The sequence below is a fragment of the Camellia sinensis genome, chromosome 5 (genome assembly GCF_055761805.1).
Source record: "Camellia sinensis isolate YWXY chromosome 5, ASM5576180v1, whole genome shotgun sequence".
NCBI classification, from domain to species: domain Eukaryota; kingdom Viridiplantae; phylum Streptophyta; class Magnoliopsida; order Ericales; family Theaceae; genus Camellia; species Camellia sinensis.
The window spans coordinates 189376998-189521176 of record NC_138965.1 but is presented as its reverse complement, the minus strand read 5'-3'; the positions used below and the strand labels follow the sequence as shown (position 1 = coordinate 189521176).

At 37.1% G+C, this 144179-nt stretch overlaps 5 protein-coding genes, 3 long non-coding RNA genes and 1 pseudogene across 12 annotated transcripts; 3 read left to right on the top strand and 6 right to left on the bottom strand.

Annotated features, from left to right (window-relative positions):
* Positions 1-76594: 76594 nt before the first annotated feature.
* On the bottom strand, positions 76595-80785 carry LOC114297809 (rust resistance kinase Lr10-like). The gene is made up of 3 exons (XM_028242288.2): positions 79953-80785; positions 78016-78048; positions 76595-77926 (listed from the first exon to the last, which is right to left on the bottom strand). Exons 1-3 carry the CDS (start codon positions 80668-80670, stop codon positions 76815-76817), a joined length of 1863 nt encoding a protein of 620 aa, XP_028098089.2. The 5' UTR covers positions 80671-80785; the 3' UTR covers positions 76595-76814.
* Positions 80786-81988: 1203 nt separating this feature from the next.
* Positions 81989-88626, bottom strand: LOC114297797 (rust resistance kinase Lr10 pseudogene; annotated as a pseudogene).
* Positions 88627-90650: 2024 nt separating this feature from the next.
* Positions 90651-93533, top strand: LOC114297795 (F-box protein At5g03100). Of its 2 annotated transcripts, none has more exons than XM_082870889.1 (3): positions 90651-91784; positions 92531-92704; positions 92984-93533. In XM_082870889.1, the coding sequence occupies exons 1-3, from the start codon at positions 90741-90743 to the stop codon at positions 92984-92986; spliced, it is 1221 nt and encodes a 406-aa protein (XP_082727015.1). In that variant the 5' UTR covers positions 90651-90740; the 3' UTR covers positions 92987-93533. The 2 variants fall into 2 exon arrangements, with proteins under 2 accessions (XP_082727015.1, XP_028098083.2); XM_028242282.2 differs by having other exon boundaries at positions 90652-91784; positions 93068-93533.
* A 1740-nt stretch (positions 93534-95273) lies between these two features.
* Positions 95274-98438, top strand: LOC114297803 (F-box protein At5g03100). Its single transcript, XM_028242286.2, has 3 exons — positions 95274-96384; positions 97413-97589; positions 97954-98438. Exons 1-3 carry the CDS (start codon positions 95347-95349, stop codon positions 98251-98253), a joined length of 1515 nt encoding a protein of 504 aa, XP_028098087.2. The 5' UTR covers positions 95274-95346; the 3' UTR covers positions 98254-98438.
* Positions 98439-109569: 11131 nt separating this feature from the next.
* LOC145790304 (uncharacterized) lies at positions 109570-112286 on the bottom strand. Its single transcript, XR_014328986.1, has 3 exons — positions 112148-112286; positions 110631-110695; positions 109570-110090 (listed from the first exon to the last, which is right to left on the bottom strand). It is a non-coding gene; the product is annotated as an uncharacterized LOC145790304 (long non-coding RNA).
* Positions 112287-114204: 1918 nt separating this feature from the next.
* LOC114297799 (uncharacterized) lies at positions 114205-115021 on the bottom strand. Its single transcript, XR_003641642.2, has 4 exons — positions 114833-115021; positions 114490-114751; positions 114391-114426; positions 114205-114291 (listed from the first exon to the last, which is right to left on the bottom strand). It is a non-coding gene; the product is annotated as an uncharacterized LOC114297799 (long non-coding RNA).
* A 2178-nt stretch (positions 115022-117199) lies between these two features.
* Positions 117200-118708, bottom strand: LOC145791958 (uncharacterized). The gene has a single exon (XM_082872416.1). The coding sequence runs from the start codon at positions 118706-118708 to the stop codon at positions 117200-117202; it is 1509 nt and encodes a 502-aa protein (XP_082728542.1).
* A 10607-nt stretch (positions 118709-129315) lies between these two features.
* LOC114297798 (uncharacterized) lies at positions 129316-133751 on the top strand. Of its 4 annotated transcripts, none has more exons than XR_014330723.1 (5): positions 129316-129558; positions 130272-130455; positions 131960-132130; positions 132865-133038; positions 133284-133751. It is a non-coding gene; the product is annotated as an uncharacterized LOC114297798 (long non-coding RNA). The 4 variants fall into 4 exon arrangements; XR_014330725.1 differs by lacking the exon at positions 131960-132130 and adding an exon at positions 130814-131193 and having other exon boundaries at positions 129324-129558; XR_014330722.1 differs by lacking the exon at positions 129316-129558 and having other exon boundaries at positions 130116-130455; positions 132020-132130.
* Positions 133752-134974: 1223 nt separating this feature from the next.
* Positions 134975-140344, bottom strand: LOC114297796 (LEAF RUST 10 DISEASE-RESISTANCE LOCUS RECEPTOR-LIKE PROTEIN KINASE-like 2.5). The gene is made up of 3 exons (XM_028242283.2): positions 139447-140344; positions 136492-136527; positions 134975-136323 (listed from the first exon to the last, which is right to left on the bottom strand). The coding sequence occupies exons 1-3, from the start codon at positions 139610-139612 to the stop codon at positions 135203-135205; spliced, it is 1323 nt and encodes a 440-aa protein (XP_028098084.2). The 5' UTR covers positions 139613-140344; the 3' UTR covers positions 134975-135202.
* Between the last annotated feature and the right edge of the window lie 3835 nt (positions 140345-144179).

Below are 144179 nucleotides of genomic sequence, written 5' to 3'. Positions count from 1 at the left end.
GATATCGTTTTTTTTTTCATTAGTATTAGTATAGTATTTTATTATTACGGATATCGTTTTGAATTTATTATACATATATATATATATATATATATTAAAAATATTATTTAGTAATAAATAATTTGATAATATATATCATAAAATATAAATTTATATGTAAAAGAGATTTAAAAGTAGGGAAATTTATTAGAGAGTTTTATTTTGAGAATTTATGTATCATTTGGTCCCACATTTTAAATGATTAATTAAGGAATCTTTATTAGGTGTAGTGTGTGACCAATAAGTGAGATATTCTATTTCCACATACCTAATTATCTCAATCCACATTATTTATTAGTGCACACACTTTGTAATTTAATTATTAATTAATTTTCTCAATTCACACACTAAATATTAAATGTATCAATTATATCCTTCACTCAACCATTGTACACATACACCCTCAACTCTCATTCCACATACTTGTCCCTTATTCCACACACTGGTATGGTTTGAAAATTTGTAAACCTACAGTGCTATGACCCATTGAAGAACACAGTCAAAATGAAGACCACATTGAAGAACCAAAGTCCTCGTTTTTTGAATCAGCACGGCTGATTGTGAGCTTTCGGCCATAGTTTTTCCGAATTTATGTATTTATTTCGAAAATTTACTTCTGAATAAAAGTGATTAGTTCGATAAATTTGTTCCAAAATAAAAAATAAAAAATTTTTGGCAGTTGATATCCGAATATAATAAAATAATTTAGCACTGGTTTTTTGACTGAAAACCGCAAAAGGAAAAAAAGTGTACAAAAAAACTAACATTTTCATCACTGATAGAGTATAAACTTAGATATTAAAACAATATGAGAGTTGTTATGAGAGTATTGCTTTGCAAGCAACAGAGGAATATATAGTGTGTAGCAAGCAAAGCGACAACAATAGAAACATTAGGATTTAGTTTTTCTTTACTCAAAATGTGTACATTGAGATTTTTTTTGTTTTTTTTTAAAAGATGTGTACAGAGTATTTTCATATAATATTATGGGTGTTAGTAGATGTCAATTATGGTCATTTTAGTTTAGAATATCATTGTTATTAAAATAATATTTCATTAAGTGTGTGCATTGAGATGACTAGGTGTGTGAAAATAGAATTACTCCTAGTAAATCCTTTTTCAAACATGGATGTGTATTAGTTAGACAGATATACCCTCACTATTTAATTAGGAAAGTTTTTTTTTTTTTTTTTGAATGTGTGATAAGTGTAATGTGATACTCTAATGTGAGACATATTAATGTGGCACTCTAACGATGAGACACTTCAAAAAAAATAAAAACTCCTTAGTGTACTTTTCTTAAATGTGACAACGTGGCATGTATGATATGATACTCCAAAATTTTTACTCATCCTTAGTGTACTTTTTTCAAATGTGATAACGTGGTAGGTATGATGTGACACTCAAAAAAAAAAAAACTCTTTAATATACTTTTTTCAAATGTGATAACATGGCAGGTATGTTGTAACACTTTAAAAAAATTAACAACTCTTTAGTGTACTTTCCAAATCATTCCATAGACTCGAACTTGAAATCTCACTCGCCTTAACACATAAGTGTCATCTCCATAACTACTTGACTACTTAAACAATTGCCGGAGGTCTTCTAACACTTCGTGTTTGGGGATATAACCATAATGGTTGCTACTTTCTCCATCATGTTTTCTTTTTCTGTACATGTTTATAGGAAATACTATGTATGGTGCACATCATTTAAAAAGTTGTGTATCATATGTACTTTATAATTGAAAAAAATGGCATAACTTCGTACTTTTTGAGCCATAACTATAAAAAATAAAAAACATCATAACTAAACACAACATGAGACATAATTAAAGAACTTATAAGTCATAACTAAAAAAATAATTAGTCATAACTAAAGAAGAAAATGACACAACTAAGGATGAATATGATGCACCATTTTCAAAGGGTGTATATTAGAATTTTCCTATATTTATTGATATCGTGGTTTTATTTTTGAAATGTGGTTTGTAAAGGTTGTGTACATAATTTCTATAATTTTGTCCAAGATTTGCATTCACGTAGAGGGAGTGTTTTGTGTGGGTTTCAGAATTAATTGAGATGCGTGTAAATTAACTTGAATATCCAGTCATAAAAAATAAAATAAAAAATTGTTAACCATTTTACTTGCTTAGTTTTCATACTCTTCTCACATGTCTAACATTTTTTATTATTTATTTATAAAGCTATGGTATTTTGATGTGCTTCAAATAATATATAATATAACTATTATATAAATAGATAGTTGGCTAACAAATAAATCATATATGTATATATATATTATTTTGATCAAAAGAAATAAAAATAAAAATTGCAGAAACTTCTTGTATTTGAGAGACAATTAAACATACAAAATATCTTAGATGTACTAATATATTCTTAAGTCATGTTCAAAATGATTTGTTATAAAGTGCATTGTTAAAATTAAACCATTGACTAAGATCCATACAAACTTACAACAAGAGTTGTTTATTTTCAGAGTCCATGGCAGGGGGTAGGTTGACAATTTATTAAATTCTAGTTTTTGTTTTTTTTTATTTTTTCCTTTTTTAGTGAATTTGTCGGATACCGAATTATCAAAAAAAAATTATTTTTTCAATCTTTTCTATAGTGTCCTTCGAAAAGAAATCTAACACAGGGTTATGAAGTCCAACTCTAACTACATAGATAAATTTTGGGAGAAATGCTGAAAAGAGCGAAAAAGAACAAACAGGTAAGCAGTGTTGTTATTTTGGTCACCCAAGACGGAAAAAATGTTGGGTTGCCCTTAAGGAGTGATGCATCCTTTGGAGGCAAACCGGTGTGAAGGAAAAAGCAACATTAGGCCTCGTTTGGGAACAGGTTAATTTAGTAATTTTTTGGCTATTTAGTTAAAATATGAGCTAAAAAAAACTAGTATGTTTGGGATGACTTTTTGGCTAATTACGAAAAGATGTGCAAAAAGTAGAGAGAAAAAAGAATCTTTGACTTTTTGGTATGGGTTGTTGGCTTTTTGGCTAATTTAGTAACTTTTTGACTTTTTGACTAAAACAGATCCTTCCCAAATGAGGCCTAAGAATGTATTTCAGAGTAAAATCAATTGATTCACTTTTTGTCAATAGCATGCATTTTTGATTGATAATTATATATAACTAAAAAAATCTCAACCAGTATTAATGTGCCTGCCAATTTTAAAATTATAAATTATCATAAAATGGTGTTTTAGTTGAAAATAAAATGAAGATAAAAGGGTCACATCTTTGTGTATAAGTTTTTTATATGAAATTTATATTTGTATATCATTACCCTCGTGTTATGTTTAATTTACTAGAATAAAATGGAATGCTCATTTCTTAGCCTTCCTATAAAATTACCATTCACTTACCATGGTAAATAATGATTCCATTTGTAATATATTTTTTTTAGGGAGCTTTTTTGATAAATCCTTTTTCTAAGAGTTTTATTCCATCCAACTCATATTCTTTTTGACTATTCCATTAGGTCTTATTTGATTTAAGAAGACCAAAATACCATTTTCATCTACTTATGTTTCATTTAGTCCACATTATTTTCTTATATTTTAATAAGTCCTATGGGTGATATAATTACCAAAATACCCCTAATGTGAATGTTCACATCGTCAATGTAAATGTTCACACTGTCAATGTGAATGTTCACACCGTCAATGTGAATGTTCCTATTTGAGGTAAGAAAATCAAAATACTCTTTTCATCTATTTATGTTCCATTTAGTCCATATTATTTTCTTATGTTTCAATAAGTCCTATGGGTGACATAATTACCAAAATACCCCTAATGTGAATGTTTACATCGTCAATGTGAATGTTCACACCGTCAATGTAAATGTTCACACCATCAATGTGAATGTTCATATCAAGTCCGGACCGGGGCCAACCCATGTAAAGCCTTGTGGGTGCTTGCCAAAATTCGGGTCGGGCCGAACCAGTCCATGGGCCAAAAAATTAGGCCTAGGCCCTAGCCCTGGCACAAAGGTATTCAGGCTTTGAGTGCCCCTATGGGTCGAGTCAAAGGGCTTGGGCCTAGACTTGGGCTTGGGTCGGGCATGGGTGAGCCTCGCCATTTTTTTTAATTCTTTTTAATTTTTTCTCCCAAAATTTTATTATTTTCCACAAAAAAGACACCGGGCCTCTGGCGGGCCGGGCTTCGGGCCGAGCCTTGAATGGGCTTTATGCGGGCCGAGCTTCAAAGTGATGGCCTAAGTCCTAGCCTAAGTTCTCGGGCTGGGGTCGGGCCCGGACCCAAACGAGCTTACCTCGGGCCGTGGGAGGGTTTCGGGTAGCCCACGGTCCGCGGGCCAATTTTACACTCCTATCAATGTGAATATTAATATGTCAACGTGAATATTCACATTGTCAACAGGTCGAACCCGCTCCGGGCCGCGGGCCAATTTTACACTCTTATCAATGTTAATGTTAACATGTCAATGTGAATATGCACATTGTAAACGGGCCAGGCCGGGCTGAGCCCGCGGGTGGGTTTCGAGCCGTCTACGGGCCGCGGGTCAATTTTACATTTCTATCAACGTGAATATTAATATATTAATGTGAATATTCATATTGTCAACGGGCTGGGACGGGCCCGCCCCTGGCAGCCCACAGGCCGCGGGCAGGTTTCGGGCCGCCCACGGGCCGTGAGCCAATTTTATACTTCTATCAGTGTGAATGTTAACATGTTAATGTGAATACTCACATTATTAACGGACTGGGCCCGCCCCGGCCTAGGAGGGACCTTCGAACCACTCACGGGCTACGGGCTAATTTTATATTCTTACCAATGTGAATGTTAAAATATGAATATTTACAGCCCACTCCACCCTGGGCAACGGGCGGGCTTCAGGCCGCCTACGGGTCGCGGGCCAATTTTACACTCCTATCAATGTGAATGTTAACATGTCAATATGAATATTCACATTGTAAACGGGTCGGGCCGGGCCTGCGGGCAGGTTTCCGGCCGCCCACAGGCTGCGGGCCAATTTTACACTCCTATCAATGTAAATGTTAACATGTCAATGTAAATATTCACATTATAAACGGGTCAAGTCGGGCCCACGAGCGGGTTTCGGGCCGCCTACGGGCTGCGGCTTAATTTTACACTCCTATCAACGTGAATGTTAATATGTTAATGTGAATATTCACATTGTCAACGGGTCAGGCTAGGCTCGCCCCGGGCAGTCCACGGGCGAGTTTCGGGCCGCCCACGGGTCGCGGGCCAATTTTACACTTCTATGAATGTGAATGTTAACATGTCAATGTGAATATTCACATTGTCAACGGACCGAGCCCGCCCTGGCTCGGGGGCGAGTTTCGGATCGCCTACGAGCCACGGGTCAATTTTACATTCTTACCAATGTGAATGTTAAAATATGAATATTTACAGCCCGTCCCGCCCCGGGCAATGGGCGGGCTTCGGGCCGCCCATGGGCCGCGGACCAATTTTATATTCCTATCAATGTGAATATTAACATGCCAATGTGAATATTCACATTGTAAACGGGCCGGGCCCGCGGGCGGGTTTTAGGTCGCCTACGGGCCGCGGATCAATTTTACACTCCTATCAACGTGAATGTTAATATGTTAATGTGAATATTCATATTGTCAACGGGCCGGGCCCGCCCCGGGCAGCCCACGGGCCACGGGCGGGTTTCGGACCGCCCACGGGCAGTGGGCCAATTTTACACTTATATCAATGTGAATGTTAACATGTCAATGTGAATATTCACATTGTCAACGGATCGGGCCTGCCCCGGCCTGGGGGCGATCTTCGGACCGTCCACGGGCCACGGGCTATTTTTACATTCTTACCAATGTGAATGTTAAAATATGAATATTTACATCATAAAATTGCTAACCATTCAAAAAATATTTGTAAAGGTATCAAAATTAAATATAAGGACATAATAGTCTATAAAAAAAGTGTAAATCAAGAAAAATGACTTTATGGAATAAAACTATACATACATGCGACTAAATGAGTTAATAAATTTCTTCATGGACTTTTTGGGTTAAAACACTTCTAAATGGGATTTATCAATAATTTTCCCTTTTTTTATCATTTTTTAATTGAACAAAACATGAAAATGGACATTCTAATATAATGATAATTTCATTCCACATTCTTTTCGGTGAACCAAACACTATTAAGAAAAGAAAAAAAAAAACATTTGATTTACATACCTCGCTCCTCAATATTAAATATTAATTATATATTGGAACCTATATAAAGGAAGTGCAATCTTCATGGCCTTGTTTAGAATTTGGGATCTTTTCGAGAGAAGCCTCATCTAGAATTTGGTATCTTTTCTAGAGAAAAAATGACTTTGAAATTTGACAAGATGGAGATGCATAAAGATGTACTGTTTTGTGAAATTGTGATCCCTAGGAACTGGTGGGAAATGAAACACAGTTAATGGAGAGTATGTTTTTATGCTTCACACATTTGCAAAGAGTCACAACGGTTTGTGTTCAACTGTAATCATTGAGAGAAAGCATTGACATTGTGGCAAGTGTGAAGGGCATCTTTGGAATTTTAAAAAAATCGGAAACACGCCTAAGGCTTCACTCTTTTTATAGTACTAGTAGAAGTAAATAGTAGATAGATGGATAGATAGATAATAGACACAACCTATATTTATTTTGGTGTCTTACATTTTTAAAAAGGGTCATGCTAATAATCTTTTAATGGTTATTCATTCAAAATCAAATAATGTTAAAAAAAATAACATCGATATATTTACTCTTTATTTATAATTATATAGGCAGGAGGGTGTGTTGGGAATAACATTGATATATAAATTCATGATTCATGTGCTTGACGATCTATATATATAACTGCAAGATGAACAATCAATGGCTAAGTGATCGATGATCCCGTGAGGGTATCTATCACGCAAGATGGAATGACAATCCAAAAACAAAACAGGGTGTGAATGTATATATGTTGATTTTCAATGCAATCCAGTGAACCCAATATGTCAACTATTTATAAGTATCTTAGCCACCATTCCCAAGAGTCACTACTTGTTTGGCAATGGTCACAGTGCTTCAATATGATGTGAAGCATTGTGTCTTTTAGAGTTCAAATTCAAACACCCTGTTTTTGTTCCCAGATCATTCAATTCCCTTGCGGGAAAGTTTCCAGATCACCTATATTAAGATTTGATTTAATATGGAGAGGCACACCACATTATGGTGTGGTCACACTTAATCTAACATCTCCCACTTGATCACATCATAATGAGGTGACCAACTTGAGTTTAGCATATTTACCTTGGTACCAAAATTTTGCCTCATGCCAACTTTCATCTATGAAATTACCTCATAGATCGATGTCTGATTGTGACTTGGCCATATGTGCGCACGTTTTTGCCATCAATCTGACCGCATTCGTACGAATGTGTTTTCCTACTGACAACACACTCTAGATGACTTCAATTCACTATATTTCAAATGAATGGCATCAATTTTCAGTGTTGGGTTCATAGTCCATACCCAATCACCATTGACAACTTCAGCCATACACATTCCTCATGTGTTGACCTGCGTTGAAATTATTGTCAAGTGCTTCCTCTGAGGCTTATTCCTAAAGGTTTTCCTTAACACACCTTATCAACGACTTTTGGCTGATCAAGTAGACAACATCATCTAGTTAGCATGTTGCATATTATGGACTTTACATTTTATACTAATTATGATGTTCGTACCTTGTCAGTTCTTCTATCTTATTACTTGACCAAACACATGTTTCCATGCAAGATAGAGTAGCAAAAACATCAGTTATCTAGGCGTCCCCAGAGTCATCCGATTATGCTCTTATATAAGTAGCTAGACCACCTAGCTAGGCATTTTTCAATCCCATATTAGCTACATGCTCTCTGAATTTTTCCAGAGACAACCCTTTGGTCATAGGGTCAGCCACCATCTTTTTTGAGGGTATATAATTGACTTTAATTTCACCTCTCTTCATTATGTCTTGAATGTAGTGGTAACTTACATCAATATGCTTTCCCTTAGAGCTATTTACTCCACTTTTTATTAATGAGATGACGGACTGATTGTCACAAAACATATTGATCGGTCTGGCGGGTATACCTAATTGTAAACTGTCAACAAATCGTTTTATCCAGACCACATTACTCACGGCTGTGCTGCAAGCTATGTATTCAGCTTCCATAGTATATTTTGCAACACAACTCTGTTTCTTACTTAACCAAGAAATTTGCTGTTCCATCAAACAAGAACACATGACCACTAGTATATTTTCTATCATCTACATCTCCTGCAAAATCTGCGTCAGTGTATCCTTTTATGCCTAAATCACACAAACCAAAACATAATTTCAAATTTTTAGTGCCTTTTAAATATCTGAATATTCTTTTGACTGCTTGCCAATGTTCCTTACCTGGATTGGATTGAAACCTACTTACCAACCCGACTGCATAATAGATGTCAGGTCTTGTGCTTGTCATAGCATACATTAGGCTATCTACTACCTGAGCATACGGGACATTTCTTATTTCCTCAATGTCAGACTTAGTTTGAGGACTCATACTTTTACTAAGACTTTGTCCTTTACAAACAAGCGTGCTTAAAGAATTACAGTTATCCATATTAAATCTTTCGAGCACTTTGTCTAGATGTTTCTCTTGATATAGATATAATAATTTTGAATTTCTATCTCTTGAAATTATAATTCTTAGAACATAGATTGCAAGACCCATGTCTTTTATTTCAAATCTAGATGCCAAGAAAGTTTTGGTTTTTATAATCATATCTGAACAATTTCCCGCTAACAATATGTCATCCACGTGTAAAGACAATATTGTTAACTTATCATCATTTTTCCAGATATAAACACAGTGATCTATTGGACTCACAACATAGCCTATTTCTAAAATTGCTTGGTGGAAGTTCAAGTACCATTGTCTTGAAGATTGTTTAAGTCCATATAGAGATTTCTTCAACTTGTAGACTTTATCCTCATTTCCTTGATTCTGGAAACCATTAGGTTGCATCATATAAATTTCCACTTTTAATTCTCTATTGAGAAAAGTAGTTTTAACATCTAATTGATGCAATTCCAAATCCATCCTGGCTACTACCGCCATTAGAATCCTTATTAAGGCAAATTTTGCAATAGGAGAATATGTATCTACGAAATCTATTCTAGGTTGTTGAGCGAATCTCTTGGCTACTAACCTGGCCTTGTATTTCTCCAAACTTCTATCTACTTTAAATTTCTTTCTAAGAACCCATTTGCAACTAATGGCTTTTCTTTCATTTGGGAGATCGGTTAATTCCCAAACATCATTTTTCTTGATCGAGTCAAGTTCTTCATTCATTGCCTCAAGCCATTGTGTAGAATCACTATTACTCATTGCTTCATTATAAGTAGTAAGATCATCTACTAAGTTATTAAGTTCTTCAATTTGAAAAACATAATGATTTTTCAAAAACGTAGATGGACGTCTTGCTCTCTTACTCCCACTTATCTTAGGATTCGAAGCAGGTAAAACAATGTCATGTAATTTACGTTTTCTCCCACTATTAGATGGTTCGGGGAGAATATATGGATCGGGTGACAAAGAAGGAAGGGAAGAATCTTGAGATACTTTGGAGAGCAATTCAATTTGTTCAATAGGAGTACTAAGATCAGTGGATTCAAGAAAAATAGCATCCCTACTTTCTATTAATCCATGTTCGAGATGGTAAAAACGATAACCACTCCCATTTTCAACATATCCAATAAAATTGCATTCCCAAGTTTTACTGTCCAATTTATCCCTTAAATTTTTGGGAATAAATACATGTGCTTTACATCCCAAAACTTTGAGATTTTGAACATTGGGTTTAGTACCATGCCAGCATTCGTAAGGAGTTAGAGGTTTGGCTTTTGTTTCAACTCTATTTAATATGTACGCAACGGTGGACAAGGCTTCCCCCAAAAAATGAATAGGAAGATCAGCATGAGCTATCATAGACCTTGTCATTTCCATGAGAGTATGATTTCGTCTTTCTGCGACCCCATGTTGTTGTGGTGTGTATGGCATTGTAAAAAATGTTTTATGCCATTGTCCTTGCAGAAAGAATCCATAGCTTCATATTCGCCACCTCTATCATTATTTAAGTGTTTAATGGATCGACCAAGTTGCTTTTCTACCTGTAATTTATATTCCTTAAACTTGTCAATTGTTTCTGATTTGTGTTTAAGAAGGTAGATATATCCATATCTTGAATAATTATCAATGAAAATAATAAAGTATTCCATGCCTCGATGAGTTTTAGTTCTTAAAGGGCCACAAATGTCTGAATGAATTATTTTGAGTAATTCCGACGATTTCCAATGTTTGAAAAATGGCTTGCTAGTCATTTTGCCTTTGATACATGGTTCACATATATCAAAATCATCAGAACATACTTTAGGCAATAAGTCACTTTTAAACATTTGAGACATTTTATTTTTATTAATGTGACCTAACCTTAAATGCCATAAATAAGAACTATTACTAGTAGAAACATGCAAATAATTAGAAATACATACTTTATTATCAATAGGAAGAGAGTACATGCCATTCACTCTTACACATTTCACTAATACACTCCTTTTCTTAATCAATACTGTATTAAACCTAAAATTAACCTCAAAACCTTTTTGAGTCAACACCGGAACTGAAATTAAATTTCGCCGAATGTTGGGTACATAAAACGAATCATGAAGCACAATAAAAGTTCCATTAATAGAGAATTGACAGTTACCGATGCCCAAAACATCACTATAGTAGTTGTTGCCCATGTAGATTCTGTGTTCACCAACCTTCTTTTCAGTAAACTCCACGAACATGTCTTTATTTTGCACAATATGCCTAGTTACAGCAGAATTAATCCACCATGAATTTGATGAAGGTTCAAGCATCATTGCTTCAGAAACTGTCATGGCAACAAGGTTATGATCATTTTGCTGCTTCTTCTGAGGACAATTGGCTTTGATATCACCTTTTTGACCGCACTTGTAACATGGGCCAATTTGATGCTTATGATGTTGTTGTTTTTGCCATTCTTGTTGTTTCTTCCATCATTTCTGAAATCCCTTCTTCCATTTTTTCTTGAAAGAAGTCGTTTTTTTCTTGTTGAATGGTGTGTGGGTATTATTCTGTGGTTGTGTTGAAGATTGTGCCATCAACAAGTTAGAAGACAATTCTTTTTTACGCCTTCGCTTCATTCTTTCTTCTTCCAAAACTAAGAGTATAGGCAATGTTACCATTGAAATCTCTCGTCCGCTATGAGTTAGAGATGTGATAACATGATCCCAAGACAATGGAAGACTATTAAGTATGGTAGTTACTTGCATCTTGTCCGACAAAGAGTGATCCGCATTGGATAATTCTTTAGCAATTAATTCCATTTGATTAACATGATCACCAACACTATCATTATCACTCATACGAGTGTTATTATATTTGTCCAAGAGCAATTGAATTTAAGTATCCGATTGAACTCCATACTTACTTTCTAGTGCTTCCATTAATTGTCTTACAGTTTCATGTTCTTCAAAAAGCGGAATAATGTTATCTTTCATATTATGTAACATAGTTGCCTTTGCCATTGCATCATCTTCTATCCATTTATTTTGAAACCAATTAGAATTATCATCTGGTTTAGAAGTGGATAAAGTGTGCAATGTTTTTTCTTGTCTAAGAAGATAAGAAATATGACGTTTCCATGCTCGAAAATTATTTCCATTATACATCTCAATTCTTGAAGAATCCATGGCATTTTTAATTGCCATTAAAAATAAATAAATAAAAATGTGTGCTTTTAAATAATATAAAATAAAATAAAATACAATTGTGGACCCAAGATTATTAATAATAGCAATTATTATTATTATTATTATTATTATTATTATTATTATTATTATTATGTCTGTTCAGTGAAAAGAAACTTCTTTTTTCAAGAGGGGTTTTAAATATTTTCTGGCCTTCCTTTAATTCTTGGGCTAGGCTTGGCTTTGAAATAGGTCCAAAAGCAAGAGAACTCAAAATTAAATTAGGCCCAAAAGAAAGAGAACTCAAAATTAATTTAGACCCAAAAGCAAGAGAATAATGTTATCTTGTTTCAAAATTCCAAACCAGCAGCAATAATAGTATTCCGGTTGTCTTCTTCGGCAAGGAGAGACGGAGACCAAAACTTGAAATTGACTTTTGCGAAATCAATTCATTGTCAAATTTCACAATGAAAATCACCGTAATGCTCGAAATTCTGTGACAAACAAGATGCCGGTGATATAGAGGTAGATTGACAACCAAAAAATGATTTGTAGAATTTGTCCCACTGATGATATACAAATTCAAATCGGCAAGTGTTTTACCGTCGTTTCTTCCCACAATAACTACCTTCGGGTGCGCTGTTGGATTGATTATGCACTGGTGGTGTTCGAACAACTGAATGAAAGTCACCAAAGCGAAGCACAAGTTTTCAATTTGTTCTCTAAATTTGAACAAAATAAATTCTGAAAAAATTTCTCCCCTACGGATTATAATTCAATACTTGCTATTGGCTACATATTTTGTACAAGCCAATTACAATTCGACGTGTGGCAGAATAAGGGTAATACAGGAAGGCTAGTCAAGTCTTCGATCCTGATCGTACATGTGGCAGTTAATATTGGTTATTACGAGATCTGAGTAGCAGTGGATCAACAAAGAGAGGCAAGGTGATGTGGCTTCAACGGTTACTCACATTTAAATTCAAATTTATGAGGGAAGTCTAACTGCAAGTGATGGCATAGTGGGCTAATTACGAGGCAACATGATCAGCGATCATGGAGGAGCAGTTCGACGGTTGGGAACGCAGTTTGATGGTCATCCTTGAGAAGTATAAATAGCAGAGAAGGCCTCAAAAAAAAGCTCCAGACTCAAATCCAAAAAACCAGTCTTATTATACTTATTTTCCATTCCAGTTTTATATTTCTAGTCTTACATTTCCTGTACTTTAAATTCCTGCACTGTATTTCGTTCATAAGAGTAGTTTCAAGTAGATTGTTGCTGTAAACCTCTGCGAGGCTGAGTTTGGATCATTGTAAGTTTTTTCATTTTAATGAAATACTTCAACTGTTCTTCATTTAATTGTTGTTTTGCTTAATTCTCCTAAATCAAGCCACTAGTAAAAGTCCTCTTCATTGAGGCTAAAAGAACTAAAACACAATCGTCTGATAATTGGTTAGCAATTAATTTTCTGTAAGGACTGATTGATCCTTGCTGGTACGCTCACAATTATAATAATAACCTTCGAAAGCCAAAAGCCAACACATATTTTTGGCACGCCCAGTGGGACTAATTGAAATGGCTAGACGTAGGAGACAAGAAGAAAATGAATGTTTGGAAGAAGGTGTAGAAGGAGAGGTAGAGATACCTAATCCAGAGGATAATGTGATAACACATCCTGTAGAAACTCCCATTTTATCAGAACCTATGGTCAAACAGACTAGCACTTCAGAACAAGTACCACATGTTCGTAATATTGAACGAGACCAAGGAATTAGACCATCCACTGTTTCATCTACTCAGCCAATAAATCCATGGGGTGGCCTAGTAGATGCCATGGGACAGCAGTTAATGAACACGATGGAAAGGTGGGCAACATCCTTTTTGGATCGAATAAATAACCACCAACCAACAAACGCCAGACACATGGAGGAAGTTTTAAATGTCCCTCAGCAAAGATTGACTAGAGATAAACAACCTATGCAAGTTAATGGACATTCTAATGGTCAAACAAGTAATTAAAACTATGAAAGACCATCACCTCAGTCTTGGTACGAACCTATTCCGAGGCCTATAGCAGGTCAAAATGCCTCAGTACTTAACAGTGAAGCCATGCAATTTGGTGGATCTGGCCTAGTACAAGAAAATGGCATAAGAATGGTTCCAAATCCCATGTTCGAAGCCATACCTGGCACAAGGGGGTTCACTAATCCCTTATTCGAATTTATACCCGGGGGGTTGGAAGGTTTTCCTACAAATGGAAGAGACACAACACCAGTTCCAGCACCTTTCGCAGGTCCTTTCGCAGGACAGGCGCAAAAAGGTCACCCACACCCCCAACAGCAACTTGCACCACAGGGACAACCAGTTCCAAATATACCACCTTATGGACCAAGAGGACCACAAGCACAAGTTTGCCTACCAAATCCTGTGTTTTCCCTTCCAGTAGTGGTTCAGCAGGCACAAAATATGGTCGCTAGGGACCAAATTGCTGACATTGTTAGAAAGATGTGTGAACTAATGGCTCAGGGGGTCCAGACTCCGGTGTACAGGAAACCGTACCCAGAATGGGTGGACAGGGTACATGAATACCCAAGAGGTTTCAGGATACCAGATTTTATCCTTTTTTATGGGAATGGAAACCAATCAAAGTGGAGCATATTGCTAAGTTTGCTGCTCAATGCGGTGAATTTACTAATAATGACTATATGAAGTTAAGGTTATTTCCAAATTCCCTAACTGGGAGAGCATTTGTATGGTATATTAACCTTACACCTAGCTCTATCCAAACTTGGCAACAAATGAAAGAGGCATTTCATACCCAATTCTTCTAATCGGAGCCAGAGGTTTCCATGGCAGACTTGGCAAGATTAAGTCAAAGGCCTGACGAGAAGGCTACTCAGTTTATTGTCAGATTTAAAAGGGCTCGAAATAAATGTAGAGTCATCCTGCCAGAGCCAGAATTTGTGAGATTGGCTCAAAATGGCTTAGAGTTTAGGCTTCGAAAGAAGTTTGACTCAACTAAGTTCAAAGACTTAGTGGAGCTCACTTATAAGGTGTCTAGATACGAAGCATTACTAGAGGAGGAACAAGATCGAAATAATGCATCGTACAAGACATATTATAGAGATCCTAATTATGAGATCGATGCAGCAGAGATTGTGGAGAAAGAACCTGTGATCTGTGAAGCATTAATTCATAAGGATACAACAATTGACCAACAATTTAAAAAGAAAGATCTTCACAGGAAATATTCTTTCGATTTAACTAAGGCAGATGACATTTTTGATCATTTGCTTGCGGCCAACTTCCTTAAGTTACCAAAAGGAGTTAAAATTACATCTCTTGATGAACTTAAAGGAAAAATATATTGTAAATGGCATAATTCTTAGTCTCACTCGACTAAGAACTGTATTGTTTTTCGAGACAGGATCCAAGAACAAATTTAGAAAGGAAGTTTGAAATTCCCAGCCAAAGTTGAAAAGGCCATAGAGATCGACAGTAATCCATTTCCAGAGATTGGAGAGGTGGTAGCCAATGTCATTATGCCGGACTTTCAGAACCTGTCTTTGAAAGAATTAGAAGAAGTCAATGTGCAGATGCATGTGGCCAACCAGACAACTATCAAGAAAGACACTAGAAATCTACCAACTATTGGACAAGGTTTCTCACACCAGAGGGAAGACTTTGATGAAGAAACACTGGATGATGATTCCTTAGAGGCAGCTGTAATGGAAATGATGTGTCCCAGGTGCAAACTAAGCTACAAGTGGTTGAAAGGACTTCCAATTGATGGGAAGCAATATTACAAGGATGTGCAGAGACGTTCTAAACCAACCAATGCTTGCAATAAAAGGCCATATCCATCTGGTGTTAGGCAGGAACCATTGATGGTTGAACCAACAGCCGATAGAATGCATTCTAAAGGCAAGAGGCCTTTATATGAGTCTAGGTCACCTAATTATTACAGAATGGAGAGCATTCATTCTGAAAAAAGACTGCAGAAGGGTTCAGTTTATGGGATCAAAGCCAGAGATTGGCCCCCTAGACTAGCCTCACGCAGGATAGAAAATGGACACCTTCATCGAAGGCCTGAGTTAGGCCCAAAGCATGAAGTCAGGGCCAAGTAGTGGCCTTCACGACCAGCTTTGAAGGTGACTTCGAAAGAAGAAAGAAGCAGTGCAACAGCTGGGTCAGTAAGTTTGTGGGTACCTGGGGTCCCAGATTGGTTTGTGATGCAGAGCAAACCTAGGGAGGTGTTTACCCAAAGAGAGGTAATTGGAAACCAAGACAGGATGGTCAAGCCTCCTTTTGTGGCTCCAAACAATTGGGTATTGCTTAAGCACCCAAAAATAAAGGAACCAGATATGGTCCCCGTAATTTCTAGATCACAAAGGAGGAAAATTCAGCGTAGGTACATTCAGTACCAGCAAGACCTGAAAGAGAGTGGAGAGAGTTCTTCATTGGTACAGACAAAAGGAAAGAAGAATCCAAAGTCAGACCATACTCCAAAACTAACTCTACAAGGAAAAATGGGTTGCAGTAGAGAACAGTTGACCAAAGTTCACTTTAAACTAAAAGCCAGAGAGAAGTCCAGTTTAGCAGGATTGGAGAAGGCGTTGATGGAGAATGACAACGAGGCAGAGAAAGAAGTTGGCTTAGGCCAAAAGAAAGAAATGGTTGAGGAAGAAATGTTCGAAGCCTTCATGGCTGAACAAACATTTTTGGTTGAAAAGCCAGTCAGAAAAGACCATTCGAAGGAGCTCGTTAGTGATGTTGTACTAGAATGCAGCATAAAGGATACTTTTGCTGTAATTGAACAAGGTGGCCAAAAGGAGAAACATGCACAGCCAGCCATCCAATTTGGCTCAGTGTCAGTAAATATGGTTCACATACTACTGCATGAATTCCAAGCTGGAGATGAGAACCAAGAGGGGCAAGAAATTGACCCAATTTCAGTCTCTAGTGAAGACTCACAAGCGAGTATGGTGCACGATGAACCAGGAATGACTACCCCAATGGAAACTAAATATGAGAGTGAAGAAGAGATAAGTATTAACCTCGCATATCCTTTTGAGTATCCCTCAAACTCTATGACACAGCATGTCAAGCCTTTGTATATCAAGGCTTTCTTTGATAGGATACAATTGAACCGAGTCTTATTAAATAATGGGGCAGCGGTGAACTTACTGCCAAAATCTTCTTTGAAGAAACTAGGGAAAAGGAATCCTAGGTTAATCTCAACCAGCACAACCATTCCTGGTTTCGCTGGAGACAAACAGATGGCTCAGGGAATTCTACCCATCAACCTGAGTGTGGGAACCAAGGACTGCATGACAGCATTCTTCGTCATCGACAGCAATGTTAAGTACAATGCTTTACTTGGTAGAGATTGGATTCACACTAACAAGTGTGTGCCTTCCTCTTTGCATCAGAAAATAATGATGGCCTTGGGCAATGGAGAGACAGAGGAAATTGATGTAGATCCTCAACCCTTCATAACCTGTGCAGACTTCGCAGAGGCCAAATTATATATTGAGGAAGTGACACCACTCAGTATACTGAGGAAACCTGATGGCTCAGCCAAAGTGACGGTTGATGAGGAAGTGACATACCTGAAGCACTTAGTCCAGGAGAGTGCTGATGAAGAGATTGTCGTTAAGGATGACAATGATGCCTGGTTGTAGGCAAAGAAATGAAGTCCAAGAAGCCAAGTCTTTGGCTCTGATTAAGTTCTCAATATTGGATGTAAAATCAATAGTCCAGAGAGTGCAAGAGCAAGAGCAAGAAGCCATGATAATTGGCTGCAAGCAGAAGCAGCAACAGGCCAGAGTTTTGGCTCTTGACAAATACTGTGCATTAGATATTGAAACAAAAGTCCAGGAGATACAGGAAGAAGAAGCCTTGTGGACAGATTTTGTCTATGAAAAGGAGGGTAAAGATGCTGAATTAAAGAACCTGGGAGCAGAACAAAGTAAGAAGATTGCTTCGAAGGCAGAAGGGATCAAAGAAGAAGCTTCAGTAAGTTCTCAGGCACAAGACCCCTTAGAAGAAGTAAATTTAGGGGAAGGTTCTATATAACAGCCCACCTATATAAGTGCTTATTTGAATGCTCTGGACATGGACCAATTGTTGGTTGTTCTAAAGAAATATAAAGATTGTTTTGCATGGTCTTATAATGAACTACCAGGATTGAATAGGTCATTAGTGGAACATAGGCTCCTTATGAGGCATAGTTTTAAGTCATACAAGCAAAAACCAAGAAAAATGAGTCCAGAAGTGATTCAGAAAGTTAAGGAAGAAATTCTTAGACTACTCAAGGCAGGTTTTATTAGGACAACCAGGTATGTTGAGTGGCTATCCAATATTGTGCCTATAGTTAAGAAGAATGGTAAAATGAGGGTATGCATTGATTTCAGAAACTTGAATCTGGCAACTCCAAAAGATGAGTATCCTATGCCTATAGTAGATTTGTTGATAGATAGTTCAGTGGGGCATCAAATTTTATCAATGATGGATGGGCACTCTGGTTATAACCAAATCTGCATTGCAGAGGAGGATGTTCATAAGACAGCATTCAGATGTCCTGGGAATATTGGCACCTTCGAATGGGTTAAAATACCATTTGGCCTGAAGAATGCTGGGGTTACATATCAGAGGGCTATGAACACTATCTTTCATGACCTCATTGAAGGGTATTTAGAGTATTATATTGATGACATTGTAGTTAAATCCCAATCCATGGAGGAGCATCTGTTTCACTTAGAAGCAGCCTTTGAAAGAATGAGAAAGTTCAAGTTGAAACTCAATCCTCTTAAGGGTGCTTTTGGCGTATCATCTGGAAACTTCTTGGGCTATGTAGTACACAAGAGAGGAATACAGATTGACCAGAATAAAGCCAAGGCCATCATTGAAGTCAGACCTCCATCAAGTAAGAAAGAATTATAAAAGTTCCTTAGACAGATTAATTTTCTTCGAAGATTCATTTCCAACACTGCAGGGAAAACTAAAGTATTTTCTTCCTTATTAAGGCTAAAAGGTGAAGAGGAATTTGTGTGGACAGCAGAGCATCAAATTGCTTTCGAAGGTATCAAAGCCTACTAGGCCAACCCTCCAGTGCTGATGCTACTAAAGGGTGATAAGCCCTTGAAGTTATACATAGCTGTAGCAGAAGATTCATTGGGAGCTTTTTTAGCCCAAGACAATGAAGAAGGCAAGGAGCAAGCTGTTTATTACCTTAGTAGGTTTTTAAATTCTTGTGAATGTAACTACTCAGTTGTAGAAAAGCTGTGCCTTGCATTGTATTTTGTTGCAATGAAATTAAGATACTATCTTTTGCCTACAACTGTCTTGGTAATTGCAACTACAGATTTGGTTAAGTATATGTTATCTAGATCTATGTTGAGGGGAAGAATTGGCAAATGGATATTAGCCTTATTAGAATTTCATTTAGAATATGTTCCCCAAAAGGCAGTAAAAGGACAAGTTTTAACCAATTTTTTGACAGACCATCCATCTCAAACAAAAAAGTCAAGAGATAATGGAACTTGGTATGGCTAGTGTTGAGCCATAGCAAATGTGGTTTGATGGATCGAAAGCCAATGGCCTAACTAGAATTGGTATAGTGATTAAGTCACCACAAGGAATAGAAACCACACATGGTTTCAGAGTGGATGAAATTACTTGTTCTAATAATCAAGCTGAATATGAAGCCTTAATAGTGGGATTGGAAATTCTTATTGGACTACAAGTTCATGCAGTTGACATATTTGAGATTCTCAATTGGTGGTTAACCAAGTAAAAGGGATTTTCAAATGTCAAAGTGTAAGCATGTTGCCATACTATGTTGTTGCATTACATCTGCTTTCTCAATTTCAAATAGCAAATGTAACTCATATCCCAAGATTCTTGAATAATAGAGCTAATGATGTGGCTCAGAAAGATTTGAATTTTAAGAGAAGAGATAATACTCAAAGGGACATAAGTCAAACAACATACCAGAAATCAATACCACATTTAAATAAAAGGAATATGGTCCTGGAAGTTAATCATAATAACTTACAGGAACAAGATTAGAGGCATCCAATAATGCGGTACTTGGCTAGCCCATCTTCAAAGGACAGCAGAAAAATTAAATTACAATCTATGCAATACATCATATACGGTAATGCTTTCTACAAAAGAGGGGGAGATGGTTTATTGCTGAAATGTTTAGGCCCAAAAGAAGCTCTAATAGCTATGGCTGAGATTCATGAAGGTATCTGTGGTGCTCACTAGCCTGGTGTGAAGATGAGATGGTTGCTTTGAAGGCATTCCTATTATTGGCCAACTATCCTTAAAGACTGCATAGAATATGTAAGGGATTGCCAGGCATGTCAAAAGCATGGCAAAATCAGGCATGTGCCCATAACTGACTTGCATTCGGTAGTAAAGCCTTGGCCATTTAGAGGATGGGCCATGGATATGATGGGAAAAATACACCCACCTTCTTCGAAGCATCATTATTTCATCTTAGTAGCCATTGATTACTTCACTAAATGGGTCGAAGCTAAGCCATACAAGGATGTAGACCAAACTGAGGTTATTGGATTCATTAAGGATTTAATCCACAGATTTGGTATCCCACAGACTATAACTGTTGATAATGGGACTGTGTTTGATGGGAAAATAGTAAAGTCTTTTGTGGCAGAGTTTAGAATTAGCCTTGTGAATTCCTCCCCATATTATGTACAAGCCAATGGTCAAGTTGAATCATCCAATAAGTCCTTGAAAAAGGAATACAAAAAGTTGTGGAAGACAATCCTAGGGATTGGCATAACTTGTTGTTGGATGTATTGTGGGCTTATAGAACTTCCCCAAGGCAAAGCACAGGAGTCACTCCTTATGCCTTAGTATATGGGCATGATGCAGTGTTATCTATGGAAATTAATGTTAAGTCCTTGAGGGTAAGATGCCAAGACCAGTTAAATCTTGAGCAATACCATCAGAGTATGTGCTTAGAATTAGAAAGCATAGATGAAACTAGAATTCTGGCATTAAATAACATTCTTTTCCAAAAGAAGAAAGCAGCCAAAAACTATAATAAAAAAGTCAAACACATTGGCTTTGATGAAGGTGATTTGGTGTGGAAAACCATACTCCCAATAGGGATTAAAAGCTATAAGTTTGGCAAATGGTCACCTAACTGGGAAGGACCATACCAAGTTTATAGAGTTCTACATTTTGGAGCATACCATTTGAGAAATCTGAATGGATACATGCATCCAAAAAAGATTAATGGCAGGTATTTGAAGCCTTATTTTCCAACCATTTGGGAAGCACAAGGAATAAAATAAACGCTAAGTACAAGAACATGAGAATACTCAAATGATAAATAAGAATTTGGGTTTTCATAAAGAGGTGAATACATTCTACCATAAATTGTCCCAAAATTCATTACAATGCCGTAGTTGTTCTTTTACAATGGATGCTCTATTATTAAAAGATGAAAACAATTGGATGACTGTGGTCATTTCTTACTTTCGGTCGGCCAGTCCGTGGTTGGTAACCAGTAACTTGGTGTCAGTTCGGATTAAAGCCTAGTTAACTGCAGATAGCTCATCCTCAAGTTTAGCTTTCTTTTCCATTAATTGAGTTCGAAATTGGGAGACAGAGGAGTGTTGTTCCTTTAGCTCTAATACTTCAATATGTACTTTGGAAACAAAGCTCTGATCTCTCACTAATTTCTCCTTTGCAGCATTGGCAGCATGGCGAATATTGATATAAAAGTCAATAGTTACTGATGCTTGAGATAAATGACTTGAGACAGTCATGCCGGATTGCTCGACGATCTTGTAGCACTGAAGAAAGCCATTTCTTATTATAGGTCTTTCTAAGGCCTCGAAAGGAATCCTTGAAAAAGACGTCAACAGCTCCAGACAGCTGTCCAGGTCCATCAGAGGCGGAGAAAGCTTGTTACTGGAAGAAGAGCTCTCAAAGATTTCTAATAAGGAATCAGCCAAAACCAATGGCTCAGTATCATCACTAGCTATGGGAGAGGTAGAAAGCATGTCAAAGAGACTAGCTAGTCTTGCTTCGAAGATGTCTACCTCATCCGTGGACATGAGGGGTACAGAAAGAGCTTTGGTGGAAGACGTGAAGGACTGCATAGGGATAGGAGAAGTGGGTGGAGCATCTTCAGCAGTCTCCATGGTTCTAGCCACCAATAAATTTAGGGAAGAAGGGCTAGAACTAGACAAAGGTACTAAGCTACGAGTTGGAGAGCTGCCAGCACCCTCTATAGAAGAATCAGCTACCATTGAAGAGAAGGTAATAGCTAGGAGTTCCCTATGAGGAGAAGGAAGAGCAAGGCTCGGAAGAGAATTAAATTGAGATAGATCAAAGGACAGGTAAGGGAGGTATGGATTTAAGCCAAAAGAAAGAAATACAGGAATACTTGACCTCAAGGAGGGTACAGAGGATGTAGGCCTAGGAAGTGGGAGTATTATCTGAACGGATCTCACATTTTTGCAATTGGTCAACTTCAACTGAAACTGAGGAAGTCCTTATTGGGAGAATAGGCTCAGTAGTCATTGCTGCAAAAGAAGAAGTACAACGTAATGTCAAGTCTCAATACCAAAAATTTGACAAGGAAAAACAGTAGAGGCTTGAAAGAAGTTACTTGTTTTAGAAGTGATAGCAACAATAGGAGAGCTACGAAAAGAATAATGCTCAGCAATATGTTGCCTTCTTGCAACTTCCCTTTAAATTGCATCAGCAGCAGCAGCTTCATCTCTTAAGAATTGCTGCTGCCGTCTCTTCTCAGCTCTCTCAAAGACAACTATGGCCTTAGAATGTTCCTATTCTACTGCCTTGGCAGCTGCATCATGAATAGGGTCTTCGACCAAATTAGAAACAGAGACAGTCATCTTCCTTCTCTTTTTTCTCTGTATTGGTCTTGCCTGTTCCTTCTCAATTTCTCTCTCTTCGATCTGGAATTCAGATTCCTCAGAAGTAAGTTCCTCTTCTACTACTCTGGTAGCTGTCTCATGAGTGGAATCTTCAATAGAAAGAGAGACAATCATCTGTTCCCTCTTTCTCCTCTGTAATGGTACTTCCTGTTCTTTCTCAATCTCTTCTTCTTCAATCTGGGATTTAGATTCCTCAGGAGTGAGTATCAGCTTCCTTTTCTTTTTCTGCTTTTGTTTGTCCTTGAGAGTAACTAGGATTTCAGCCCTCTTAGGAGATTTTTCTTGTGGAGACCCTACACCAAGAGGTATGAATGTAAAGGAAACAAACAAAAGAGTCTAAGGGGAAACCTGAAAATACCTTACCCCTCTTTGAAGCAGCTCTGGTAACTCTAGCAGGAGAGAATGAGGTTACAGGAGCAGTTTTGGCAGTTGTGGAAAGAGAGGGGATGTTCTCAACTGTTGTTGATTTGGCCTTCGAAGGCACTCCTAACCCTATTAGTAAGTCATGAGGGTGTACGGATAGGCGCACTTCCATATTGGCTATCCACCAGTTTTGAAATCTTTTCAGAGCCAGGGCAGAAAGAAGAAAGGGGACAAGTTTTTGCTCATTTCTTTCAACAGTTTGAATGTTGCTTCTTCCAGTTTTGATTTGGATATTCTCAGGTCTCTGGTTGTAAGATGGACATTCGAGAGACTGTAGAGTGGAATGGGAATCCCCTGAGTTAATCCAAATTGCCTGGCAAATTGAGAAGGACAGTACACCTTAGCTATACACTTATAAGCTCGAGGTTTAAAGTGCCAATGAACAGCTCCCTTGGCAGCAAAATAGAAGCCCACATGCCTTTGTGGGGTGGGGTAGAGCACTCTTTATCAGCTAAGAATGTTCGTAGCCAAGCAGGTCCTTTGTTGGCATCAAAGGGACAGAAGAAGGTAGCAGGTGGAGAAATAGGAAGTTGGTGAAAGAAGGTGATGGAGTAGGCAAAGGAAGCATGATCAGAACAACTCTGGCATATTTTTCCCCATAAGTGCTAGGGTCCTGAACAAGGAATTTTAAGCATTTGGGATGCAAATCAGTGAAGTAAGCAAAGAGTCGGAGTTAGAACACCCAAAGGGGACCCCCTTGGTTCACATCAAGAGGTTTCTCAAAAAATTGGGAACATGCTCTATAAACATGGCCTAAGAGATAAGGAGCCAGGGCTATGCGTTTTTTCAAAACAAGTGCCTTCGCAAGTGGAGCGAACTCAGGCATAATCCTCTGAGATAATGTACAAAAGAGAAATTTGCACAACCAGTACAAAATGAAGGAAAAAAGTTTTCTATCTCTCACGGGACCTATCCTTTTATTTTCGACCTTTACAAAATCACTGTAAGAGGAGTTTAAGGGTGGAAGGGAGAACTTAACAAGAAGGTCTGGATAGCCGGGAGTGAAATGAGAGCCAAGGAGTGAAAGCCCTAAAAGATGGCAAATATCAAGAATGGTGGGAGCCATCATGCCACACCAAAATTGGAAAAAATTGAAAGCCATGTTTTAAAAACAAAGAGCAGCGGGAATCAAGAAAGGGTCTTCAAGAATGATAAACCTGGAAAGACGGAGGGCATCGAGAATGCAGAGCTCTTGCAGGTCGTCTTCTCGCGCAGGTACAACTCTATAATACCATTCTTCTCATTCAGCTCTCAATGTCGGCCAGCAGCGATGAGGTCGGGTCACCCTCCAATTTCCCTAGTCGAGCCCTCCTTCGTAGAGAAGAAAATGGTCCTCCAGACGAAGGTATAAAACTGGAAGTTGAGCAGGAGCCTCTCGAAAAATGGGACCCAAGACATATTCTTGTTTGTTGCTATGACGAGGAACGAAGAGGCGGCCGTCTATGGCGCTTGACTCATCAGTTGTTAACTTGGCGATCTCTTCATCAATACATCTTTTCAAAGCCATGGTTGGGCTTATACGATCACCAATAAGCATTTTCAAAGAAGAATAATCCATTGGTAGTAAGAGGCAAGGAAGAGGCAAGGAAGAGGGGATTAACAGAGGAAAGGGGTTTGTGTTTTGAGCGAGCGAGTGATTTCAGAGTACGAAATAAAAAGGGTTTTAAAAAACCTTTGTATCCGGAAGATATATCGCGTAATTCGTTAAGTACTAAAAGTACAAATACGAAGAGCTTCCTTCAATATTGATACTTTTGGAGGGAAAAACACATCCCAGATGTTGAAGCCAGCTTTGAAGTATAGTATTTGGCTTCGAAACTAGATTTTGGCGCCAAAAGTCAAATAATAAACGGCTTTGAAACTAAGAAGCTAGCTTCGAAGTACATTTCACACTTATGGATGTAAGAATGCTCAAATATTCGTTTACTTCGAAGGGATTAAAGACCTGTTTTAGGTTTCTTAATGAAAGTAATGTCCTTCGAAGCAAAACTTGAGATCCCTTAGGAATGGAAATTGCTGTTTGAAACATCAAAACCAATAATTGGTTTATATATATTTAAGAAAGATTCTCTTTCTAGACTAAAACAGTGCAACCCTAAAAAGGAGCTTTCATATTTTTGAAAGTATGGATTGTTATTCTAAAAAAAAAAAAAAGTGGTCAATTTAAAACTGATTGATCATACTGACCATGACCATATGTTGGTTATGATCGAAATAAACTTTAAGGGGTAGGACTGTCGAATTCGAAGCACTGATTCTAAATGAAAATCAGCAAAAATTGTCAACTATTATTCCATAAATTGAAAAAGTTCATATTGGTTTTTAGTGTTTCATTTTAAACAATTGAGTCCAGATTCGAAGGATAAGATTGTTCAGTTTGAAGCCCTGAATTTGCTTTTAAAGACAAATGGAGACAAGATCAAACAATGCCAAATAAAGAGAAAAGTCTTAGTTGTATTAAAGCAAAAACAATTACATTGAATGACCCTCTTTGGGTACAAATTCAAGTTCATAAAAGTAAGGAATAGAATAAATAACAAGATCATGAAATTTGGTCCAACTATGATCAATGAATTTCTGTTCTTTCTTTATTCTATCCTCTATTTCTTCTAGGATTGGCTGCATAAGTTGATGTGCTCTCACTTCGTAAAAGAGCTCTTCAGCCTTTATTTCGAATGCTGTTTCTCTCAATCCTTGTTCCAACTCGTCAATATCCAAGTCATCCCAGTACGTAGAATCTTTATTCTTAAATTTATCGAATTCTTCAATAAAGTTCTCTGCTTCGTACTGGCCATAAACTCGAAGGGATGAGAGTTGGTCCAAAGATTGAGTGGTGACTACAGAGATCCGATGCCAGTGAAGAAGCAAGGGGAGTTGGTCCAGAAACATGTGGAGCTCTGCCTAGACAAGGGGGTTGAGGATGTGACCCCGGGTCAGAATGTCACAAGCCCATCGAAGGTTCTTAAGAGGAACCTCGTCCTCAAGAACATTGAAAGGAAAGTGAGAGAAGGCCGCAAGCAGAAGTTGGGCTTGCTTCCGCTCATCTAGAGTAGGGGAAGGTGAAGGCTTGTAAGGAGGAAAGACCTTATCCGCAGAGAGGGCAAGCCTCAGTCTCTTTGTCCAGCAAGGATTTGGTGGAGGGGGAGGTATAGAAGCCTCCACTTCAGGAGGGGGTGCAGGGACAGGAGGAACAAGGGCATTAATATAAACGAGCCAGTCAGAAGAATAAAGCTTTGCCTTCTGGGCTAAAAACGATGGATTGTACTCTTGTGCCTCTTTGAGGCGTCGGGCAGCATGCACTGTCTTTGTAGGCATGGAGGATGTGTACCATGCTACAAGTAGATTTTCCTCCAAACTGCGTCGACGGTCGATAGGCATATAAGGATAGACCACCGAGCTTCGCACATAGGAAGGGAATTCTAAAGGGTCAGTAAACTCGACAAAGTGATGGTTGATTCGCTCCTTTAAATCACAGGCCTCAGGTTTTGACCAGCTTGTCCAGTCAGAAGCCCTAGAGGAAGAAAAAGCTGCGGCCTTATCCCATGCAGAGGTTTGTGAAGAAGAACTTTCCATATCTATATTTGCAACTTTCTGAATTAAAGGATTAAGAGCAGTTTGTTCATAGTCCAAGAGTGAGTCAGAAGAAGAATTTTTCATGTCCATATTTGTAAGTTTCTGAATCAAAGGATTAAGGGCAATGTGTTCGTAGTCCAAGGGTTGATAATTTGAAAAGGCATCCATGACCTGAATATAGAAAGGTGGGTAAAGGTGGCTAATTAATGCATGGAGGTTCTTTCGAGAAAGAACAGCATCATCAGATGACTCTTCGTGTGCTCGATCAATGGAGGAGAAAATTGATTCGGCCATAAAAAATGTATCAGTCTGTTCGAATACTAAGATGGTGGGAGTGTTCAAAGGATTGAAAGAGAGTTTAATGCAGATGATGAATGACAGTTGCATTTCTAGAAGAATGCAAAGCCCATGCACGTTCTAAGACATGGAGAAAAGGGCTTGATCCACTAATATCACCAAGTATTGGGTATATTAGTGTGGGGGATAATGTTGGCTACATATTTTGTACAAGCCAATTACAATTCAACGCGTGGCAGAATAAGGGTAATACAAGAAGGCTAGTCAAGGCTTCGATCCTGATCGTACACGTGGCAGTTAGTATTGGTTATTACGAGATCTGAGTAGCAGTGGATCAACAAAGAGAGATAAGGTGATGTGACTTCAACGGTTACTCACATTTAAATTCAAATTTAGGAGGGAAGTCTAACTGCAAGTGATGGCATAGTGGGCTAATTACAAGGCAACATGATCAGCGATCATGGAGGAGCAGTTCGACGGTTGGGAATGCAGTTCGATGGTCATCCTTGAGAAGTATAAATAGCAGAGAAGGCCCCAGAAAAAAGCCTCAGACTCAGATCCAAAAAACCAGTCTTATTATACTTATTTTTCTTTCCAGTTTTACATTTCTAGTCTTACATTTCCTGTACTTTAAATTCCTACACTGCACTTCGTTCATAGGAGTAGTTTCAAGTAAATTGTTGTTATAAACCTCTGCGAGGCTGAGTTTGGATCATTGTAAGTTTTTTCATTTTAATGAAATACTTCAACTATTCTTCATTTAATTGTTATTTTGCTTAATTCTCCTAAATCAAGCTACTAGTAAAAGTCCTCTTCATTGAGGCTGAAAGAACTAAAACACAATCGTCTGATAATTGGTTGGCAATTAATTTTTTGTAAAGACTAATTGATCTTTGCTGGCACGCTCGCAATTACAATAATAACCTTCGAAAGCCAAAAAGCCAACACTTGCGTACTCAGTTTAACACTGCTTTGATACCACTGCAAGATGAACAATCAATGGCTAAGTGATTGATGATCCCGTGAGGGTATTTATCACGCAAGATGGAATTGACAATCCAAAAACAAAACAGGGTGTGAATGTATGTTGATTTTCAACGCAATCGAATGAACCCAATATGTCAACTATTTATAAGTGTCTTGGCCACCATTGCCAAAAGTCACTACTTGTTTGGCAATGGTCACAATGCTTCAAATATGATGTGAAGTATTGTGTCTTTTAGAGTTCAAATTCAAACACCCTATTTTTGTTCCCAGATCATTCAATTCCCTTGCGGGAAAGTTTCCAGATCACCTATATCAAGATTTGATTTAATATGGAGAGGCACACCACATTATGGTGTGGTCACACTTAATCTAACAATAACATCTCATAGAATTGTCTCGTATAATGCTAAAAGTTCAATGGGGAAGTGTTAGCATGGTGGAAATAGAGCGTTGCCTACTAGTAAATACTCTTCTTGACTTCTCCAACCAACGGTTTGTTATCCTCTTTGAATTATGCATCTCTCTCTTCAACTTCTCTACCATTTACTCTTATCTAACTCTTTCAAAAACTTTGTAGAATCCTTTGATTTATCTGGCCTGGTAGGACATGGACGGTATTGCCATGAAATGAGTCTCACCATCACAGTTCGACAATGGAGAAAAGGAGCTCAATGGTTCAAAATGGATCGAGATCTCGCTGTTGAGGTTATCTCAGACACAGTATTTTCCACTATTTCGAAAGCATTGCAAGAGTTCATGTTGTGCCGATGAGCATTACTTGCCAACGTTTGCGAGTAAGATTTTCGGAGAGGAATTCAAATGGAAGTTTGACTTGGGTTGACTGGTCAAAGGGGGGTCTCCACCCAGCCAAGTTTGCGAGAACAGGTGTGACTATTGAGATTTTGGAGAAATTGAGGAGTGGAAGGAAATGTGAGTACAATGGGAATATCACCAATGTTTGTTTCTTATTTGCAAGGAACTCACACCTATTGCTTTGGATAGGTTGATGAGGTTTGCACCAAAGGTTATGCAATTCAACCCATAGGATTATTAGAAAAACAATAATACGATGTTAGGGACTAAGAATACAAAAAAAATTAAGAAAAGTAGTGAGTGGTTTAAATTTGAACTTTTGTATAGTAGAGCTCACACTCATTGACTACTTTTCTTAGTATTTTTTTTGTGTTTTGTTTCGTAGCCTGTAACATTATTATTAAAACAATATTCTATTGATTTTAATTTATTGTAGGAAACATGCATAGTCAAGAACCAACCGCGACCAACCAAATAAAAAATTCTTGATTTTTGTTGTTTTCCTTTGCATACATATGAGCCCTGCTGGAGACCCCCAGCAGGGAAGGACCCCCAGCACCCCCACCTCCACGTGGGGGGCTGGCAATGGAAGGAAAATCAAAAAAAAAAAAAAAAAAAAAAAAAAAAAATTATTTTGGACCAATCAGGAGAGACCCCCAGTACCCCCACTGGGGGTCTCATGCATTTTCCGCATACATATATACTAGGTCACTTTACCCCTCAAATTTGAAAAAACAAAAATGAAATTGTTTGCAAGTATTTTTCGTTGCACCCAATGGGACATTGAAATATTTTGCTCATTCTCTTCTCAGGGAGAAAGATTTGTTCAAGGGGAATTATGCTCTCACATTAATAGGTGTTGTGAGGAATAGTTTTTATTTTATTATTAAGTTTTTTTTCCCCAATAATCAGCTTTAGCTCTATTGATGAAAAATTGTTCTTTTCCCCAACGTCGTCCTTTGCCACCTCTGATTAATAGCCATCAAAGTTTACAATGATTGTATAATACTTATTGCACATATTGTTATAAAGAATATAAATATAAATTTTTTAAATTTTTTAACAAGTACCTTTAGAGTAACCGTGAAAATAAGTCTACTGGGTGACAAGTAACAACTATCACATCTTATAATTTAATTTTTTTAAATACTAATGTTAACATTTAATTATCACCAAGTTATATATGGTAATCCCTTTTAGCTTTTTATTAAAAAATTAAGTGGTCACCCTCTATATTAAAATACATCCAAACTTGTTAATTAGTATATAATAAAAAAATATTCTTGATCATAATTTTATTTTTATTTTGCTTTATCTTCCACTATTCTCCTTCTACCATTTGCAAATTATTAATAAAAATAACTTCCTTTAGGATAAATTGGGGTAAAAGGTTGAGAGACCTACAATTTAAGTCTCACAAATGCATCCTCAATGACATAACAAATCGTGTGTCAAATTCTGATTTGTTGTAATCCAACCATATGAAGTAACTTGCTCACTATATCATTGTGGATGAATTGCGAAACTTAAATTGTGAGTTTTTAGTATTTCTCATAAATTTTGAGTACCAATTTGGCACCTAGAATTGTTGTTTTTTCCCTTTCGTTGTCGCACTATGGTGACATATACTTCTCACAAGTAATTTTTCTAAAAGATCCTAATTTTGTGTGTGATTGTTGTACCTTCAATTTTATTTTTTTATTTTTTATTTTTGTTATTGTACCTTAAACTTTTATAAAATTAAATTTCAGCCATCTAAAAAATTACTATAGAAGATTTGGAATATGTGCCAACTTTTGTTCCCAATAAATATGCAACCAAATGCCGTGGATGAGAATTTAGGTTGTGTTTATAATTTAACTAAGAAATAAAAGAAAATAATAAAAAAAAAATCTTAACGTTTGAACATAATAACAAATCAAATTTTAAAAATCTTAATTTTATCAATCTAAACTTCAAAGTTTTAATTTGATGACAATTCTCAACCTCCGTTCATCTTTGTTTAAAGACAGAACTCAACTTTTTCTTTTTTCCCTTCTTAACACTTGTCGCTCTATTACTTGTTATTTTAAATTAAAGTAAAATAAAAATTATTTTTACCATGAACCCTATTACAGAGGATCAAACCTCTTATTTCCCAAAACCTTCACTTTCAGCCATTCTCCAACTGCCCTTTCCGCTCGCTTTTCCATCCCCCGAGCGACCTCACCAAAATTCCCATTTCCGCCATCGAAACCAATTTCGCAAGGGGCTTATCAAGGAACAAGGTTACCAATCTGTTGTGGCTAGGGTTTTTGTGAAGTAACTTGAATTCTGTTTTTTTTTTTTTTTTTTTTTTTTTCCTTGTAATTTATCCTAAAGAAAAAGAAAGAAATAAAAAAATTCTTTACTTTAGAGAAATAACAATACGCTGCCAACATTTTCACTAAATTAACCCTCACATTCTTTGCTTTGGATTTTGTTGGCATCATAAATCTGTAATTATTATTATTTATTTATTGTTTATATAATTCCAGTACATGTGGCATCCTTCTACTTATTTGGAGGTTGTGAGAAGTTATGAAATGTGAAAAGATAATGGAGAATAAAGTGAAAAACATGGAGTATGAATTGAAAGTTAAAGGAAGTTATGAAGACATGGAGGGATATGTGGCATTGTGGGAATGACAATGGAAGAGTGGGTAATTTTAGGTGATTAATGGGTAGTTATTGCTGGAAATTTTTTCCTACAAATATTTGCCTATAAATAGACATTCATGACTACATTGTAAAAGATCCATAATTCAAATCAAAGACAATTGATTTCAATATTTCTTGTCATTTTCTTTATCTTATGAGTAGTTTGACATAGATTTATATTTCGAAGCATTTATTTCTAACATTTCATTTTTAAAGCATTTTTGCACTTCATTTCGAAGCATAAGAGTAGAGGTAAGTAATTATTACTTTGATTGTTCACTCAATCGTCTTTCTCCATCTCCCTCATCCTTTTTTTAATTTTTCTTTTCTTTACACTTTGTAATTTTGAAGTCCTCTTTGTTAAGACAAAAGAACCGTCAACACAATCGCTTGATAATTGACTTGAATTTAATCTGTAAAAATTTTTCAATCCTTACTGGCATGCTCGCATTTATGATATTTTTCTTGATAGGAAAAATAAGTCAACAGATTTGTTTATTCTTGTACTTAATTTTGTGTATATAAATTGATATTGATCCACTTTACACTTAAATTTCATCTGTGTATGTATATCTGTACATGTGCATGCACAGGCATGAAAGCGTCTTTCCTCCTTTAGATTTTTGCATTTAGTTTGTAAAACCAAAACAAAAGCTTGGTAGTTCGAATTTGTTATCTGTTTCTCTGCAAGGATGAATAATCAATAAATTGATTTATATATATATATATATATATATATATATTTATGTGTGTGTTCATGTGTGCATGCATTATGTGCACAATTTACTTTTAAGTCCTTAAAAAATGATCCACTTTATTGCATCAGGTTTGATATCCAGCAGATTAAAAACACACAAACTAGTCCAGATTTTGGAGGGCTTGCAATTGCAAATAAGAAAAGGTAATTTAATTATTCATTTTTTTTTCCCAATTCGTAGGAGATTATAATTATATAAGTACATTTATTTGGACAATCATAATCTAATAACAGAATGACAGAGCGATAAACACTATAAAAACAAGTCCAACAAAAAATAGCCCCATAATGGGAAATAAATTGTCAATCTTTGTCGTTGACAAAAATTGACCCCCTAACTTTTCAGTTAAAAGTATACAAGGGTGGACAATTGAGTTAAGCCAATGATCAATTATTTTAATCATATTATAAGTGTATTTTACTCATTAATCAATTCAAGTGCATACAAGTGTTGTAATTAATCTTTAAATCCGAGATGCATTATATGCTATGAATACACAAATGATTTTAACTGAAGTCTGTCGCTCTAATCAACTAACTACAAAGTGACTAACCCCCACTCCATTACCTCACATTTTGTCATCAAAAAATTGCCAACATACTATCCTTTTGTATTAAACAAAGAATTTGATTAAAAGAGATTTATGCAATACAAAATTGATAATAAATTTCTTTTCAATTCTACAATTTCGTTTTATCTCACTACGATTATGATGGTAATTTTGTTTTTATCATACAGGTCGAGGTTTTCCCTCTTCCACGCTTGTTTTTCACTATTCCCTCTCAAAAGTTACGTTTGGATGAAAATCAAGACCTCCTAAGCTTTACTCGCCTCTTGGATCCTTCTTTCTATTTTCTCCCATGGCTAAAGGAATGCATTTTCCTCTGTTTTTAATTTGAATTTTCACCGTTATGTAGCATTAGTATATCAATTTTATTTATTTTTTTAATTTTAATATTTGATTTAGGAAAGTTTTGCATCTTAAATCCCCAAGTAATACCTTGTCTATGATCATCATTGGTGGATTTGCAGTTTATGCTTGCAAAACCTTGTCAGAAATATTTTGTGGTTCTTGCATAATAGAATCAAACGAAAAGGGAAAAAGTGTAGTTCATTCATGCTTCCAATTTTCAAGCGACTTTTTAATGTGTGTCTTTATCACCCATAGGAATGCACTCGTCGACTATGTTTGGTTAATAGATGTGGGTAGAGATTTGAAAAGAGAAAGGGAAAAAATGTGTGAACGGTGTATGAAATATAATTATATTCCATTCACATTTTATCTATCTTTTTCATTTTTCATTCCAAATCCATGAATCAAATACAACTTTCATCAATTAACCCTATTTTATTTTTGTCAATCAAATTCACCTCAATTAAGTATAAGGTGGATCAATTTATTCTTCTCTCAAACCACATTTATTCTATCTCTGAAATCATCTATTCTACGCTTGTGTGTTTTACCAGCAAATAGAAGTACATATATATCATTTAAAATACTGAGAAGGTAATTTATGTGAATAGTTTGGGTCGAGCTAAGTCCATTTATCTTAGACATTGGGCCGAACTACGGCTGAAGTAAATGTTTGGATAGCCCGGTCCTGGATCATCTAGGCATCAAGTCGGTCAGAGATAGGTTGCTAGGGGCCTGACCTAGCTATTCCAGGCCAAACCCCGTAGAGGACCGAGGTGTTAGTAGGAAGGAGGACCGAGCTAAGGGTAGCTCTGCAGGGCGCCATCTTAAAGTTAGGACTACCACGATGCTGCCTAAAACAGCACCGAGCCATGTAAGGCTCGGTTGAGTGTGGTACCAACCGAGGTAAGAGTTGCAACCATCCCACTTGGTTGGTAGTGAGTAGAGTGTTATTAGGATATGCATTATCCTTGGAAGCATGATTTCTAGGAGGACTCTGCTAAGGAGAGTTAGAATCCTACTAGGATTGTGCCAAGCAGAATTTATAAAAGCTCATGATAGGACCTATGCACGGGTATCACAATTCTTACTCTCAAATACACAGAGTTTTTGTGTCTATTGTCTATTTTGCTGACTTAGGCATCGGAGAAGTTTCTGGCACACACCAGCCGGCTAACTCATGTTTATGTTTTCAGGTAGTAAAGCGACAACGTTCGGAGGAGTGTAAACTTGATTAACAGAATTATACGAGAAGATTATTTTGTGCTTGTACAATTGGTGCCATCTGTGGGAAGCTTTACAGAGAACAAACCTTTTGACAAAGTTTTTCTTCAATTAATTCCAATGGCGCATAATGAAGACTTGTCACATTCTGCTATCGATGGGCAAACCCCAGAAGGGGGCGGGAGGCGTAAAGGTTTGCCTTTTGTCCTGCCCATGGCAGAATTGGATCCCCAACAACGAAACCCACAGAGAGATGCTTGAGAAAGACGAGGCTCAAGTCTACACCGCTCTCAAAGCCTTGATAGACAGAGGTGGAGGATGGATCCTCAGGTTTTGGAAGATCGCATAAGGGAGTAAGATGAAGTGATAAGGAGAATGGTGGCTGACATGGAGACTTTGAAGTGCCAGATAAAAGGCAAACGGGTGGCAGTAGAAGAGATGGGCAAAGGCAGGATGCACGCTTGCCACTCCGGAGATCGTGACAGGCAAGTCACACCATTTCAGACTGAAAGCAGAAGCCTCAGGACAGGCGACATGCAGTCAAGAACCTCTAGGACTCGTTACTCCAGGTCTGAGAGAACGAGGACTGAAAGGTCTTGTTTGGAGAGGAAGTAGTTATCGGCCCTCGCATATGCACCAAACGACATCTAGGCACACAGAGCTGCCTAGGTCGGCAAACTTGCGGACAGTGCTAGAAGAAAGGGCTCGAAGAAGAGAAGATCATCAGACGTGGGAAACTCAAAAGGTCTCTGCTCTATAGCGGTTGGCTCCTTGGACGCATGGAAGTGTCGAGCTTGGAATGCCAGTACCGCGCATTGCCTATGAACCAGCAAAGAAAGCATTAGCAAGGTGGCAGAGCTCACCGTTCATTCCAGCGATAGAGAATGCACCATTACCCTTAGGCTTCCACCAGCCTAAGTTCACAACTTATAAGGGAAAGTTAGACGCCTACATGCACTTGAGCCACTTTCGCCAAGTCATGGCTGTATACCGACGGAACGAGGCTCTAATGTGTATCTTGTTTCCCACAAGCTTAGGCGATTTGGGCTTGACATGGTTTGAGAGATTGCCAGAAGGCAGCATAGCTTCATGGACGCAACTTGTAGAGGCGTTCGTTACCAGGTTTAAGACAAACACCAAGATGTCGATGGAGATAGACCAACTGCTCTCCATCGACATAGGTGAGAAAGAAATACTAAAGTCTTACAATAATCGGTATTTGGAGACTTTTAATCAAATTGGAGATTGCCCCACAAACCTAGCTATTGCACAGTACAAACGGGGTCTACCAGCGGGCAATAAATTGGGGGATTCAATGACAATGATGCCACCCCTCACAATGGAGGCCCTAATGAAGAGAGTGCATCAGCATATCCGGGTAGATGAAGATGGCGCTTACGCCAAAGCAAAGTCTGGCACAACAGTGATGTCAGACAAAAAAACCTGCGACAAAAGTTAACACGGTCGATTAGGAGGAACGATCGAACAAAAATGGTCAGGGCAGATGAGCCAATGGTGAGGACTCCCAGGCAAGGAAGTTGAGAATCAACACTGCCATCACCATAATGTTCAATAAACCTATCTATCGGATTCTTAGCGAGATACATGACGAACCCTTCGTTCGGCAGCCAGCCAAGTTGGGAGAAGCACAGAGGGGCTATGATGATAGGTACCGTTGCACATTCCATGATAAAAAGGGGCACCGAACTGAGAACTGCACCCCATTAAGGCAACATCTGGAGGAGTTAGTGGCCGCAAGCCACCTAGACCAATATATTGAAGGGGGAGCGCAGCCAGCCCCCCAGGACCGCAATAGACCAAATGGGACGCCAGCCAACGGTCCACCCCAAGGCATAATCAATGCGATACATGGGATCATTGAGCCTAAACGAGTATGTGAACTCAGAGGGATGATCAAGAAGGATGAGCACATGATAGAGGTACTGAGTGCACAACCTATCATGAAAAAGGAAAAAACGGAGGCAACAAACGTCATCACCTTCTCTAACAAGGACTTAGCACGGTTACAAAGCCCTCACAACGACGCACTAGTAGTTACTCTGCGTGTCAAGAATTTTGACATCAAGTGGATCTTGATTGACCAAGGGAGCTCATATGAGATAGTGTACTACAAAACCTTCAAGCAACTCAAATTGGAGGACAAATATTTAGCATCTACAACATCTCCCTTAGTCGACTTCAACTCAATGCTAGAATAGCTAGTTGGCAAGATAATTCTACTAGTCAAAGCAGGAACAATGACAAAACAAGTGGAATTTTGGGTATTGAAAGTCCCATCCACTTACAACATAATCTTGGGAAGAGCATGGTTACACGCCATGCGAGCGATAGCATCAACCTACCACCAGGTGTTATGGTTCCCTAACGAAGCCAGAATGATTGAAGAAGTCTTAAGAGACCAAATCATGTCCAAGCAATGCTTCGTGACAGTGAACGGCAGTCGAGCTGCCAAAGGGTTCGTACAAATGGTAGAGGAGCCAAAAAGCAACAAGTTGTTTGTAGACGTCGGCAAGGTAACCGAACAAAAAGCGGTGGAAGATCTGGTGGAGGTCATAATAGACGAGAAGATCCCAGAAAAGTTCTTTCTGCTTAGCTCATCTTTTTCCAGAACCGAGAGAATAAAGATCATGGAATTTTTGATCTCTAACATCGAGGTGTTTTCCTGGACGCCGTACAACATGCCTGTCATTGACCAAACTTCATCTGCCATCAACTCAATGTCCACCCAATTGCCAGACCAATTATACAGCGAACTCACCGATCGGCACTTCACCATACCAAGTTACTGGCTGAGGAAGTGGGAAATTTACTAGAAATAGGGGCAATCAGGAAGGTTCATTATCCTAGGTGGATTTTCAACACCATGGTGGTGCCAAAAAAGAACGACAAGTGGCTGTAGACCGCTTGAACTTCCTCCGCGCATCATCCTTTTCGGAGAGGGCGCGGATTTGGGTTCACAGCTACTACAGTTCGGACTCCTGTCACGGTTCTGTATCTAGTCTCACAAAGTGCAATGTAAGACTGATAAATCATCAAAGAGTCCAAATCCGGCAAATCGTTTTAGAAAATCGATTTTAATCAAGAAGTGTCAAACATGAACTGCTTTGCCAGATTACAGAGTCGCTACCTAAATGTTTTATTTTTTGAGAAATTTAGGAAACCCTGACTTGTGCCAAAAGCCACGTGTCCGTCATCACCAAAGTTGCCTCGGCTCGGAAACTTGGGTACGAGAGGGGAAGGTCCTGAAATGAGCACCCCCGCTCGCCCGATCAAAGGATCGGCCTCTACTAACATGATATGTTGTTTTGAAAACACATGTGTTCTTATTCCGGTTATTAACCTAACTTACTATGTGATGCGCATAGCATACAAGTATAGACTCTATCACGAGAATTGGAACAAAACATATTCAATGTTTGTTTTCGAAAATGGTTTAAATTTGCCATCCTCAAGTGGGCTTTAGAAATACGGATTTGCCACCAAACAAGGTGGGCTTAAAACATGATGATTTGCCACTTTAAGTGGGCTTAAAACTTGATGATTTGCCACTTTAAGTGGGCTTAAAACTCACATTTTGATGAATTGTTCCAATTCAAGTAATGAAGCTTTCATCCACAAGCATTCAAGTAGTTATAGCAATGAAGCAAATAGCTTCATGGCAAGCATGCCATCATGGCAGTCACTTACACACATGCAAGGATGCTAAAGCGAAAACACTTACAGTATACTCCGAGCCAAAACAGGAAACTAGTTAGAAATCAATGCATAATCCTAGCTATGTAAGATGCCTAATGCAACGCATGCAAAATACAACTAAATAGGCTCGGTTATCTAAGATGGCATATGAATGCAACACCTGATAACATGCTTTGAAACACGCATTCAAGTAAGTGTATTGAAATACAATACAGTTTGAATGATGCGCCGAACCCGGTGCATCTAAGACAAATGAATGATGCACGCATGCAAAGCATAAGGATGCTAATCAAAACATGTTCCTAAAACTAACCATCAAAAGCTGATAAGTAAAAGGAAGAAAGAAGTGGGGTTGGAAGACATGCACACACACACGCACCCTTATTACAACAATACGCCCTCTCACAAGAGGGTCCGAATGAATTAGCTAAGCTAACGAACCAATCTAATTAAGCTAACTAGATTAATTATTACACAACAAAATGAATAACTAATAAACTACTTACTAATTATTACAACACTTCATTAATTAACAAACTAATTAATTAAATTACCAAATAAGCTAACTAACAAGTAAAGCTAATTACAAATCAAACTGCCTCAGCTCTGCTCCAAGAGGTTGAAGATGCATGCTCGGTTGGCGCTTGCTCGGAAATCCATTACCATGCTGTCAATTGCCTCTGTTTGCACTTGCCTTGGTTTCTGAAAATTGTGCCAACCTTCAGACTGCCTTTACTTTAAAACAGGAATCTGTTGGTGGGCTGCCAGCCAGAAAAAGTGGCTGCCAGCCACTAAAACTGGTCGGTCGGCTAGTTTTACTAGTCGACCGGCTAGTAAAACTGGTGGTCGGCTAGTTGCTTCTGCAGGCTTCTGGTTTTGCTGCAACAGAGAACAATAGAGGCACAACAATGTATTTGCAAGACAATGTAGGTACTGCCACTCTCCCAATCATGTCTCAAACTCAAAGGAACGTGGCACTTGACTTCCAAGCCACCAATCAAGCATCTCAATGATAGATGGCTTGAAAACCAAGCTTGTACAAGCTTAGTGAATGCGCATATAAGACTCAAAGTGTCGTCAACCTATCTTGCATGCTCAAGGGTGACAACGACCAAGAAATGCAACACGTTTCATCACTTTGAGTATGAAACGTCTCGCATTTCTTGTGTTTGGATTAACGTCCGATCCAAACACATGCAATGCAACACACATGTTATCTTGACATGTTTTACTTGGCTCATTCTTGTTTACTCATTTACATTACCAAACCATTCCTTAATTGGTTAAGTCCAATTGTGAAAAGTCCTCTAATTTGAAAGATGACCCAAGCTTCGAGTGCCTTGAATATGAATGAAGTATCATGCTATTGGTTAGTTGAAATCCTCAAGGGAGGATCAAAACCAATAGGCATGAATGCCTCAAGTTCACGCACAAGCCAACAAGAGACTTAAGGCCACTTTCAAAGTGAATGAAAGTTTGAAACGATGGAGTGCAATGACACATATTTCAGCACTGAAATGACGTGCTAAGTGACTCAAAATCATGCAAACAACTCATGTAATACATGTTAGAGGCATAAAACATCAAAGCTAGTGAAGTGTATTACACTAGAAGCATACATTATCGAGCTCAAACAACAAAACCAGCCATGGACAGACCTAAAACATGCCAAATCAGTGGCATGAACATGTTGAAATTGAAGCTCAAATAGCAAGAAATGCATACTCATGTATTGGCCCATAAACAAGGCATAAAGGCACAACTCTCAAAGCCATAAAGGAGTGGAATATGTGAGAGTGTGACTACACTATATGATCTGAAATCATGTATAAAATGATGCCAAAACATGCAAACATCACATGCACAACATGTTAAAGGCCTCAAAACTCGAAGCTAGTCAAGGCCCTTTACACTACAACCATACTAAGCAATGCTCAAATGACCTTAACTATTCAAAACAGACCTAAGGCAGGTCGAATAGCAGCAAAACATGCTAGACTTGTAGCATAGATGGTGAGAAAAATATGCTCAAGTATTGGCTCACAAACAAGGCATAGTCCTCAATTTCTCAAAAGCATTGAAAGAGTAATCCATATGAGAGTACGACAGTGATATATGCTCTAAAATTACATACCAAATGATGCCAAATCACACAAACATCACAAATAAGACATGGTAGGGGTCTCAAAACACAAGAGTAGCAAAGCCAACTATGCCATAGCTATACAAAGCAAGCCCCAAGAGGCTGAGACCACTCAAAATAGTCCTAAAGCATGTCAAAACAATGCCAAAAACATGTTGAAGTGTAGCCAAAATAAGCTAGAATGATAAGCCAAAACATTAAGCATGCAAGGCTAATGAGTGAGATTGCACTACAAGTACAAAAACCAAGCAAGAGGTGACCCAACCAACCAAAATTAGAGTTAGAGCATGTTAAATAATGGCCAAAAACATGCTGGAGTGGAGCCAATACATGCTAGAATTATAGGCTAAGACATGAAGCATGTTAGGCTAGCAAATAGGATTACACTACAAGTGTATGAAGCATGCAAGATGTGACCAAACCAGCCAAAAAAAGAGTTATAGCAAGTCCAAAAAGTCACAAAAACATGCTTAGATCAAGTCAAGAGATGGTAGAAAAACATGCTCAAGTATAAGGCCAACAACACATGCTAACAAGACAAGAGGGGGGGACCACCCCCTCCTATTTTGGGTCCCAAAACCCACTTTTCACCACTGAAATTCCTCTGGAATTCATTGGTTAAAAGGGTAAGAAAATGTGATCTCAAAGGTTTTAGAAGGTAGCACAAAGCAAAGCAAAATAAGCCACAAAAGGGGATAGACCACCCCTAACTCAAACAAGGCCTCAAACAACCATTTTAAACACTTAAAAACAAAGGTTTTTGTAGTTTCAAGCAAGGCCTAAAATAACATGCAAAGGTGGCCAAATAAGCAATTAGAATAAAACTTTAAAAAGGATGTAGGCCTCACCCTTGAAGCACAGCAATAACAGCAAGTTCTTAAGCCCAAAACCAACTTTTAGAACTCAAATATGACCTCCAAGAACCTCAGCTCAATGATGGTGGTGTTTGGCTAAGAGTCCATTTGCAAATGAACCAAGAATTCCCACTTTCAAGCCCAGTCAAACACAAATATATATATATATAGAGAGAGAGAGAGAGAATTCTAGAGAGAGAGTAGATTTTTTGCTCTAAAAAATCTGAACCCTTCTAAAGGGGGAGGAAGCTCCCCTTATATAGAGAAAACAAGCCAAAAGGCTTGCTTGATCCCCCCATACACATGTATGGATGATGAGTTCAGTGAGCCACAACTGGCTCAAAAGATCTGAAAATATCTAAAAAGGAGAAAAATTGGCTGGCAGCCAGTTAAGTGGCCGGCCGGCCACTTCAACTAGCTGGCCGACCACTCCAACTAGCTGGCAAGGAGAAAAAGTGGCTGGCAACTGCCAAAAGTGGCTAGCAAGGCCCCACTCTCCTTCAGCCAAGAGGCACCAAGGTTTGGCCCAAAAACAAGGCCAAAACACAGAGGGTTTACAGGCTCAAAGACAAGGCGCTCAACCGAGACCTTCGGGCGCTCGAAACAAGCACAAACATGAGCAATCAGCGCGTGCACAAATGATGATGTCTGAGTCTTAAGGTCGGTCAAAAATGGGCTGTCTACAGTGGCGCGTTTGCATGGACTACAAGATAGCCAACAAAGCATGCCCAAAAGACAATTTTTCTCTACCACGAATAGACAAACTGGTGGACTTAATAGCAGGTCATAACCGCTTAGTTTTCTTGATACATATCGTGGTTATTATCAGATTGCTATGCATGAACCAGACCAGGAGGTCACATCGTATACAACGCCCAAAGGATTATATTACTACAGGGTCATGCCCTTTGGCCTGAAAAATGCAGGGGCAAAACATTCCAGCGCATGATTACCAAAATGTTTGAACCATTGTTAGGCAAAATAATGGAGGCTTACATAGATGGCATGGTGGTCAAAAACAAGAATGAATGAGACCATCTCAAGGATGTCGCCGAGATGTTCCAAATTTTAAAGACCCACATGCTGCGACTGAACGCGTCCAAGTGCGCGTTTGGCGTGGGGTTAGGAAAATTCCTTTGCTTTCTAGTGACCAACCGAGGTATAGAAGCCGATTTGTCTCAGATCAAAGACATTCAAGATCTCAAAAGTCCCAACACAGTCAAGGAGGTACAACATCTCACTAGCCAAGTAGCTGTGCTAAATCGATTCAAAATTTGGTCATCAGATAGGTGTCTATAGACATCCCATTTTTGACCGTCCTCAAGACTTGGACGTCATCGCTTGTGCACTCGATGATTATGACTGCATGTGCTTGTTTTAGTGCCTGAAGTCCTCGGCGGAATACCCTACCCTTGAGCCTTTAACCCTGTCCATTCTATGCCTTGTTTTGGACCAAAACCTTAGTGCTTCAAACCTAAAACATTAATGCTTCAAACCTCAAGACCCTAGGATCTGCAGGCCTCCTTTGGTGGGCTGCTTGCCACCAACTGTGCCTTGCCAGCCACCCTTGTGCCTTGCCGACCAATGGTGTGGCCTACTGGCCATCAGTGTCTTTTTTTTAGATATTTGTTTGACAGTTGTGCCAGCTGTTGGCACAATTGGCTGCATCTCCCTACACGTGTATGGAAGGATATATCTCAGCCAAATACATATTTTTCTATATATAGGGGGTCTCCTCCCTCATTTTTAAAGGTTAGAAATTTTAGAGCAAAAATCTATTTCTCTCTCTCTCTCTCTCTCTCTCTCTTGCAAATTTGTGCATATTATGCTACATACACTACATTTTTGCCTACACCTCCTTAACCAAAGTGGATCATCTTTGAGTTGGGGTTCCTTGAGACCTTCTTGAAGCTCTAGAAGTTGGTTTTGGCTTGAATTGTTGCCAAGAATTGATCTTTGCTTCAAGAGGTATAATACGTGCCTTTTAAACTTGTTTTGCATACTTGTTTTTCTATCTTTTTCCCATTGATTTTGGACTGTTTTGGGCTATAAAAAAACTCTGTTTTGGTGGGCTGAAATTGATGATTTTAGGCCATTTAAGGTTAGGGGATGGCTCACCCCTCTTTATTCCTTGTTTGTAAGGCCTTTCCACCTTTGTTTTCCACTTTCAAACTATCTTTTTTTGGGTTTTTGAATAATGATTTTCAGAGTATTTTAAGTGGTGAAAATCATATTTTGAAGTCCAAAGCCTCCCCTCCTTGTGTCTTGTTTGCTAGCCTAGTTAGCTCTATATATTAACTTATTTTTCTAGCCTCTTATAGCTTAATTCTAGCATATTTTAGGCTCTATTTTGGACAGTTTTAACTCTATTTGGGGCTGATTGTTGCATTTGAGTCTTATATTGTATGCTTGTAGTGTAAGTGTCCTCACAAGCTTGGTGTTTTAGGCCTTTAGATAGCACTTGTTTGAGTTGATTGCATGTTTTTAGTGCTTTTCTCATTTAATTTCAGCACTCATTAATCTCTGCAACCTCCTTCATTTCTTGACTTTTTGTTTGCTTTGAGGGTTTTTTCAACCTTAGGATAGTTTAAGCTTGAGATTGAGGTTCATGCTTAATGGTTTAATCCTCTTTTGGGGTTTATTATCAACAGCATGACACCTCTCTCTTGCATTAAACTTCCCCTTGTTTGACACTTCCTTCTCTTTAGAGGACTAACCACCAATGGACTTAATTGGTTAAAGAATGGTTAGTAAGTTAAAATGGGAAAACAAAAATAGGAACTAAATTATGCAAAGACAAGAATTTGGTTGTGTTTTTGGTATGTTCAATCGGACGTTAATTGAACACAAGGAAAATTAGGGCATTTCATACTCAAAGTGATGAAATGTGCCAAGTTTCCTAGGTCGCCATTGCTCTTGATCATGCATGATAGGGTGATGGTTTTTGGTCTTGTTTGTGCATTTATTAAACTTGTTTACCTTGGTTCTTTAGCCATCATGCAATGAAATTGCTTGATTGATGGTTTGAAGACCAAGTGTATCACTTATTTGAGATGTTTTGATGATAAGGAGGGATACACAGTACAAACAACTTGTGAGAATACCCTCTCTTTGCCCTGTTTGCTCTCTGTTGCAGCAAGGAATGGTGCATCATTAGTGGCCGGCCGGCCATTGTTACTGGTCGGCAGGCCATCAGTGTTGGACAGCAACCTCCAATGGTGGACGGCCAGCCACCACTTCTGGCCTGCCGGCCACCAATGAATTTTGAGCAGAATGTTTGTGAAGCAAAGCAGCTTTGATCTGGAATTGGAAAATCAATGCAAGGGTTGTGCAACAGAGGCTTCCGAGGGTAGACAGTGGATGTTCTTTGGGTGGAAACCGAGCATGCATGAGCCCCCCCTCGCTTCCGGGGACTAGTTAATAAGTTTAATTAGCATTTAGCCATTAATTTGTTGTACTTGATTAGTATTAACTAATTAGTTTGTTTTGCACTTATTTAATTAGTTTAGATCGATTAATTAAATTAGTTTGTGTTGTAAATATTTAATTAGCTTAGCCTAATTAAATTATTTAATTAATTAGCTTAGAGTTAGTTAATTCATTCAAGTTTTGTAATAATTAGTTAAGTAGTATAGCTTAGCTAGTTTATTTATTCGGACCCTCCTGTGCGAGGGCATCAATGTTGTAATAATGTGTATGTCTTCTAATCCCACGTCTTTCTCCTTTTTATTTATCTACTTTTGATGGTTAGATTAGGGGCATCACGTTTCAATTAGCATATCTTATGCTTGCATCCATTCATTTGTATTACATGCACCGAGGTTCGGCTCATCATTCTAACTTGCATTGTCATTCTCGTTGAATACGTGTTCAAACGCATGCTATGAAATTGTTGCAAATAAACATGTTAAGTAGTCGAGCCTATTTTAGTTACATGTGTTGCATTAGCCATCTTGTATAGTTAGGAATCATGCATGTTTTTCTAACTCTTTTGTTTTATCTTAGCTTGGAGTACTAGGTGAGTTTTTAGTACTTTAGCATATTTGCATGAGTGTGAGTGACTGTCATAACTAGCATGCTTGCCATAAGGATAAGTGTTTACTTGTTAAATTGTTTGAGTGCCTGTGGATGAAGGCTTGTTGCTTGAATTGGAATGATTCAATGAATGTACGTTTAAGCCCGCTTTGTCAAGGGGCAAATTCAAAAACTTTAAGTCCACTTTGTTATGTGGAAAATTCAAACCCTTTTCGAAAAACAAACATGAAATTGAATTGTTCCAATTCAGGAAAACTAGTCTATACCTTGTGTGTGCATCACATAGTAAATGCTAGCCTAATAAATCGGAAAAAGAGCATACAATGTTAATAAAAATCATATCATGATTAGTAGAGGCCGATCTTTGATCGGGCGAGCGGGGGTGCTCAATTCATGACCTTCTCCTCTAGTACCTAAGTTCCTGAGCCGAGGCAACTTTGGTGACGACAGACACGTGGCCTTTGGCACGAGTCATGGGTTTTCTAAATTTCTCCAAAATAAAATATTTAGGTGGCGACTTTGTATCTCGCAAAGCAGTCCAATTTTGACATTTTTGATTCAAAATTAATTTTTCAAAAGATTTGCCGGATTTGGACTCTTTGGTGTTTATCAATTTCACATTGCACTTGTGAGATTAGATTTAGAACCGCGGGAGTCTGAACTGTAAGGCTTCTTTCAAACTTCCGAAAGGAGACGTGAAAAAGTCGAGCTATAGTTTCTGGCAACTCTGCTGGGGATTTAGATAACTTGACTCGAACTCATGATATGAAATTTTATCTATACTTATATGTTTCTTTGCATTTTATTTGCATTGGTGCATTTAAGTCACTATGTTTGCTATCTGTTATTCCTGGATGGTTTGCCAGAGGCTTACTTGAAAAAAGCCTACCAAAAGGCTAACCGGTCACGGGCTCTGCCATGATGGGAACACAACCCTTGGATCTAGATTACGGATTTACCGTTTGATCCGCCTTTCACTTTTCAGTGTTAGGTGCGAGAGGTATATTAGGTAGTCTTGCTGAGATATCCTTTTTGACCAATTGGCTTAGTCGCATATCGAAAGCTATAGAGACTGTTCCAAACTAGGACAAGATGCTTACTCGAATACAGGATTGCATGAAACCGCATTATTTGAATAGTAAACCCTAGTTCCTGACGAAACTAAGACAGGGTAACCCTACCTATGAGGGTGTTATGGTTCTTACGTAACTGGTATGTGCTTTTAGAGTGAAACTCTACAGGAATGTGCGTATCAGTTGCAAGTTGCGTATCCATTTTGGGGAGGTAATTCAGTATTGAGTGCAGTCCTAACAGCTTTGATTACATCTATGTGTTGTTCACATATGAGTTGAGGTGCTATACAGTTTCTGATTTTTGTTTTCCTTTTACTTTATTTCTTTTTGCAAGGTAGTTTATCACAATTGCTTCGAACAGTTCGGTTACCCCCCAAGCACTCTGGACCTATGTAAGGAGACTTTACAAATCCGGGGATCTTGTTAGGGGATAACCTGTGCTTACTTCGCTCCCACCAGTTACTAGACGGAGGAGAGTTAGGCATAATTCACCAGTTCACCAATCACCTGCATTTAGACAAGCTCAATCTTCTACATCTAGGCCAGCAAGAGATAACTCGCCTATTCAGATGACTCATTACCCTGCAGTTAGTATGGATGACTTGATTTGTCATCTCCAACAAACAATGGAAACCATGCAGCAAGATGCTGCTCGCCATGCTGAAGTTACTGCCCATCAAGCCAAAGTAATAAACAAGCTGCAGCAGTAACAACCACAGGCTGCAGCAGTAACAACCACAGGCTGCAGCAGCTTCTACTTCCCAAGCACCTCTTGCAGGTATCCCAACACCCAGAATCACTGCTAATGTCCAAGAGAATCTTGGCAATCCGGTAGACCCAATCCCACCGCAAGCCTCCAAGGCACCAGTGTACCAAACTGAGCCTCCGTTTGAATTTGAAGTTGACCCCACTGTACTGAAGGTCAAGAAGCTGGAGAAGCTTCTCAAGCAAGCACAGGTTGTGAACTCAATCCCCAACATCGAAGATGGATATACCGACTCCACAGTAACTTTTTCAGACCAGTTTAAAATGCCACACATAGATCGGTTCGATGGCTCTGGGGATCCCATGGTCCATTTGTAGTTATTCTCGGACATCCTACGGCCAATGGGCCTCACTAGACCTCAAAAGTTGTCGCTTTTCGGCCGGACCTTGTCAGGAATAGCGGCTATCTGGTTTCCAAAGCTGGAGGACTCAGTGAAACGGAGCTGTAAGGAAATGGCCGAGGCCGTCATCACACAATACTTATACAAGACGCAGATCGAGGTCATAACCCATGATCTTGAGGCAACCCATCAGGAGCCAAAGGAAGGCTTCCCAGACTTTGTAACGAGGTAGAGGGTCAAAGCTTCGATGATGACTACCAGGCCATCCGAGAAGGATCAAATCAGGATGGTGGTCCGCAATCTGCATGGAAAATTATTGTAGAAGATGATTGTCTTACTGTTGTGCACATTCACTAAGCTCCATGAGATAGGGATTCAGATTGAAGATTCAATGAAACAGGGGTTGATAACTGATGAGAATGAGCAGGCCAAGAGGCCTTTTGCACGCAGTTCTAATGCAACCACTAGTGGAAGCACAGCTGTGCAGCCATCTGATGCAAGTGTTGTTACCACCACAGCCAAGACTGCCAATCCTTTCGCCAGTACAACTCCACAAACCTCCGCCAGGCCCGATCCCAGAGGACCTTTACCCCACTCTATATGCCTTTATCCCAAGCCCTGAGGGTGTTGATTAAAAGGGACATCTTAAGCCATTAAAGCCTCGCCCATTACCCGATCCTCTCCCACCTAAACACAACCTAGCCAAATACTGTGTGTTTCATCAGTAGCACGGTCACGACATCGACCAATGCTTTAGGTTGGGTCATGAGATTCAAGATCTCATTGACAACAAGGTGATTGTGCCACCACAAAAGCCAAATGTAACCACCAACCCTCTCCCAGCCCACAATTAAGTCCCTCGTCCTCACAATCTAAACCTCATCCATACACTGACCATCCCATACGACCCCAGCGTATATATTACCCCTTCCCACCTACCCAAACCGGTCATGTTCATTCTTGAAAGCACAGACTTGTGCATGATGGACACGTTTAAACTCGTGGAGGTGACAGTGGCTGAAGAAAGGAGGAAGGCCTTAGAGGAAAGTATAAGTCCACTGCCCGAGTGCTCTAAGGATTTGACTGTGGGGGAATATGATACGTGCCACTACATTGTGCCAATTGATCAAGCCAAACCAGAAGTGGTATTGCCAACAACAGCAGAGGTTAGTGTGGTTAGAGAAGATGGCCCAAGTCAGGGACTGGACGATCTAGCGGAGTTAGAGGAGGACTTAGACAATCTACAGTTCTTTGACGAGCAAGATCAATGAGATGTTCAGATTGATTGGTTTGATTTGAATAGGTCGACGAATAACTCGGGGTGGTTGAGTGATGAACCTGACCGGGAGGAAGGAGCTGAAACAAAACCTGAAGAAAAGAAAGCCAGAATTGCTACAGTGGTCGGAATGGCCAAGGAAAATGAGAAGCTGCCGGAGAACACCGGCATAAATGAATCAACTCAGGAACTGGACATTGTCAGTACCGTGGATACAGAGCAAAAAGCTACACTAAAGCGGTTTGCGCAAGAAAGGGTTCAAGACAACTAGAAAGCTAGAATAGCTTAACTCCCTACGGGGAATACTTGTGATGAGAGAATGATCAAAACAGAACCGGACAATTATTTATCGGTTACCGGAGGCATGTGGTGGGAAGATGATGATCTACATCTAGCCCACACTGATGAGGATTGGGAAGAGTCCCTGCCAGACAATACTTGGTATTCCGAAGAGGTGGCCCACATGACGAGAAATGAACAGTACTTTAAGCTGCTGCACTTGAACCAAGTTGAAGCCTTCGGGAAAGATAAAGAGGTTGAGAAGCAGAAAGAGAAACAGTTAGAAGAAGAGGCCGTGCTGAAATAGCTAAAGAAAATTCAGGCCGATATTTCAATCTGAGGTCTGCTTATGGCTTCACGAGTGTATCAACAAGCTGTATTATTCCCGATGGACAAAGAAAAATTGTCCACTAACACCACCCTTGAACAGCTTGTGGGGTTGGTTTTCCTAGGGGGTGCCAGTTCAACTCTAACCTTCTCAGACAAAGAACTGCTGCCAGAAGGCTCAGCACACAACAAACCTCTGTACATATCTATTGAGTGTAGAGAAAAATGGGTGCCAGTGGTGTTGGTCGATACTAGGTCAGCTATCAACGTCTATCCATCTCGTATAGCTTATGCCATTGGCCTAGAACCAACAGATTTCGTACCTACAGCCCAGGTGATTCAGGCATATGACAATACAAGCAGAGAGGTTATAGGCACGGTACAGATAAGTGGGCCCAGCTCAACAGGATATTAAGTTCCATGTCCTGGATGTGCCTGCCACTTTCAATCTACTACTAGGGAGACATTGGTTGCACCATGTAAAAGCTATCTCCCCTACCCTCCACCAAATACTGAAATACCTCCACAGGGAGGGAGTGACAATCGTCTTTGGGAATTCGTCCATCCATCCTCCGCCAGAGGTAACTACACCTGTGCTGGAAATTGTTCATGGCGAAGAGGATGTATTCCTTTTAGGGTTTACTCTAGCTGAGGCTCGAGTGGTTCAGAACATCCCGACAGCTGATGAGGGCTTGTATGTCAGCGCCCAGATAGTCTATTTCATAAATAACCTCCAACATGTGAAAGGAATGGGGTTGGGAAGGAGTGGCCGGAAAGGCATCACAGCACTGGCCGATGTGCTGCATAATCCACATGCCTTTAGTATTGGCTATACGCCCACCATAGAGGATTGGGTCAGGAAAGGAAAAGAGATGGAAGGTAGAGCCAGAGCTAAGCAGGCCGGGAAACGGTATGAGATTGTTCACAGGTTGATCCAGGTAACACCAAATGGTCATTTTATTCAGGAGGGTGAAGACTTCCCATTTTGTGGCTTTCCCGAGCCTTGGATGAATTCTGCAAAGCAGTGTGTCCCTAGTTTCAAAATCTTTTTTGACCTGCAGTTGCAAGAAAGTGATGCCGAGGAAAAGGCCAAACCAATTGCTGAAGCTGAACAAAACATGGATAGTGACTCGAACAGCAACGAGCTTGAAGCAGGAGCAGCATTGGCATGTCTCTTTTCGGATCCTCCGGTCGACTCAGAGAGCTTGGGGGATAACTTGACAATCTCCATGATCGGGGACCAACCAACTGTAAACCCTTTTAGCAGTATTTTGGATGCATCTAAAATACCATCTCTCATTTGGCAACTGGAGGAGGGTTACCTGTCTAGTAGTTCTGCGTCAGGTAGTAAGCTAGAAGTTGATTCCACAAACTCTGTGGAGTAAGAATTAGATTCCGATTCTTCTGAGTCTGAGTCCGGTATTCTTGGGAGTGATAACCCGAATGCCAGGGTCTTTTACGGGTTGTCATTTTCTTTTGCTTTTTAGTCGATTGTAACCGAAGAGCTGGATGAGTTTGACCTTATGAATGAGAATGCTGCTGCAGATTTTGAGTATTTCTCTGTGCCGCTTGTTTATTGCATTGATTAGGATTGTCAAAATTTTAAAGAAAACGAAGATGAAGGAATTCCTTTGGTTTTGAAAATTTTGATTAATCGAGAGGATGAGAGGTTTGCAAAACCCCTTACTAATGATAACATTGCTTTTAATGTGGGTACTGAGAAAGATTCGCGTCTGGTCCAGATCGGGTCCATGTTGTCTTCGTAGGAGCGCGAGCGCTTAGTCGCTTTATTAAAAGATTTCAAAGATGTTTTCGCGTGGTCCTACGTAGACATGCCTGGAATCGATCCTGAGATTATATAGCATCGGATCCCTCTCGACCCCGAGGCCCGACCCATCAAGCAAAAATTATAGAGAATACATCTGGATTGGGCTTTGAAAATCAAAGAGGAGGTCACCAAACAAATTGAGGCACGGTTCTTGCTTGTATCTGAATATCCAACATGGTTGGCCAACATTGTTCCAGTCTCGAAGAAGGATGGAAGAATCAGAGTTTGTGTCGACTTTAGGGATCTGAATAAGGCTAGTCCGAAGGATGATTTTCCCCTGCCATATATTGATGAGTTGGTAGGGTCATGCATTGTTCTCTTTCATGGATGGATTTTCCTGGTATAACCTGATTTTGATGGCACCCGAGGACAAAGAGAAAACTTTTTTCACTACACCATGGGAAACCTACTGCTATCGGGTGATGCCGTTTTGGCTGAAGAATGCCAGGGCTACCTATCAAAGGGTTGCAACCACAATTCTGCATGATATGATCCATAAAGAGGTTGAGGTGTATGTGGACGACATGATTGTTAAGTCCAAAGAAAGATAGGACCACTACACTGCCTTGAAGAAATTCTTTCAACGGATTAGAGAATACACACTTAGGTTGAATCCGCAGAAGTGTACTTTCGGCGTAACAGTAGGGAAAATGCTAGGTTTCTTGACCACATAGAGAGGCATCGAGGTTGATCCTTCCAAAATCAAGGGCATCCTAGAAATTCCACCGCCAAGGACTGAAAAGGAGGTGTGAGGCTTTCTGGGTAAAGTGCAATTCATAAGACGGTTTATTCAAAATTAACCTTGACTTGTGATCCACTTTTTAGTCTCCTGAAAAAAGGAAAGAAATTTTGATAGGATGATTGATGTCAATTCGCTTTTGAGTAGATCAAGCAGTACTTTCAGAATTCGCCCGTGTTGTCGCTGCCAGAGCCGGGAAAGCCTTTGATTTTGTTTCTGTCAGTAACAGACATAACGATAGGATGCATGCTTGCTCAAGAATCTGAAGATAAGGTGGAGAAAGTCATCTACTACTTGAGCAAGAAAATGCTAGATTATGAGACCCGTTACACCCTACTAGAGAAAGCTTGCCTAGCCTTGGTATGGGCTACTAGGAAGTTGAGACACTACTTGTTAGCTCACTCCGTAATTCTGGTTTCGAGATTAGATCCAATTAAATATCTCTTTGAGAAACCAGCGCTTATGGGTAGGCTAGCCTGTTGGTTGCGTCTTCTTTCCAAATTTGATCTGAAGTGTGTCATTCACAAGTCTGTCAAGGGGAGAGCTGTAGTAGAGTTTTTGGCAGATCACCCAGTGGAAGGGGATGAAGCGGTAGAATACTTGTTCCCAGATGAAGCCATTCTGCAAGTTGAGGAGGAAACTTGGACAATGTACTTTGACGGAGCGTCTAATCAATACGGTTATGGGCTAGGTATGTTGCTGATAGCACTCGAAAATTCCCATATACCTTTAGCCTTTAAACTCTGGTTCAAGGTATCCAATAACGAAGCAGAATATGAGGCATGTATTGCTGGTTTGGAAGTCGCCCTAGAACTAGGGGCAAAGTGGTTGGATGTTATTGGGGACTCGAACCTAGTTATTTCTCAAGCGAATAGAGACTGGAAGGTCAAAGAAGAAAAGATGAAGATTTATCACCAAACCCTGGACCTTCTGATTCCTAGGTTTAAAAAGCTGACTTTACGCATCTACTAAGAGAGAACAACAGGTTCTCTGACGCCTTATCAATTCTATCTTCTATGATAGACATCTCGCTTGGAGTCCGAATATGTCCAATCATCATTGAGCAGAGATATACGCCGGCCTATGAAACTATCGTCACAATAGACGAAGCGCAAGATCAAAACCCTTGGTATTACGATATCTGAAACTTCTTGGAAAAAGAGATGTATCCACCAGGGACAAATGCCAAGGACAAGAGGGCAATATGGCGGATGGCCGTTCAATTTATCATCTACAGAGGTAAACTGTACAAGAGAGGTCATCTGGGGATGCACAAGTTGTGTGTCGAAGAAGAGGAGTCAAAGCGCCTGATGGAGGCCATCCATAGGAGAGAGTGCGGAGCGCACATGAACGGAGTAATGTTAGCTCGGAAGATTCTCAGGCAGGGTTACTATTGGTCTACTATGGAGAATGATTGTATTGGTTTTGTTCGACGATGCCACAAATGCCAAATCCATGCTAATCGCATGAATATCCCGTCGTTGAAGCTGTACAACATGACTTCACCATGGCCTTTTTTAGTTTAGGGAATTGACGTCATCGGCGCAGTCACACCAAAATGATCAAATGGGCATGAATATATTCTGGTGATAATTGACTATTTTACAAAGTGGGTGGAAGCTCAGTTTTATGCAGTGTTGAAAGCAGCACATGTGGCTAAGTTCATCCGAAACAACATCATTTGCCGATATGAGGTCCCAAATTAGATTATATCAGATAATGACTCCCACTTCAAGAAAGAAGTGATCTACTTGTTGGAGAAATACAATGTGGCTTTCCATAAGTCATCTACATATCGGCCGCAAACCAATGGAGTTGTTGACGCTGCCAATAAGAACATCAAGTATATTTTGAAGAAAATGGTTGAGACCTACAAGGACTGGCTAGATAAATTGCCATTTTCACTCTGTGGCTACAGAACTTTAATCCAGACGTTTACAGAGGCAACTCCTTATTCTTTTGTCTATGGGATGGAAGTTGTTCTGCCAATCAAAATAGAAGTCCCGCCACGGTGAGTTATGGTTGAGTGTCAGATAGCAAAAGCGGACTGGCAACAGAACAAGTTTGAAGAACTGATATTGTTTGATGAGAGAAGACTGAAAGCATTGTACCATGTTCAGGGTTATCAACGTAGGATCGCTAGGGCTTTTAACAAGAAGGTTAAGTCCCAGAATCTAAAAGAGGGGAATTTGGTGCTGAAAGACAACCGAGCTCCCATCCATAACCCTAGGGGCAAGTTCAGACCTAATTTGACTGGCCCTTACATCATTAAAACTATCTAGTCGGGTGGAGCTGTTATTCTCACGGACCTGGATGGCCTAGAATTTTTCCAACCGATCAACATAGACAAGTTAAAGAAATACTATCTTTGAGAAGCTCGCTAGGCTGAAAACCCGAAATGGCGACCTAAGCAAAAGTTAGAGCATGAAAAATTAGAAATAAAGAAAAATTAAGCTCGCAAGGTTGAAAACCCTAAAGAGCGATCTTGGCAAAAGTTAGAGCGCAAAAGGAGAGAGTTAATGCTCGAGTGAACCTAAACCGAACTACGTAAGGCCTAATTCTCATCTTCAGGATACGTAGGTAACTTCATCTTGAAGTCCGGCCATAAACACCTCTAAATCAACTGTCCTGTCCATATGTTCGATCAGGTCATCTTTGTCTTTTCTTTATCTAAAAGTTCGGTTGTGATCTTTATTGTGAGAGCTAGTTATAGTGTTGAGCAGTGTTATTTAGTTAAAGGGCAATTTGTGATCTTTGGATTCGGGGTTGTACATCTTGAGGATTGATTTCGTGCGTGTCAAGTGGTGATCCTTTTCGAAAATGGTTTTAGAAAGTTTTAATAAAAGTTGATTTTGTTCAAATTTTACATTTTACAACTTAGACCATTTTTGGACCAAAAGGAAAATTTTCAGTGCTCACAACTTTAATTTCATTGATTTCAATATGAAGTTCTCCAACTCTCGATAAAAATCAAAGTTGCTTTTATTACATTCAAAAAACTTGAAAAGAAAGATCAAAGCAATAAACTAGGGGCATAGATGAGTCAGGTGCTCCTGCGTTCCCCACTCGTGCTTGTGGAAGCTTCTGATGCCAAAGTAAGCCTAGATTGTGCCTCATCCTCAAGCCAAGCTAAGCATTCGCCATAAAGTGCGCAGCTGAAACTAGGTGTAGGGGCCAGAAGCTCTCTCATCCTCCAAGCAGTGAGGTACCTAGCCAAGTGCGAACCGCGGATAGGGAATGAAACCGGGTACTTTACTCCCTCCTCTGGGCGGATCTGATTATGCCCAAACTGATGCTTGAACTGGAATGGGAAGTAAAATACACAGTGGGTCAGGCCGATCAGTTGTATACCAGGCTGCCGAGCCATGCTGTAGCTCATCTCAGTTAGATTAAGCCAGGGGCAGCGCCAAGCTATGTTAACAGCAGACCTATTCCACATCCACTCGCACCACCACCCTTCATTCGAGCAATCCACTAGTCGGTGGCAGAAGAAGTAGCCTCGAGCTGAGTACTCAGGACGAGAATTCACTACCTTCAGCTCATCTATAAGCCATACCTAGAGAAGGATGAAAGAAAAGAGAGAATAAATAATAGAGAGATGTACGTTGAGAGAAAAGGGTTTTGAGAGAAAAATAGAGCAGGAGTGCCAAGTGATGTGAGAAACACATATTAGAAAGGGTGGGAAACATTACCTGAAGAAGTAGTGGACTTCCAGCGAATCTAGTAGTCTCCCGCCGATGGAAGGCGTCTAAGCCCATCAAAGTCTTGGCTAGCGCCAAGCCAATGCAACTATTTCCTTCTTTCAGGCCTTGAGCTACTTCGATCAAGCGAATGCTAGATCTGCCAGAACTAGGGGCAAGAAGGAAATGAGCTAGCATACATAAGCAAAGGGCGTGTTGTCGAAAACCCTGCCAAAGGCTATCGCCGCGGTCACCGGCGTTAGAAAATCGATAAATCAAACTAGGAATGTCTAGTTCTTCGTTGTGGGCCGAAGATCGAGCCTTGTGCAGAATAAGCCCACACATCCCTCCCAAAGCTTGGGCATGGCCAAAACGGGACTAAGGCATGATTTCCTCATCACTTCGGGATTCCATTAGCACCTAAAATTCTTCAACTGTCGGGCACATTTCTTGTCCCCTGAAGTTAAAGACGTGCGTAATCGGGTTCCAACATCTAGCCTCGGCATGAAGGAACGTAAAACAAAGTGGAGTTCGACTTAACAGAAAAAGTGCATTTATGCCAAAACCCTAGAAATTCACCTTTTCCGAGTCGTCTAGGGTCACAATTCAATTCGTGAAGTTTTGGGCAAGAAATGGCTCCATTTGTGGCAAAAACAATAGCTAGAATGAGTTCTGGAGAAGAAATGAAGAAGTTGAAGCTTTTGTAGAAGATAAGGCAGTGAGTGGAAGCCAACTGTCAACAATCTGGAGGTTTTACACATTGATGGCCTGCAAGCCACTTCTGATGGCTAGCAGGCCACTGTTGGTGACCGGCAGCCTCCCTTTTGGCTTACTATCCACCTGTGTGTTGGAATATGTGGGTAGCTTGTGTTTTGTCTCTTTTTTTGTTTGTTTTGGGTGGTCTTTTGTCCTTTTGCTTTAGTCTTTGCTTGTATTTGTATTTGAATTATTGTCGTTATGTGTATTGAGTTGTATTGAGTTGTTTTGTTTATCGAGTTGTATGTTGCATTTTGTATTTCGGTTGTTGGTCGATTCATTACTCGATTAAGCTCCTTTCTTTTTTTTTAATCAAGTGCTCTTGGCCATTTCATTCCATGTCTATTTCATGCATATATGGTGCTTATGATGCAAAATTATAACACTTTTTTTTATAAAAACTGAGAATTTTTATTTCGATCATGGCTTTTGATAAAAGAGGAGTGCAAGTTTTAAAGCAAAATAGAACTTCCTAAAGCTATACATGTGCTAATGATACAATAAAAAAAAAAAACTAAACAAAAATACAAATAAATCAGCATCAGTCATCTCAGGCTCGAGAGGCCCTCTTCGTCCTCTTCTTGGGTAGGGACTCAGAGCTGTCTCCATCAGCGCCATTGTCTAACTCAAATGTCGAGTCGGAACCAGAATCGCCGTTGCTCTCTACTCCAGAGCTTGACTCAGTATCACTTCCAGATCTCGAGCCACCATCATCTCCATTCTCGAAGGACTCAGACTGTGGACTCACTGCCTCCTCGGAGCCACTGGTCTCAGCATCGTCGTCACTTAACATTTGCTCCGAGGGGCTCCTCTGGCCTCGACCACGACGCTCCTCTTGGTTGCGTACTAGGGCCCATCTCTCCCTCCCTTCTAATGCTCGAGGAGGTGATGATGGTGCAGGTACAGCCGTCGCTGGTGCTCTCGGTATAGCTGGAACCTGAAAAGATACGGTATTGACATATCAGATACAATGTATAATTGCAGATGTAGTATGATGAAAGTGGTGGAATGCAATGAGCCAGATACAGTACAAATACAGTACAATGTGTCAGTGTAGCATATTAATGTGATATGACAAGGGGCAGAATGCATACCGTGATATGAGCATCAATGCTTTAATGAGAATGATGTGCACAATAGTGTGGAAAATGCTAAAATACGGGCAGAAAATAGGGAAAAATACCTAGATGTTGTGGAGACTAAGCAACGCCTCCTTCCTCAATATCATGCTCTCGAACGATGCTACTAGCTCGAGCAGTCCCTCAGTATACTCTAGGGGTGCCTGTAGATGTATTGGGAATGATCAGTATCTAGAAGGAATAAATATCAGAAAGAAAACGAAAAGCTGAAGAAAATACGATACATACCGGAGGTGCGTCGTGAGCTCGGACATGTTAGCATGGTCGGGATCTCTGGCCAACATGGTCGGGATCTCCCAACCATGCTAACATGTTGGACTTCGGCTGGGACGCCCCTACCATGCTGACATGTTGGTTACTGACATATCAGAATCTGGTAAAAAATGTGGTACATATCGAAGGCCACTCCCAGTTGGCCTCCAACATGTCAGCATGGTCGGGATCTCTGGCCAACCGGTAACCTGTCCAGCGAGAAGGGCCCATCCAGTCATGGCCCTCATCGCCCGAGTCCTACCTTCCGTAGGGGCACTTGCTGCTTTGCCCGCACAAGCACCCATCAAGGGAGGCATGAGATGTGTCTGGATGAATGTCGAATAATCCCCCTCCCCGAGGAAGTAGTCAGCATCCAAGTCCCTGGTGAACTGAATCATCTCTTGGAATGAGAGGCTCTCTGTTGTCTTCATAGATGCTGGGGGCATTATCGGGACGACCTGGTCAGGTGAGCCCAAAGTCTAGCAGATAAACCGTTCGCCTAAGAACCAGGCTCGGCAAATTGGGCCCACCAGTAGAAGCCGAAAACGGGAGGGCCCCCAAGCTCCGACGTGCTTGTCTCTAACTCCAGCCGGCATCGTCGCCCAAGGCCGCCAAGCGATCTGCAAATAGGGAATACATAGATTGGTAGTCATCGTCAGTTGTTGATAAAGCAAAAATAACTATGAGTTTTGGATTAACTCCTCCGCAGTCACTATGTCTAAGTACCGGCGAAAGAAAGAGAAGGTCTCCCGGGTCCTCCGCAGGCATCTGCCATCATACCGATGAGAGTACGGTATAACAGGGGACATCTCTACCTCCGGCTCCGGAGCAAGGGTCGAGAAAGATGCATATACCCAGAGCTGCAAGAAAAATGCAACAGTGAGTATATAAAGTACAGAGAATGCAGAATGCAGAAAGCAGAATGTATAGTACAGTGAGTATAGAAAGTACGAATAGCGAGAGTGCAGAATATGTAAATACAGTGTATAGACACAGAAAATGCATAATGTGCGATATAGAAAGCGCAGTGTATAGATGTAAAGAATGCAGTATACAGTGTACAGAAAATGCAAAGCAGAAAGCACATAAATGAAAGATGAAAAATTTAAAGCAAACCTCACAAGCTCTTCAATAGCCTCCAACCCTGTCTCCCCTCCTGCGGGATGTCGAGCTCATATAGCCATATAGTGTGGCGAGGCCAGCTCATCTCCAGTCATAGAGTCGGACCTAAGGTGGGATCACCAGAGCGCTTAGTAGATACAGCCCTACGGTGTTCCACTTGTTTGCAAACAAGGTGGTACTGAAGAGGAACATCAAAAAGCCCTGGGCGTAATGCTTAATCTCCTCTAGGGTCTCTGGCTCTCTCTCGCAGAAGTGCTCAGCGAACTAGCTGTATTGAACCATGGTCGGCCTAAAGAGAGCCATGGTCGGCCTAAAGAGAGGTGGGCATGCTCCCAGTAAGTGTAGCCAGGTGATCTTTGTGACAACCCTCACCTCTGATTAGTGCTAATCTGTGATTAAGCATGATAAGTAACCGATTAAGCTGAAATTCTAACCTGATTGCATGAGTGTGTTGCATTAGTTGCATTTCTATCTATTTGTCATTATATGACCTATTCATGTTTTAATTTCAAATTGCAAATTGAAGGCCTTATCGGCGATTGAATCAGAAATTGATTAGTATTTTATGCTAATTAGGATTTATGTGATTTTATGGTAGGTTTAATTAGAATTCAATTTGGAATGGTTAAATTAGTATTATTGTTAAATTAATTGAACCAAGGTTTATTACCTTTTTGCCATTGAGTGGATTGACTAAAAAACCCACCCTTATTATGTCTTATTCATATTTGATGCATCCTTTTGCTCATCCTCTAGGCCAAACCGAGTGAGAAAGGGAGAGTGAGAGAATTGAGTTCTTCAAGAAGGTTTTTTTGCTTGAACTTAGAAGAATTGAAAGAGAATTGGCAAAATTGAGCTTCCACATCTAGAATTCAAGACCTAAGGTAGGAATTCACCTTCTTCAATATGAAATTAAGTTGTTTCTTACATGGTTCATGGAGATTTGGAGTTTAAAGTCAAGAATTAATTTGAAAGAGTTGAATTGTGAGCTAATTCATGCATGCACGTACATGTTCTTGCATTTTGAGGCTGTTTCCATGAAAATTCTTACATGCATGTCCACATTTTAGTTGTGGTCCATGAATTCATCATGTTTTTGTAGGGATTGACTCATTTGATCATGTGTTAGAAGCTTTGAATTCAAATGAACACGTGCATGATATATTTACATCATGTTCTTGAAGTTTTAATTGAAATTGTGTTCAATTGTCTCACCTTTGGGCTTGATTTTACAAAATTGATCTTCAAAACATGTTGTAGTATGAGTTTGCGAGTGTTTTCCAGGAAATGGGCCCAAATGGTTGAGCTTTGATGTGTTAAATGCTTGGTTTGAGCTTTGAAGGCAAATCTGGAAATTCCAGATTTGGCTTCCACGCTCGAGCGACCATCGCTTTGTTCAGAGCACCGTTCAAGCGACGGAATGCTGGCTCGAGTGTAGATTGCAAGCTCTTAGGTTTTTGGTGCACGCAGACGCACGCTCGAACGATGAGACCTATGCTCGAGCGAAGAGCTGTGTCTCATGCTTGAGCGAGCATCGAACGAGGATTTTCAACATCCAGTACTTTTGCATTTTTACAGACCGCTCGAGCGAGGAAGTCCACGCTCGAGCGACCCCTCTGTTTTGGAAAGCTTGCTCGAGCGTAGAAAGCCACGCTCGAGCGAGACCCCTGTTTTCAGCAAATTTTGAAAAGTGTTTTAAAGTGTATTTTTGCATCCTCATCTCATCCTAGGCATTCCTAGGCCAAGTTTAAGGCATCTTAATGAGGATAATGTTATAAAACCACACCATGTATAATTAGGGGCTAAGTTATTAATCCCGAGTGTGTGTTCGTTCTGCAATTGTAGGGTTGGCATCCGAGGACGCTCGTTAGCTTGTCTATAGCACAGTGCTCTGTGAGTAACAATGTTGTAAAGATATGTTCAATTATGATTATTTTCTGAATGATCAACTGTACTGCTTACTGAAATGTTATTGTTCAATGAATGAATGTTTGTCCTATTTGTAAACTGTACTCATGGCATCCATAGCAACCTACTGTTACTCTTACTGCTACTGTTACAGAGATCTCTGTCGGTTCCAATGTTGGGACCACTACTGTTCACTGTTTGATGGCCATCAACTAACTGTTCGGTCTGTTAAGACCTACTGTACTGTTTTGCTATTGGACGTACCACGTATAACTGTTATGAATTCTAAATGACTGATTTGGCATGAATATGAGCCACTGATTGAATAACTGATTTACTGATGCAAATGACTGGTTTAACTAATGAAAGGACATTCATTCTTAACCCCTTTGCGCACATGTTACTCACTGGGCTTTAGCTCACTATTTATATTTATATGTAGGTGTCTAGGCACCGGACCGATGCTAGAAGCGTCAAGTTAAGCTCCTGTTTTGTCAAGCCAACCACCGTGCCTCACCTCGAGGTTCCGAGCCTGTTCAAGCTAAGGCTATTTTGGGGTGTCTTAGTTTCACCCTTTTGTTTCTGATCTGTAGTAAATGTTTTAGACTCGCCTTTACAGTTGTGGTTAAGGATTTGGTCTCTAACCTGGATGTTTGTACATATGTTTTGGTTATCAATGTGGCTTGTTTATAAAGGTTGTTTACATTCAGACTGTCACAGCTCATTGGACATCTTTTATTTACTGTTTTGGCTTCCGCCAGCCCCTTTACTCTGTATTACTATCATTACTGTTAAGCAGGCCTTCGGTAATCACGGATTACTGGCCGGTTGTGATGCTAAACCCATAGGGGCGGGTTTAGGTCGTGGCAATCTCCCACTCGCCCCATGTCCATGTCATAAGGGATCGAATCAACCTCCACTCCTACACCCGTGAACATGGAGAAATCATACGGAGTCATCGTCATCTCCCTGGCGGTGGAGAAGTGCAAGGAGTTGGTGGTATCCCACCACCACTCCACCAATGCACCAAGAAAATGGTCGACTCGCGATATGACGTGATAACCCAGTGCAGAACAAGCCGAAGCCAGCCCCGTTGATGATGTAGCGTACGCCAGCAGGGAGCTCCAGATACTAGTCCCTCGCTGACGTGGCTCCGTAGCCCCTGATGGAGCGAGAGTCCTCCTATGATCAGAGCAGTAATATACAATGGTATAAGAACAAGTAGATGAAAGGCAGTGTAAGAAATATAGTGTAGGGGTGTGATTAAGGCAAGAAATGCAGCAAGAGGCAAGAAATACAGTGTAAGCATGCAGTTAAAGCAAGAAATGTAAAGTGAAGAAAGCATGAGAATATAGCGTATACCTCGATGGTGCTGTGGAACAAATGGAAGTTCGACGCTCGCAGTAAGAGGTCCTCCGGCATGCGTCACGCAAATTCTCTAAAATGCCTAATACCCCCGGGTGGTAGTACGTGTGTCCGAGGATGGTATGTCACCGGATCAAAAGGGAGTACTCCCGACAGTAATATCTCGAGCTCAGGCTTGGCCTTCATCTCTGCCGAAGGTGATAATTGGGATGGAATCTCGAGAGAAGCTCCGTCATGTGAAATATCGTCCGCCATCAAGAAAGAAGATAAGAAAATGGGTGAAAAATGAAGAGAAATAGAGGAAAAAGGGCAAACTTAGAAAAAGTCAACCCTAGGAGAGAGAAAATGGAAGAAAAAGTCAAAGCCTGGGAAAAGGCACAAAACCCAAGGGAAACTTGAGGGGAACAAACCTCAAGTGGTGAAACTCCAAGAAAAAACACCGAAATCAAATTTCAATCGGTTCAAAACAGAGGAAACAAAGAGGGTTTAGTGAATAAACTTTGCGCGGGGCGTTGGAAAACACGTAAAAAGTGCAAATCTAGAGAGAAGAAGTACCTAAAGAGAGAGATGGAGCAATTTCGACTTTAGGGTTGTGAGGAAATGAAGTGTTGAGTTGTATATTTAAAGACCCAAGCCGAAAAGACCCAAATACCCCGAATCTGTCATCGGTGGCCGGCAATGCTTCTCCGTGGTCGGCAGGTGACCAACAGCCTCCTCCTATGGCCGGTCGGTGGTCAGTGGCCTCCCTTGGAGTTCTGATGCTGTTTTGTGTCCTTGGTTTCTAAGAAGTGTAGGGATGGTTCACTGTTGGGTTCAAATTGTCTCTGTGGAAGCTCAAAGCTGTGTTTTTGGTGTACGATGTTCGTCACTTGTCAACATGAACGGGGTGTATCCTCTAAACATATTGTAACTCTTCCGAGAGGTAAATCGGAAGTTGCTACTAAATTTGTTTTTGTCAAATTATGCCTTTGCTCCTTGCATAGAATATGCATTTCACTTTGCTACATAGAATATGCATTTCACATACGTTGTTGCATAAGATATGTATTTCACAAATATTGCATGTGCATCTAGCATCCATTATGAATCACGCATAGAATATGCTTCCGTTCTTGTTACACACAGAATATGCTTTCAATTAACATTGTATCTCTGTTGAATTGTATAGAATGTGCATTCTTACTGTATTGCACTTGTTAAGTTTCTTTCTTACAACAGGCAAACAATATTATATGTACGGTTCATTCGAAGAAATGCACGATATTGTATGTACGGTTTATTCAGAGGAGTTCTGGATAAGTCATTCGTGTTTCAGTAGGAGAACCTGCATAGCTTTATAGCTAGTATCATAAGTGCATCTATTGCACTCATTCATTTTGTGCATCTATCACAATCATTCATTTTGTGCATCTATCGCACGCATTAATTTTGTGCATCTATCGCACGCGTTCACTTTGTGTATATATCGCACTTGTTCATTTTGTGCATCTATCGCACACATTTATTTTGTACATCTATCGCACACATTAACTTTCGTGCATCTATCGCACTTGTTCACTTTAGTGCATCTATCGCACACCTCTCTGTTGTTTTACCTCGGTACGTACGAAGTACGCACCCGAATGGTTGTTTCTCAAGACCTGTGAAACAAGGCCTTGGGTGGGTTTTACCTCGGGACGTCCAAAGTACATGCCCGAGTGGTTATTTCACAGCACGCGTGAAACGCAGCCCTAGGCGAGTTTTACCTCGGGACGTACGAAGTACCCGCCTGAGTGGTTGTTTCTCAGGACTGGTGAAACGCGACCCTGGATGGGTTTCATCTCAGGACGTGTGAAACACAACCCTGAGCGGTTATTTTTCTCAGGACGTGTGAAACGGGGCCTTGGGCGGGTTTTATCTTGGGACGTGCGAAACACGAACCCAAGCGGTTTTTGTGTTGTGTCTCGGGACCCTGAGCAGTTTTTGTGTTTTGCCTAGAATTAATCTTTGCTTCAAGAGGTATAATACTTGCCTTTTTAACTTGTTTTGCATACTTGTTTTTCTATATTTTTCTCATTGATTTTGGGCTATTTTGGGCTATAAAAAACTCTGTGTTGGTGGGCTGAAATTGGTGGTTTTAGGCCATTTAAGGTAAGGGGGTGGCTCACCTCTCTTTATTCCTTGTTTGTAAGGCCTTTCCACCTTTGTTTCCCACTTTCAAACTATCTTTTTTTGGTCTTTTGAATACCGATTTTTAGAGTATTTTAAGTGGTGAAAATCATATTTTGAAGTCTAAATTTGGAGAGGTTAGCCTCCCCTTCTTGTGTCTTGTTTGTTAGCCTAGTTAGCTCTATATGTTAGCTTATTTTTCTAGCCTCTTATAGCTTAATTCCAGCATGTTTTAGGATCAATTTTGGACTGTTTTAACTCTGTTTGGGACTGATTGTTGCATTTGAGTCTTGTATTGTATGTTTGTAGTGTAAGTGTCCTTACAAGCTTGGTGTTTTAGGCCTTTAGACACCACTTGTTTGAGTTGATTGCATGTTTTTAGTACTTTTCTCACTTAATTTCAGCACTCATTAATCTTTGCATCCTCCCTCATTTCTTGACTTTTTGTTTGCTTTGAGTGTTGTCTCAACCTTAGGATAGTTTAAGCTTGAGATTGAGGTCCATACTTAATGGTTTAATCTTCTTTTGGGGGCTCATTATCAATAGCATGACACCACTCTCCTTCCTTAAACTACCCCTTGTTTGACACTTCCTTCTTTTTAGAGGACTAACCACCAATGGACTTAATTGGTTAAAGAATGGTTGGTAAGTTAAAATAGGTGAACAAAAATCGAAACTAAATTGTGCAAAGATAAGAATTTGGTTGTGTTTTTGGTATGTTCAATCGAACGTTAATTGAACACAAGAAAAATTGGGGCATTTCATACTCCAAGTTATGAAATGTGCCAAGTTTCCTAGGTCTCCATTACCCTTGATCATGCATGATAGGGTGATGGTTTTTGGTCTTGTTTGTGCATTTATTAAACTTGTACACCTTGGTTCTTTAGCCATCATGCAATGAAATTGCTTGATTGATGGTTTGAGGACCAAGTGTATCACTCATTTGAGATGTTTTGATGATAAGGAGGGATACACAGTACAAACAACTTGTGAGAATACCCTCTCTTTGCCCTATTTGCTCTCTTTTGCAGCAAGGAATGGTGCATCATCAGTGGCCGGTTGACCGGCCACTGTTATTGGCCGACAGTCCATCAGTGTTGGACGGTAACCGCCCAATGGTGGCCGGCCAGCCACCACTTCTGGCCTGCCGGCCACTAATGAATTTTGTGAAAAATGTTTGTGAAGTAGAGCAGCTTTGATCTGGAAGTGGAAAATCAGTGCAACACAGGCTTCTAAATGCAAACCGTGGATGTTCTTTGGATGGAAACCAAGCATGCATGAGCCCCCCCTCGCTTCCCAAGACTAGTTAATAAGTTTAATTAGCATTTAGCCATTTATTTGTCATACTTGATTAGTTGTAACTAATTAGTTTGTTTTGTATTTATTTAATTAGTTTAGATCGATTAATTAAATTAGTTTGTGTTATAAATATTTAATTAGCTTAGCCTAGTTAAATTATTTAATTGTAATTATTTAATTAATTAGCTTAGGGTTAGTTAATTCATTCAAGTTTTGTAATAATTAGTTAAGTAGTGTAGCTTAGCTAGTTTATTTATTTGGACCTTCTTTCATGAGGGCATCAATGTTGTAATAATGTGTATGTCTTCTAACCCCACATCTTTCTCCTTTTTAATTATCTACTTTTGATGGTTAGATTAAGAGCATCACGTTTCAATTAGCATATCTTATGCTTGCATCCATTCATTTGTATTGCATGCACCGAGGCTCGGTTTATCATTCTAACTTGGATTGTCGTCTTTGTTGAATACGTGTTCAAACGCATGCTATGAAATTGTTGTAAATAAACATGTTAAGTAACCGGGCCTATTTTAGTTGCATTATTGCATGTGTTGCATTAGCCATCTTGTATGGTTAGGAATCATGCATGTTTTTCTAACTCTTTTGTTTTATCTTAGCTTGGAGTACTAGGTGAGTTTTTAGTGCTTTAGCATACTTGCATGAGTGTGAGTGATTGCAATGACTAGCATGCTTGCCATGAGGCTAAGTGTTTACTTGTTAAACTGTTTGAGTGCCTGTGGATGAAGGCTTGTTGCTTGAATTGGAATGATTCAATGAATGTACGTTTAAACCTACTTTGTTAAGTGGCAAATTCATAAACTTTAAGCCCACTCTGTTAAGTGGCAAATTCAAACCCTTTTCGAAAAACAAACATGAAATTGAACTGTTCCAATTCAGGCAAACTAGTCTATACCTTGTGTACGTATCACATAGTAAATGCTAGCCTAATAAATCGGAAAAAGAGCATATAATGTTGATAAAAATCATATCATGATTAGTAGAGGTCGATCTTTGATCGGGCGAGCGGGGGTACTCAATTCATGACCTTCTCCTCTCGTACCTAAGTTCCTGAGCCAAGGCAACTTTGGTGATGACGGATACATGGCCTTTGGCACGAGTCATGGGTTTCCTAAATTTTCTCAAAATAAAATATTTAGGTGGCGACTCTGTATCTGGTAAAGCAGTCTAATTTTGGCATTTTTGATTCAAAATCAATTTTTCAAAAGATTTACCGGATTTGGACTCTTTGGTTTTTATCAATTTCAGATTGCACTTGTGTGATTAGATTCAGAACCGTGGGAGTCCGAACTGTAGGGCTTCTTTCAAACTTCCAAAAGAGGGAGCGAAAAAGTCGAGCTATAGTGTCGACCGTTCTTCCAAGCACTGAAGGCCAAGTTTGAGTGGGATGACGAGTGCGACCGTGCTCTGGAAAGCTTGAAAGAGTACATGACCTCTTCACCGTTGTTGGTAACTCAAGCACCAGGAGAGGAACTCTTTTTATACTTAGTAGTTTCCCAACATCCAATAAGCGCAGTGTTGGTACGAGCTAAGGGAATACAACACCTGCCTATCTTTTATGTTAGCAAGACATTGCTGGGCGCCGATACAAGGTACCTGCCATTGGAAAAGTTGGCCTTAGCTTTGATGATGGCTTTAAGAAAATTAGCGCACTACTTCCATGCCCACACTGTGATCGTCTTAATGACCTTCCCCTTAAAAGCCTTGTTTGAAAGGGTGGACTTTTCAGGGTGAATACTAAAGTGGGCTGTAGAGCTAGGACAGTTTGATATCAAGTTCCAGCCACGAATCGTGATAAAAGCCCAAGCATTGGTAGATTTTGTGGCAGAGTTTACGCCAGGTAGTCATTATGTGTGCCCAGTAGACTTATCTGAGTTAACCGAGCAAAGTGGAGAAAAGGCCAGGGAAATAAAACTGCCCCCACAGCAAGGCGAGCAAGTGATTAGCAAACCACCTAGTCCTACAATGGTTCCAGAAGATACGCTTGAGAATGGAGTGCTAAGACAATCAAGCAGTGAGGAACAATTCGCTACAACGGACAAAAAATATGGAGAAGACACCATTAACATCCCAGATCCTAAGGCGTCATTAAATCCCTCCACCTGTTGGAAGTTGTTTGTAGGGGAGATGTGGGAGCTCTTTGTAGATGGAGCGTCTAACAGGCACGATGCTGGACTGGGGATAGTCCTTATCTCACCAAATGGCTTTACTATTAAACAAGCAATCAACCTTGGATTTCCAGCATCCAACAACGAGGCCAAGTACGAAGCACTATTAACCGGATTAAAGTCAGCATTCCGCATAGAAGCCATCGAGCTAATGGTATATAGTGACTCCCAATTAGTAGTCAACCAAAGTTTAGGAGACTACGAAGCAAAGGACGATAGAATGGCCAAGTATCAAGAGTTGATTAGAAAGGAGATCATGAAATTTGATGTAGTAATGATAGAGCAAATCGTTCGAGAAGAAAATAGCAAGGCAGATGAGCTGGTCGGTTTTGCGTCGATGGAAGACGTGTCTATCCCACACTCATTGCTAATGGATTTCTTGCCAAGACCAAGTACTGAAGAACCTGAAGCAACTGAAGTATGCTGCGCCGAGCTAGGTTCGTCATGGATGGACCCTATAGTGGTATTCTTAAAAGATAGCATCATGTCAGAGGACAAGAAAGAGGCCAACAAAATTAGAGCAAAGTCACAGAGATTTTGGCTCTCCCCGTCACTAGCATTGTACAAAAAATCCTTCAGAGGACCATACTTGAAGTGTGTCCATCCTAGCAAGGTTGAGGCGTTTTTATTCGAAATACACGAAGGCATTTGTGGCAGCCACCAAGGGGAAAGATCGCTGGCCTACCGGGCCATTTCTCAAGGGTATTGGTGGCCGTACATGTAAGAAAACACTGAGAAGTACATCAAAAAATGTGAGAAATCTCAAAAGTTCGCGCATAAAATCCATCAGCCAGCTAGAGAGCTCTTACCCTTGACCATCACTTGGCCTTTTGCAATATGGGGCCTAGACATTATGGGACCACTCCCAACCACTCCGGGCAATAGAAAGCTCTTCATTGTGGCAACGGAGTACTTCACCAAGTGAGTGAAAGCAGAGGCACTTGCCTCCATTAAAGAAGTTTGTCTGGCAGAACATCATAACTCGGTTCGGAATACCCAAGTCCTTGATATCTAACAACGACACTCAATTTGATGGATGACTTTTCAGGAGGTTTTGTGGAGAACACAAGATCGAATTCTATAATTCTACGCCAGGATACCCCCAAGCTAACGGCCAGGCCAAGGCTTCCAACAAAGTAGTCTTAGACGGTCTGAAAAAAGGGGCTAGAAAAAGCGAAAGGGAAATGGGCTGAAGAACTTCCTCACGTCCTATGGGCATACCGAACTACACCTAGACGGTCGACAGGCAAAACGCCTTTTTCCTTAGCTTATGGCATGGAGGTAGTAATCCCTCTGGAAGTTGGTCTCCCTACCATTAGAAGCTAAAATTTTGATCCATACTTGAATGGAGAGGCCATAGCCCTAGAATTAGACCTTGCAAAAGAGATAAGAGAAAGGGCATTGGTACACAAAACCTCATATCAATAAGAGTTGTCCAGAAAATACAATAAAGCAGTGCACCCAAGGCAATTCAAGATTAAGGATTGGGTGCTACGCAAAGTAATAGGAAACACTTTGGTGCTTAGAGATGGCAAATTAGGACCTAATTAGGAAGGACCGTATAGAGTGATTGGTTTGGCAGGAAAAGGGGCATATCACCTAGAAGACGTGGATAACTGAACTATTCCAAGGCTATGAAACACGTCCAATCTCAAAGTACTTTATTTTTAGCTCTTTTTTAGAACACTTGTCATTTTTCTTTTTTGATATTCAAGGAAACAAGTAGACATTTTTTTTGGGTAAAAATTCTTTCCTCTGTTTGTAAAATTGTTTGTACTCCTTGCTCGACTAAGGGGCAATAAAGGAGGTTGGTAGGTTTGACTAACAAAAATTTTGCACTCTTTAGCCGAGATAAGGATCTAAGCTAAGGAAGATTGACAGGTTTGATCAATACTTTTTGCATTCTTTAGCGAAAATAAAGATCTAGGCTAAAGGAGGATGGCAGGTTTGACCAACACTTTTTGCATTCTTTGGCTAAAATAAGGATCTAGGCTAAAGAAGGTTGGCAGGTTTGACTAACAAAACTTTTGTACTCTTTAGTCGAGATAAGGATCTTGGCTAAAGAAGGTTGGAATGTTTGACCAATGAAACTTTTGCATTCTTTAGTTGAGATAAGGATCTAAGTTAATGAAGGTTGGCAGGTTTGACTAATACTTTTTGCATTCTTTAGCCGAGATAAGGATCTAGGCTAAAGGAAGTTGGCAGGTTTGACCAACACATTTTGCATTCTTTGGCCGAGATAATGATCTAGGCTAAAGGAGGTTAGCAGGTTTGACCAACACTTTTTGCATTCTTTGGCTGAGATAAGGATATAGGTTAAAGAAGGCTGGTAGGTTTGACCAACACAATTTTTACATTCTTTAGCCAAGATAAGGATCTAGGCTAAAGAAGGTTGGCAGGTTTGACCAATTATAACTTTTTGTACTCCTCAATCGAGATGACTATCTCGGCCAAAGAAAGTTGGTAGGTTTGACCAACATAGATTACTGGATTTTTTAGCCAAAAGGAATATCTTGGCCAAATAAAGGTTGGCGGGATAAAGTGGAACCGAACTAATCAATTTGGCTAAACATGCACTAAAAAGGTGTATAACTATGCAAAAGGAAAAACTCAGTAACCGAGCAAAAGGAACTAAATTTTTTCATTCAGCAGAAGATGCTTACAAGAGATAGGACTTATAGCCCGGTTACATAGCAAAGAAAAAAAGAAAAACAAAGACTGAAAAGAGTCAAGTTCCATAGTGGTCAGGCAAAAAGGTCATCTAGCTCTGCATCCAGGTCGACACGGACCTCACCAATTGGCAAGTTGGCCCCAGTTTCACCTTCTCGTGTTAGATCGGTGATAGCCGCTCCATTATTCAGATTTAGCATGGCTTGGCTGGGCAGATCCACCCGAGTTGACAATGGAGCTTGGCGACCGAGGTCAGTATCGGCAGGAGGAATGTCGGCTGGATTTGGGACCTCATCCTCCTCTTCCACTTCCACCTGAAGGAACTTCTACTGGACAGCATTTGCGTAGTCCATCATATAACCCGGTATGAAGTGGAAAGGAGGATTCAAGAACACTTCGGAGTCATGCGACTAATCGAGCTTTTCGATCGCAGCCTTCCAGCCACACTTGAAGAATATGTCTTTAGCCGCTTCACATTGTTGGATGTAGGTTTCTTCACCCTCCTTGAAACCACGATCCTCTACATCCTCCATCTTCTTCTGCAATCCTTTTTCTTCTCTAGCTTGGCAAGTTCGCGTAGATACCGATCTTTTTTCTCAACTAGGGCTTTTTGCTTCTCCGCCTCAGCCGCACTTATCTACTCAGCTAGTTTCTCATTCTCAGCATTCAGCTCGGCTAGAAAAGCCTTCAGGGCCTTTAGCTTGGCGTCTTTCGTTTTCACCTCGGCTAACAGGTGGTCTTTTTTAGCGGCAACTGAGTCGGTCGTAGACACAATACGACCTTTGAAAGTCACATCTAGAGCCCAAGTTGAAGAAGAAGAAGAACTAGCACATCCGGGGTGGCCTTCCCCTTGATGAGGCTGGCTTACCGGCAGCTCGGTCTCAGGTAGGTCGACCTCTTCTTCATCCACCAACCGTTGCGGTTAAGAGGCCGAAGTACATGGCCTCTTGTTGGGCCGAGATGAAGTAGCCTTGGTGGAAGGCAAGGCAACAACGGTTTCTATGGTCTGACCGATGGTAGTTTGTTCGGTCTGAACCTCGGCATTTGAGACGAATGTCTATTCGGTGATTAAAGCTCAGATGGCTCTCTTCTTGGCCTTCTCTTGTTCTTCGATGAGAGGGATTAAGTTGATTTGAGGAAGGGTGGGGTCTGGCTTAGGTGAGGACTCTAAAAGGAAATTAGTTACTCTGGTCTTCCTCTTACCACTATAGCGATAGGTCAGTTGCATATCAAGCAGTTCGGTCCAGTCTCTATGCCGATATCGTAGTGCGGCCTGGTTCGCGTATGCATAAGCGGATTTAAGCTGGTTTAAATCTGCAAAAAGGGGTAAACTTGCACGGGTTAGCGTGATATGTGACACGATAGCAAAAAGGATTAAAACCGAACTAGCCTTACCGACTGTTCCTTTGTTCCAGTTAATGTTGTAGCCCGGCATTTGGGCTTCTTAGTCTTCAAAATTTCCTGACACCCAGAGAAATTCGTCATCATTTAGGTCTTTGTCCGGTGTTTTCTTGACAATTTTCTCTCGGCCTTTTTTGATTCTAAGGTAATAAACCCAGCCATCGTCATTCTGGCTGAGCGAATTTTGGTGGAACAGCTCGGCCAAACCGAGGTTGAGGCCAAGGCGACGATTTAGCTCGACTATCCCGTTGATAATCCTATAGGTGTTGGTTGATAATTGAGTGGAGTATAGCCTGGTTTATCTAAGGAACTCGCAAATTAATGGTTGGATTGGGAACAGAAGTCCCCCCTCTACGATGGACACCACAGTGAAAGGAACAAAACCTGGGTTACCCCATGGCGTGGTGTCTAGCTCGGTCAAGGAAAGATGAACGTCGTCTGGTATGTGGTAATCCCTTCAGAATTGGGCCATGACACCAGACGAGTTCACTAGAAAGCGGCATTTGCCTATTATCTTAAAATTATTATGTTAAAAAAGTTTACACGGCGGCCTAGCACGGCGCTAATGTGGACTTTCGTTGGCTTGGTTGAGAAAAAGAGCCTAAGGGCAAAGTGCAAGGTGTGCCTGGCAAACCTAGTCAAGTCTGCTAAATGGAAATAAAAATGTGTTATGCCCAGGTGATAAACCGAGCTAAGTAAATAGTCAATACTAAACAAGCCTAGCTCGGCATTGGGAGGTCACGTGCCATGCTTAGTTCGGCCAGGGAACAAAATCGGCTCAAGGATTTAGATCAGTCCTAAACCGAGGTCATTTCAGTCTAGTTTAGGGGGAAGGGCAGGATTATAGCCCGGTTGTTGAGCAAGGCATTTCTAGTCTGGTCAAAAGCAAGCCTAAAGGTCGCAAACAAGTTCTTATTTCGGTCGCAGTACGATTTTGGATAAAAAACATGGTTCCAGACTAGTTTAAGTTCCAATCAATGTGTTTTCAGGTTTGAGCATGGAGGTTTGAGGTTTTTTTTTTTTTTGACATTGGTTCAGTCTTTGGTGTATATAACACACATATCTGGTGTTAAAATGCTATTCTTTAGAAATAAACAGAAGTATATCAGTAGAGAAGAGAAAAAGGCATGGGCAACTTACGGATTTAGGGCATGAAAACAAAATCCAATCGGCAGAAAGAGCACCAGCAAAAAGGCAAGCAAGACAGGCAATTTAGATCAATGGTTGGGACTTGAGTGTAGGAGGTGCAGATATGGAACACAGAGTGCAAGGGTTTGTAAGAGAGAAGATGAATAGTGAGGGTGATCATTTGAAGAAAAACGAGTTTAATGACATGGAAGCAAAACGGCGAGACTTTTCGAAATTTTTTGGGCAGTATTTTGACGGCTGTCACAGTGACGACATGATGTCAAGAGCGTAAAAAGACGAGATGTACGATTGGCACAATTTTTGGAAACCGAGCAAAATTTGAGCTTGATCAGTATGAGTATTTCCTCTCAGTTCTGCTGGGTGGTTTGGCGGTTTGGTTGACATCGACTTTGACAGCTCGGTCAAAACTGGATAATCCCAAACATGCTGCGTATATGGAATTAAAGGGCAATTGAGAGGGTAATTTATGTAATAGTTTGGGCCGAGCTAAGTCCATTTATCTTAGACATTGGGCCGAACTACAGGCTGAAGTAAATGTTTGGATAGCACAGTCCTGGATTATCTAGGCATCAAGTCGGTCAGAGATAGGTTGCCAGGGGCCTGACTTAGCTATCCCAAGCTAAACCCCATAGAGGATTGAAGTGTTAGTAGGAAGGAGGACCACGCTAAGGGTAGCTCTGCAGGGCACCATCTCACAGTTAGGACTACCACAGTGCTGCCAAAAGCAGCACCGAGCCGTGCAAAGCTCAGTTGAGTGTGGTACCAGCCGATGTAAGAGTTGTAACCATATCACTTGGTTGGCAGTGAGTATGGTGTTATCAGGATAGGCATTATCCTTGGAAGTATGATTCCTAGCATGACTCTGATAAGAAGAGTTAGAATCCTACTAAGATTGTGCTAAGCGAAATCTATAAAAACTCATGACAGGACCTATGCACAGGTATCAGAATTCTTTCTCTCAAATACACAAAGTTTTTGTGTCTATTGTCTATTTTGCTGACTTAGGCATTAGAAAGGTTTCCAGCACACACCAGCCGGCTAACTCACGTTTATGTTTTCAAGTAGTAAAGTGACAACGTTTGAAGGAATACAAACTTGATCAATAGAATTATACGAGAAAATTATTTCGTACTCGTACAAATACCATAACACTCAAACTGCTAGCAATCAAAGCCCATAATAATAAATAAATGTTAAAACAGTTTTGGAATTAAAAGACACTAAATAAGAGATTTATTGTTGCAATAATGTTAAACAATTAAAATATAACAAAGGTATTAAAAATTATTTGTTTTCATTAAAATATCCGAACAATGGACAACTGGCGAAGGTCAAATGAGATTTTGCTGAAGGTGTAAGGTTACTAAGTTTAATTACTTCAAAATATAAGTATTTCTTTATTATTATTTTGCTTAATTAGAATTAAGACCCACACGTAAAAGGAAAAATATAATTTAATTCCTAACTTTTCAATGAAATGCCAGGGAAGAGTTATATCCTCTCCATTATAATATATAAGGTTACAACATTTTATTAAAATTCAGAATTAACAGTTTATAATTATTTTTGAATTTGAAATAAATATATATTAACATGCTTGTTTCCTAATCTTTAATCAATTATTTATTATAATCATATAATAAAAGGATGTAAAGGTTCTGGCCAAACACACCACCAGTGTTGGTTGAAACTGGATGCATTCTAGTCTTACATATACTTTAAAGGGAATGACTATGGTACACATATGTACTTTATAAGTATAGAAGAAAATGATATAATTTTATATTTTAAGTCATAATTAAAATAAAAACAAGAGTTATAAACCAAACACAAATGAGGCATAAGCAAAAATTTCAAAATAATATCATAATTAAAGAAAAAAATAACATAACTAAAAGGTATATAGTATAGAGTGTGTATGATAGAATTCCCCTACTTAAGATATCATAAGTTGTGATTATGTTAGTTTTCTATTGGGATTTCTGAGTCACACAATTTATGAATGCTCAAATTAATGGAAAAAATGGGATAATGTGTAGGACAATTTCATGCTAACCAAACAATAATTGGATATTGATTGACTATAAATAAATAAAAAGGGGTTGCTGCAATCTGTTGTGCTGCCTGGTGGGATCTTCTCACAGGTTTATTTTGATGATTCAAATTATTTATATTGTAAGATTTATCAAAAAAATTATTCATAAAAAAATTAAGTTAATCAGACATTTGTAATCATATGATAAAATCATATTTGATTTTTAAAAAATGAATAAAAATTTAATTTTAATAATAAAATTTTACGTGATTATGTGACTATAAATGTCCGATGAATTTAATTTTTTTTTTTTTTTTTTTTTTTTTTTGTAAATAATCTACTTGATAAATAGTACAATATAAACAATTTGGACAATCCAAAATACACCCAGAAAAGCCCACACGTGACACACAGCAGGAGCCACCCCATTTCCCCTATTACTGTGAGGATACTGTCCTCAATCCTCCAGAAAATAATCCTTAGCGTGCCACGTGCAGTTCTCATCCATCCAAAGAAGAAATAAAAGACTTTTAAACTGTTTTTTGGATCATGATCCGGGCCGGCCTGAGTTTTGATGGGTTTCGGTACTTTTTAGAAATTTATAAAGATAAAAATAAAAATCATTCTGTTTGATTTAAAATTTTCAAAAATAATTATTTGAGTTTGTAATTCATATTTTTTTTATATTTTTTGTATTTGGCAATTTTTTTTTATAAAAAAAAACACAAATATTATAATTTTTAAGTGTGTCTAAATTAGATGTATCTACAAAATTAATAAATAAAGAAAATTGCGTAAAATATTTAAATAACCACTAAAAAAACACATAATTGGGCCATAAAAAGAGAAAAAGAAAAAAATAGGTCCCACACACATATACATATATTTTATTTTTTATTTTTTTTAATTGGGCTAACAACTAACACTTATAAATATTTTTTAACTGGGCCTTTTATCAATTGGACCGAATAGAACTTTTGAGGCATTTTAAAATGACCTAAATTAATTTAACAAAATTGGGTCATTTTAAATTTTTAATATAGTATAAGATAATAAATTTGGGGCCTTTTTTTGTGCCTAATTTTTTGGGCCCTAGGCACATGCCTCACTGGCCTTAGCCCAGGGCCGGCCCTAATCATGATTTCGACTTTTTTATTTTGTCTTTTAAATTCTATCCAAATCCATAATTTAAACACAGCATTAGTTGGTAACCTGTTTATTAAAATTCATCAAATTGCTGTCAATTGAGTGATCAAGCTGAATCTGCAATAAAAGGAAAATGTTGTTGACCTCTTCATTTAGCTATACAAACAGGGTGTACTCTGTTTTAATCTCCTTGGGTGGCCTTATCCCCCAATTTGAATGCCTTGATGTGAAGCAAACAAATTGACAAAATATATGGCACTTCTATATTTAATTGTTTTAACTACGTTCTACTTTGAAACAGATTTGTCTTATTTGCAGAGGAGGTTCTTGATACATTAGAATCTTTGCTTGTAAATGTTAATTTTTATTATACTATTTCTTAAACCTTGATTTAAGAAAACTTCTCTTTATGCCAAATAAGATAAAGAGATACCATTCCTTTTTCAATCTTATTGAATGTAGCTAGCTCCAGCCTTGCTTTTAAGCCCTTCAGAAAATCTTAATTATAAAGAACTTGTAACTACTACTTTAGGCCTCTATAATACAATTAAAGTTCAACATAATATAATGCTTGTATCATGTGACTCAGCACTCGAGCACTTATGAAATAAAGACTAGATGCAGATGAAAGCTGATCATAATCTCTTGTTCAAACATTACAAATTCAATGAATTTTGAGTGATGTATGCAGAAAAGCACATAAACGATACACTTTACCTGATTCTCACTCAATCGCACACTGTTATGAAGTGTGTAGTTGAAGACTCTGCTGGTGATCTTGAGGGAGAAGACAAGAAAGGCTTAGGTGGTATTTGCAAGGACTCTGGGCTCCCTTCTAGCATCTCTACCACTTTACTCATTGCTGGCCGGTGTGACGGATCAGTTTGTATGCACCACAGGCCAACTATAATCATCTTCCTTGCACTTTCATTTGCTTCTTCATTCACATTGCCTTGTAGTCTGAGTTCTTCATCTAGCTCAAGACGCTTGTATATCCAATGTGGAAAGCATAATTCAGTAGTCTGATCAACTCCATCATCGATATTCTTTCTTCCTCCAACCATTTCTAGAATCATCATTCCATAGCTATAGACATCAGACTTGTGTGATACCCCTCCAAAACTTCTGCAAAATACTTCGGGGGCAATATACCCAGCCGTCCCTCTGGTACCTAAGAGTGAGATAATACTCTCTTTCTGTGGGCACAATTTAGCAAGGCCGAAATCAGAGATCTTTGGGCAAAAGTCCTCATCCAAAAGAACATTATGAGGTTTTATGTCAAAATGCAAAATTCGCATGTTGCAACCACGGTGTAAGTACTCTAACCCTCTAGAAATGCCAACTGCAATTTGGTACAATGTTTCCCTCCCCAGTTGACGAAAAGCTGAGTTCCTATCATATATGAATCTTTCAAGGGATCCGTTAGGCATGAACTCATATATGAGAGCTCTATTGCGACCCTCAAAACAAAAACCCAGAAGAGTTACAATATTAACATGAGAAGTCCTACTAATGGCCACAACCTCATTAATAAATTCTTCTCCGCTACCTTTCAGCCCTTTCAAAACCTTCACTGCCACAAGCCCGCCATTTTCTAGCGTTCCTTTGAAGACGCAGCCAAAGCCTCCTTGACCAAGTTTAACTCTAAAGGAATTGGTCATTTTCTTTATGTCGGAGTAAGTGTACCTTTTTGGAGAAAAAGACTCATAATTCTTTAGAATGTTCTCAACATTTTGGTAGCTCTCTGATCTATTCTTCCAAAAGACTCTGGATTCACTTAGTGAGAGTTTCCTTATGATGTAGAACAATAGAATTAATAAAATTCCAATTCCAAGAGCAGCTGAAGCAGTTACATTTTTAATCAGATTGGAACTAAGCATCTAAATACACTCATGCATAAAAATATTGGTTAAAGAGGTTATAAATTACCTGTTCCTAGAATCAATTTCAAGTTATTTCTTCCTGCAACCAATGATAGAGATAAAAACATTAGTTAGAGGTTAACTGCTTTGTTTGTTTGGACAGAAATGTTCTCCGTGTATTCTGGCATTTGGTATAATGAAAATGAAATCAACAAAAAAACATTTTTCATAATCAACAGAAAACAAGTCTATTTGGGAAGAAAATGTTGGGGATATTCTACTTACACAGCACATTTACCTTGTTACGCCTTCCATTTGAGATGTTTTTCTTTCCCCAATTTTACCCATTTGTCAAATTACCATTAAGGACAAAAGACAAAATTAAATAGATTTGATTATCTCTTTACACCCATTATACTTCAATTTCTACTTCTTTTCTTCCTTTCTCAATTATTCTTCTCTACTATACATTTACTTTCAAAAAGTAAGAATCATATTGTTTTGATCATAAAAGAAAGCAATGGACGAAGAAATGGTTGTGAAAGACCAACAAAAAAGTGAAATGGTGAGTTTTTTTCTTTAGTTTTTACGTTTTCATTTCTTTTTTAAGAAGGTTGTTCGTCTTTTGTTCTATGTACCAGAACCGAACAAAATCAAATAATCCGAAATCACACTGCTGAACAAAAAACACATATTCGGTAACCCACTGCAGAACAAAAAATACTTGTTCAGTAATCTATTGTCGAACAAAAAGTACATATGTATGGTAACTCACAGCCAAACATTTCTAGTTTTTTGTTTTTCATTTTGAAGGATTATGCTTCTACGCATTGCACTAAGACTAGTAATGCATTGTTAATGGGCCATAGTCATGAATTTATTGTAAACGAGGTTTGTTAGATTTATCTGCTTCCTGGTCATCCAGTACCTCCGATAGCAAGTAATTAGATTCACTTTCATCACTCATATATATTACTCGTATTGATCAATTTCGTATGCTTGTCAATCTTGATCTACTAACTACCAAAACTATCGACATATATGGATTATGATAATATCTCAATGTGTTTTTATAGATGTTTGTATTGACAGATTTGAAGATATTTGCATTGACAAATTTTATGAATGTTTTTATGGATGTTTGTATACACTCCATGTTTTTGTGGATGCTTGATGTTTTAAGGAAAGTGAATCTGTAAACGTGCGGCAACAGATGGCTGGACAAATCTAGTTTGTTTGGCAACATGACATCACAATAATCTAAATTGTGTGGCAATGTATAACTGAATAGGCTCATCATAAATTTAGAAGAAAAAAATGATATTTTAAGAAAAATAAATGTATAAAAACGTGTAACAACAGATGGCTGGACAAATATAATCTATTTGGTAACATGACACCGGTATAATTCAAAAGGAATAGGAGTAACGAGAAAAACCTGTAGAGGTTTTGAAAAAGGTTTAATTTAGGGTTAGTTTTAGTATTGTAAACGGTGCAATGAGAATTTCAATTTTTTTTATTGATGTAATGAGAAAATAAGTGTAAAGAGGAAAATTTGTGGTGTAAGTAGAATTTCTCAAAATGTTGTCTAGTTTTAAAAGGAACCAAATGTTTTCTAGACTACAATCTTACCAATGTTACCACAATACCATCGCCATTATCACCTTCACCACTACACCATCATCACCACAGCCACCGCCATCATCTTCGTTGCCATAACCTCCGCCTCCGCCTCCACCTCCACTTCCACCTTCCCACCACCACCAAGCATAGAAAAAATGTTTTCTCTGCAAAACATTTTCTAGAAATTTTTTCCATACGTAAAATATGTTTTTTGTTAGCAAATGTTTTCCTCCCAAACAAACAGAGAGTAAAAGGAAAATATCATTTCAATTCAAACGGACCAAGGTAATGTGAATTATGCTTTTATAGATTAAAGATTTTGGATTCTGTTTGATGATTAATACAGAAATAACAGCATGAATATGCAGAAAATGCCAGTACCTTGTTTCTCATCCATTATGCAATGAAACTGTTCACCATGGCATTGGCCGCTATTAACGTGACACTTGCGACATTCATTTGACACATGCAATCCAAAAGTGAACTCATCAGACAATAGTGAAAATAGATCACTGACATTTGGGTTCCTGATTGGTGGTACCACTGGTAGTTGAATAACTTCACAGTTACGTGGAAGATTGTTAGGAGTTTGAACATGAGGATTAGGGTATGTATAGTAGACGGTATGGTTTAAGCAGCCTTGGAAACTGTGATTACCACGGAAGTAATCATGTGCGTGCAGGTTAAGTTCATTGTTGCTGCTGGTGTTGCATTTGAACAAGGTGAGACTTGGAGAGATTGTAAAGGAAATAGAGTCTTTACTGGGAAGAGTCAAGTTGTTGAAAATTTCGCAACTATTGCGGCGTATGAGTTGTCCTAGTGGTTTATAACTAACCTCTATGGCTTCATTACTCAAGAATTTCTTAACTTCATACCATTGGTGCTTCAATTTGATTTTTGGAACTGGTAAACTACAATCGACCTTGCACAACCCACATCGAGGATAATTGATGTCGAACAAAGGGAATTTGATCTGCCCAAGATTTCCACAGTTGAAGGATTGTGGACAACCATGTTGGTACATACTCTCTTGCCCATTAGACTGAAGAAAAGCTAGATAAGAAACAACAAAAAAAGTGAAAATGTAGAGAAAAGCCATTCAAAATTCCCTATTTAGCAAATGAAAACAAACATCATAGCAGAGAGAGAGGAACAAAATGCTCTCGCTTGAAAAAACAAGATGGATTCCACACACATATGAGTATTATGTAGGTTATATGGTAATTTTTTTAAGATCCTACAATTGCTCAAAAAACAAAGTCTTTATAATGTTTTCTCTGCTCGACAACACGCCAGTTGACTTGGAAAATATTTATAGGACTTGTAAAGCACAGTTGAAGGGAATTTGATCTGCCTAACATTTCCACAAGTTGGACTCTGGACAATCATGTTGGTATATGTTCTCTTCTCCAGCATTGACAAAGAAGCACAAGGCGTGACAGTGGGTTTATGCTCTTTGAATGGGCCCAAACACCCTACTTAGGATACTGTTGCCAATTATTAACAAAAAAATAAAATAAAATCCTCTCCATTACCATGTATAAGGTTTGGACATCATTAGAATTCAAAATCAACGGCCTATAATTACTATGTCATTTTTAAATTTTAAATTATGTCATAACTGGTTTTGAATTTGAAACTAAGACATATTAAGGTGGCTTTTTCACGACAATGTGATGGAGAGAATTCAGTTTTTTTTTTTTTTTTTTTTAAAAAAAAAACTTAAAAAAAGGTCCATTGTTTTGAAATCTTCTTAATAATAATATGCATTTTAACTTAGATTAGTCTAGGAATCCAGATTTCTGTCCCGGATTTTTGGCTAGAATCTATTTGTGTCTTGGAGATTAAATTGGTGAAGTGTGAATCCATGTATGAAATAAATTTGAACCATATGTGGCTGTTAGGAAAGGGTCTCGCCAAGGAGCAATTGCCATTCTTTTACAGAATTCTTCAGGTAATCTCATTGATGGAGTAGCTAAGTCTGTGGTTATCTCCTCTGTTCTACAAGGTGAAGCTCTTGCCATTCGAATGGCTTGTCACATGGCAAAGGCGCTCAACCTTTCGAACATTGAGATTGAGGGTGATAACAAGCAGGTCATCCTTCTCTGTGTGTCTGAAACAGTTCCCCCTTGGGAGTGCAATGCTATCCTTCATGATACCAGATGTATGGCTAGGCAAGGGAATTTCACCTTCAGCTGGAGCCCTTGTTCGTCGAACAAAGCTGCTCATTGGGCTGCCGAAGCCTTTCTGCATAGGGAATTGCCTCTTGATTGGGTCTCCACCACCCCCCCCCCCCCCCCCCCCCCCGGCTTTAAGGGTGGTGCTATCTTTGTAATTTCTGCTTTTGGTGTCTTGGTTTTCTCAGTTAAAAAAAAAAAAAAATGCTTTAACTTATCATTGAATAAAAATACCTAATAATTGAAGATCTAGTTAAAAGACTTTTATATACTGTGACCCAAATTGATACGAGGTTGATATTTTGGTAGTTAAAAATATAATTAATCCGTTTTTTCGTTAGCTCATTTTTTAATAATATAAAATTTTCTTCAAGAGCAAAGTAAATTTCTGGACGGTGCAGAATGTTATTCCAAAATTGAACAACTATCTTGACCTAGGTAGTGATGTACCATTTATTTTTAAATCTTACTGAATCTAACTAGCCCCAGCCTCGTATTTAAGCCCTTAGAAAAAAGTGAATTCCAAAACACTGGTAACTACTTCTTTAGGCCTTTGCACGCCTCTATAATACAATTAAAGTTTAACAAATAATAACTAGTTGGATAATAATCATATGACTCAAGACTCTAGCTCTCATAGAATAATAACTAGTTTCAGATGAAAGCAAGTCAGAATATCTTGTTCAAGCATTGCAAATTCACCAAGTTTTGAGAGATGTGTGCAGAGAACCACATAAGAGATATGATTTACTTAGTTCTCACTGGAAATGCTCATTTTGCCCTTGTAGTAGAACTATGCATTGCGAATCACACAATGTTATTGTACGAGCACAAAATAATCTTCTCGTATAATCCTGTTGATCAAGTTTTCACTCCTCTAAACGTTGTCGCTTTAATACCTGAAAACACAAACGTGAGCTAGCCGGCGGGTGTGTACCGGAAACCCCTCTAATGTCTAAGTCAGCAACTAGACAATAGACAATAAGCTATGTGTATTCTAGAGTAAGAATTGGGATACCTGTACATAGGTCTGATCATGAGCTTTTATAGACTTTGCTTGGCACAATCCTAATAGGATTCCAACTCTCCCTATGAGAGTCCTCCTAGGAATCACACACCCTACTCACTACCAACCAAATGAGATGGTTTGCACAATCCCAGTAGGACTCTAACTCTCCTTAGCAGAGTCCTCCTAGGAGTCACACTCCTACTCATTACTAACCAAGTGAGATGGTTTTGCATAATCCTAGTAGGACTCTACTCTCCTTGGCAGAGTCCTCCTAGGAGTCTCATCACTGCAAGCCAAGTGAGATGGCTGAACCCTTTATCTCGGTTATACATTTCTGACCGAACTGCCTTATCTCGGTCCCCTGCCATTTACCTCGGCTGACATTGCAGTCAACCAAGTTATTCCAACTCGGTGATACTTTAAGCCCCACTGTCAATCTTGACTCTGAGATGACGCCCTGCAGAGCTATCCTTTAGCTTGGTTCTCCCTCCACTGATAGCTTGGTCCAGGATAGCTAGGTCAGGTCACTGGTAGCCCATCTCTGACCGACCTGATGTTTAGATGATCAAGGACCGTGCTACATAAATATTTACCTCGGTCCATAGTTCGGCCCAAACCTGAAATATGAGATGTCTTTTTGGCCCAAGATCGAGCTACACCAACCCTTATCTCGGTCCATTACGCGGTCCAACTCCCAAAGAAGACTCTTCCTAGTTCGGCCCAATTTGTTTACAAATTACCCTCTCAATTGCCCCTTAATTTCATCTGCATAGCATGATTGGGATTATTTTTCCTCTAGCCGAGCTAAGAACGCCCCATTATGCCGAGCTAAAAAGTTTGTTTGGTTTCACAGCTTGTTCAGTCCCAACAAGTCTTGTCAGTTGCTCAGCACGTCTTTCCACTAATCTGGTACGACATCATTCCCAGGATACATGGCGTGCCCCCATTATCCTCGTTCTCCTGTTACGACGTCATATATATCCAAAATTTTGAACAACCCCTGCTTTTTTGCTTTCAACGTATATATCCTTCGAGTTTGTAATCGTACGGCGAGTCGCTCTTTCTGTGTCTTGCCGAGCAGACTAACTTGGTTTATACTAACCCTGCCAACCTGCTTTAGCCGAGATAACCATCTCGGTCCAGGAATTCAAAAATTTGTTGGTCAAACCTGCCAACCTGCTTTGGCCGAGGTAACCATCATCCCGGCCAAAGAGTTCAAAAATTTGTTAGTCAAACCTGCCAACCTTCTTCAGCCTAGATCCCGATCTCGGCTGAAGAGAACGAAGTGTTGGTTATTCCGGCCAACCCTCTCCAGCCTAGATCCTGATCTCGGCTGAAGAGAACAAAATGTTAGTTATTCTTGCCAACCCTCTTCAGCCTAAATCCTGATCTCGGCTGAAAAGAACAAAATGTTAGTTTTTCCAGCCAACCCTCTTCAGCCTAAATCCTGATCTCGGCTGAAGAAAACAAAATGTTGATTTTTCCAGCCAACCCTCTCCAGCCTAGATCCTGATCTCGGCTGAAGAGAACAAAGTGTTGGTTATTCCAGCCAACCCTCTCCAGCCTAGATCCTGATCTCGGCTGAAGAGAGCTCAAAGTTGGTTATTCCTACCATCTTTGAACGAAGTGTTGGTTATTCCGACCAACTTCCTGCAGCCTAGACCCTTATCTCGGCTTAGGAGAGTTAAATATTGGTTATTCCTGCCAACCTTCTTCAGCGCGGATCCTTATCTCGACGGCTGAAGAAGAGCTAAATGTTGGCCAATCCTACCAAGCTTCTTGATTGCCCCCCAGTCAGGCAAAGACTTGTTAGAAAGAGTTGGCCAATCTTGACAACCTTCCCAATTGTCCCCCAGTCGGGCAAAGACTTTTGCACGGTCAATCCTACTTGTCAACCGTGTTAACTCTAGCCAAAAAGTTTTTTGTCTGGTATCACTGTTGCACCGAACTCTGCTTTGGTGCGCGCCCCATCTTCCTCTACCCGGATGTGTTGGTGCACTCTCTCCATTAGGGCTTCCATAGTAAGGGGCGGCGTCATTGTCATTGAATCCCTCAACTTATTGCCAGCCGGCAAACTTTGTTTATACTGTGCAATAACTAGGTTTGTAGGGTAATCTTCAATCTGATTAAAAGTCTCCCAATACCGGTTATTGTAAGACCTCAATGTTTCTTTTTCGCCCATGTCTATGGAGAGAAGCTGGTCAATCTCCACTGGTGTCTTGGTGTTTGTTCTGAATCTGGTCACAAATGCCTCCGCTAGTTACGCCCACGAAGCTATGCTACCTTCTGGCAATCTTTCAAACCACGTTAAACCCAGGTCACCAAGGCTAGAAGGAAACAAGATACACATTAGAGCCTCGTTTCGCTGATACACGGCCATAACCTGATAAAAGTGGCTCAAGTGTATGTAGGGGTCCGAGTTCCCCTCATAAGTAGTTAATTTGGACTGGTGGAAGCCTGAGGGTAATGGTGCGTTCTCTATTGTCGGAATGAACGGTGAGCTCTGCAACCTTGCTAACGCTTTGTCTGCTGGTTCATAGGCAAGGCGTGGCTCTGGAATTCCAACCTCGACACTTCCATGTGTTCTAGGAGTCAATTGTTGTAGTGCAGAGACTCTACGGGGGTCACGAGCCCGAGTGTCTTCTCTCCTTCGAGCCCTTTCAGTCCTCATTCTCTCAGGCCTGGAGTAGCGTGTCTTGGAAGTCTTTGATTGTGTATCGCCCGACTTGAGGCTTCTACTTTCAGTTTATGATAGTGTGACTTGTCTGTTATGACCTTTTGAGTGGCAAGAGTGTGTGTTGCCTTTGCGCCCCTCTTTTGTTTCCGCCCTTTTACCTTTTATCTGATGTTTCATTGTCTCTAAGTCAGCTGCCATTCTTCTTATTACTTCGTCTTGCTCCCTTACGCGATCTTCGAGAACCTGAGGATCCATCTTCTGCCTCTGTCTATCAGGGCTTTGAGAGCGATGTGGACTTGAGCCATGTCTTTCTCTTGCTTCTCTCCGCGGATTCCTTCGCTGGGGATCTAATTCCACCATAAGTGGGATAGAAGGTAAACCTTCGCGCCTCCTACCTCCTTCCGGTGTTTGCCCATCAATAGCAGATTGTGGCAAGTCTTCATTGTGCGCCATTGCTTTCAACTAGAGATGAAAACTTGATCAAGAGGTTTTTCTCTTTGTGAAATTCCCACAAACGGCGCCAATTGTACGGGCGCAGATAATCTTCTCATATACGGGCGCAGATAATCTTCTCGTATAATCCTATTGATCAAGTTTTCACTCCTCCAAACGTCGTCGCTTTAATACCTGAAAACACAAACGTGAGCTAGCCGGCGGGTGTGTGCCGGAAACCCCTCCGATGCTTAAGTCAGCAACTAGACAATAGACAATAAGCTCTGTGTATTCTAGAGTAAGAATTGGGATACCTGTACATAGGTCTGGTCATGAGCTTTTATAGACTTTGCTTGGCACAATCCTAATAGGATTCCAACTCTCCCTATGAGAGTCCTCCTAGGAATCACACACCCTACTCACTACCAACCAAATGAGATGGTTTGCATAATCCCAGTAGGACTCTAACTCTCCTTAGCAGAGTCCTCCTAGGAGTCACACTCCTACTCACTACCAACGAAGTGAGATGGTTTTGCATAATCCTAGTAGGACTCTACTCTCCTTATCAGAGTCCTCCTAGGAGTCTCATCACTGCAAGCCAAGTGAGATGGCTAAACCCTTTACCTCGGTTATACATTTCTGACCGAACTGCCTTATCTCGGTCCCCTGCCATTTACCTCGGCTGACATTGCGGTCAACCAAGTTATTTCGGTTCGGTGATACTTTAAGCACCACTGTCAGTCTTGACTTTGAGATGACGCCCTGCAGAGTTATCCTTTAGCTCGGTTCTTCCTCCACTGATAGCTCGGTCCGGGATAGCTAGGTCAAGTCACTGGTAGCCCATCTTTGACCGACCCGATGTTTAGATGATCAAGGACCGTGCTACATAAATATTTACCTCGGCCCATGGTTCGGCCCAAACCCGAAATATGAGATGTCTTCTTGGCCTAAGACCGAGCTACACCAGCCCTTATCTCGGCCCATTACGCGGTCCAACTCCCAAAGAAGACTCTTCCTAGCTCGGCCCAATTTGTTTACAAATTACCCTCTCAGTTATGAAGTGTGCGTGGTTGAAGATTCTGCTGGTGATCTTGAGGGAGAAGACAAGAAAGGCTTAGGCAGGATTTTCATCAACTCGAGGCTCCCTTCTAGTATCTCTATCACCCTACTCATTGATGGTCGGTGTGAGGGATTAGTTTGTATGCACCACAAGCCAACTATAATCATCTTCCTTGCTCTTTCATTTGCCTCGTCATTCACATTGTCATGCAATCCAAGTTCTTCATTTAGCTCAAGACGCTTGTATATCCTTTCTGGAAAGTATATTTTTGTACTTTGATCAACTCCAACATCAATGCCCTTTCTTACTCCAACCATTTCTAGAATCAACATTCCATAGCTATAGACATCAGACTTGTGTGAAACCCCTCCAAAGTTTCTAGAAATTACTTCTGGGGCAATATAGCCAATTGTCCCTCTAGTTCCCAACAGTGAGATAATACTTTCTGTGGGCACAGTTTTGCAAGGCCAAAATCAGAGATCTTTGGGCAAAAGTCCTCATCTAGAAGAATATTATGAGGTTTTATGTCAAAATGCAAAATTCGCATGTTGCAACCACGGTGTAAGTTCTCTAATCCTTTGGCAATCCCAACTACAATTCGGTGCAATGCTTCCCACCACAATTGATGAAATGTCGACGAGTTCCTATCATGTATGAATTTTTCAAGGGATCAGTTAGGCATGAACTCGTATATAAGAGCTCTATTGCAACCCTCAAAACAAAAGCCTAAAAGAGTTACAATATTAGCATGAGATGTCCAACTAATGGTCGCAACCTCATTAATAAACTCTTCTCCGGTACCTTTCAACCCTCTCAGAACCTTCACTGCCACAAAGCAACCATTTTCTAACTTTCCTTTGAAGACACAACCAAAGCCTCCTTGACTAAGTTTAACTCTGAAGGAGTCGGTCATTTTCTTTATGTCAGAATAAGTGTGCCTTTTTGGAGTAAGAGATCTATAATTTGTTAGAAAGTTCTCAACATTTTGGTAGCTCTCTGTCAATTCACTTTGCAAGAGTTTCCTTATGATGTAGAACAATAGAATTAATAAAATCCCAACTCCAGCAGCAGCTGAAGCAATTAGACATGTTTAGTAGATTGGAAACCAAGCATCTAAATATATTCATACATGAAAATATTAGTTATAGAAGTCATGGATATTACCTGCTTCTAGAATCAATTTCAAGTTACTTATTCCTGCAGAAATGCCAATACCTTCATCCTTTAGGCAATGGAACTCTGGGAAGCCATGAGGTGGACATTGGCCTTCATTATGGCGACACCCATTACATTCCTTTGACACATGCAACCCAATAGTGAATTCATAAGCCAATAGTGAAAATAGATCACTGACAGTTTGATTCCGGATTGATGGTAGCATTGGTAGTTGAATAACTACACAGTCAGATGACAGATTGGTAGGAGTTGGAGTATGTTGATTAGGATCTGTATAGTAGAGAGTGTAGCCTGAGCAGTTGCTGAAACTGTAAACTTCTGTCTGCAGTTGAGGTTTACTATTGCTGTTTGTAGGGCATTTGAACAAGGTGAGGTTGGGAGAGATTGTATAGGAAACGGAAGGAGTAGGATGGGGAAGAAGCAAGGTACTGAAAAATGTCGCAACTATTAGAGTTCATGAGTTTGTCAATAACATTTACAGCTTCATCATTCAAGAATTCCTCAACTTCATACCGTTCTTCCATCGACCAGAAATGGAGTTTTGGTACTAGTTCGCTACAATTGACAGTACACAACCCACATCGGGGATATGTGTCGTTGGAGAAAGGGAATTTGATAGGCCCAAGTTTTCCACAGTTGAAGGACTGTGGACAACCATGTTGGTACCTGTACATGTCGTCTTGCCCAGTAGAGTGAACAATCACCAAATGGGAGACAACAAAGAAAGAAAAAATGGAAGGAAAACCCATTCGAAATACCCAATTCAGCAAACGAAAACAAACCACCATAGCAGAGAAGAAGGAAATGTTCTTCTTACTTATGTTATCCAACGACTTGCTAAGCGTAGCCTTTGGAGTTGGGAGTCGTTGGTTGCCCTGGAATTGATTGCGGTTTCCTTCTCAGCTCCCTCATTGACCAGCAATTGACTGAGTGACAGACTCATTTTGTTAAGTTGTGTTTGAATGAAGAATTTAAATAGAGATTTGAAAAGAAAAAAAAAAGGGTAATAAAAAAAATAAGTGAAGTACACTTGTATTTTATTTATATTTAAAAAAATTAATTATAATTTTACTTAAATTTATAATCTAAATATAATTTTAATATTCATATTTTTAGTTAATACTATTATAGACTATGAATAGCTGGTCATTTTTCCACACGAATAGAGAAAATATCTGGTGATTTTAGTCCTATAGAAGACCAATCGACCCACAAAAATAAATGGTAAATAAAATGGGTTAGGTTTACATTTTGTGTGGCCCATTAGAGCATTTACATCCGTCTTAATAAATATAGATTTTGATATAGTTAATAAATTATAAAATTTTTGCTCCATCAATCTCAATAAATTATTTCCAAATTAGTTTTTGGTTAAATTTACTATAGTACATCGTTGCATGTAGCGATATACTATTCACATATTATATAACATTTTATTATTTATTTTTAAGAGTGATTGGATATTCTGGTCATCCGGCCAAAAATCCTACCGAACTATCGACTGCTGCACAACTTATTTATTTATTTAGGAATATTGAATTGCATAGACATTGGATGTCTTGTACACTTTGGATGTCCAGCCAAACACCCTTTGCTGGACACAATTTTCTTTTCTTTTTTTTATTTAAAAACTTCTCCAATACTACTTTAACTACTTTTTAACAATACAAAATAAATATTTTATAAAATTTAATTTTAGAATAGGGAGTCGAATGTAGTGTTTACGTATAAAAAATACTAACTAAAATAGAAAAGTGGCTTTTTAATTGTAATTTGACTCAAAATTTCTTAATGTTGATGTGGATGCTCTTAGCCTCCATATAATTTACATACTTTATGGTATTTGAACTTCATAATTAGATAAAAATCAATATTTATGTAATGTTGAGAAATTAAAATTTTAAATATAAAATAATTATTTTTTTAAGATTAAAAAAATCCTTAACGGATAGAAATTATCCTAATAGAATTTATTAGAGATTGTGATAATCTCCATTTCAAAGTTGTAATGATTCCCTTTTCAATATATGTAATATTTTTTCATGGCTATAAAGTATTATAGTCATTTAAAGATTGAGAGAATAGAAAATGAGCCAAAATTTAAAGGTTCAATTGCGGAGATATTTTTTCTATAAAAAATTTAAAAAAATTAAAGAAATATTCTCTCAACTTCTTTAGTTTCAATGACTAACAAAGGTACAATCATCATCATGTACCTATAAATAATAGAAAAAAAGGTAAATCATTTTATTCTTGAAATATATTAAATTTGAGATGTAATGGTTAATTACTTACAAGGTGAACTGATATGACTTTGAGTGAACTTACAAAGAATTTATAAGGGTAATGTTAGGAATATTAAATTTTCTACCAAATAAATGACTAAATGTCTCACATGGGTGTGGGGTTCGTAATTTTGTAAGCCCTACATTTAGTCATTTATTTGGTAGAAAATTTGAGACCTCTAGCATTTTTCAACTTATAATCGTTAAGGGTTATTAATTAATTAATTTTCACATAATCGTTAGGGTAGTCCGACCGTTAGGGTAGTCCGACCGGGAATAAAAACCCATGAATGTTGTGTGCCATTTGAGAAGCTGGTTGAGCTATTCGTCTTTTCTTTTGTAGTTTGAAAATCATGTCAAGACGAAGCCACCACAGTGACTCCAGCAGCGACGACCTCCCATTGCCGAAACGGCCCAAGACTCGCAGAAATAGAACCACTGTCGTCGATCGAATGAGCATGTTGCCAGACTCTCTACTCATTTACATTCTTTCTTTCTTACCAACCATCGAAGACGCCATCAAAACCGAAGTCTTGTCCAAAAGATGGCAATACCTTTGGACTTCCCTTCCATCATTCCTTTTCTCTTACCCTGATATCGGTGAAGATTTTGACTACTGGGAAAGAATTGCTGACTTTGTAGCATTTGTTGACAAAACCCTAGTTCTCTGTAATTGTTCTAAGCTCAAGAAATTCGTGGTTGAATTCGAATACGACTCGCGTTTTGCTTCCAATGTCAACTTGTGGACTCGCTTCGCAGCAAGGAATGCCACTGAGGAGCTTCAACTCCAATTCTACACTGCTGCCGAAGGTTTGAAGGAGGAAGATCGTTTCGTGTTGCCACAGCTTTTGTTTACCAATTCATCCTTCAGAGAATTGAGATTTTGTTTTTGCAGTGTCGTGCCTAAACGAGTTGTTGACTGGAAATTACTAAAGAAATTGTCAATTGGGTATGTTGAGTTAAGTGATGATGTGATTCAGAAGATATTAGAGGGTACTCCTGTATTGGAGATTTTTGACTTGTATTACTTTTATGGCTTCACTTGTTTGCATGTTAATCAACCAAGTCTGAAAAAATTGATCCTAAGAAGATTTTGGTATTCTCGATTTTGGGATTCTATAGAAGATGAAGAAGGTGGAATTGATAATGAACATGACTTTACGATTGAAATTTCAGCTTCCCATCTTCAGTCATTGGAGATTTCAGGTTCTTTTTGGATAATGTGTTGTCTGTTGGCAGACGTATCATCTTTGGCTGACGCTACCCTCAATTGTAATTTCGAGTGTTATGATGATCATTGCCATCATGACTATGAATGGTACCAAAATATTTTAAGACTACTTCTTCGGCACCTTGTTCATGTGAAGAAACTCACATTAGGTTCTTGGGTTTTACAGGTTAGTCTTTCTATCGTTACCTTTTTAGATAATTTATGTTTAAGCTTGCCAATAACACTGGTTCTAAATATCTGTTGAATTTATGTAATAATTCATTGAAAATTACACCATTTCTGTGTCTAGAATCATTTGTTAGGTATCTCAGGACTTAAAATTCTTGGATAATGAAGAATTGTTCCTGTAACTTTGCCAATCAATTCTTCAATGGCTGTGCTTATTTCTTAAATTAGAAGGGTATAGTAATAGTTAGTATAAGTTGTTGGCTTTTGGGACAGTTAACACCCATAGCTAAGTAGTTGATTCAAACCCAGATTTAATTGATTTAAGTACATTGCAATTCATACCATGATATAACCAACTAATATTGCTGGTGCAGATATTGAGTTTGAGTCATCTGAGTTGTAGGGGGAAAAAGGAGCTATGGCTTTGTGCTTCTTTTTGTGCTAAATGATATTTATTAGAAAAAAGTCCCAATTACAATTAACAATACTGTGTTTGGGCTACTTTAGTATTGTGTTTTCATGATATGATCCTTTGTGGTTACTTTTGCTCCAATGTAAGGAGTGACATGGTTTGAAAATTAAATACGATTTAGGAATTGCACATAGTTAGTTTGTTTTTTAATACACAAAATATATTATTGTAGGTATGTCAAACAATCTTCTAGAATCTTCTAATTGGTTTTGTCTTGCTTTATGTATATTTATGTATATATTTGTTTTGCATCTTGCTTCTGATGGGGAAAGCTACTATCAATAATGGAAATGAAAGGTTTGCGTTCTCCACTTTCAAAGTGTGAATGTTTAACACTAGATACACATATTGAGGAATCAGTCCTCGCTGGAATAGCAAACATCTTGGAAAGTTCTTCTCATCTAGAGACATTAGTCATAACCATGTCCCCTTCCATGAATGATGAGGTATGTCTTTTCATAATAATTTCCTTGATTATTTTCTTTAAGATATGGAAAGATTCCATCAAAAATTGGTTATGAATCAATCTTTATGCATTTTATCTAGTAATGCCAATCAATTCTGGTGCTTTTAGTATTTATGAATCATTCCTCTAGATTGTAAGTGATTCTGTTGAAAATTTTCCTCTTTTGTTTGCAAGTAAATAAATTTTATTTGCCCATCATGTTTACACCTTCAAAATATGCTCTAAATGACATCTGATGTAGAATTTTGAATCATTTCAGTGACCGTAAGAAGTCAAATTCTTTGCTAAAGTCATGTTGTTAAACTCATGCATAGATTTCAGCTTAATGATTCTTCATCTGCAGTATTCTTATAACGATCTCTCCCAACCTTTCAATTTTAACGGGGAGCATTACTGGACATCACAGAAGAAGGTTTTTAAGTGTTTGATGATGCATCTGAAGATAGTTAAGTTTGCTGGTTTAGGATGGAATTGCTGTGACTTCTACTTCTCATTTGTGCAATTTCTGCTGAAGAATTCAAGGGTGCTGCAAAAGATGGTTATCAAGGTAGACTGTATACCACTGAAGGAACATTTCCAAGCAGCTCAAAGGCTTTTAAGTTTTCCAAGATCCTCATCCGATGCAGTTATTATGTTCAATTAGTGAAATGGACAACTCAAGTAGAAACAGAGTGTTTTTCTTTTCCTAGGATTATTTTGTTCTGTTTGTCTTTTGAAGTAGTCTATCACTGGATGTAATTGTCTTGGGGTCGCACTTTATAAACCGTGCTATGTATGAAGATTATCTAATTTCACTAGGTTTTTGAACATGCACTTGTTTCTGTTCATTTGGAAGTTTGTGCAAGTAGTGTGGAGTTGAAGTTGATCCTAACTGCTTGGAGTGGTTAATAACCAACACTAAAATCTAGTAAATTTTTGTTGAAATTTGAAAGCCTGGACTGAATAGTAGAAATTTTTTTGCTAAAGAATGTACTTGGGTCATCTTTGTTGTGGTGGACTGAATTATATGGGATGAGTATTCATATTACTGTTAGTCCTGATATTATCAATCCATTTGAATTGTGTATTGTATTTTATGTTTGGATTAGCCTACAATTATGAGTGAAGATTGAAAAAATCTTATGAATTGTGTAATTTAGCCAATTACTCTGAAAATTTCCTTATTCTCCATTTTGGATTTGACAGCTAACCAAATGGAGGATACATAACTTCAATTTTTTTAATCACGCATAAAATTATGTGTTTTATTAGATTATTCTAAGTCAATACTAAGAGACCACGTCCCCCTCGAACAAAGATGACCTTCGGGTTCAAAAACAAGATAAATTCTATGATTTTGCTTGAACCTAAGTTCTACCTAAAATTGTTACTAATTATTTGAAGTGTAATGTGAGAGCATTGTATTAAGAAATACAAGCTTTCCACCTGATGAATAGGTTCAGTGTTTTTACAGATATCATTTGGTCATTTAGTATGACATTCGTTATCGCTTTGTGTTATATTCATTTTTGTGTTCAAAAAATGGTCGCTAACTTCATGAACAATTCGGAATTGTAGTATCATGTTGCAACGGAAATTTCCACTTATATATATATATATATATATAAATAATTTAAAGAAAGTATTTTAAGTAAATATAATTTTTAATATACTCTTGAAATAATTATTGATATACGGTTTGAACCAGTAATTGATTCTTAACCGATTAAGCAATATTATACATAAGGGAAAGATAGGTGTGTATCGTATAAACCTTATAACTAAATAAGAAAATTATATAATTTCATACTTTCTGAGTTATAATTAAATAAATAAAAAAAAGTAATAACCAGACAACACATAAAGCATAACCAAATATCTCATGAGTCATAACTTAAATAAAGTCATAACTAAAGAAGAAAATGAGAGTAATTTAGATATGCATATGATAGAAAGTGTGCATTGTAGAATTTTCCTTTACATAAACATGTTACTTCATTTTCTTATTTCTAAATACAAACAAATGACACATTAATAAATACATATAGAATCCATTCACTTGGATTTAAGTGTGAGAAAAAAATGAGAAAATGAGATTATACGTAACATTTTTCTGACAAATTAAGTCAATGGATTAAGTTTTGTAACATCAAAAATATTATGAATATAAAACTAACCACATAAAAAATCATACTAGATGTGTTCACTCATATTGACCGACTTATGTGGTTAATTTTTTTTGTTGGTATATTGTTTGGGGATTTATTTTTTAATTATTTCTTAATTTTTTGATATTTTTTTTTTTTGTTAAGTTGTTTGGAAATTGCTTATTTGGTAGAGATTTAGGCTTCGTTTGGGAACATGTTAATTTAGTAATTTTTTAGTTATTTGGTTAAAATATGAGCTAAACAAAACTAGTATATTTATGATGACTTTTTAAATTTTTACGAAAAGATGTATAAAAAGTAGAAAGAAAAGAAAATCTTAAACTTTTTGATATAAATTATTGACTTTTTAATTTTTTTAATAATTTTTTGACTTTTTAACTTAAAAAAACCACTTGCAAACAAGGCCTTGTTATGGATTATGATCTGATATGCAACTTAGGGGGTGGGGTGTTTGTTTCGAGCAGAGTGAAAAACCATGTTAAGACGAAGCAACGGGTCTCCCCGGCCAAGAAATTACGAGTCTTTGCTCACAGACGACGACAATGTCCCATTGTCGATACGGCCGAAGATGACTTGCAGCAAAAAGACCCCTATCGATAGAATCAGTATGTTACCTGACTCCCTCCTCACTCATATTCTTTCTTTTTTACCAATCGAAGACGCCATCAAAACCGATGTTTTGTCTAAAAGATGGCAATACCTTTGGACTACCCTTCCATCACTTCTTTTCCGTCTCCCTTATCCCGACTCTGTTGATACAATTCGTGAATTTGTCACATTTGTTGATAAAACCCTAGTCCTCTGCAACTCTTCCAAGATTAAGAAATTCGTGGTTGATTTCAAATACGACTCGCGTTTCTCTTCCAATGTCAATTTATGGACTCGCTTCGCAACTAGGAATGCCGCTGAGGAGCTTCATCTCGAATTCCACACTGCTGATAATTATTTGCATGAGGACGTTCGTTTTGTGTTGCCACAGCTTTTGTTTACCAATTCATCCTTCACAGAATTGCGTTTTTCTTTGTGCACTGTGATGCCTAAAGGGGTTGTTTGCTGGAAATTGCTAAAGAAATTGTCGATTGGCTATGTTAAGTTAAATGATGGTGTGATGGGGAAGATATTAGCGGGTAGTCCTGTATTGGAGAATTTGGAATTGTATTACTTTTATGGCATCACTCGTTTGCATGTTGTTAATGCGCGTCTGAAAAAATTGATCCTGAGAGAATTTTGGGAAGAAGAAGTTTACATGGATGAAGAAGAAGATGAACCTTACTCTGTGTTGGAAATTTTGGCCCCTAATCTTCCATCATTGGAGATTTTGGGTTGTTTTGGGAGGACGAATTGTTGGCTGGCAGACGTATCATCTTTGGTTGATGCTACCCTCAATTGTGACTTCACAATTGATGATGAAGATTTGGATGATGATTTTGAATGGCACCAAAATATTTCAAGACGACTTCTTCAGAGCCTTGTTCATGTGAAGAATCTCACGTTAGGAACTTGGCTTTTACAGGTTTGTTTTTCTATAATCATTTGTGGCAATGAATTCTCCATTTTTTAACTGATTATTATATTGTCTTCTTTTTAGATAATTTATGTTTAAGCTGCCCAATAACACTGATTCTAAATGTTTGTTGAGTTTATGTAACTCTTCATAGAGAATTACACAATTTATGTGTCGAAAATCATTTGTTAGGTATTTCAAGACTAAAATTCTTGAATAATGAAGAATTGTTCTTGTTTGTAACTTTGCCATTCAATTATTCAATATATTTTTTTTCTTCCTTGCAAAGACTAAATTCTTGCCTCCCATCCAGTCCCAAGAGTAAAATCCAAGACCTCCCCTTAGGAGAGACTTGGTGGCCAAAGGGCTAGCCAAACAGGCTACAACCCCTTGGTTATTCAAGTCTACAGTGTTTGTGCATATTTCTTAAATTAGAAGGGTATAGTAATGATCAGCCTTTTTCTATTAAAAAAAAAAAAAACTGTACGCAACATGTATTTCATAGAACAGTGAATCATCCAAGTATCATACTACGAGGACAAATGAACTGAGTTGTGTTGATTCAAATAGAAATTCGTAAATTAATTTGATCAAAAGATGAGGATTGAATTGAACTACCAAGTAAAATAGCAAAAACTAATTTAATTAAGCTAGTAAAATTGGTTCGTTCCAAATATGGGCAGAGTCTTAGGATCTCGAATCTGCCACTAAACGCATATCATGTAATTTATGTATTTGATTTTAGTAAATCAATGGCCCGGAAAATAGTGATATACCATGATTACATGCCCTGATATCATCGTCAAGAAGATAAGTATATTCAAATTGCAGGCACGAATTATCTTCGGTTAGCATGAATTGTCCACACTAAACTAAGATTGTAGCACAATTCGTCTTCCCTAAGCATGACTTGTTTTACAATTTGTATATACGAATAGTTAAAACAGTCTTCTAATTGGTTTTGTCGTGCTTTTTTGTTTTGTATTTTATATATATATATATATATTTGTTTTGCATCTTGCTTCTGATGGAGAAAGGCACTATCAATATTGGAAATGGAAGGTTGGCGTTCTCCATTGTCAAAGTGTGAATGTTTAACACTAGATACGGATATCAAGGAATCAGTTCTCCCTGGAATAGCAAACATCTTGGAAAGTTCTTCTCATCTAGAGACATTAGTCATAACCAAATCCCCTTCCAAAAATAATATTACGGTATGTCTTTTCATAATAATTTCCTTAATTATTTCTTTAAGATACGGAAAGACTCCATTAAAAATTGGTTTTGAATTTATCTTTATGTAATTTATATAGTAATGCCAATCAATTCTACTACGTAGTATTGATGAGTCATTACTTTAGATTGTAAGTGATTCTATGGAAATTTTTCGCCATTTGTTTGTAGGTAAATAAATTTTATTTGGACATCATGTTTACACCCTCAAAATTTTCTCTAAATGACATCTGATGTAGAATTTTGATTCATTTCAGTGACCGTGAGAAGTCATTCTTTGCTAAAATTGTGTTGATACTCTTAAACTTATGCATAGATTTCAGCTTAATGATTCTTCATCTGCAGTATTTTTCTGACGTTCGCCCCCGCCTTTTCAATTTTAACGGGGAGCATTACTGGACTTCACAAAAGAAGACTTTTAACTGTTTGATGATGCATCTGAAAATAGTTAAGTGTGCTGGCTTAAGATGGTGTTACCGTGGTTGCCTCTTCTCGTTTGTGCAATTCCTGCTGAAGAATGCAAGGGTGCTACAACAGATGGTTATCAAGGTAGATTGTCTACCGCATAAGGAACTTTTCCAAGTAGCACAAAAGTTTTTAAGTTTTCCAAGATCCTCTCCCAATGCAGTAATTATGTTCAATTAATGAAATGGACAACTCAAGCAAAAACAGAGTGCTTTTTTGTTTATTTGTTTGTTTGTTTATGTTAAAAGGCTGAATCTTAGCAACTCTGTTATGTGGGAGCTGTTGGATATAATTGTCTAGGGGGGTCGCACTTTATAAACTGTACTATGCATGAAGATTATCTAGTTTCACTAGGTTTTTCAACACACAGCTTGTTCTGTTTACTGAGAATTTTGCAAGTAGTGTGGAGTTGAAGTTGATCCTAACTGATTGGAGGTATTTTTTAATTTTTTTTTTTAGGGTGAATTACACTAATAGTCCCTATAGTTTGGGGTTTGTGTCACTTTGGTCCCTGATTTTTCAATTGTGACATATTTAACCTTGAATTTTGAATCTTGTTCCAAATAAGGACAATTAAAGATATCATTAGATTTTTTAAGGGTAAAATCGTTAATTTGATAAAATATAAACTAATTTGACAAAAATAAATGTCAAACAAATATTTTTGAGTTTTTTAAAATTATTTCTACCCACTAAAAATAAAATTATGTAAAATTGATAAATCTTTTAGATATTTATTTATTTATTTTATCAAATTAATTTTTATTATGTGTTTGGATGATGATTATTTAAAATTAATTTTTAAAAATTAATGTAATTTTTATTAATTTTAATCAATTTTACACAATTTTATCATTGGTGGATAAAAATAATTTTAAAAAAATTAAAAATATTTTTTTAACATTTATTTTTGTCAAATTAGTTTATATTTTATTAAATTGACAATTTTGTCCTTGAAATTAAACAATAGTATCTTCAATTGTCTTTATTTTGAACAAGATTCAAAATTCAGGGTCAAATGTGTCACAATTGAAAAGTGAGGGACCAAAGTGACACGAGTCTCAAACTGTAGGGACTATTAGTGTAATTTGTCCTTTTTTTATTTAAGAGAACTGCTTGGAGTTGGTTAATATCAAACACTAAAATCAGGTAAATTTTAATTGAAATTTTAAAGCATGGATTGAATAGTAAGATGTTAGGCAAAAGAATGTACTTGGGTCATGTTTGTTTGGGCAAACTAAATTATACTGGTAGTCCTGGGATTATCAATCCTTTTGGATTGTGTATCATGTCCCATGTTTGGATTAGTCTAGAATTAGGAGGAAGGATTGAAAAATTCTTATCAATTTTTTAATTTAGCCAATTAGTCTCCTTAATCCCCATTTTAGAGTTCAATTGTCCACTAGATGGGGGATACATGTCCAGGTGGATTATTAGTCTGGACTTCAAGTTTCTTAGCCAAACATGGAATTTTGTATTTTATTAGATTATTATTCTAAGGCCATGTCCTCTCAAGCAAACATGACCTTTGGATTAAAAAAAGCAAGATGATTCTATGATTTTGCTTGGACATCAAGTTCTACTCAAATTTGTTAATGTGAGACCATCTGTGGATTAAGAAATATAAGTTTTCCACCTGATGAACAGGTTTATATGTTTACATATTGTGCTTGTCCTAGTGATAGATTTCAATTCCCTAATTTGAATTTTTAAGCTGTGTTTGGTTGAAAGATTTGAAAAGGGATATAGAAAGAGAAAGAGAAAAGGAAAATATAGATGAAATGTGAATAAAATATACTTACATTTCACTTAGTTTCACATACTTTTTTCTTTTTTTCAAATCTTTTCTCAAACTTTCTAACCAAACACAGCGTTAAGGTGCCATGGGATGTGGAACATTTAGCCATATAACAGTAGTATGTTTTCTTTAAAATAAAATAAATAAAGAAATAAATTGAAAATGTCTAGTAGTGGATTGTTGAAGAGGAATTGTATATCAGACTGCTCTATTCCAAGGGCAAAGCAATAACATATGTCCTACCGATTCACTAAATATTGTAGAGAAGTCTAAATAAAGAATGTGGATTTGTTTCTATTTTGGTATCTTGATTTTGTTTTCTTTGGAGAAAAAAAGCTTGTATATAATTGTAGTATAAAGATGACAAATAATTGAAGTCTCTCATTTATGACTTTTTTTGTCTTTGTATATAATGTCTAGGCTTGTAGACTTTGTCAAAAAGTTGTAAAGTTTTGTCAAAAGTTGTAAAAATTGGACGTAAGGTAGCTATGCCATAACTTTTGGCTTTTGTATGTATATGCAATATGTATTCTATAAATTGGCATTCAAGCCAATGAATAAGGCAATGTAAATTCTCTCCATATTCTCTCTATCTTTTTTCTTTCTCCTTTGTCTCTGATTTCTCTATCATAATTCCATAATTCCACCATAATTCCATAATAAAAATAGTAAAAATTCCTTTCCTTTTTTGTTTTGTAATTGGTATCAGAGCTTGGTGAAGAGCTTTTGAAAGCAAGATCAAGCTATGTAAGTATTTCTATCTATGTATAAATTTTTGATATATATATAAGTTTGTATGGTGTGTTTTATGTTATATAAAAATAAATAAATAAATAAATAAAAATAAATAAAAAATTATTAAAAAATTCCATCTAAGTTTTTTGTGTATCCTTTGTATTTTATATCTTTATAATTATTTGTTTCATTTATAGTTGTTATAAAACCTATATGCGTAGTGTATGTAAAAGCCCATATACTTATTAAGATCTTTTGACTATTGGCCATAACTAAGTCTTTAAGATCATAAAGAGAGGTTTTAGGCACCAGATAATATACTAGGAGGGTCTTAGGTACCAACAACAATCTAAAATAGCAATTAATTCTAACGATATAATATGCTTTGGAAATACAAAAAATAATGTTAATAATAAATATGATCATAGTTTGCATATTATTAAAGAGTCTGTAAATATAAATAGTGTGTGTTCTAATTTAAATAATATTACTGATATTATGTGTTCTTGGTTTTCTAAATTAGATAAAAATCAAAAAATAAATCAAAATTATCTAGAGACCAAAGTTGAGTCTATAGAATCTAAAATAGGCAATGTGGGTTCTATAATAAATATTGACTTAAATAAAGAAGCAAAAAACCAAATAAACAATTTGGTGACAAAATTAGAAACTATAGCCTTCATAAACAATGATGGAATGAATAGTCAAGGAGATAGTTACATCCCTAGGCTGTTTTATGGTACAGAAGATTTTAAACCAATACCTATAATAGGATTGAATATGAAAATATTGTTAAAATATTGGATTATTGGAGAAAATTATATAAAGACCCAGATTTAGGTATTGATGAAAGAAATAGACTACTAGATCAGATAAGAGAAACTTATCTAGAAAATGAAGCCCTTTTACAACACTTTAATTATGATATTAATATGGCAACTAATGATGATGACAGCCAATCATCCTCATCTGAAGAAACAATAAATCAAGATATTTCATCAGAAATAAATAAAGGGAAAAGAAAGCAGAAGAGCCAATTGATCCCGAATTATTTGGCACATGGGGAGATGGAGAAAATTTTGACTTTATTCAAACAAATGAAGTTAAAAATGATACTAACATTGGAAGTACCTCCAATCCTACACCTGAGTTAGTAATATCTAGAAAAGATAATAATCATAAGTATCCAATTGCTCAAAATGGTACTTATTTAGACTTGTTTCATGTTCCATTTAAAGATCAGGAACAAGCAATTGATGATTGGGTACAATCCTTGTCCATCATTATTACCAATTATAAAAATAGCTGGTCAAAGGAAAAATTCCTTGATTATATTGCAGCAACTCTCCAGGGAGATGTGTTGCAATGGTTAAGATAGTGGGAAAAATTTGAAATTGGAAAAAGTCAAAAAACGCTCACACTTGACACAATTTTAGCTGAATTTGCAAAAATCATAAAAGAAAATTTATGTGGCTTTGCAGGAGATACTAATTTGCAAGCAGATGCAAATTATATTTTGACTAAATTAGAATTATGTAATATTTGTCTTTTTGAAGACTATATTCAAACTTTTAAAAAATATTATTATCTTATTGATCTACCAGCAAATCAATCCTGGTTAGATCAATTTTTTCATAAACTCCCTAATCCATGGGATGAGTTATGTATTAAAACATATCCTGATTTTCTCAAAAAAATGGGGAAGGAAGAATATGATAATCTTGGTTTTCGCATTAATTATGTTTTAAGACTGATAGTAGATCGGTGTCTAGAAGCAAAGGCGAAAAAACAAATAAAAAATCAAATTTCTAACTCACCATATGGTCAAAAATGTTGTGATAAAATTTTAAAAGAAAATTGAAAAATTGGTTGTAATACATTTCCTAAAAGAAAAAGATTTTCCAAAAAACGTAGAAAATATAAATGGAAACTTTGGAAAAAGAACAAAACTTTTTCAAAAAAGAAAAAATATATTCGAAAAAAGAAACCAACAAGTGTTTCAAAAAATAAAACTTCTAAATGTTACATTTATAACGAAGAAGGTCACTATGCACCCGAATGCCCAAAAAGAGGGAAAAGTGCAAAGAAAATGATCAAAATTCTTGAAGAATAAGATTTTGAAATAATATATGGCGAAGAAATTTCTGATGAAGAAGAAATCTTATATGAAATTTCTAGTGATGAAGAAAGTTCAGATGAAGAACTAATCTTCATGATGACTAATAATAGTCAAGAAAAATCTCAAGAAACAAATAGTATATCTCAAGAAGAATTACAGGCAATTCGACTTGGAGATGTAATCGAAGAAGAAAAAACTTTTACCGACGAAGAATTAGCAAAATTCAAAAAAATGCAAGAAGTTGTTGTTCCAGAAATTTACAAACTTTCAAAATTCAACTTCTTTTCAGCAAGAGTGTTTGAACAATACAGTGGTAACACTCAAGCAAAATGGTCAGAAGAAGGAAATATTGATATTCTTTTTTTTTATAAGAAAAAGGTTACAAGATGGAAAAAGAAATATCCTGAAATTCAATATATTCATATTGGATTAATTCAAGTAGCCATAACAACCTTATTTCGCCAAGGGATAGATACTCCTATTTTGGCAGTAATTTTTGATAAAAGATTTTCCGACCCAATGAATGCAATCATTGGAGGAATTCAGTCTAATTTGGCTAATGGAGTAGTTTGGTTTAATGTTAGACCAAATTTCTTTATTTCCATAAATGATCCTAATCTTGAAGATTCAGTCAGAATAAGAATTAAAACACAAGGATTAGGAATGAAATCAAATTCTCATGATTTGGCTATTTGTTGAAAAACAATTCACGAATTAACCAAATTTTCTGAAACAAAAACAAGATCAAACGATAATAAAATCGTTGAAATCTTTGAACCAAGACCATTTGACACGGTAATACAACCTCGTCTAATGAATTGGAGCGATTTAGAAGTCCCTCGACAATGGTTAATCCAAGACCTAGTGGGACAAGGAGAATCTTCTAAAACAAAAAAACCTGCACAATCACAAATGCAGGCACCAGGAAAAAATTTATATATTAAAAATACAGTTCCAAAAATTAAAAGATCAACATCTGTATTTGAAAAAGATTTTCCTAACAAATCATTTTCAAAGTTAAGCATTGGAGAATCAAGTAATAATTCTAATCAAGAATCTATTACTTCAAACAATGTTCAGATTCCTATTTTTCCAGGAACAAGAAAACTTGAACATATTAAGTCTGCATATATGTATCATTTTCAAACAAAAAATGATGATATTATTTTTTCTCCTAGCCAAGGAAAAAGAAGGTACACATATGTATTGGGAACATTTAATTTTGCAGGTTATAAACCCTATAGCCTCAGTGTTCTCATAGACACAAGAGCTACAGTCAGCTCATGTAAATGGAATGCCATACCAAAAGAAAAATGGACACTAATGAAGCATCCAATTTTGGTTACTGAAATTGATGGCAACCATACTTCCATACAATTTAAGGCGAAAAATATAGCTATTTGGTTAAATGATAGCAAGTTCATTATACCAAAAATTTTATGTTTTCCGTATATGCATAGAGATTTCCTTCTTGGCAATAATTTTATATATAAATACCTTCCAATGCAAATACAGGAAAAAACTATTTCATTAAGCATAAATAATGTCTTAATTCATATTCCCTTGTTAGAACAACATAAATACATTTGTGATAGAGAGTTTGCGCCCGTGTCGCGTGGTGATTTAACTCCCATCATCAAAACCATTGATGAATCACACTGGATTTATAAAATTTTAGAAGAAAATTTTTGTGAACATCCATTAAAACTATGGCAACGTAGCCCACGTTATTGTAGTTTAAAATTGAAAGACCCTAATGTATCATTAGAGTAAGACCAATGATCTACACTAGACAAGATATAGATGAATTTGACATTCAACTCCAGGAACTTTTAGAAAAAAAGTTAATTGAAGAAACTAGAAGCCCTCACTCTAGTCCAGTTTTTATGGTAAGAAACCATGCTGAAATTAAAAGAGAAAAAGCCCGAATGGTAGTCAACTATAAACGGCTAAATGAAAATTTAGAATTTGATAGATATTTTATTCCACGAAAAAATGTTTTGATTAACTTAACCAAAGGATAAAAAATCTTTAGCAAATTTGATTGTAAAAGTGAATTTTGGCAAATTCAATTGACTGAAGAGTCAAAAAAATTGACAGCTTTCAGTACACCTAGAGGACATTACCACTGGAATGTTATGACTTTTGGATTAAATATTGCACCACAAGTATTTCAACGGTGGATGGATACAATTTTTAAAGACCTTAAAGATTGTTGTATAGTTTATATTGATGATATACTTATCTTCTCTAAAACCAATGAGGAGCATAAGAAACATTTAAAATTAGTTTGTGAAAAATTCCAAAAACATGGAATTATTTCGTCTCCAAAAAAGATTGAATTAGAAAAAGAATCAATTGAATTTTTGGGAATAATTTTAGACCAGAAAGGTTTAGAATTACAAGAACATATTTTGGCCAAAGTACGAGATTTTCTTGATACTCTTGAAAATATAACGCAATTACAGAGTTTATTAGGCATTTTAAATTATGGACGAAATTTTATCAAAAATCTTTCAAAAATAGAAATTCCTTGGTTAACCAAATTAAGGGGAAATGTTATTTTTGAATGGACAGCAGAAGATGTTGCTTTAATTAAACAAATTAAAGAAAATGTTAAAACTTTACCAGATGTTTATTTTCCTAAAATATGTGATAATTTAATTTTAGAAACAGATGCCTCAGAAGCATGATGGGGATGTGTTCTTAAAACAATACCAAGTAATTTATGGTATGATAAAGAGATACCTATATCAAAAAATGGGATTAGACCAAGAAAAAATCCAATACCCATAAAACTACAAAAAGAAGAGTTAATTTGTGAATATAATTCTGGAACATTTAAACCAAATGAACATAAATATATTATTTTTGAAAAAGAATTACTTGCAATAAAGTTGGCAATAAAAACCTTTCATATTTATTTAGCCCCAGAAAATTTTATTGTACGCACTGATAATAAGGTAGCAAGAGATTTCTTGATCAATAAAAAACTTATTAAACAAGGAAGAAGATTAGCCTGGTATAATAAAATTTCTGAATATACCTTTGAAGTAGAACATCTTAAAGGTACTAACAATTTTCTTGCAGATTTTCTTAGCAGAAATTGTTTCAGAAAATTAAATTGCTAAACAAGCAAATTTAATTTTTGCAAAAGACCTCTAGACCAAGAGGAAACAATAGATAAGGGTAAACAACCCGCTCAAGGAGATTGGGTGACAATTGCTAAAAAAGCAATCCCTAGAGAAGAAAAAGTTTATGTTGTGTTTGCAGGAAGACAACATGGAATTTACACATAATGGAATGATTGTAAAACACAAGTTTGTGGATACTCAGGAGCAAGCTTTAAAGCATATGATAGCATGACTAAAGCTAAACAAGCTTTTTACAGTGCACCAGCTATGCCTATTTATCAAAGGAATCAAATGAGAACTAACCCAGTTCCAACTAATATTCATGCATCTAAACCAGATGAATCTGAGATAAAAGATTTTTTCAACCCTAGTATATCCAGAGAAATTTATACATAACTCAATGGAGTTTGGAAAACTCACATTGTAGACAACAAAGTGAAATTTCGAAAACACATGGGAGTTCTGGCCAACAAATTAGCTGAGCAAACAATTAAATTAAAAGATTTGGAAAATCTTTGTTTCAATATTCTTAAACAAATGAATTGGAATGAAGATTTTAATTTTGAAAAAATAAACAATTTTCTTCAACTATCAGACCTCATATCAGATGAGTTTTCTGATCCAGTTTTTGAACAAATAAAAAGAATTTTTCTTTTTGAAAAAGCAAGAACTTTGCTTCCAAAAGAATTTTTATGTTAATAAAAAATCGAATTGAAGATCATCATGATAAGATTAGACAAATCTTAGAACGATCTTATATAAATTAAATTTGAAAGATGGAATTCCCAAAATAACTATCATGGCAAACCATGACATGTGGTTTTTTGAGGATATAGATTGGGGAATAACTAATCAAGTTATTTTCCAAATTTTAGATCCAATCCAATGGATAGATTATCCAATGATCATCAAAGCAATGCTCTTATGGATAGTAAAAGGCTTCCGATGGAGCAAATATTTTACTTTCTGGATCTCCAGCACTGTTAGTTGGTGAGAACGAGAACATTTTTTCCAACCGTACCAGATTTGGTATCTTAAAGAAAATGAAGATTTTGAATTTAACGATGATTATTTAGATGAAGATCACAGAAGAGAGCAATTGGAAAATATCCAAAAACTTTCTTTGACAAAATATTGGATAGACAGTCTAATATCTGTTTCACAAGCAGCGTCCAACATCCATGGCTCAGCAAAATTGCTATTCATGGTTACAGATGAAAGAATATTATTTGTAACCCATTTTCCCATAACATATCAAAGGTCTCCTACACAAATTAATGAGGCTCTTGACATGTTAATAAATCTCAAAAAGAGAAATAATTTGGATCTTCCGTTGGAACTAGCCATGACTGCGGATGATGATGAACATTTCCGGAATGAACAATATAGTCAGGATCCGGATTCCCCTCCATCAGAGACTGATGAAGAATATCACAATCTCATCAACAGGATGGAAGCATAGTGGATCCCACTATCAAATGCAGCTGTCTCCTGATCGACTCCAACCTTATCCAGGACACATGGAGTAACCTGCATCATTCGGTGGAAAGTGATTAGCCAAATCTTTTCAGCCAACGCTACATGACAAATCCGCTCAGCCAAAACTTATCTATAACAGTCTATCTCTTTGAAAACCGAGGAGGATAGACAGTATATGTATATAATTGTAGTATAAAGATGACAAATAATTGAAGTCTCTCATTTATGACTTTTTTTGTCTTTATATTTAATGCCTAGGCTTGTAGACTTTGTCAAAAAGTTGTAGAAATTGGACGTAAGGTAACTATGCCATAACTTTTGGTTTTTGTCTGTATATGCAATATGTATTCTATAAATTCGCATTCAAGCCAATGAAGAAGGCAATGTAAATTCTCTCCATATTCTCTCTATCTTTTTGCTTTCTCCTTTGTCTCTAATTTCTCTATCATAATTCCATAACTCCACCATAATTCCATAATAAAAATAGTAAAAAGCCTATTTCATACTCATAGCATGTAATGGATCTACTTAATTATAAGGAGCTATTGAGTAATCTGGTTAAATATTCAGGTGTGCCAGTAAAAAATATTACAAGGTGCACCAACATAGCACTTTCATTAAGAATTTTAAGTTGTGTTTAGAAGGAAGGAAACAGTAAAAAGCTAAGAGCGAAAACATTTGAGGTTTTGTTATGCAACAAAAAGGCAGAAAAGTGATTTTTTTTTTTTTTAACAAAATAAAGAACAAGGTAATTAATATTTTATCCATTTTTTTAAAAATGAAAACCAGGTACAACTTGGGGTCAAAATCTACAATGATTTGAATATATATATAATTTTTTTTTTGTTTTTCCATTTTTCATATCTCCATTTTGGTTTGCATATGTCTCTTTAAATTCCTTTAATTTTTCAATTTTCTTATGAAAGATTTTTTGTCTTTCAAATAAAGAGTCAAACGAAAGAAGAAAATGAATTTTATTTTATTATTCATAAGTTTCTTGAAATTGCATTAGGTGCGCAGGCAGACAAACTTCTTTAAAAAAGATTAGATTATCCTTGGCAAGAAGGAAGGGAGAGGTCTAATTGCTTCGAGTGTTACAACCACCATTTAACTATATAGAACCTTCATAATAGGAGATAAAAAAACACTACAATAATTCAAACTCTTTTTCATATGAGTTGAGTTCCGTAACTTCACACCACAAACTAGTGCCTACACAGGTAAACTACCAATAGGTCCTAATAGTTGGACTTAATTCCCATCAAGTCCTATTGAAAATAAGTCTTGGTAAAATTGTTGCTAAAAATAATTTTTTTGTGATAATTTTTTTTATGTCGCTAAAAATTGACAATTAGTGACTTTTTTTTGTCATGATTTTTATAAATTGTCACTAAAATTTACAATTAGTGACTTTTTTTATGACAAATTTTTTTCCATAAAAGCTATAAAACAATAAGTCCACTTATTAAGACCTACACGTAAGTACCCCATTAAACCAAAGGCTCTAATTGGCTTAGCTATATATTTAACTATCCACTTTACCACTATCTTCATGTTGAATTGCTCATTTAAACCCCAATGTGAAATATAGTGATGTCATTTTATTAATAATTTGTTAATCATACAAATAGAAAAATATTGTTATATATATATATATATATAACCCATTGAAATGTGTATTTTGCTCTTGTTTATCAATATGTCTACACTCATCTATATTAATTATAATTTCTTTAGCATTATTGAAAGGGAATGAAGTGTAATTATATTATATTTATGAGATTTGTAATTTTTTTAAATATCAGGAATGGTCACAGTAATTTACTCTATAATATTTATTATCATTTTCTCTCAAATACAAATATAATCAACTTTTTTACAAACAATCAATGTAAATATATATATATATATATATATATATATCACTACTAAAAAAAATACTTTTTGCGACCGCTATAAACCGTCGCAAATAACAAAAAAAGTCACAAAAGACTTTTTGCGACGGCCTATGCGACGGCAAATGGGGGTCGCGAATATGGGGGTGGCAAATACTTTTTGCGACGGCAAAGCAACGTTCGCAAATTATTTGCGACCACCTAAACTACTTATGGCAACCCTATTTTGCCGTCGCAAAAAACAAAGAAAAATACTAACATGATCTTTGGCGACCATCTTGTCACCGTCGCAAAAAATTAAAAATAAAAATAAAAATAAATAAATAAATAGATAAATAAAAGTGTAACGTTAAGCACTCTAGGAATAACAATGACAAGAATTCAGACAGTATAGCATTTTATAGTTTTATTGAACATTCTATTTGAGTCCCAAAATTTGAGCCATATGTAAAAGTTATTACAACTAAACTTGGAAAAGTTCTTTTATGAAAAAAATACAATCCAGAACTGGCCAATCTTCTCATCAATTTTCTTGCTCGGGTGTTTCTCCACTCTATCAATGAACTGGCATAACACCTTGTACTCTCCAGTGCAAGAAATGAAAGCAATATGACGAGGGGAAAAGCTCCTTCATTTACACGCATTTGTTGCCAATCCAAAGTATATAGGCTTTTTCAGACCACCATTTCCGTGTTTAAATGAAGAGATGACCACTTTTAAGTAGACATAAGGGATAGACTAACATGTATTAAGGGATAGACTAACATGTATTAATGCACCAAGTAAATTTATACCTCTTCTGCCAATGATTTGAAGACATGAAAAGGAACAATCCACTCCGGACAATCAACAGCATCCTACAGCAAAAGGTTTGGTGTTTCAACATATTTGTGGTAGATCTAAACATAAAATGCAGACTTAATATAGCAATAGAACTGTATTTGGTTGATGTCGGTTAATAGTGACAGCCTACATACTGCAGTCATGGGCCACTATTTTAGTATGGGCCACCCTGTCTATAGAGCACATTCACAAAAAAAACTTCCAATTTTTAGCTTTATCATTTGAGGTTTGACTACATTTATAATACTCTGTTTCGATAATAGGATAAGAAAATAATGAAATCAAGAAATTAAATTTTGTTTTTCAGTTTTCTTGCATTTCTTCTTAGTAGATCACTCTGCAATATCAAAATCTGTCAAAATTGAAGTGTTGAATATTTAGTAGTTAAACAATGGTGGATGGCTTTGGATTACCAAAGGGGCTTGAAGATTTAAATTTCTGAACCCAAAAACAGAAATAATCCCTAATTGTCAGATAGTGTCTCCAATGGTAAAATGAAAACGATAATGACTAATACCCCAAAGATCTACATGTATGAGGCAAAAAAAGATTACCTTCTTAGAAAATTCTTCATCAAAACGTATCCAGTAAACACTATTACGAAAAACCAGTCCTTCGGCTGCATACTCACAGAGAAAATCACATCAACCAGAAATTGAAAAAACTGGTGTAACTTGCCAACAGTTTCAACACTTGTATTCTAAAAATCAAGTAAAGATCTTTTGGTTCACACATGCATATTATCTTGTTCAGAAAATAAAAATTTCATAACGATTAGACCTTTTTTAAATTAATCAAATTACTTGACATCAAAAAATTGAAGGGAGAAGACAATCGATGATTATGAGTGACAGGTCACCTCATATTAAATTGGAAAACGAATTACAGTAGCTGGTCAGATTTTTTTTTTTTTTTGATCTGTCAACATATTTTCAAGAATAAAGTTGTCTTAAGCATGTTAAGAAGAAGAGGATGTCTACAAGAATAAACATGTTAAATAACATGTGAAATAAATAAACAAAAATGAAGAAGAAGAGAATGTTTACAAGAGACAAACACTCTGATGTAAGAAAGCTGCCTTAAGCAGTGTATCACATCCAAAATCATCACAAAACTACAGATTCATTTTGAAGAAACAAATATATAGGACTCTAGGCAAAGACTTCAATAAGAAAATCCAACAAAAAAGACAACACCTAAATATTTATAGTTTTTCTACTTCATGAAGGCTATACAAATTGACCATAAGAAAAACACAGGAAGGAAAAAAAAGAGTGCATCGAAAGAAAAAATTCATCCAAAATCATCCTCTATATAAGAAAACTCCTTTGACTAAGGAAGTATACAACCATGTGACCCCCAAAATCTAGCAAAATAAAAGGCCTGACTGAAGGCACAAATGTATTATTAGGTGATCCAACTCCTGAAAATCAGATTTGTATATAACTTTCCAAAATAAGTAGAGCCATTTAATAAGTCAAAAGGGCTAATTAATATCCTCGCCACAAGAAATCAGTAGTCAAAATGTTATCACAAACTGCCTTCCATACGAGACAATTTTCCCAAATAATCTTCTTCCACCAAAATTTTATTCAGCCCATCTCCATAAAACAGTTTTAAAAAGAACTTCTCAACAACAAAGTGCTTAAATTACAGGTATCTCAAACTTGTTCAATCCATCACAACAAATATAAAACCAACAAATGCAAATCCATATAAAACAAATCAGAATCATGCAGTCACCCAAGAAATCATGCAATCAAATAACTACATAAATCACTTGCATATAGAACTATCAGTAGTTAAATAACAAAGATCAGGAAAAAAACACGTTTAATGTGTAACTATATATATATATATATATAGATCAATAATATATATAACAAATAATCAGATTACAGTCTGAAGAAAACCCATTTGCAATACCAGATTTGGTCCATATGATATGCTCTAGGGATAAATTTCAGACCTAATACGACATAATACATGGGGAAATATAGTGATATCCTTCAAGAACTTCATACACATCAAATATCATAAATACATGCAAAAATATAGTAGAGTTGCATACCTATTCATTTTCTTTTGAAGCTTGTTGACCACTAGATGCATCTAACACCTACAATATGTTAGTATAATGTGTTAATAATTTCCATATGTATATATACAAATTGATAAAACGTAAAATTCATTAATTTGTATGTATTGCACCTCTCTCAAGCTCATACTCTGAGCCACACCCTGTGACTCTAAGAACAAAACACGTGCCGTTAGGTTCTTGATCATCGTAGTGAACCTAGACTCAACGTCTTGTGTCACACGCTGTGTGATCTCATCAATAAATGAAGGGGCTGCTAATGATTGGGATGGACCGCTGCCTCGCGCATACACCGCACTCCAGGGCACTCCTCTCCCATAGGTCTTGCAATACCCATGTCCATCATTCCCAACGATTTTATGATAAATCCCATCGCAATACTCAATCGTATGTTGCTCCTTAGGAACTTTCCAAAGATGCACATTATATTCCTCCTACATTTTGAAAACGTAAGGACAATGTTTGGTAAAAAGCAAAATATGTGTAAAAACATTTAAACCATAGACATACCACAATTGCCACCACATCGGGATCATTCAGGTTGTATGCCCTATTTCAGAGACTCATCTTATCTATCCGCTCTCCTTTATGTGTCATCTGCAATTTTTTTCAAGTTAGGAGCTGAAGTCTTCACAACATCATAAGTCAAAAGTGCAGCATTAGGTGCAACCACAACTACAGCCACAAGTGTCACACCAAGTGCACTAGGTGCGGCTACAGCTGCAGCACCAAATGCAGTCTCAGATGATGCTTTAGGTGCAACCACAAGATCAATACATTGAAACGAATATCTGAGAAAGATGTCCTTCCGGTCGTATGTGGAGGCCCACGAAATCCCCGATTAAAAGAATTCTTCTTAGCAATCGCCTATGACATTGGTTAGAATATCAAACATTAGTTATTTATCATTAAAACATTAATTAAGATTTTATAAAGAATACATATACCTGCACTTCTTTACTCGCCCAATATTGCACAAGTTTCCTCCACTGGGTTGGCACTATGTTACTAGCTACTCTAGAAGCAATGTCCGGATCATTCTTGAATGGAACCCTATACTTAGACTTTGTCTTGCTTTTATGATCTTTCCACGATGTCCTACAAAGTCGCGTACAAACCTCCTTGAATTCATCTGGACAATATACCAAGTTGTCCTACAAAGCACAAATTGAAAGCCAATTTCATCCTCATAATTATAGAGCATACACAAATGCACAAGCAAGCTAATAACTAATAACTAAACACAATTAACAAGAAATCAGAAATCAAATAACTAATAACTAATAACTTGGAAAAATTCAAAAATCTAAGCATAAACCCTAACCGTTATTAGCAAAAGGGAAAACTATATACCTTCACCTCCTGTCAAATATTCTCCTTTATATCAACATGCATCACATTCTAACTGAGATATGTAAGTGGGACTCTATGCCCATTGCGCACGATCAACCCCAATTGTCCCTTCAACTTTTTGCCATCATCCTCCACCGGCTAAAACTTATCATCAAATTTTACTTGGATCTTAGTGCCTGTACCCCATTCCTTTATCCCTCGGGCGAATCCTCGACCTCGTCATATTAAGGTAGTTGATATTGTATGTGAAGATGAAATAGATGAAGAAGATGGTCCATCCATAGTGTGAGGTAGCGAAGGACTTGCCCGCACACGTAAAGCCTCATCTATAGTGCAAGGGGCCTTAAAGGTCTTCCTCTTTCGCTTTATCCTAAAATGAAAGAAATATGAAAAGGTTAATACACAAGAAATATGGATATCAATTTACTAATAATATAACACAACATATAAATATAAACAACTGATACAAATCAGTTTCAAAACAAATAGAACTTCATCAGTAAAGTTTACCTCGAAACATATGGAGAAGATGGTCCATCAATAGTGTAAGGTAGCGAGGGACTTGCCCGCACACGTAAACCCTTATCTATAATGCAAGGGGCCTTAAAGGTCTTCCTCTTCCGCTTCATCCTAAAATGAAAGAAATATGGAAAGGTTAATACACAAGAAATATAGATATCAATTTACTTATAATATAACATAAGATACCTATTAGCATCCTCGGTCATCTTTCCAACAATTCTTCCTTTGGGCGATACTGATAACTGTCAAGAGTGCAAGTTAAATTCAAAACCAATTTAATACATGAAAAATAGCATCAACTAACAAGATAAATTCATAAAAAAACTCCTGCGAATACTGACTAGAGAGGCAACATCAACTCCAATTTCATCTAGGACCTGTCAAGTAATAACAAGAAAAACATAAACCAATAGAAGAACAAGAAAAATTAAACAATGAACCTGGTTGGTCAGCTCTTCAGTTTCCTCTTCAGTCTACTTAGCTGGGGACATTTGCTGTAAGCAAGCTTGTAATTTTGTTATTTGTTGCCTAAGCTTGATTAGCTGACATATTGAAATTTTAGTTGCTGCCTGCAGAATGCAGATACAAATAAAAATAAGAAGATAAATCTGAATATAAAAACAAGAAAGAGAAATACGTCCCAAAATGTACCTCATTTCCTATTTTAGCAGTTCTTTTTATCCCCGTAACAAGCTTCTTTTCCTATATCAACAAATAATTTATAATTAGATCAAACACTAAAAACTCGCAACATAAACATTACGTATAAACTCTTTAACATACTTTCAATTGCAAGGTGGTGATTTCCCTCTCAATTGCATTGGCCATTTCAAAGAACAGAGATCCCTATGCAAGTCCACAACGATGTCTCCTAAGCTCGTAACTATCAGAACCGACATTGTAATTGAATAAAAAATAACCACCACAGCAAGTAAACATTCATTATAAAAAGAAAGAAAATCTTTATGAAGCTCTACACTTGATAATAAAACAACACATAAACATATATAAATTTCTCACGAATCAACAATTAAGAATTGAGACGTTTTAACAATATTTAAACTTTTCATCAACAATCACAAATGAAGTTCAACACTCTTCATTAACATCAATTGTTGCTCCTTCTATTCCTTCTCTTACCCAACCAATTTCTTCATCACGAAGCATAGCGTTGTCTTCCAAATGTTGAGTCATATAGGGTTCAACTTGATGGTCATCATTAGAATTCATATCAAAAAGACCTCTTTGAGACATCTTTACCACAACTTGCCAATCTGGTTCCAGGGGATCAGGAACATACCAAACTTGCTCGGCATGGGATGATAATATAAAAGGTTCATTGCTAACACGATCGGTTGGGTACAATAAACGATTGAAGTTGACTAATGTGAATTTGAAAGCGTCTTCCATTTTCCCTCTAGTGTTATCAACCCAATCACACTTAAACAGCACATATTTTATATTGTTAGTGTACCGGATTTCGACAATATCAGTCAACTGTCCATAGTAGTAGACAGCACCAACGCGAGGACTCTTGTCCTTCCGACTAGCATAACTCATTGTATCAGCCTTCAAAGCTACACCACTATTTTAAGTCACCCGACAATCATCCACAGCCTTCACACGAAAACGAAACCCATTGATAATGTAACCATTGAACCGCCTAGCCAAGGTGTGAGGACCATCTGCTAATCTATTGATTTCTTCAGTAAATGTAATATTACTTGTCCTTCGCAAGGTCTGAACCTATTAAAAAGACAAATATAAATTCAACTTCAACTTTAACTCAAAATTTATGTATATTTAGATATGTGAAATGAAATATCTAAATACATACATGGTCCTTAAACCAAGTGTAGAATGTTTCGAAATGCTCTGATTGAATTTGATTATCGCTTGCACGTGGCATTTTGCTCTTGATGACTTCAAGGTGTTTGCTGTGTAAATTGAAAGAGAATAGTAAATATCATATAGATTTCACTTTAGAATTTTACAATACTGGGGAAGTGATAAAATACCTTATGAACGGTGCAACTGAACTTGTGTTGAACAACACATATCGGTGACACTGTTGTAATTCATTATCATTAAGATAAAATGTTGTACTTTCGCCTACAGCTCGACCCATGTTGTTATCACCTTCGTTGTTTCTCCTCGATCGATTAGATTTGGTTTCCACATCAAGGAGATAGCGAGAACAAAAGTTCATGCATTCTTCCATCAAATACCCCTTAGCTATTGAGCCCTCCGGATGAGCTCGATTACGCACATATTGTTTCAATATAAGAAGAAACCTTTCAATCGGGTACATCCATCAAAACTGTATTGCTCCAGCGATCAAAGCTTCATCAGCAAGATGTATAGGCAAGTGTTCCATTATGTCAAAGAAAGATGATGGAAAATTTTTTTCAGGGTGACAAAGAGTTATTGCGATACGATCCTGAACATATTCCAAATCACTTGTACGATTCACTTTGGAGCACAATTGTCTAAAAAAGTGCTCAACTCAATCAATGGTTCAATCACATTCTTAGGCAAGGACCTCTGTATAGCTAAAGGAATAAGTTGTTGCATCAAAATATGACTATCATGGCTCTTAAGACCCCAAATACTTCTATCTTGTAAGCGCACATGTCGTGAGATATTGGATGCATAACCGTCTGGTACTCTTACTTCCTTGAGTTCTTTGAGAAACATCTCTTTCTCATCATTGATCATTGTGAATTGTGCAGGAGGTACATAAACTTTATTGAACCCTCTTGACTGCAAGTGCAATGGTTTTCTGATATTCATTTCTTGCAAATCACATCGAGCATTCACATTATCTTTGGATTTTCCTCCAACTCCTAGTATTGTCCACAATATATTATCGTAGACATTTTTCTCTATGTGCATCACATTGAGATTGTGTCTTATTAAGTTGTGCTCCCAATACGGCAATTCATAGAATATACTTTTTTTCTTCCAATTATGGCTTTTTTTTCCGTTATTTTCCCTCTCTTCTTGTCTCCTGAACATTTCCTTAAGGTCATTCCTCTTGTACTGACTAAGGACACCTTCTGATTCCAACTGATGCAACATCTCAGATCCAGATAAAATTTGAGGTTTTAGTCTCCATTCTCGACTACCATCAAATGATATTTTATCCTTTCAAAATTTATGATTAACTGGTAAGAAACGACGATGACTCATGTATGAATACTTCCTACCATGCTTCAACCAATATGATTGAGTTTTCACATTGCAGCAAGGACAAGCATATTCACCTTTCGTACTCCATCCTGATAAGTTGGCATAGGTAGGAAAGTCACTGATTGTCCATAACAAAGCTGCATGCAATTGAAACATTTCATTGGTTGATGCATCAAATGTTTGTTCACCTTCATCCCATAATTTCTTCAACTCCTCAATCAATGGTTGCAAATACACATCGACCTTATCGCCAGGTCCTTTTGGCCCATCAATCAACATAGACAAAATCAGATTTGGTTGCTTCATACACATCCATGGTGGTAAATTATACGGAATCAACACAATTGGCCAAGTGCTATGAACTATGTTCATTGATCTAAATGGGTTGAATCCATCTGTAGCTAACCCAAGACGTACATTACGACTATTACTAGCAAAACAAGTTTTTCGCCGATCAAAGTCCTTCCATGCGAAGGAGTCAGTAGGATGCCTTAACACACCATCATCAACCCGTTCTTCCGCATGCCATCTCATGAGCTTTGTCGTTTTCAATGACATAAACAATCTCTGCAACCTTGGCTTCAAAGGGAAATACCTCATCTGTTTTGCTGTTACCCGTTTACCAGATTCCCTTTCATCATTTCCAACACTACCATTTTGTTTCCATCTACAACTACTGCATATAACACATTTATCAAGCTTTGTATCCTCTTTTCGGAACAACATACAACTATTGGGGCAAGTATCAAAAGTCTCATATGTAAAACCCAAATCTGTAGTAACCTTCTGAGCTTGATAATATGAACTTGGAAGTTTTGTGCCCGTAGGAAAAGCCTCATTCAAAAGTTCAAGTAACATGTCAACGGACTTGTCGGTCCATTGATTGAGCACCTTCATATGCAAAATTCGAACAATGAATGATAGTGAAGTAAATTTGTGACACCCCAGGTACAAATCAGTTTGTGCATCTTCCAAAAGTTTAAAATATTTCAGAGTTTTATCATTTGCCCTTATCCGAACCAGGTCATCTTCCTCTACATGGCTTGGATCACTTGCCTCTGCTTGGGCTGGATCACTTGCCCCTGCTTGGTCTGGATCACTTGCAATTGGTTCATCATTCTCAATACCCATATGTGGAATTCCCAGGGCCTTTTGTACCATCCCAACCACATCATCTCTAGTCACTGAATCCGCCATTAATGTTTGGTTTTCTTGGTTACCATGTAATTGGACATAGGATTCCCCATGATGAATCCAATTTTTGTACTTTTTTACGAACCCATTGGAAATAAGATGCTCCCTTACAACCTCTTGTGAAAAATTGTATCGATTACTACAAAATCGACACAGACAACTAATCGATGAACTTTCATCTCTATTATTGTATACAAATCTCAAGAAGTTATCAATCCCATTCATGTAATCAACTGACATCCGATTTGGAAAATCAATCCAATTCTTGTTCATCTTTCTATTTCTTTAACTATTTTTGTACACATCAATAAAAAGAATGAGCACAGGTATAAACAAATATATGAACCCCATTTTTAGCCTTGTCATCTAGACTAAATAAATATATGCAAAAAAAGTCCAGGTATAAACATAAAAAAAAAAATTGCACGAATATTGGTGTAAGTTAATTTTAAGCAACAAACAAAATATTGGGAGTAAAATTTTAAGTTAATGGTGTTCTTGCAGCATATAGAATCTGTTGAGGAACAACAACATCATGAAGTGCCAAATTATAGTAGAGACGCAACTATTGAAGGTTAGTGAGCTCAAGCCTGACTGTTCTACTTCCTATCTGCCTGTGTAGTATCATACTGGTCAATTGCATTCAGAAGAAGGTATATGAGAAACATTTTGTGCAAAAGTAAAATTCAACGTCTCACTCTCAGAGCATATGTTTGCCTGATGGTATATCAAATTGCCTAATTGTTCATTCAGTCACCCACATGTTATCAAATTTCCGTTCAGGATTACGTTAAGTTAGCTCCCCTTAAACCTATGTTTAACACCCACACACATTTTGATGTCAAAACCACAATGATTTGTCTAGTTCAGAGATACAAATTCTGCTTAAACAAGCTTAAGTTATTTGCCAACTTCATGTGCAAAAAATCGTGCTATCATTTCGCAAGAACACCAACAACTTTTACTCCCTTATCACGCCCGCCCCCCCTGAGGGTCATAATACATGGGCATCATCCAGATGATAAAACGACAGATGGTGATAAAATAGGAAATCAATAGCTTGTTTTAATACATAAAAAGACCATAACAAGACATAACAAGACCATAATAAGAGATCCGTGACAGAGCATTATAATCAGTAGCTTGTTTTAATACATAACAAGACCATCAGTCCGAATACAATGAATAAGTGCACATATGATTTTCACATAATGGGACACAATATGAGATTCTATGTCCCATTTTGTGAAAGTTTTATGTGATCATAAAATAATCCCTCTTTTAAGATATCGTGGTATTTTGGTGTCTTATGCTTGATTAAGGCCTCGTTTGACAAGTGATTATTTTAGGCTAAAAGTCAAAAAATTACTAAAAAAATCAAAAAAATTATAACTTATACCAAAAAGTCAAATATTTCATTTTTTCTTCATTTTTTACACATCTTTTTTTAAAAAAACCCAAAAAGTCATTTCAAATATATTAATTTTTTTAATCTCAAATATTAGCCAAAAAGTTAAAAAATTACTAAAATAGCTTGTCGGGCCTAAATTAAGTATGCCTAGTGTGTGTGTGTGTGTGTATGTGTCTGTGTGTGTGTGGGAGAGAGAGAGGGAGAGAGAGAGAGAGAGAGCAAATGGCCCTTCAACTCAAGGGCCCAGACTAGTTGATTATTGTGGCACCTCTTTGGGACAAAGGAATGCTGGAATCATTATATGGAAAAGTTCAATATATTTATCACAAAAGTATCCAAAAAATGAATCACTTAAAATAAATATGATCCATGTACTTTTTAAGATACTTTTTTTAGATACAGAAGTTTACTTTCGATCATTACGATCATTGGGATCACCTTAGATAAAGGAAATGGTCATGAGTTTCGCTACCAGGACAGGCTGTAGAAAATGATGTTGGTCAAAGAAAATTTTGAAATCTAAAAATGTGTTATTTTTTAGAACTGAGATACACTGCTGCAATAATATCAGTATCTGCCCAATGAAAGATTGAGATCAACAAAGTCAAATCTGTTCTTCATTTCCAACTCAATAAAAATAAATAATAAAAAAACCGGAGTTATGATTCTTTCTAGAACAGGGCTTGCGTATGAAAAAATAGGACCTAGTGCACATGATTCTTTCTAGAACAGGGCTTGTGTATGAAAAAAATAGGATGATAACAAATTCAACATTTAGATGATAAAGACGATGATAACAATAATGATGGCCTCATTTGGTGTAACTTTTTATAATCCAAAAGTTAATAATCAAAACACAAAAGTTAAAAACACCCTTCCCAATTTCCCCATAATAAACTTTTACAGCTATTTTCATCTCATTACAGTATGAATAAGTTGCAACAAATACCGACAGATTTTGAAGAGAAAAAATCACAAGCAGCCTCAAATAAGTTGCACCAAACAAACCATGAAATTGATTTCATAAATTCAAATTAGAATTCCAGAATTTGATCCACAAACAATGAATACAAGCAGATAATGAAATTCAAATCTAGGTTGCAACACTAGCGAAATTAATTCTAAATGTAGAAAAAAATCATTTCAGATTCAAACTCTCTGGATCATAATTCGGATTTGAGTTACAGTAAAATTCACTGATAAATTACTGAACAAAACAACATCCATATTCAGCATACTATGACTTATTCAAAGCAATGATCTAATTCTGAATATGAGAAAACCGTAAGTTCAAATTATAATTCCAGAATTCGATCCACAAAAATGAAGATAAGTAGATAGTGAAATTTATATATAGGTTGCTATGATCATCTGTAAATGAAAATCAAAAGCTAAACTTTACCAGTAGAAGCGAGTCCTGCTCGGTTTTCTCCGATTCCTTCACTTTCTGTACAACAATCTGATCGATCGAGAAGATTTCAGTGAGATTAGTGGATAAGCAACAAGTTAACGAAGAGATTTCTCTGATCTCACAGAGAAACTGAGACAAAAGAGAGAGAGAGCAATTCAGAGCACACTTGATTTCTCAGATCATTACAGAGAAAGTTGAATCGATGAAGATGTGTTTAGGCTTACCGATTATGAAATCTTCAACAGTAGTGGACTTGAGAAAGTTGAATCGATCGAGAGATTCGAGTGAGAGATTCGAGCAAGAGAGGCAGTGAGATTCGAGCGAGAGACAGATTTTGAAAGGGAGAGAAAGAGAGAGCCCAGATTTGGAAAATAAGAAAAAAAAATGGGGGGATTGAGAGGGAAAGAAAGAGAGTCAGGAAAATGAGATGTTTTATTTATTTTTATTTTTGTAAGAACACGATTGGGTCAGGCAAATGAGATGTTTGATGTCTAAAAATGATTTTTTGCGACCGTTAAATAATCAGTCGCAAAAAAATAGACGCAAAAAGTCCTATTTCTAGTAGTGTATATATATATATATATATATATGTATAAACATTTTTATATAAATATATATTTGGGGTGGGAGTTATGTCATATTGGTTATAATAGTATCGGGTCATTTCAAGATGTTAGAATTATTTAACACTAATTCGATCCAAAAAAAAAAAAAAAATCTTTGTTGTTCTCGTGCCATAACATTTTCACTTCGTGTCTAAGTGTTAATATGTCATATCAAAAAAATTTCATCCTTAATTAAAACATAATAAGTGTATGGTGGCTCCGTTTGGTTTAGTTTTTTAAAAGAGTTTTGAATTTTAAATTATATTTTGAAAGATAAGGTTTTTGAAAGAGTTTTAAAAATAAAAACTTATTTGATTATGAGCTTTGAAAATAATTTTCGGATGATTTGTATGTTTCTTTATTTATTTTTTATAGTTCAATATATGGTGTGAGAAAATTGGTTGATTGGTGTGTACATGTGAGCGAATGAGAGAGGAGAGAGAAAAAATAATTAATTGATTGATATATATTTATATATATAAAGGCAAATTATATTAAACCCCTCAAACTATTGACCATTTACACTTTAACCCCTAATGTTTTAAACCCAACAATTGCCCCCTCAAACTATTTGAATTTGAACATTAAGTCATACTGTTAGTTATCTGTTAGATATTTGGATGAAAAATTATCAAGTGTTGTGCACATGATGATTATATTAGGCCAAGTTTGGGAAGACTAAATAAGTGCACTTTTTATCTTTTTAGACTAAAAAGTTGAGGTTGAAAATATGAATGTTTGGGTTAACTTTTTGACTTTTTATGAAAAAATGTGTAATAAAAAATTGTAAAAATTGATTTGTAGGAGAAAATTAGAATTGGGAGTTGTGCAGCCGTAATTGTTGACTTTTGGTAAATAGTGATAACTTTTTAACTTTTTGAGTAACTTTTTGGCTTTTTGGCTTTTTGGGGTGTTCCCAAACTTGGCCTAAATTTTAGGACCAAATTACCCTATTTTATCTTTTATAAAAATTTAATATAATCATCATGTGCACAACACTTGATAATTTTTCATTCAAATATCTAACAGAAGGATTTAATGTTCAAATTCAAATAGGTTGAGGGAGGTAAAGTATAATTGGTTGATAGTTTGAGCGAGTTTAATATGATTTGTCCAAAAAAAAAAAAAAAAAAAAAAGAGGATAGAAGAGAGAAAAAATAATTTTGAATTATATTTTGAAAGATACTAAACCAAACATGTTTTTAGATTTTTGAATCCAAAAATTGATTATCTAAACCAAAGTGAATAATTTTCCCAACCTGTTGAATTCCATAAAAATAAATATCTCCATAATGAAATTATTCATAAAAATATTTGATTTCAACTTAATACTATCTTTCCAATTTACAAAACTATACTCTATTATGGGTTCGTTTGGGATGTGTGTTGGCTTTTTTGACTATTTTAGCATGGGCTAAAAAGTTTGATTTGGGATGGCCTTTTTGATTTTTTTGATTTTTATAAGAAAAAAAGTGAAATAATTATAGTTTGGATGTGACATTTTATTTTTTAATCTATTTTGTCATTTTATGATTATTTTAACTCAAGATTGAGATGCCAAACGAACACTATGTTATCATTATTTTTAGATTGCATCCAAAATACATGATAAAAGAAATGGGGTAATAATATAAGGTGTGGGGATATATTTTCTGAGTACCAACACGTGGCAAGGTGACGCCGACGTGTCAGCCGAGGTGCCACGTGTCTTGGTCGTTGTGCCGAGGTCATCTCGGCTAGGCCGAGGTTGCTTCCGAAGATATCGGAATCCGAGATAAGCGGATAAGAGACAAGAGTCCTAGATTGAGAGAAGACTTCAGTTTGGGTAAAGATAAAACTCTTAGAGAGTTTATCCTGATCCCACTGGGAGTTCCAGATTAGCAGTAATCCTAAGTCCATTAGGGCCAGGCTCCTATTGGGACTAGGATTGTATTGGCTATAAAAGAGAGGCACCCCCATGGGTCTAAGGTATGCTTTTTATACTCAAGCTTGTGAGTTTAGTACTTGATTTATCTTTGAGAGATATACTGACTTGATCGTCGGAGTGCCCCCGGGTGGTCGAAACCACCGCGGGATTCTTATATTTCTGTTACAGGTCAGTCAGGTGCCATCTATTCTGCCAGTGCTCTCCAGCTGGTTACTAAGCGGGCAGTGTGGTCGGAAAATCACCCACACAATTTGGCGCCGTCTGTGGGAAAGAAAGAAGAATAGATGGCCAATGACGAACAGAATGACTAGATTAGAGACTACGCTCCTGCTGGGAGTGGAAGACCTATTGATCTCGACGTTGAAGGGGACAATAGCAACACAGACACTCGTGACCAGAGTCACGGAGTAAAAGAAGCCGGCCAGGAAGGTGACGCACCAAAGACAACAGATCGAAGCAACGAAGACGACCTCCAGGTATGAAAGGATAGATACCTGCGGAGGAACGAAGACCCTTCTAGAAGGGATGCAAAGACAGGGGGCATGAGCGCTCCCAAGAAGATAACATTCAAGTATAGAAGAGCTCAACCTGAGTGAGCAAATCCCGGATCCCAGATCCCAGAAGACATGATCTCGGCCTAGATGAGTAGGTCCGAGAAAAGAAGAGCTCAACCTGAGTGAGTAGATCCAAGATTCCAGAAGATAAGATCTCAGGACCTGAGTCCGAGAAGAGAAGAGCACAATGAGCAGATCTCAAATCCCAGAAGATAAAAAGGAAACACACAAGATCATACTAAAGTTGGCCAGAATTGAGAAGTATGCTAGGGCCGAGGAAGACATGCCAGGAACAAAGGCATCAGAACAAGAAAAGAGAAACGGCTCGCCGATGCGAGGCCGAAAATCAAACTCAGGTTGGAGCCAAGTAAGATCAATAGAGAAACCAAGGCCGACAACCTCGGATTGAATTTAACCTCGGCGACAAGGTCGAAGCTACATGATGAGAACCCAAGTGGATTTTAAGTTCACATTGGGGGCAAAGAGAAGAAGAATGCGGTTACCACTTGTTGAAATTTGTAGCAATTTACAAGTTGGTTAAACCAATATGATGCTTAGCCGAAGTTGAGCCGATATGATACTTAACTGAAGTTAAGCCGAGATAATGCTTAACCGAAGTTAAGCCCAGATGATGTTTTACCGAAGTTAAACCGAGACGATGCTTAACCGAAGTTTAGCCGAGATAATGCTTAACCGAAGTTAAGCCGAAGATGATGTTTAACCGAAGTTAAACCGAGATAATGCTTAACCGAAGTTAAGCCGAGACGATGCTTAACCGAAGTTAAGCCGAGATGATGCTTAATTGAAATTAAGCCGAGATGATTCCTTGTCTCCACTTGTTGAAATTTGTAGCAATTTACAAGTTGGAGTCAAGCTGATTCCTTGTCTCCACTTGTTGAAATTTGTAGCAATTTACAAGTTGGAGTCAAGCTGATTCCTTGTCTTCACTTGTTGAAATTTGTAGCAATTTACAAGTTGGAGTCAAGCTGATTCCTTAATTCACTTGTTGAAATTTGTAGCAATTTACAAGTTGGAATTAAGCTGATTCCTTATCTTCACTTGTTGAAATTTGTAGCAATTTACAAGTTGGAGTTAAGCTGATTCCTTATCTTCACTTGTTGAAATTTGTAACAATTTACAAGTTGGAGCTAAGCCGAGATTACTGTTTCTCTTCACTTGTTGAAATTTGTAGCAATTTACAGGTCGAAGTGAAGCTGAGGTTATAGTCTGCACACTTGTAGCAATCTACAGGTTGGTTAAACCAGAGAAGATGCTTAACACTTGTTGAAATTTGTAGCAATTTATAAGATAATGTTAAGCCGACTTGTGATCATCTGTTGAAATTTGCAGCAATTTACAGGTTGAGGTAAAAGCTAAGTATATTGTTTAAACACTTGTTGAAATTCATAGCAATTTACAAATAGATTATTGTTTAACACTTGTTATGTTAATCCTTGTTGAAATTTGTAGCAATTTACAAGTAGGCTAGACCGAGATCACCGTTTTAACACTTGTTGAAACTTGAGAAAAAGTTCGCAAAGTTAACATTGAGTAGTATATGTTTCACACTTGTTAGAATTTATGAAAAGTTTGCAGGTCAGTATCTTGCCGAAGTAAAAGTTTTGTAGCTATTATACCCGAGGTATGTAACCCCGAGAAGATTGCACAAAGGAGGCAAAGTATGAAAGGCATGCACAATATTCTAAGTATAGAATCTTGCAAGAGCAGTTAGAAGAAGATCAAAACAGAATTCGTCGTGATTGACACACCTTCACCTTATAACATCATCTTGGGAAGGCGATGGTTGCATGCAATGGGGGCAGTTCCCTCAACGTTGCATCAACTATTGCGGTTCTCCACAGAACATGGGATTGAAAGAGTCAGAGGGGATCAACTGCAGGCGAAGAATTGCTCCATGGCAGCAATGAAAACTACCTGCAACATTCGGGAACCAGGGAAGGCAGAGATTGAAGACGAGGACATGGAGGTCCTAGATGATGTCGGCAAGGAGCCAGCCAAAAAGAATGAAGAGACACTGAAGAAAATCTTCGTCCAGGAGGGCGACGAAGAGCGCTTCATTCAGAGAAGGAAAATTGAATTTCAAGAACAAGGAGTCACATCGGCCATATGCAGAGCTTACATTATCTAAAGAACAAAAAGGTACAAGAGTACAAGCGACAAAAAGAAGGAAAAACTTCAAAAACTGAGATGATGCTTAACCGAAGTTAAGCCGAGATGATGTTTAACCGAAGTTAAACTGAGGTGATGTTTAACTGAAGTTAAATTGAGATGATACTTAACCGAAGTTAAACCGAAATGATGTTTTACATTTGTTGAAATTCTAAGAGAATTTACAAGTTAAAGAGTGCACAAAGTTAAATGTCGGCAAAAGATTTGCCGGAGTCAAACGTCGTTTTGATTAGAACAGAACCACTAAGTACACACCAGAAGAGGTGACCAGAATTGTGAAAAGGAATAAATGCTTCAAGAAATAGCGATGATAGTTTGCAAAGGCCAAGAGAAAGAGGGTCTAAAGGGGGTGAATTAAATACCAGAAGTTTTAGTACATCGGCGAAAGAAGAACACATGAGGTATGTGACTACGGCACGAAGCCAACTTCCCTAATGTGATCCTAAGTACAACTTACGTTCATATTAGGGGGCAGAGAGAAGGTGTAGGGGAAAGGAATGATAATTAAGGAGCAAGGAATGTTAACACTTGTTGAAATTTTTGAATTACAAGATGAGTTAAACCGAAGATTATGAAGTCTACCACTTGTTGAAATTTGTAGCAATTTACAAGTTTGGTATAGCCGAGATAACACTGAAAGACGTTTCCAAGATATGATCAACCGAGATGACCAACTAGCTTGTTAAGAGCTGAGAAAGTTGGCAAGTACAAAAATGAAGACCTTAAAGAACTAGGGACTGAAAGCAAGAACGTCGGACTAATCTGCTTCGACGGACGACAATGGTTCAGCCTCGGCAGTCAGTTGGAGGAGCTTCTCTACCGCTACCTCGGCATCAATTTCAAGAAGGAAGCTCGGCATCAGCGGTAGGTTATGTCTCACCCCCAGAAGACAGTTGGAAAGAACTTCTCAGCAGCCTTCTCAGCCACGAGCTCAGCATCAACCTCCTGAAGAGTTTGATCAAAGCTTTTCTTGGCGATTGGCACCTCGAAGTTTTGAAAGCAAGGATTGAAAGCAAAAAATCTGGGAAAAGACACAGAAAACAGAAACAAGAATGTAATTCGTAAATCAAAAATGGTGATGAAGCTATCAGGAAATTAAGACAAAAGGATTGCACAGGTGTGTCAAGCCAAGAACAGTGACAGAAATCAACAGATATGTGAACAGTGTGTAGCCAAGAAGATGATTTGGAAATAACGGGTAAAACAAGCAATGGTGATTAACAATGAAGCAGAGCTTCTTGGAAAGCAACAAGAAATAAAGCCAGGAGGAACAGTGGCTTACCAGAAAGAGGGAAGTCGAAATGAGAATTGCCGAAGTCTGACAACAATGACAGAATGACGTAAAGCTTCACCGGAGGAGAAAAACGAAGATAGTTGCAGAAGCTTGAAAGCTTGGAACAAATGACGGATTTAAGCAAAAAAGCTAGAAAGAGAAGAAACCAGAGGATTAAATGAGAAAAGAGAAAAATAATCAAGAAGACGACAAAGTTCAAGAATAAAGCCAAGTGCACAGGCACTAAGTAAGTATGTGAAGAACAAGAAAGTAATGACCCAGACATGATGCTAGCAACAGAAAGCGGATATGACAAGAACAGTGCCAGGCATTCAAACAATTTAAGACTTGAAAACAGACAAAAATAGAAGACAACAGAGGGCAAATAAACAGATTCAAAGTAAATCAGAAGAGTTATGAAAGATTGAGCTTAATAAAAAAGTAAGAGTTTATGAACCTACAAAGTGAAGTGAACGCCGATATGAAAATCACCGGAGTCAAATAGGTGACTGGAAATCGGGAACTCACCAGAGAGTGTGAGTGGAGCAGTTGCAAAGCTCTTGGAGTTTACGAATTAAAGGAACCAGAATCTCGGCTAGGAGGTGCGATTTCAAGCAGTTTGGAAAGCATGAAACTTGATTCTTGACACCAGTGGACAGCGAAGTCCAGGGAACTTTGAGGTCGGCAAGTTTGATCTCAGACAGAGGGGCACAGATGAACGAACAGTGTAGGTTCCATCACCTCAGAATGCCGAGGTAATAGAACCTAGGGGGCAGTTGTGGGGATATATTTTCTGAGTACCAACACGTGGCAAGGTGACGCCGACGTGTCAGCCGAGGTGCCACGTGTCTTGGTCGTTGTGCCGAGGTCATCTCGGCTAGGCCGAGGTTGCTTCCGAAGATATCGGAATCCGAGATAAGCGGATAAGAGACAAGAGTCCTAGATTGAGAGAAGACTTCAGTTTGGGTAAAGATAAAACTCTTAGAGAGTTTATCCTGATCCCACTGGGAGTTCCAGATTAGCAGTAATCCTAAGTCCATTAGGGCCAGGCTCCTATTGGGACTAGGATTGTATTGGCTATAAAAGAGAGGCACCCCCATGGGTCTAAGGTATGCTTTTTATACTCAAGCTTGTGAGTTTAGTACTTGATTTATCTTTGAGAGATATACTGACTTGATCGTCGGAGTGCCCCGGGTGGTCGAAACCACCGCGGGATTCTTATATTTCTGTTACAGGTCAGTCAGGTGCCATCTATTCTGCCAGTGCTCTCCAGCTGGTTACTAAGCGGGCAGTGTGGTCGGAAAATCACCCACACATAAGGAATTTAAAAATTTCATAATATCTATTAATTTATTTCTTACCTATTTGTCCAATTCATTGTCACCACTTGCCATCCCCAGTTGCGACCGGTGGCCGCCACTATGGGCAACTTTCTGATAATTTTTCAGCCTACTTTCGGATAATGTTATGACTTTATCAGATTTGTTGACAAAACCCTACTTCTCTGCAACTCTTCTATGCTTAAAAAATTCGTGCTTGATTTCGATTACATGTCGGAATTCGCTTCCAATATCAACTCATGGACTCTATTCGTCTTGCCACAGGAATTGTTTACCAATTCATCCTTCAGAGAATTGCGTTTTTCCTTGTGCAGCTTGATGCCCAAAGGAGTTGTTTGCTGGAAATTGCTGAAGACATTGTCAATTGGGCATGTCAAGTTGAATGATGGTGTGATTGACAAGATATTAGAGGGTAGTCCTGTATTGGAGAATTTAGAATTGTATTACTTTTATGGCTTCACTCGTTTGCATGTTAGCAAAGCAAATCTGGAAATTTTGATCTTGAGAGAATTTTGGGAATTGATGGACATCTATGAAGGCGACGGTGGAATATTTAAATCCTCGAATAGTGAAGGATTATTTCTGTTTGCAACTTTGCCATTCAATTCATAAAAAAAAATTGTGCATATATCTTAAATTAGGATGGTATAGTAATGGTTAGTACGAACTGTTAGTCTATGGCATGGGTAGCGCCCATGGCGAAGCCATATTGCCAACGTCTATAAATTATTGAAAAAAATGTTCCTTTTCTTTCCCTAGTGTTCCTGCAGTTGCAAATGTTTTCATATTTTGTCCATCTTTTGCGCTTGTTTTTTTGTGCTAAATGATGTTTATTATCAAAGTCCATTGTTGTCGATTACAATCAATATTATTCTTAGGGTTCAACTAAGCTGATCCTATCCTTTGTGGTTACTTTTGCTCCAATGTAAGGAGTGATTGTTTGTGATACATGATTTGAAAATTAAACTCAGCTGAAGAAATTCCATCTAGTTTGTTCATTTTTTTAAACGCAATATTTTTATGGTAAGGTCTGCGAAACAATGTGCTAGAATCTTCTAATTGGTTTCATCTTTTTTTTTTTTTTTTTATTTAATTTGTTTTTCATTTTGCTTATGATGGAAAAAGGTACTGTCAATAATGGAAATGAAAGGTTTATGTTCTCCACTGTCAAAGTGTGAATGTTTAACACTACGTACATGCATTGCGAAATCTGTCCTCCCTGGAATAGCAAGCCTCTTGGAAAGTTCCTCTCATCTAGACGACATTAGTGATAATCTCAACGTTCTCTTCGTGCCCTTCCCAGAAGGAGGTATGTTTTTTCATAATCATTTCCTTAATTAATTTCTTTGAGATAAGTAAAAACAACTTCAATAAAGAATGGCTTTGAATCTATCTTTATGTATTTTATCTAATAGTGCCAAGCAATTGTATTGCTTAGTAATAACTATAATTTGTTTGGGTGGTTGATTGTAGGAAGTGATTGATGAGTTATTTGTCTAGATTGGATGTGATTATTTTGAAAATACTTCTTTTTTTTTTTAATTATAAGTAAATAAATTGTACTTTCCCATCATGTTACCCGTGAAGTGGAATTTTGAATCATTTCAATGAGTATAAGAAACTGATCATTGCTAAAATTATGCCGACACCCTTGAATTTATGCATAGATTTCAGTTTATTGAATTCTTCATCTGCCGTGGTTTTGGAACATTCTCACCTTCACCCACCTTTTTGATGTTGATGGGGAGAACTACTGGACATCACAAAAGAGGACTTTTAAGTGTTTGATGTTGCATCTCAAAATAGTTAAGTTTACTCGTTCAAGTCAGATATACTGTTGCGTGGACTTCTTTTTTCTGCAATTTCTATTGAAGAATGCGAGGGTGCTGCAAAAGATGTTTATCCATAATCCGGCAATCAGACGTGGCCTAAGGGGAGACAATACAGTGCCGATGGAACTTTTCCAAGAAGCTCAAAAGCTTTTAAGTTTTCCAAGATCCTCTCCTGATGCAGTTGTGATGTTCGATTAGTGAAATGGAAAACTCAAGTAATTCGCTTTCTCAGTGGAAACACTACTGTTTTTTCCTTTGATTATGATTTTGTTCTGTCTGACTTTTGAAGCAGGCTATACTTCATTGGATATTATTTTGTTTATATCTAATGGCAGAACTTTAGAAACTCTGTTATGTGGGGGTTGCACTTTATAAACTGTGCTATGCATGAAGATTATTTAAATTCACTTAGTTGAACCTGGATTTGTTTTGTTCACTGGGAAGTTTTCAAACAGTGTGCAGTTGATGGTGATCCTAATTGTTTTGTGCATTGTTAGGGGAAACTTTTCTAGGAGTGATGGGGAGTTAGTTAATAACACATTCAAATTTGTTAAATTAAAACTTGAATGCCCCGACTGAATGATAAGAAATTCAGCTGAAGAATGTACTTGTGGATGTAAAAAATAAAAAATAAAAGAATAATTCTATGATTTTGCTTGGACCTTCAACTTCTATTCAAATTTGGTACTAATTACTTGAAATGTGATGTCTGAGTATCTGGATTAAGAAAGCTTTCGACCTAATAGATAATAGGTTTATTATATGTTTACATATGTTTATTTGCTATTATATAAAGAAGAGTTGAGGCTGCCAAAAGTCTTCGTCCAAAAAATACTCCAGCATTGAATCTTTCTCTTGCATAATGCCAACCAAATTGATTTTTTTTAATAAAAAAATTGATAGTGAGAAAATAAACAGTTAATACAAAACTAATCTGAACATGTGGTTGCTATTATCTGATCGACTTAATTTTTTATATAGATAATGTACTCGACAAACTCTAAAATTTGATGGTTTTGATCATTGAGGTGGGACCAAAAGTGAGCTCGCTAACTGAATTGGACGGTTATCTCCAACTAGAGACAAGCTGGACCTATAAAATTAGGGAATATCTTATCTTCATCTGAACTAGACAGTTGAGTTATCTTACCGGTAAGAGTTTATGAAAATATTCAACTGCACTAAATGTAGGCATTTCATAACTCTTGGTAGATAATTACACCACTTTTGTGTCTCCAGAATCATTTGTTGGTTTTTTGACTTAAATCCTCGAATATAAAGAATTGTTTCTATTTGTAACTTTGCCATTCAATTCATCAATTTTGTGCATACTTGTTAAATTAGAAGGGTGTGGTAACAATTAGTATGAACCGATGGCCTACAAATTATTGAAAAGATGTCCTTTTTTTTTCCTAGTGTTCCCGCCGTTGAAAATGTTGATTCACAATATATAGCCAACTTATATCGGTGGGCCAGATATTGAGATTGACTCATCTGAGTTAAAGAAAAAGAACTGAGCTATGGCTTTGTCCATGTTTTGTGCTTGTTTTCTTGTGCTAAATGGTATTTATTAGTAAAAGTCCATGCTTCTCAATTACAAATAACCGTATTAATGATTTTATCCTTTGTTTGCTCCAATGTAAAGAGTGATACATCGTTTGTAAATTATACACTGACGATGAAATTCCACGTAGTTTTTCCTTTTTCAGTACACTATTTTTTTAGTTTAGGGTCTGTCAAACAATCTGCTGGAATCTTCTAATTGGTTGCATCTATTTTTGTTTCTTCTCAATTTGTTTTTGCATCTTGCTTCTAGAATCTTCTAATTGGTTGTGTCTTTTTTTGTTTTTTTAATTTGTTTTGCATCTTGCTTCTAATGGGCAAAGGTACTGTCAATAATGAAAACAAATGTTTTGCGTTCTTCACTGTCAAAGTGTGAATGTTTAACACTAGATACGGCAATTAGGGGATCAGTCCTCCTTGGAATAGCAAGCTTCTTGGAAAGTTGTTCTCATCTACTGACATTAGTGATAATCACATCTCCTTCCAGCAATGGGGTGGTATGTTTTTCAATATTCTTTAACTTAATTATTTTCTTTGAGATATGTAAAGAATTTTATCAAAGACTGGATTTGAATCTCTCTGTGTGTATTTTATCTAATAATGCATATCAATTCTAGTGCTTAGTGTAGGGATGGATAAGTAAATAAATTTTACTTGTCCATCATAAGAAGTTGTTCATTGCTACAATTGCCTTGACATCATTAAATTTATGCATAGAGCTTAATGGATTCTTCATCTGCAGGTTTTTTGGGACAATCTCCCCCACCTTTTCCATTTTGGCAGGGGGAACTACTTGTTCAAGTTCGAATTACAGTGGCTTGGACTTATCTTTTGTGCAATTTCTATTGAAGAATGCAAGGATGTTGCAAAAGATGGTTATCAATATGCTAATGGCCGACGATATGGTGCGGATGGATCTTTTCCAAGCAGCTCAAAAGTTTTTAAGTTTTCCAAGATCCTATCCCAATGCAGTAGTTACGTTCAATTAGTGAAATGGACAACTCAAGTAATTCACTTTCTCATTGAGACATAGTTTTTTTTTTTTTTTTTTTTTTCTTTCAATTATTATTTTGTTATGTTGGTCTTTTGAAGCAAGCAATGTTTTATTGAATAATAGTTTGTTTATAGAAGGTAGAACTTTAGCAACTCTGTCATGTTTGAGCGATTGTTTATTGGATATAATAATTTTAGGGGTTTCCCTTTTTCTAAATTCACTTGGGTTGCATTTGGATTTATAGATTTAAAATGAATGGATTTGGCATTATTAATTTCTAGAGTATGGTCTTCAGTTCAATCTAATATTCTAGATCATGATATATGTAAGAATGGATTTGAGATTTTTATATTGGTGGATAGAGTTAACAATCTACCTTTAATATTTAATCTTATAAATTTATTAGATTCAACCCCCAAGTTCCTTCGTTTAAAATTCGCTCGTACAAAAGGAGCCTTAGTTTTTGAACCTGTACTTGTTCTGTTCATTGGGAAGTTTGCATGTGGAGTTGTAGTTAAGCCTAGGTGTTTTGTGCATTAACAGGGGAAATTTTGGTTGAAGTGAGGGGGAGTTGGTTAATAACAAACACTAAAATTTGGTAAATTTTGGTTGAGATTTGAATGCCTGGACTGAATCGTTAGATATTTGGCCTCAAAGAATGTACTTGAACCACATTTGTTTGCATCACTATTGTTGGGATTAAGAAATAGGTTTACATGTGCATATGTTAGAGAGACGCATCAACTCCGTTATTTCAATTTTGAAGTACTGTGGGAGATGGGACATTTAGCCATATAACATTAACTATTTTTTAGTCTTTTTTTTTTTCTTTCAAAAAACTCAAAAAAATTCTGTAAATTTGACTTATTGCAATTATCATGTCTAATAATCAATAAAAATGTTATTTACACAAAATTATTTACACAAGTCTCTGAAGAGTGAATGATTTACATTTATCATTGACACCTTTTTTAAAGTAGCTGGTTTATAATTGTGTAATAACTTAGGCATTATTTGTTTGGATAAAAAACATTTTTGGAAAATATTTTCTACATTTTCTAGCATTTTATATATTTGAAAACAAAAATTAACAGAAATTTTTTGGTGAATAATGTTTTTCTATTTTGAAAGGTGGAAAATATTTTTTGGACAAACGTCTTATGAATACCACCACATCACTTCCACCAACACACCACCGTTGCTACTATCACCACTACCATTGTCACCATCACCCCACCATCGGCACCACCACCACCCCACTCCACCACTACCGCAACCACAAAAACCACGACACCATCACTCCGTTACTACCACGCCCACTAACCCACCACCACCGCCACAACCTCACTGCCATTAATACAACTACTAGTACATTAGTTTTAAACACCGGAAAATGCTTTCTACGAAAAACATTTTATTGAAAAATTTTGCCACAAAAAATTGTTTCCACAAAACACAAACAGAGCATTAGTGGAAAACTAATCCATAATGTAGAGCTGCAGCATATAGACATTCACATGCACCTAGCTATGAAACCAGATATACATTAATGGATCATAATATGATTTCTTTTGAAAATAATAGGCATCAACCACCTATTCAACTAATTTACGGCAATCCTTAGATCAAACTATTTGAGAGGAATAAACCAAGTAAATTTTCCTATTCTACAATGATTCCCTTAACAAGGATGATAAATTATCTGTAGTTGAAGCATCTGCCGGTGCTCTTGGGGTATAAGACAGGAAAGGCCTTGTTGGGATTTGCAGGGACTCTAGGCTCCCTTCTAACATATCTACCACCCTACTCATCATTGGCCATCTTGAAGGATCAGTCTGTATGGACCACAAACCAACTATTGTCATCTTTCTTACTCTTTCATTTTCCTCTTCATTCATGATACGATGCTGTCCAATTTCCTGTTCCAGTTCAAGAGGCTTGTATATCCAATTTGGGAAATATTTTTCACTGGTATAATCAACTCCACAATCAACATTCTTTCTCCCTCCAACCATCTCTAAAATCATCATTCCATAGCTATAGACGTCCGACTTGTGAGAGACACCTCCAAAGTTTCTAGAAAATACTTCTGGAGCAATATAACCGATTGTCCCTCTTGTGCCCAACATAGATATGATACTTTCCTTTTTAGGGCATAGTTTAGCAAGACCAAAATCAGAGGTCTTTGGGCAGAAGTCTTCATCTAGAAGAATATTATGAGGCTTTGTATCAAAATGCAAGATTCTTGTGTAACAACCACAGTGTAAGTACTCTAATCCTCGAGCAATGCCAATTGCAATTTGGTACAATGTTTCCCACCCTAACTGCTGCTTTGTCGAGGTGCTTTCATCATTTATGAACTTCTCCAAAGAACCATTAGGCATGAACCCATAGATGAGAGCTCTTTTGTGACCCTCGAAACAAAAACCCATAAGATTGACAATGTTAATGTGGGAAGTCCTACTAATACTTGTGACCTCATTAATAAATTTTTCCCCATTACCTTTTGATTCATTTAGGAACTTCACTGCAATGGGGTTACCATTTTTCAACTTTCCTTTGTACACCCCACCATGACCTATTTTTTCTTTGAAGTAGTTGGTCATTTTCCTTACACATGAATAACTGTATCTTTTTGGAGCAAGGGCACCACAGTTCTTTAGAATTGCTTCAACATTTTGATGGGTTTCATTTGCCTTCTTCCAAAAGATCATTGATCTACCTGATGAGTACCTCCAAATACAGCAGAACAGGACTATTGCTATCACTATACCAGCAGCTGAAACACCTACAATTATTATTACAACAAAGCAAAGTCAAGTTGTGGGAGAGAGATGCTAATTCCATTGGGTTTTAAAACATTCATTTGAAGCAATGCACAATCTAATTCAAAGAAAATAATATGTTGATTTTCATGTAAAAAAAACATAAAAAATCAAATGGGGCAATAGATTACCTATTGCAACTTCTACTTCCAAGTTCCTTTTGCTCCCTGCAACATAACCATTCAATTTGTGAAACTGAAATTAAAAAAGAATAATTACAATTGTCCTATAGATTTAGGCTGAGGCCTCTTGTTGAAGTTTTTGAAATACAAGAATCACAAAATGCCTTATTATTCTATATGAAAATTGAGTACCGAAATTCTTTTCATATAACATTACTCAATTTTATATGAACATAATTTTTTTATACCAATGATGTGATCTAGTCCTATTTCAAACTAAAAAACATACCATCACTACGTCAAAGTTGGACTTTAGCGGCGGTTTTTTACCGTCGTTAAAGGCTGTAAAACCTCCGTTAAAGCCTTTAACGGCGGTTTCATTACCGCCGTTTATGCGCGTGTCGGAAAAAGTACAACCGTCATAAAAAGGTAAATTACCGTCGTTAAAAGTCGACCAAAAACGGTGGTAATATAAGACCTTTAACGGCGGTTCTTTACCGCCGTAAATAGGTTCAAATTTTTCAAAAAGTAATTGTTTCTTCTTGCACTCCCCAAGTCTTGAACCCTCAACCTCTCATCCACCTACACCAACCACTCCACCACAGCCACTCTTCATGAAATGTATTTCCTAAATAAATATTTAAACATTACTTTTACTTTATTGTAGATGGTCATGTTCAACCCTAGCCGCGCGTGGTCACCACTCACCGGAGCTCCGCCAACAAAGACCGCCGTCATTAACGGCGGTAATGAGAGGGCTTTAGCGGCGGTTTCATTACCGCCGTTTAAAAATGGCTTTAGCGGCGATTTTTTAATGGCGGTTTCATTACCGCCGTTAAAGATATATTAACGGCGGTTTCGTTACCGCCGTTAATAGTATCTTTAAACGGCGGTAACGAAACCACCGTTAAAAAAACCGTCGTTAATGCCCTGTTTTGGCGTAGTGCATTACAACTCGTGAAGTGAGCGCAGTCCAGTATTATTAGAAAAGGTTAACACCCTAGTGATTTACGAATATTTCAATATTTTTCATTAGAAGTTCTCCTTAATAGGAAAAAAAATCAAATATAATGAAGATGCAATTGAGTTTTGGATTAACAAAATGTAGAACAATCGGTCATAATTTCATAGAACTGTGTAGTTGAACGATTAATTTGAAGAAAAATACACTATAATATATCATATGTCAAATTAAGAAGTCTACTTCTATTGTACTACATTAACATAGGTATGGTCACATAAGTTGGCATCCCGCCATAGTAGACAGTTAAGTACAACACCTCGTTGGCATGTTGGCATTACCCAGTTGAATCATTAACTGATCATAAAATGAATTGCCCTTGGTTGAGAGAGAGAGAGAGATGAAATGCTTCCCACCCCAATTGATGAAATGTCGACGAGTTCCTATCATATATGAATTTCTCAAGTGATCCATTAGGCATGAACTCGTATATACGAGCTCTATTGTGACCCTCAAAACAAAAGCCTAAAAGTCTACAATATTAACATGAGATGTCCAACCAATGGTCGCAACCTCATTAGTACTAACTCTTCTCCGGTACCTTTCAATCCTTTTAGAACCTTCATTGCCACAAAGCAACCATTTTGTAACTTTCTTTTGAAGACCCAACCAAAGTCTCTTGACCAAGTTTAACTCTGAAGGAGTCGGTCATTTTCTTTATGTCAGAATAGTGTACGTTTTTGGAGTAAGAGATCTATAATTCGTTAGAAAATTCTCAACATTTTGGTAGCTCTCTGTCAATTCACTTTGCAAGAGTTTCCTTGGGGACCTTTGGCGAATTTTTTAAATTGAGCCCTTCATATATCATTATCAAAAAAATAAAAAATAAATAGAATAAAAATAAAAATAAATTCTATAGCATTACAATTTAACAAAATTTAGATAACAAATATATATATATATATATAATAGCTGAATTTCAATTAGTTGAATTAAATCTTTATTTTTTAGCTTACCAATGCTATAATAACTAAAATTAATTGAGGGTTAGGATGAGAATTTTCGACACAACTCAAGCAATATACAAAATTAGCAAGTTAGGGTTGACTATTTTTCAACATGAATCTAAGTATGACACGACAAAATAACATGAATTATTAGTTATATATTTTAATGTTCACTAAGGGATGCCATGACATTTTTTTAATCTTTTATTTAATTCTATCTAACTAAATAAAAAAGTATGTAAAATAATAATTAAAGCTAATATCTTTTTTTCATTTAAGATATGTATCTTTTTGTTTCCTATTTTAGAGTCAATCTAGTAAAAAATATATAGTCATAAGGTACAATTTTTTTAATTAGAAAAATGCAATTGAATTAAAATCAAACATTCTATGAATAATTTCATTTAATAGAAATAAATTTTGTAAAATTCAACTTATGGAAAAAAGTTTAATCTCTCCATACACTTGCTAAGTTATTTTTAATTAAAAGTGAAACTTTTCATATTAAACATCAATCGAACACGAATCAAAATTTATTTATTTTTAATTAAATAAATTTTATAAAAATAAATAAATTGAGCCAATATTAAAATAATTATGAAACAACAAGACATGATATACTCTCCTAATTAGGAGCCCTAAATTTTGTTCAAAATTGGGGGCCGAGGCGACCGCCTTATCGCCTCACCTCCCAGGGCCGGCCCTGTTTCCTTATGATGTAGAACAATAGAATTAATAAAATCCCAACTCCAGCGGCAGCTGAAGCAATTAGACATGTTTAGTAGATTGGAAACCAAGCATCTAAATATATTCATGCATAAAAATATTAGTTATAAAAGTTACGTTAAAAATATTAGTTATAAAAGTTACGTATATTAGTTACTTCTTCTTGCAACCAATGTCAATAAAAAATTAAATATTCGGCATGTTTAAAAGGCTGTCTGAAAATAAAGTCTAATGTTAAGTAATAGCATGCATACGCAGAAATGCCAATACCTTCATCCTTTATGCAATGGAACTCTCCGAGGCCGGGAGATGGACATTGGCCTCCATTATGGTGACACTCGTAACATTCCTTTGACACATGCAACCCGATAGTGAATTCATAAGCCAATAGTGAAAATAGATCACTGACGTTTTGATTCCGGATTGATGGCAGCATTGGTAGTTGAATAACCACACAGTCAGGTGAAATATTGGCAGGAGTTGGAGTATGTTGATTAGGATCTGTATAGTAGACAGTGTAGCCTGTGCAGTTGCTGAAACTGTAAACTTCTGTCTGCAGTTGAGGTTTACTGCTGCCGTTTGTAGGGCATTTGAACAAGGAGGAGAGGTTGGGAGAGATTGTATAGGAAATAGAACGAGTAGGATAGGGAAAAAGAAATATTACTGAAAATGTGGCAAATTAGAGCTTATGAGCTTTCGTAGATATTTGTCACTAACATTTACAGCTTCATCATTCAAGAATTCCTTAACTTCATACGGTTGGTGCGTCCACCCCAAATAGATTATTGGTACTGGTTCGCTACAATTGACAGTACACAACCCACATCCGGGATATGTGCCGTTGGAGAAAGGGAATTTGATAGGCCCAAGTTTTCCACAGTTGAAGGACTGTGGACAACCATGTTGGTACTTGTCGTCTTGCCAAGTAGAGTGAACAATCACTAAAATGGGAGACAACAAAGAAAGAAAAAATGGAGGAAAACCCATTCGAAATACCCAATTCAGCAAACGAAAATAAACCACCATAGCAGAGAATAAGGAAATGCTCTTCTTACTTGTGTTATCCAACGACTTGCTAAGCGTAGCATTTGGAGTTGGGAGTCGTTGGCTGCTCTGGAATTGATTGGGGTTTCCTTCTCAGCTTCCTCGTTGACCAGCAATTGACTGAGTGACAGACTCATTTTGATAGTTTAAGTTGTGTTTGAATGATGAAATTAAATAGAGGTTTAAAAAGAAAAAAAAGGATAATAAAAAGTTAAATGAAATATAATTATATTTTATTTATATTTAAAAAAATTATTATAATTTTACTTAAATTTATAATTTAAACATAATTTTAATATTTATATTTTCAATCAACGCTATAGACTATAAACATCTAGTCATTTTTCCACTCGAAAAAAGAAAATATCTAATGAAAAAATATCTAATGATTTTAGGTCATGTTTGTTTGGACGGACTGGATTAGCATTCCCAAGACTCATAGTCCTAGGATTACGAATCCGTTGGATTATGTATCCTATCTTAACTAATAGTCAAGTTTAAAATAATTAATCCGTACTTCAATTGTTTAACCAAACATCGGATTAATAATTTTATTGGACTATTAATCCAATCTCAAGCTCATGTCCACCCAAACAAACATGACCTTAGTCTCATAGAAGACCAACTGACCCACCAAAAATATATGGTAAATAAAGTGTGTTAGCTTTACTTTTTGTGTGGCTCATTAGAGCTTTTACATCAGCCTCAACAAATATAAATTTTGGTTAAATGTTGTTAATAAATGGATAGATTATAAATACACTTTTTGAGATTTATTTAAAGTATAAATTATTTTTTACAGTTTGAAAAATTACAAATACTTTCTTGTTAGAATTTTTTATTTAATAGAATTAATTAAAAAAATAAAATTCATAATTGCTCTCCTATATAATAATAAAATTACTTAAATGTATCTAAATAGTAAAATATTTTTAAAAATTAATAAATACACAAAAATATAAAAAATGCACTAAATTTTTGTATGTTTTTATATTTTTAGTATTTAGTGGATTTTTTAAAGATTTTTTTCACAAATATTAGATTTTTTAAGTGTATTTAGGTTAGGTATGTCTAAAAAAAAATTACTTAAAATATTCAAAAAAATGTAGTGAAAACAAAAAATATGAAAAACGAAAAAGTAGAATTTTTTGAAAAGTAAATTCTAGAAATTGAAACCAAATAGAGTGATTATTATTCTAAAAAGATCAATAACGGGTATTATTATTTTAAAAAATCAATAAGTGTGTCACATAATTTATATATGACTTGATTCCGTTTAAATCTCTAATATAATCCTAATGAAAATAATAGTTCCACATGATTAACTGTTGAGTTTTAAAATTTAGGGCGGTAAAGTGTAAATGAGTCATAGTTTAAGAAGGTTTATCCTATGTTTAACTTATACCTCTAAGATAAATTTAAACTATGAAGTAAATTTTAAAAAAAAAAATGTGAAAAACAAAAGTTAAGACCAAAATGAGAAAATGGTAAACATAAAGGGGACAAAATGTAATTTATCCACTAAACTGAATTGCCATAAAAAATAAAAATAAAAATAGATAAATTACAAATACAACACTTGAAATTTGTTTAAAATACAAATTAGTCCTTATGTTTTCAAAAATTACATCATGCCCCTTTAAGTTTATAACCGTGTAACAAATTATCTATTTTATTAATAAATTATCACATTAATAACAGTTTTTAATGATATTATAAATACATTTTAATCAACAATTCATGTATTTTTATTGTTATATAAAAAAAATAGTTAATTTTGTTTTTCCTGATAATTCTTTTAGATAAAAAATTTCTAAGAATGGAGACAATTTGTATTTTAAAAAAATATTTATAAGAGTAAATTGTTGAAAAATCCAAAGTAAAGAGTGTATAAGACATTAAATTCGGTGGATATTTTTTATTGGTAAGAATTTATTTTGTTAGTTTTGGAAGACATTTTATTCCAATTTTACCTTTTAATTTATCTGTTGACTTTTTGTTAACTATCTGTTCAAATTTTTCCCTATCTATTTAAATTTATATCTATTTATTCAATTTTTTGACTATCTGTTCAATTTTTTCCCTTATCTATTTAAATATCTGTCCAAATTTTATTATCTGTTCAATTTTTCTCCTAAATTCTATTTATTTGTTCAAAATTTATGGATTTCTCTCTCTATCTGTTCAAAATCTGTGAAATTTTTTTATCTGCTCATTTTTTTTTATCTCAATCCATTTGTTTAATTTTTTTGAAAATCTGTGAATTTTTTTTATCTATTCAAATTTTAATTCTCTGTGTTTAATTTTTTTGATCTGTATGTGTTCAAATTTTGATCTTATATTTTAATTCTATAGTGAACGTTATTAGTACATACCCCCTCCAAAGTAGGATTAGATAATCAGACTAAGAGAGTTTTTTAAGACCAAATGGATAAGGTATTATAGGAGATACCTGTAAGAGAGAACCTAGTTATATGTGGTGATTTTCAATGGCCATGTAAAAGTATATAAACTAGGTCATGAGAGGGTGCATAATGGGTATGATTTTGGTGATGGAAATAAAGCTGGAGAGAGTATTTTTGATTTTGCATTGGTTTTTAACCTAGTGGTGGCCAATACTATATATAAGAAGAGAAATTAGGTATTTAATAACTTTCAAGAGTGGATCAATTAAGAGCCAAATAGATTATTTTCTAGTAAGAAAAGAGAACAGTCTAAAATACAGCGACTGTAAGGTGATTTCTGGAGAGAGCTTGACGTCTCAACATAAGATTTTGGTACTAGATTTATGCTTTAAAGGGCAGTACTAGGCTTGGAAAGATAGTGGGCGTCGTAGGACTAACTGGTGGACCAAAAGAGGATAAACTAGACATATTTAAGAATAAAATGGATAAAGAAAGTACTTGAGATTTGGAAGATAATACTAACACTATGTGAAACTTGATGGCCAATTGCATAAAGAGAATCTCAAGAAAAGTTCTTAAAAAAGTCGAAAGGAAAATGACCCAACTTTAGGGAAACTTGGTTGTGGAGGGAGGAGTTCTAAGTTGTAATAAAGATGAAAAAAAAGAACTTTAAAAAGTGACAGAATGATAGAATTGAGGACAACCTTAAACGCTACAGATTAGCCAATAAGGAGGCCAAAAAAGTAGTGAAGGAGACTAAGTTAAAAGCCTATGATACACTAAACTAGATAGTAAGGAGGGAGAGAAAAAGATATACAAACTTGCTAAGAGGAAAACAAAAGATTTTAATTAGGTTAAGTACATCAAGAGTGAGGACTCTAAGGTGTTGGTGAATGATGCAGAGATTAAAGAGGGGTGGAAGAACTATTTTAAGAAATTGTTAAATGAGAAACATGAAGGTAGGTCAAAAGAAGAGGAAGAATGCCGTAATAAGAAAAACCAGAACTATAAGTTCTATCGTAGGTTTTGGGACTTTAAAGTGGAGTTTGCCCTTAAGAAGCTAAAATTGAATAAGGCTTTAAGACCTGATGATATGCCTATTGAAACGTGAAAATGTTTGGGTAAGAAGAGGGTTGTTTGGTTGACTAGGTTATTTAGCAAGATTTTGTTGATTAGGAAAATGCTAGAAAAGTGGAAGAAGAGTATTTTAGTGTCAATATATAAGAATAAATGAGACATTTAGAATTACAACAACTATAGAGGAATCAAGTTAATGTGTCACACAATGAAAGTGTGGGAAAGAGCGATAGAACGTCGATTGTAAGATATAACCGAGATGTTAGAGAATCAATTTGGGTTTATGCCTGGTAGGTCAACAATGGAAGCAATCTATTTTTTGAGGAGAGTAATAGAAAAGTATAGAGAAAAGAAAATAAACATTCATATGATTTTTATCAATCTTGAGAAAGCATATGATAGAGTACTTCGGGATATAATCTGGTGGGTTTTAGAGAAGAAAGGAGTGACAAAAAGTTACATTGATGTGATTAGGAA

What these genes read in the sequence shown, in the direction of transcription:
- LOC114297809 (XM_028242288.2), bottom strand. Translation starts at nt 80,670, where the DNA reads ATGGCTTTTCTCTACATTTTCACTTTTTTTGTTGTTTCTTATCTAGCT. An exon ending in CATAATGGATGAGAAACAAG is followed by an intron (nt 78,049 to 79,952) that starts GTACTGGCATTT and finishes CATTGGTTGCAG; the next exon opens with GAAGAAATAACTTGAAATTG. An exon ending in GAAATTGATTCTAGGAACAG is followed by an intron (nt 77,927 to 78,015) that starts GTAATTTATAAC and finishes TAACTGCTTCAG; the next exon opens with CTGCTCTTGGAATTGGAATT.
- LOC114297795 (XM_028242282.2), top strand. Translation starts at nt 90,741, where the DNA reads ATGTCAAGACGAAGCCACCACAGTGACTCCAGCAGCGACGACCTCCCA. An exon ending in TAGGTTCTTGGGTTTTACAG is followed by an intron (nt 91,785 to 92,530) that starts GTTAGTCTTTCT and finishes TGATGGGGAAAG; the next exon opens with CTACTATCAATAATGGAAAT. An exon ending in CCCCTTCCATGAATGATGAG is followed by an intron (nt 92,705 to 93,067) that starts GTATGTCTTTTC and finishes CTTCATCTGCAG; the next exon opens with TATTCTTATAACGATCTCTC.
- LOC145791958 (XM_082872416.1), bottom strand. Translation starts at nt 118,708, where the DNA reads ATGAACAAGAATTGGATTGATTTTCCAAATCGGATGTCAGTTGATTAC.
- LOC114297796 (XM_028242283.2), bottom strand. Translation starts at nt 139,612, where the DNA reads ATGCTGCCATCAATCCGGAATCAAAACGTCAGTGATCTATTTTCACTA. An exon ending in CCATTGCATAAAGGATGAAG is followed by an intron (nt 136,528 to 139,446) that starts GTATTGGCATTT and finishes GTTATGTTGCAG; the next exon opens with GGAGCAAAAGGAACTTGGAA. An exon ending in GGAAGTAGAAGTTGCAATAG is followed by an intron (nt 136,324 to 136,491) that starts GTAATCTATTGC and finishes TAATAATTGTAG; the next exon opens with GTGTTTCAGCTGCTGGTATA.
- LOC114297803 (XM_028242286.2), top strand. Translation starts at nt 95,347, where the DNA reads ATGTTAAGACGAAGCAACGGGTCTCCCCGGCCAAGAAATTACGAGTCT. An exon ending in TAGGAACTTGGCTTTTACAG is followed by an intron (nt 96,385 to 97,412) that starts GTTTGTTTTTCT and finishes TGATGGAGAAAG; the next exon opens with GCACTATCAATATTGGAAAT. An exon ending in CTTCCAAAAATAATATTACG is followed by an intron (nt 97,590 to 97,953) that starts GTATGTCTTTTC and finishes CTTCATCTGCAG; the next exon opens with TATTTTTCTGACGTTCGCCC.